The 124061-nt window shown below is 33.9% G+C and overlaps 1 protein-coding gene across 2 annotated transcripts; it reads right to left on the minus strand.

Moving 5' to 3' along the window:
• Window positions 1-11429: 11429 nt before the first annotated feature.
• On the minus strand, window positions 11430-119497 carry LOC149794343 (cilia- and flagella-associated protein 44-like). Of its 2 annotated transcripts, XM_089968492.1 has the most exons (37): window positions 119406-119497; window positions 116248-116562; window positions 115545-115676; window positions 113071-113094; window positions 108993-109125; window positions 107549-107711; window positions 101206-101345; window positions 100439-100618; window positions 99863-100142; window positions 98780-98941; window positions 96775-96922; window positions 95617-95711; window positions 91582-91788; window positions 89630-89740; window positions 88406-88558; window positions 82952-83072; window positions 80723-80829; window positions 76114-76262; window positions 70403-70679; window positions 67863-67915; window positions 67128-67290; window positions 63561-63691; window positions 62107-62294; window positions 51012-51178; window positions 44520-44708; window positions 42730-42914; window positions 32831-32978; window positions 32061-32212; window positions 31271-31399; window positions 26405-26519; window positions 25083-25269; window positions 23118-23239; window positions 22675-22851; window positions 18477-18673; window positions 15980-16205; window positions 13097-13231; window positions 11430-12454 (listed from the first exon to the last, which is right to left on the minus strand). In XM_089968492.1, the coding sequence occupies exons 1-37, from the start codon at window positions 119494-119496 to the stop codon at window positions 12254-12256; spliced, it is 5853 nt and encodes a 1950-aa protein (XP_089824618.1). In that variant the 5' UTR covers window position 119497; the 3' UTR covers window positions 11430-12253. The 2 variants fall into 2 exon arrangements, with proteins under 2 accessions (XP_089824618.1, XP_089824619.1); XM_089968493.1 differs by lacking the exon at window positions 113071-113094.
• Between the last annotated feature and the right edge of the window lie 4564 nt (window positions 119498-124061).

Raw genomic sequence — 124061 nt, forward strand, 5'->3', positions numbered from 1 at the left:
ATATAACACAGTAGACATACAATTGAATTATATGTTACGTTTTCAGAGATGGAGCTGTAGTTTATGAGAGACTGCACGTTTTGCACTGTATTTGTTGATGGCACATTTTCTGATCACAATTTTTGAATGAGATGTTTGGAGACACTGCAGTTGGTTTGCGTGTCCGGAAAGGTGGCTAAATGTGTACTGTTGCAAATATTGCGAGGTCATTAGACACCTGAGGTCGCGCAGGGCTTTATCTGGATACTAGCTCAATAAAGTTTTACCTTATTGCATGCACTGTAAGGACTGAATGCAAGCGCTAATTGTCTCAACACCCTATCATTTTCGTCATCATCTTGCAATTCCACTGTCGGTAGCACCCTTTTGTGTTGAATTTGTTAATATAACTCAAGTTCTTCCTTTATGTTCGTGTACCTGTATCCATTTTGTTGATTCTGAGGGTTTTCAAAACATTAATAGCAAAGCGGGGCGTTTTGTGTTACATTTCTCTAATAGTAACCCGTATCAGGGTAAGTAACAGTAGTATAGTGGGATACCCTAGCGACAAGGGGTCTTCAATGTTAAACTAGGGCGATTGTACCCTGGCGACAAGGGGAATTTAACATGGGGAAATTTAACATGGATGGGACTATAGAGTGACAAAAGAGATTGGGACAGTATAGCGACATGGGTATGGGACTATCTAGCAACAAGGGAAATTTAACATGGGAATATCGTGGGACTGTATAGCGTCAAGGGAAATATAACATGGGAATATCGTGGGACTGTATAGCGTCGAGGAAAATTTAACATGGGGAATATTGGAACTGTATAGCGTCAAAGGAAAGTGGGGTTGTTGTAGACAGAGATAACATATACAACAGAAAACATACAAACATAAACAACTATACAACTGACTAAAAAATGTTTTAGGCAAAAAAGCAAATCTTTTCGAGGCATATGAGAGGTCCTGAAAAGGGCCTTTGGGTTCTTCTCCTTCTTCTTCTTCTTCTTTCTCGTTCTTCCACCATCTCCTCATATTTCCCTTACATTCACCTCATATGTTATCTACTATCCAAACACGAGGAGAAAACAAACCCTTCTTATACTATCCTCAAAACCCAAATATACTATCCACACACGGGAAGGAGAAAAAAAAGTATATACTATCCACACACGGAAAGGAGAAAAACAAACCCTTATTATATTATCCACAAAACCCAAATATACTATTCACACACGGGAAGGAGAAAAAAAACCCAAAATATACTATCCACACACGGAAAGGATAAAAAAAAACAAACAAATATACTATCGACACAAACGTACGTGAACTCATACAAACCCAAAATACACTATCAAATACCCCAGTATATACTATCCACACACGGGAAGAAGTAAAAACAAACCCTTATTATATTATCCTCAAAACCCAAATATACTATCCACACACGAGAAGGAGAAGGAAAAAAAATATACTATCCACACACGGAAAGGAGAAAAACAAACCCTTATTATACTATCCATAAACCCTAATATCTACTATCCACACACTTGAAGGAGAAAAACAAACCCAAAATATAATATCCACACACGGAAAGGAGAAAAAAAAAACATATATACTATCCACACAAACGTACGCGAACGCTTACAAATCCAAAATATACTATTCACAAATCCCAAAATATACTATCCACACACGGGAAGGAGTGAAAAACAAACCCCAAATATACTATCCACACAGAAGGGAGGGAAAACAATCCCCAAATTTACTATCCACACACGGGAAGGAGAAAAAACAAACACCAAACATACTATCAACACAGAAAGGAGGGAAAATAAACCCCACATACCCACATATACTATTTACACAGAGAACAGGGAAAAATAAACAAATCCCATATCTACTATCCACACAGAGGTGAGAATTAAGCAAACAAACCACATATCTACTATCCATACAGAGGCAGGAAGAAAAAAAACATAATATACTATCAATAAAGAGTGAAGAAATAACCCATTATATATACTATCAACACAGAGTGAAGAAAATAACCCATTATATACTATCAACAGAGTGAAGAAGAAACAGTTTGTTTGAAAGCATCTAAGCCCTCAGCTACAATGATGAAACTTTACCAAACACACACACCCCAAACACACACACCCTCCAAAATCCATTTAACCCATTATTCTATGGCGTCAGTGTGTGGTTTTAGGAACAATCAAGACACAAAATGAGGGTTGAACAGACTGACTATAGTTTACCCACTTGCACGCCTAAAGTGCGTGCGTGAAGGAAAACACACCTTCCATTTCAATTCTAACTAAAATATGACCCAGAGGAATAGAGAGAGGTGAAAGAGCACATATTCATGCAATGTCAATAAAAGCAAAACATACTATCCTTATTTTAAAACTCACGACCAAGAGACACTTATGTTTTCTTTCTGGTCCATTGTCTTTTAGACGTTAGTATGAAATTTCACATCAAGGCCAAGGCATCGGCTCAAATTGTCAATTTTTCCATTTCCATCTCTTCACTGGCACAAGTTCTTTCTCATCTTCAATTTCTTCTTCTTCTGAACTCTTCCCCTCTTTCTCCTCTTATTTATGTTTCTTCTCTTTTCTCTTAGGGCACTCTGAAGCCCAGTGTCCTTTCTCCTGACAATGATAACAGGTATCTTGACTTTTGTCTCTCTTTCTTGGACAAAGCAGGTATTCTGGAGACAAATACCTATTTGCCTTGCAGATATAGCAAACTTCATCAGCACTTATACATTTCGTATGACTCTCATCAAATCAACGACTAGAAGGGTAAGTTTTGTTGCCACTTTCGCCTGTGAATTATGCTTTCTTACGACTCTTAGCAAATATTTGACCATCAGGTCGATCTGTGCTGACTCTTCCATCTTCTTGATCGTTTGAGAGTGGAATGAATACTCTTCTGACTCTAAGACACTCTCCCCATATACAGGGACCTGCTGCGTGTGAAACCTAGTCAAATAAAATTTTGCAATGAGATGAAACGATTTCATTGAGAAAGTAAGAGGCAACGACGTCCAGTATCACTTCACACACGAGCTGAAGTGTTAGCTCAAATCCGTGCCAGCAATCTCGAAGACGACATAAGTGAGCTTGAATCAACGCTCTCCACGTATGCCATAAAACCAAGAGTCTTTATTCACGCCAAAAGAAAGTCGTTCCGTAAATAAAATATATCACATCTGAGAAACGCAAAAACGAACTTCCAGAAAATTGAGAACGACGGCTTACACCTACAGCGTGAAATGTTAAGAGTTCAAACAGTGTGTAAAACTTAGTCAAATTAAATTTTTATAATCAAGACGAAACGATTTATTGTCCAAGGAGAAAGCAGACGTCAAGCGACAATGGCGATCCGTGTCACACAATACTTTTCAAAATGTGTTGGTAGCGGTTTGTGCTAGCGATCTTGAAGATGATATAATTATCTCATATTCGTATCCATTTGCATCCACTACAGAGTGAGATCGAGAGGTTGAGAGAACAACGGTGGTAAATCCAGTAGGATGACAGAACCAACAAGACTAGTGAAGAAATAAATTTATTTGGTACCTCATGAAGACCATTTTTACAATCTAGTAGCCCCAAAAGTGACTTGTAGAAAAATTTAGAACGATGACATACACCAACACTGCTAAATTAAATGGTTTACGTCAATGGTTGTTATTTCTTTGTTATGAAATGTTCATTCAATCTATATGTGTGTAAGCGAAAGCTAACACACACACACGCACACGCACATAAGTATTACTGCATTGGGTGACAGTAGAACGGGCAGTACTTTAGTCTGGAGTGTTTTGAGAGATGGACAGATAGACTTAACATTACAATGGAGAGAGAAAGAAAGAATGGTGAAGAAGAAAAAACGTAGGACACCATTTTTGGTTCTGTTATTTTTGCGGTATTATAGGACAAAGATAATTGAGACAACCATATATTCTATGTGAAATATGTTCATTGTTTTCATTCATTCATCAATTTCATAAAAAGGTAGTGTGATATTTATTGTCGACTGATTGCTTAACATTTGCACACTATATCTCAAATTTAAGATATGTCCTGTGTTTCGCTGTGTGGATTGTATATTTGTGTTTTGTGTACAGTAAAATAAGGGTTTGTTTTTCTCCTTTCTGTGTGTGGATAGTATATTTTTTTTTTGTTCTCCTTCTCGAGTGTGGATAGTATATTTGGGTTTTGAGGATAGTATAATAGCGGTTTGTTTCTCTCCTTCTCGTGTGTGGATAGTAGATATTAGGGTTTTGTGGATAGTATATAATAGTTTTTTCTTCTTCCCGTGTGTGGATAGTAGATAGTGGGGTATTTTATAGTATATTTTGGGTTTGTATGAGTTCACGTACGTTTGTGTTGATAGTATATTTGTTTGGGTTTTTTTTTTCTCCTTTTCGTGTGTGGATAGTATATTTTGCGTTGGCTTTTCCTTTCCCGTGTGTGGATAGTACATTGGGGTTTTGTGGATAGTATAATAAGGGTTTGTTCTTCTCTTTTCTGTGTTTGGCTAGTATATTTTGGGTTTGTTTTTTCTCCTTCTGGTGTGTGGATAGCATATTTGGCTTTTGTGGATAGTATAATAAGGTTTGTTTTTCTCCTTTCCGCGTGTAGATAGTATATTTTGGGTTTGTTTTTTTTCTCCTTCCCGTGTGTGGATTGCATATTTGGGTTTTGTGGATAGTATAGTAAAGGTTTGTTTTTCTGCTTTCCGTGTGTGGATAGTATATTTTGTTTTTGTTTTTCCTCCTTCTCGTGTGTGGATAGTATATTTGGGGTTTTGAGGATAGTATAATAAGGGTTTGTTTCCTTCTTCTCGTGTGTGGATAGTAGATATTAGGATTTTGTGGATAGTTCATAATAGTTTTTTCTTCTTCCCGTGTGTGGATAGTAGATATTGGGGTGATTTGGTAGTATATTTTGGGTTTGTATGAGTTCACCTACGTTTGTGTCGATAGCATATTTGTTTTTCTTTTCTCCTTTCCGTGTGTGGATAATATATTTTGGGTTTGTTTTTTCTCCTTCCCGTGTGTGGATAGTATATTTGGTTTTGTTGGTAGTATAATAAGGGTTTTTTTTCTCCTTTCCGTGTGTGGATAGTATATTCTGGGTTTGTTTTTCTTCTTCCCGTGTATGGATAGTATATTTGGGTTTTGAGGATAGTATAATAAGGGTTTGTTTTTCTCCTTTTCGTGTGTCGATAGCATATTTTGTGTTTGTTTTTCTTCTTAACGTGTTTGGATAGTATATTTGGGTTTTGAGGATATAATAATAATAAGGGTTTGTTTTTTTCCCTTCTCGTGTGTGGATAGTATATTTTGGGTTTGTTTTTCTCCTTCCAGTGTGTGGATAGTATATTTGGGTTTTGTGGATAGTATAATAAGGGTTTGTTTATTTCCTTCTCGTGTGTGGATAGTATAGTTTAGGTTTGTTTTTCTCCTTCCCGTGTGTGGATAGTATATTTGGGTTTTGAGGATAGTATAATAAGGGTTTGTTTTTCTCCTTCTCGTGTGTGGATAGTAGATAATATGTGAAGTAAATGTAAGGGTAAAATGAGGAGATGGTGGAAGAACGAGAAAGAAGAAGAAGAAGGAGGAGAAGAACCCAAATGTCTTTTTCAGGACCACTTATATGCCTCGAAAAGATTTGCTTTTTTGCCTAAAACATTTTTTAGTCAGTTGTATACAGTCGACTCCGGTTAACTGCACAGCCTCTGGCCCGTCACGAGACTGTGCAGTTAAACGGAGTGTGCAGTTAACCGAAGTACGGTACAGTACAGCTTTAAATCAGCACGGCACGAATATAGGTGAAGAATAACGTCTAAAGATGATTAGAATCCACTCTTTCAACGTTTACTTAAATGCAACAAGAGTCTACGATGAACAGCACTAACGTCATATTGTTAAATCAAACACAATGAAATTGACGATTTCCAAAAGAAATCGGCAGTTGATGTCTGCACATAAGTTTTACTAATAAGTTGGTGAATTGCTAACTCTGTTTTGTAAAACGGTTCAAACAGCTCACATTCTCTCTGTTCCATGAATCTGCGTAAATTCTGGAGTGACTGAATAGCGACTTTAGATGAAACCTGGTCATCTACTGCATCGTCATCATCACTTCTTTCGTCATTTTCTCCTTGTTTTGTCTCTGTAAGGGCTGCAACGATGGTTTAGTCGTCGATTTCACCGTCTGAAGACCATCATCTATTGCAACATATGATTGTTCCCATGCTATTGCTCCCGGGGGGGGGGGGATATACATGTATCTGCCACCTATGGCGTCCTTTACATGTCAATCATTTACAGAGTCGCATTTACCGGCTAAATTGTCAGCTTATTTGAAGCGCTACAGCAGTGGACTGGCAATAACTGATCCTGACTATACATTGTGCAGTTAACTGGAGTAAAATTGTAATGAATAATGTGCCACGGGCAGAACATTTATCGTGCTATTGTCCGGAGTGTGCATTTAAGCGAAGTACAGTTATCCGAAGTTTGTTCCCATTGAAAAGCATTGGGAAAAAACGGCACCGGCGTGACTACGTGCAGTTATTAGGAGTGTGCAGTTAACCGATGTGCAGTTAAGTGGAGTCGACTGTAGTTGTTTATGTTTGTATGTTGTCTGTTGTATGTGTTATCTCTATGTCTACAACAACCCCACTTTCCTTTGACGCTATACAGTTCCAATATTCCCCATGTTAAATTTCCCTCGACTCTATACAGTCCCACGATATTCCCATGTTATATTTCCCTTGACGCTATACAGTCCCACGATATTCCCATGTTAAATTTCCCTTGTCGCTAGATAGTCCCATACCCATGTCGCTATACTGTCCCAATCTTTTTTGTCGCTCTCTAGTCTCATCCATGTTAAATTTCCTCATGTTAAATTCCCCTTGTCGCCAGGGTACAACCCCCCTAGTTTAACATTGAAGTCCCCTTGTCGCTAGGGTACCCCACTATACTACCAGTAACTCGTATCCAAATGTTGTTCAGGTTTATTGTTTAATATTTGTTATTACTTTCAGCATTTCCCCGTTACGGCACTTTCTGATATAGGAAATTTTCCAACTTCCGTGAGAGAGGCTTCCGGGGTTATGAAGTCGCTGTCTTCCACTAGAGGATCTCTGACACTTTGTAAGAAGGTATCAGCTCGCGAGAGGGAGGGATCCTAGGCACCTGTCGGCGTTGGGAAGTTGCCAGGTCCAATAGCAAGCCCTGCCTTCCTCGTGCAAGGAATTGCCGCCGCCATATCGCTGATGAAGAACCAAGGAGATCTCGTTCGTTATAGTTGAATTTCCACTTTAGAGACTACCCAATAAAGCCCACATCATCTGACCGGTATCTGGATAATGTGTCTGATGAGAGTCATCGAAGATGGGATCATTATCATCCTTTTATGGATGTTCCCAAGAATTTCAATAGAGCTTGGGGACTCATAACACTGCCGTGGCTCCATGAATCGGTGGGCCGGGCACCCCTTAGATCCTCGAGGCCTCACCCTGCTTTGTTATCAATAACCCCACCCGATCCCCACGTGTGAGTGGAGACGGGGCGATGAATCCACTGTCAGAAACTTCTCTTCTCCCAGGAGAGAGATAAAATGAAATAATCCTGTCTTGCCCTGAAAGTAAACACAGGGCGACGAGCGAGCGATATTTTAGACGCAGACGAGTTATCGGAAGAATCTGTCCCTCCGGATCTTTTTCGCCAGTAAGGTTCTCCTTAATCATCCCACGGAAAAGAAGATCTATCTAGTAGCTTTTATGGCCCCTCAGCAGAATAGTGGCTATATAGTGCCATAAAAAGATATAAGTTCGAAAAATGTCAAACTTAATTGCAGAGTATTTTGGATGATAAACCCTTCCAAATAACTATAAACATCAAGTACAAGATAAAATATAAAGGGTAAATATGATAAAACTCTGTAAATTACATATATAATATAAGATAAAGGTAGCATAAGTAAAATCCCTAAATCATACAGTCAACATTTTTTCTATAAACCGCAGTTCCTAAAAAAAAAGTCCAAGATATTCTCTGGTGGTACCTCATCATACAGTTTCTTCATGCAGTTCATATACAACTATTTAAAGGTCACCGGCCATTAACATTTTTTCGCGTACATCAGATTTGCATTACCTGATTAAAAGTAGTTATAGTCGCTCAAAAAAAATAAAAAAGTATCAAGTATAAAGAAAAAAAATAATAATTACTAGAAATAGAAGTATACAACGCTGTTACTTCCCCTTAGCGACGATTTCCCACATACAGAGGACGCCAACCGGAAATGACGTACATTTATCCCCACAACACTATAAACTATGGATAGGAAACATTTAGATGAAACTATTGAAAACTAATTTACTGTTCAGCCTTATATCGATATGCGTGTACAACGCACTAGATTGTGTCGCTTTCAAAAGTGTTCCATTGTTTCAATTTATTTTCAAAATTCCCGTCAATACAGGTAGAAAGGAATCAATGCTGGCTTCCTTATGTCGGCAACTTAATAAAAAAAAATACACTTAAAAGAATCTAAAGTCAGTTTCCGGGGTTGGCTTGCTTTGTAATCAGATAACCTTTGTATTTGATATCCCATCAGTAAGTCAAAGCAATGAATTTATTTCTCGCTTCCAGTTGTGTTTATTTATCACCCGAACTTATATTTGTTTGCCATAGGTAATCATAATTTATACAAGCGGGCATTGATCTGCGTAGAGTAAATAGTATACACAGCAATACCTTGCTTTAATAATACTTTTGTAACCCATGCTAGCAAAAGATAATCATTTGCACCCACAGTAAATATATTTTCAAATTATGATTTTTTTTTGCAAAATACCGTCAATATATTTTACTTACGCTCTTTCTATCCCTTTTCTCATATACACCATAGAGCTTTCTACTGGATTTAGGACTTTCCCATCGCTCACCCTAATTGATAACACAGCTTCAATCCACTTTTTTCTGGTAAACAGTGTCTTTCGGAAAAAGAAAGAACCCCTTTGTCCCGTCATCATTCTTTTGGTTACATCCATATGTAACACAGTGCACCATATTTGCTGTACAAAAGCACGATCGTAAGATATATCACATAGACATTTACGAGTGTTAATTAAACACTTGAATGACTAGGTTGAAGGGATAAATGTACGTTATAGCCGTTTTTGGCACGCGGAAACTATCGATTGTTTACGGATATTGCCGAATACTTTTTTTCATTTAGAAAAGTGGATTTTTAAGTCTAAACATTTTTATGGTGTGCATACATAGCAAATGCGTTTTTTTGTAACTATTCTGTCCATAGTTATGATTCACGCTTTGGAACCTTACTCTTTCCTTACAATGATGCCGCTGGTTCGTGCTGGGCATTCATCTAGAGCCTGAAGAAGGAGTAGTCCAGTAGGGCCTGTGGTCGCTATGCTAATCGTCCCTTCAAATCAACAATCTAGATATGATCTAGATATGCACTCTGTTTTTCTAGCACATCAAGGGTGCATAAACTGCATAAGACATTATTGTATTATGGTCACTACAGGCACTGGCGTAACATATGTCAGATGTCAAGGGGCACTCTTGCAACTACTCTCTGCTTGGTTGTCTGGAACCTCCTCCATTAGCCAGACTTAGAGGGGTTCATTCACATTCGAAGCAAGAGAAATATTCTGGCAGACAGGTCGTCCCGATGGGGTGGGGGGATAGTACGCGTGGAATGTTCTCTACACCAGTCAGTAACTGAGATGCTATTTCATCTTCTGGGATGCTAATGGTAGACATGTACACAACAAACCAGAACAAGCTCCGTCTTTATGTCTCTCTAATGCTAGAACAGATGGCATGAGTGGTGGACATCTTCAGTCTGTGATGGAATCGAATGTGCACCCGTGTCTTCCCACCTTTCAGAATAATTCCTCAGGTTCTTCACTGAGTTATGACTTCCATGTCATGGCTCATCCTGATAGCTTCTCTGTGGCCCATCGATTGTGGTTCACTGATCTTAAGTTGTTGGTCAGCAATGCCAGGAAATTACTGTTGTAGAGGAATCTGCTGTCACAGCACAGAGGGTCCCTCATGCACATCATTCTTCAAATTCTCCACCTTCATGCCAGGCTCATATCAAACAATCTATTTTGCCAGGACTATGTTTGCAGCAAGGCTGCCAAATGCATTAGAAGACAATGCAAAGTTGAGAATTTTCTATAATTGGTGTAGTAGGAAATGTGTTGATCTTATCTGCCCCCCCCCCTTTTCTGCAATTATGTTTTCTTTCTTTTCTCATTGAAAAAGATTGCTCATCATACATCAATAATAGCTACACAGTAGTCCTCTCCATTACTCTGAAGTTATCTATGGGCTCCACTATAGGTTTCACCCCACATCCTTCACAACTGATCACCCACTTTGAACTCAAGAGACAAATCTCTCTTGTTAATGGCAAAGTGGAACCTCTTGTGTGTTCTTTGATCATTATCTAAAAATATCCTTATGAACCTCTGGGTGAAGCATCCTTCGAAACCTTACCTTGAAAACATTCTTCCTCCTCTCCCTATCATCAGTGAGAAGTGAAATTCATGTTTGGTCAGTGGAAAAGGTATGTTTACATTTTGATGGTAACTATGATTTCATCTCTCTTCTTTGTCAACCGTAGTTAATAGCCACAAATCAGCTCCCTTAAGTAGCTCCTTTTAAAACTGTATTTCCCACATCTATTCTGGGTATTAATCAAGATAAACTCCATTGCTCAGTTAGAGCATTATGGTTCTATGTAAAAAAGAACACAAGGGTTATCTCCCTCTAAAAGATACTTCAGATATTTTGGCAGTCACCATCTTGAGGTTTTCGGCTATTAAAAGAGATTATTAATTTCTCACTGAGAGATAGTAACCATTCATGAAAATCAAAGCCAGATTTATTGACTATTTATCAAAGCTTCTCAAGGTAATGCCGAGAGATCTTGTAACTGATGCTTGTTACAATTTTGCACAAGCTCATCAGCCACTTGCCTATATTGTTGGTCTAACATCACACCCTATTGTTGGTCTAACATCACACCCTATTGTTTTAAGCTCCATATGTGGTTCTCCTGGAAACAAGATGAAATACAAAGATCAGTTGGGGAGCTGGCAACTCTAACATCACCTTTTCAAAGTTGGCATACAACCAAATTCTTAGCCACAGTTTATTCAATTTCTTATACCATAGATGGTAGTGTCTAAACATTTAGGACCCTTTTTGGCATGCTGATTGCTGCTATGAAACTTTGAACCCTTGTTGGGCTATATTACTGGAGTCATGAATTTAGAATCTGACATGGATGGAAAGGTGGATGGGTAATGATTATTTCTATGTCATCTTGTCCATTCGGTGCAGGGGAATAAAATAACATTAAGGTTTGGTTTTGATTTATCTGTTTTTTATTTGCATTAAATTAATATATCTTTTGAGAATACATGGACGGATTTCATAAAAATACAAATACATTTTGTATTCAAACAACATGGGCCACTAAATCAGTGCACCTGATTTAAACTGATGAATTTATACGGAGAGAAATCTTTGATCCAACTGCCTTTTCATCTAAAAGACTGAATGATGGCAATTTTTAATTTTTACATCTAAATGACTGAAGCTCAAAAATGAAAATTTACTTAAAATTTTCCTTTATACAGTTCAGATGCAATTTATAATACTTTTTCCTTTCACATACTGTATGCTAAAAGGAAATTTAGTACAATTAAAAGCACTTCTAAAGTTAGGTTCACCTTATGAAATATTATTCTCTTTTAACTATATTAAAATCTCAATAGCGTAAACACGCACATAACCTAGCAATTCAGTTCAAGATACCTGTAGTTGGAATGAACAAGGTTTAAAACAATTATGGACTTTTTTTTTGAATCTTAGAAACAAGATCAAGTAGTGATGGGCATTCAAGTCAGACATGTTCAAGCTAATGAGATTGAACTGTATTTCTTTCCTATCTTGTCTCATATCAGAAAACTTTATTTCCTTAAGATTATATGCCCATGGAAAACGATAATAAGCCTATGGACAACTGTAATTCCACATCATTTCATAAATCCTGGACTACCTAAACTGACAGTGTTCAGTTTGTTCAGGCTCAGATCCATACCAGAGATGTGCCAGCATCACAAAACAAACACATTATCACAGAGTAGTTATAGTCCAAAACACCAAAATTAGCTTGACATATTCTATTGGCTGATTGTTCTCATGTTGGGTGGGCTCTGGGGTAAGGGCGGCTGAGCAGGTGGGAGAATGTGCCCTCCTTTCCGTGATAACAACATGATCTCTTCTTTGAGAGCATCAATTTCCTGAGCTTGAAGCTGTACAAGCTGTATCAGCCTCTGACGTTCATGAATGTCGGACTTACGCTGACCTGAGTACTCCTCTCCCTGTCAAACAAAGTACAGAAGAAACATTTGTGTATGAACAGCTGAACTACTCTATAATAAGCACATAAAATAAGAGGATCATAAAATGCACATTATACACCTGCCCCATGTTTAGCAGTCCTTAAATGTTTGTGCAAAAATGATTTTTGCTTCTTTCAGCCACAGTTACCCTGACCTTTGAACTTTTGACTCCAAAAGATAGACTTCTTCATTATTCATATTTCAAGCCATCAACATTGTCTTAATGTCATCAGATAATGCATTTGACAGACAAACACAGTTCAGAACTTAAAATTTAGGCTCTTTGGAAACCATCAACATGAAAAAAATTGAGTGTTCATAATGTTTTATTTTCTTTCAAATGAAAATTACAACTGACAGCAGAAAATATTTTCAAAGTATAACAACACTATTGGAGGCTGCATGATTGTCTCCATAAACTGACTAACACAGTGTCTTTTAAATAACAAAATAACCAATTAACCAAAAAATATTATATTGAAAAGATTCAAATTGACATCGTTGTCATGAAATCCTTGGAAGAAAAAAAAACTGTTTTAAGGATAAACTGAAGTCTAATAAATAATGCAACTTAACAGTGACTTAATTTAGAGACACTATTCTAAATATTTTATAACTTACCAAATTCTTCTGCCTTGAATCCAATGATTGTTCAAATTTCTTCTTCTCTGTTACAAGTGTTGACAGGTGATTAAGTCTTTTTGTGTTTTCTTTTATCAATTCTGTTATTCTAACTTTCTTTTCTGATAATTTTTCCTGAAAGGAAACAAAATTTACATGATGTATCATTTATAATGTTAGAAGAAACATGTATTACAGCAATGACAAAACATATAATATATTACAAATATAAACAAGGCACATTTGCCATCAGCACATTTTTACAATAAATTAAGGTGCAAATTTCAGTGCAACTCCTTAAAAAATCACCTCAAAAATGAAGAATTTGTGGATAATGACAACCCTATGTGTAGACAGGATAATTGATAGGCAAAAGATGAAAAAAATGTGATATGACATGATTCAATATTTAGCACACTAATTTTGATCACAAACAAACTGAACTAATTTTGATCACGAAGAATTTTAAATTTTCAAATATATTTTTTTTAAAAAGACTGTTCCTATTGTTCGTTCTCAATCGAAATAATTATTTCTTGTCCAGTATACATTTTCCTATGATTTCATGCCCAATATACCTTATTTTTCCTATGATTTATTGTTCAATATACATTATTTCTCCTATTATTTCTTGTCCAATATACATTATTTTTCCTATTTTTCTTTCCCATGATTTCTCATCCAATATACATTATTTGTCCTATGATTTCTTATCCAATATACATTATATATCCTAGGATTTCTTGTCCAAGATACATTCCTTTTCCTATTATTTATTTCCTATGGCTTCTTATCCAATAAACATTATTTTTCATATGATTTCTTTCCAATGATTTCTTGGCCAATATACATTAATTTTCCTATGATTTCTTGTCCAATATACATTATTTTTACTATTATTTCTTTCCTATGATTTCTTGTTGAATATACATTATTTTTCCATTGATTTCCAATATACATTATTTTTTCTATGATATGCCTGGAGGCTGCATTGTAAATTTACTTTAAAGCTGAGTCTGTTTATCATCAACAGAAACTGTTTGATACAAAAATATCACACAATTCTGCAGTAGTAGAGGCAGACCTTATAATCACAAACTAGCTGAATATGAATGACTTATGGATAGGTGAAATCTTGAAAGCAAAGTAAATCTAATTGTTCTGAAAGCAAAGTAAAAAAGCAAACTGAACTAATTTTGATCACAAAGAATTCTAAATTTTCAAATGTATTTTTTTTAAAAGACTGTTCCTATTGTTCGTTCTCAATCGAAATAATTATTTATTGTCCGGTATACATTTTCCTATGATTTCATGTCCAATATAAATTATTTTTCCTATGATTTCTTGTCCAATATATATTATTTCTCCTATTATTTCTTGTCCAATATATATAATTTTTCTTATTTTTCTTTCCTATGATTTCTCATCCAATACACGTTATTTTTCCTATGATTTCTTATCGAATATACATTATATATCCTATGATTTCTTGTCCAAGATACATTCCTTTTTCTATTATTTATTTCCTATGGTTTCTTATCCAATAAACATTATTTTTCCTATGATTTCTTTCCAATGATTTCTTGTCCAATATACATTAATATTCCAATGATTTCTTGTCGAATATACATTATTTTTCCATTGATTTCTTTTCCAATATATATTATTTTTCCTATCATATGCCTGGAGGCTGCATTGTAAATTTACTTCAAAGTTGAGTTTTTTTATCATCAACAGAAACTGTCTGATAGAAAAATATCACACAGTTCTGCAGTATTAGATGCAGACCTTATCATCACAAACTGGCTGAATATGAATGATTTATGGATATGTGAAATCTTGAAAGCAAAGTAAATCTAATTGTTCTGAAAGCAAAGTAAGTCTAATGGTTCTGAAAGCAAAGTAAATCTAATGGTTCTGAAAGCAAAGCAAATCTCATTGTTATGAAAGCGAAGTAAGTCTAATGGTTCTGAAAGCAAAGTAAATCTAATGGTTCTGAAAGCAAAGTAAATCTAATAGTTCTGAAAGCTAAGTAAATCTAATTGTTCTGAAAGGAAAGTAAATCTAATTGTTCTGAAAGGAAAGTAAATCTAATGGTTCTGAAAGGAAAGTAAATCTAATTGTTCTGAAAGCAAAGTAAATCTAATGTTTCTGAAAGCAAAGTAAATCTAATTGTTCTGAAAGCAAAGTAAATCTAATTGTTCTGAAAGAAAAGTAAATCAAATGGTTCTGAAAGCAAAGTAAATCTAATTGTTCTGAAAGCAAAGTAAATCTAATTGTTCTGAAAGAAAAGTAAATCAAATGGTTCTGAAAGCAAAGTAAATCTAATTGTTCTGAAAGCTAAGTAAATCGAATGGTCCTGAAAGCAAAGTAAATCTAATTGTTCTGAAAGCAAAGTAAATCGAATGGTTCTAAAAGCAAAGTAAATCTAATTGTTCTGAAAGCAAAGTAAAATCGAATGGTTCTGAAAGCAAAGTAAATCTACTGATCATGTACAATTATTTCAGGTAGGTAACTATCAAACCATGACTATCAGATATAGAATATTTGTCATTTATATTTTTGATAAGTAAAAGTCTGAAGTTATTCCCTAAGTTTCATAAATTTCATTTGATCCAAGCAAGAGAGTAAGCTTCTATTTATCACATAAAAACTTTTTCAATAAAACAGCAAAAATGTTAAGTGAACTGACTTCAAAATAAATATAGATGCCTCAGCTATCACATTTTTGCCTTACATGACATCAAAACGTGATGCCATCAGGTATTATTGTATGTGTATAATACTTTAAAAAATACAATATGGGTTTATTAACCAAGATAATTCACTAGTCAAATAAATATTTTCTTTCACATTATTTTCTCTACTACCTAAATTACTTACATCCCACTGTGTAAGTTCTTCTGAACACTGCATTTCTGTCATTCGCATTTTTTCTTTCAGTTCCTCTATTGTGCGATTCACAGTGACAGTTTCCAATTTTTCAAGATCTACAATTCTGCCAAACTTGCTGATCAACATCTCATCACATTCTGCCTCCATCTCCTGTATCTTCTGTTCAAAAATCTTTCTGTCCTTTATCAACTGAACATGGGTTTTCTTGGACTCTCTGAAGAACAGTGGAATGTGATATATCATTTTTACACTCAATACAGAGTATTTACAGCTGGATATGGGAATGTTACAGCTAGATATAGGAATATTTAAAGCTGAATAAATGAATGTTACAGCTGGATATAAGAATGTTACAGCTGGATAAAGGAATGTTTACATCTGGATATATGAATATTTACAGCTGCATATATGAATGTTACAGCTGGATATAGGAAAGTTACAGCTAGATATAGGAATGTTTAAAGCTGAATAAATGAATGTTGCAGCTGGATATAAGAATGTTACAGCTGGATAAAGGAATGTTTACATCTGGATATATGAATATTTACAGATGCATATATGAATGTTACAGCTGGATATAGAAAAGTTACAGCTAGATACAGGAATGTTTAAAGCTGAATAAATTAATGTTACAGCTGGATATAGGAATGCTACACATGGATATAGGAATGTTACAGATGGACATAGGGATATTTAAAAGCAGAATATATGTTACAGCTGGATATAGGAATGTTACAGATGGATATAGGAATGCTACAGCTGGATATAGGGATGTTTAAAGCAGAATATAGGAATGTTACAGCTGATATATGAATGTTACAGATGAACATAAGAATTTTGCAGCTGGATATAGCTATGAATGTTACAATTGTGAAGACAAATGTTAAAGAGGATGAATTTTCATGCCCTGTTTTAAGGAAACTTTATAAGCCGAAAGCTTAAAATAAATCTTAAAACTCAAAAATTACTTACAATAGTTTTAATAGTTGCAGTGTATTTGTACCATGAAAATGTAGCATGCAAAGAGAGGAACCAAGTTACCATAATTCTGAAAGAACTGCAATTTAACATTAATCCAACTGAAGTTTAAGAATGTAAATACTTTTCAATACTACATCCAAAAGGTTTTAAGAGTACATGAAATGACAAGATTTAATACAATCTCCTATATTAATACAAAGAATGATGTCTGTAAACAATGTTGATAAACCTTCTTCCCCTTTGTGGTTTCAGAACTCAGGGACTACCTTTGGTGTTGTAGCTGTCTGATAATGAACTAATTTCCTAACAAATTAGATATTATTGATAGTTTGTTCCCAGGCCCAAATTTTGGAATTTCCGTTGTTTTTACTGTTACTGCTATTACTACCTCAAGACCTAATTTGAATTTCCATTCTTCTGACTATAACTGCTACTACAACTTCCAGACCTAATTTGAATTTCCATTGTTCTTAATGTTACAGTGATTACTACCTCAAGACCTAATTTGAATTTCCATTGTTCTTAATGTTACTGTCATTACTACCTCAGGACCTAATCTGAATTTCCATTCTTCTGACTATAACTGCTACTACAACCTCAAGACCTAATTTGAATTTCCATTGTTCTGACTATAAGTGCTATTATTATATCAAGGCCTAATTTGAATTTCCATTTTTCTTATTGTTACTGCTACTACAACCTCAAGATCTAATTGAATTTCCATTGTTCTGACAATATATTGCTACCACAACCTTAAGACCTAATTTGCATTTCCATTGTTTTAACTGTTACTGCTATTACTATATCAAGGCCTAATTTTGAATTTCCATTGTTCTTATTGTTACTGCTATTACTATATCAAGACCTAATTTAAATTTCCATTGTTCAGACCATAACTGCTACTATAACCTTAAGACTTAATTTGAGATTCCATTGTTCTTATTGTTACTGCTATTACTACCTGAAGACCTAATTTGAATTTCCATTGCTCTGACTATAACTGCTACTACAACCTCGGGACCTAATTTGAATTTCCATTGTTTTAACTGTTACTGATATTACTATATCAAGGCTTAATTTGCATTTCCATTGTTTTAACTGTTACTGCTATTACTATATCAAGACCTAATTTGAATTCCCATTGTTCTGACTCTAACTATAACTGCTACTACAACCTAAAGACCTAATTTGAATTTCCATTGTTGATTATAACTGCTACTACAACCTTAAGACTTAATTTGAATTTCCATTGTTCTTATTGTTACTGCTATTACTATATCAAGACCTAATTTGAATTTCCATTGTTCTTACAATATACTGCTACTACAACCTGAAGACCTAATTTAAATATCCATTGTTCTGACTATAACTGTTACTACAACCTCAAGACCTAATTTGAATTTCCATTGTTCTTACATTGCTTTTTATTGTCTTTATGCTTGACTTTCCAAATCTGTAAATATTCAAATGAAACAATGTACAGAAAAAGAAAATATGCACTAACTTCATCTGTTTTTTCTGTAAATGCTTTTCTTGTTCCAGTTCCTTTATCCTGCCCTGAAGGCGTACCACTCCAAAGGAGTCAAAAATAAGTGTTTGTGATAAGTCCTGTGGCAGAGCCCCATTGACCATGTACTGAATCTGGTGTAACTTAAGGGAGACAACCACATCTAGGTCATTCAACTTCTGCTGTTTCTCAAGCTGAAAGAAAAATCAAACGTACTTTAATAGTTTTAAAACTGGCTTTATGGTAGAAAACTTTCAAAATACTTGTATATGGACTGCAAAGCCACTCTGTCTGTTGAGAGTGTTCTACGCAGTACATGTTGAAATAGTAACTGGAGTATTCAAAAGATTTACAAACATTCAATGTATCATGCGGATATCACTCAATGAACTGCCATCTATGAATACAAATAACTTTTAGGTTCTTAGCTAAAAAGTGTTAGCCTGGGAGGGCTGGATTTGTAAGGAAGTAGTAATTCTCCCAAGGTATTATGATTGGGTAATGTTTTGGAAGAAGAAAGGAGCTAATACAAAAAGAAGAAAATATTATTCAGTAGCTGATACAATTATATTCCGATAGGAAACAAATTCTTATATAAATAATCCCAATGGCTGAAATTTTTGGAAAACTTCTAGACTATACAAATTGTGACCAGAAGTTGTGTTGATTTTAAAAAATTTCTTTTCAAGTCCTGTCCTAGATAGACTCATTATAGTTCCTGGACCCACATACAGAAAGCTGAGGAGATCATAGGACCCCTGAAGTTATTAATAAATGTGAAAATCACACAGAAGTACTATTCCAATCAGAAAATCTCACAGGGGTCAAATTAAAAAATTCAAGTAAAATACACCAAAAACTAAGCCAAAATAGAAACGTACAATTATAAGATATTACAGAGGATAAAGGCACTAATGCTGCCTATGCACATCACATTCACTCCTTATGAAATATTATATCCATTTCAACTAAACTGTTTACTAACTTTAATAAAGAATTAAATAATGCTCACAAATCTCGGAACATATTCTTTGTTTGCTTTGTAAGTAAACTCATTTCATTTCACAACAATGTAGCTTTTTGCCATCTGACTCAACCAGAATAAAATGTACACATGACTGGTAAATTGTTTTTCTACCCTGTCTAGCAACCCTAGTGCAGGGCATTTATCCCCTGGAATTGTCAGTTGTACATGGTCACTGCACTTTCCATGTGTTAGTAACTTTCTTTATTAAAGATTGCTGGAAGGTATATATGAAATAATAGTCTATAAAATTAAATTTCTAATATATATTATTTGTTACTGTTACTTGTTTGGATTTACATTTTATCACAGGTTTACAAGTAAATTACAGGTAATTACACTTCCTGTACAAAATCAGTAGTTCAGGGACTTGTGTGTAACGTGTGGTTCATTTGGAAAATTATGCAACCAGGTTAATGATCATGAATATTCATGAAAATTTCCAGTCATTCAGAAAATTAAATGATGGTCAGTGCAAAATTTGAAGAATTAAAATGTAAAATCCATGACGAAGATTTTTTGATGCAGATTCAAGTATTGACTGAATATAATCCTCAAAGTTTATAAATTATCTTTACATACCATTAGATTCTGCATATTCTCATCTTTAATTTCATATATAAAACGTCTGTTGCAAAGGAAATCATGTGTGCTAGATTTTGCTTTAAAGGGAAGAAAGTTTTGAGGTTTTTGACTTCATGAAGCGTGTGGTACAGACACCATCTTGAACATTTTATAATATTAGTAAACAAACATTTGTAACCATTAGTATAAACACTATTTTGATCAGTAAATGTCCACAATATAGTTGCTATAACTTATGGCTAACAAACACAATGATCTAAATCAATTTTTAGAATTTATTCATGTATTTTAAAAGTGCTCATCGTTTGTGAATTTGTCGAGACAAGCGGTCTTCATAACTACTCAAAATCGTAGTTAACAAAAAAATTTTAGTTTTCTCATTCAAATCATTTGCTAGTTTAAGAAAATAATAAAAATTGTTTTGATTATAAGTGAAAATTATAAAACTTACAAGCCCCTTTTTAAATTATCATGAATACTAGTTTTACAAAAAAAATACTATAATTATATATAGTACAGTAGTTGGTCCTCGTTTGTAGACTGATGTGTATGGAAGTTATTCCAGTAATATAGATTTCCTTAGCTGTTCCGGCCTTGTGGTCCTTTTGCACTGCAGAATGGATTATCCTGGCCCCTTCTGCTGGATATATGAAATAATACTGAACCATGTCCATGAACAAATTCCATCTCCAATCTTCAAAATGGAGTTGTACTTGACATTAGACTTTCACTGAGAGTTCATACAGAACTGCTAGTGAACTTACAAATGTCATTTCAAAGTAGGACCCACAATTTAATACTTTGAATAAAAAATCCTTTGTAAAGTTCATAAATAAAATGGTAGTATTTTTACATAATTTTTCTTAGTTAACTTTGTTACCAACTACACCTGCAAAACATCTGACAGTACAGATGCATTCAACAGGAAAATTTACAAAGGAATGTTGAATTTCATAGCAATATCTTTAAAGACAAAAAGTTACATTTTAAAGAACAAACAATACTGTCTTGGGGCCATCATCTAGGATAGCAAACCAGGCCTTATATAAGACTAAAATGAATCAATTTTTATCAACTTTAAGTTACTGTAATTTTGGTTTTAGTTGCAATACCTTAACAATTCAAACTGATTTGAAGAGGTTGCAATGAGATTTTAATTTGGAATAAGTTTCCTTTATTTATGCTATCTTTAAAAAACAGACTGGGATTGCTATTCTGTCATGTTTACATTAAAGATGTGCAACAAATATGTTTAGCTTACCCGTTCAATATTAAATAACTCTTGATATAAGATTTTCTTCATTTATTAATTTCTTTATTCATTGTTCAATATACTCATAATATTTCAAATTCAAATATTGTGACTGTTCTCGTTACAGAAACATTTAGGAGATATCTTTCAGATGACTATAGTTAAAGCTTTCATTTGCTGAACATAATTACATCGTTATCCAGGTAAATTTGCAATTTTTTTAACATTCTTTGGAAAATACACATGGTTCTTTGTTTTGTTTCTCATCTAAATTTGCAGTATTTGACACTTCATTCTTACAATACAGTGGTGTTTTTAATGGTAACTTGTGCCAGCTAAAGCTTTGATATGTTAAACATAAATACAATGAGCTGTCTTGCTAAATTCTAGCTTGGAGACTGACATATATTTCAGAGGTTTCAAATAGGCATCAATACTTTGAACTTTCACATAGTATCTTGTATTCAATACTGAATCTGAATGAATATAGACAGAATATCTATATATGGTTCATGTATATATCTATATATGGTTCACGTATATATCTATATATGGTTCATGTAAGAAACTTGTGCAAAAGACCAGCTAACCATCATTATCTATTTGAAAGCACATGGTAACAGAGCTGTTGGGAAGGAGTTCAATATAGGAGTCTTCTGTTAGGGAGTGGAGAAGAATGGCAGGTATAGTGAAATTTTTATTATGATGACAACAAGGAATTGGATGGATTTGGCTGTGTGCATATTTCATACAATCTGCAACTTATTAGCATAAGAAATAGCTGGACCCTCAAGACAGTTTGTTTGCATTTCACATACAAGAATATGGATCACACTGAGGAAAAAAAATCAGATCTAAAAGAAGCTACTCAAATTGCACATAACATTTTGTCATATCTCACAAAATGGTGTTTGACAGAGTTACAGATATGCACTGGAACAAATCAATTACAAAACTGTTCATATTACTTCTCGTGTCATTAACAGTGTTCAATTAATTTGCACTGAGTGAACCAGTAATGGAAATTACCAAAGAGTCAGTGGCAAGACCCAAAACTAACTCTTCCATCTAAAATCGTGATATTTCAAGCTGAAGATTAAAAAGGTACTAATGAAGAGGAACTGACTGACTGATGTTTAACAGAATATCTGCATATGAATGACCAGTGCCAAGATAATGGCTGCAAAGTGTCTTGCATAGACCTACACCATGGCAGCCAACCTAGATTGGTCTGGGAAGGATTCAAACAAATAAACCATTCATTATTAATCCAGCAAGCTAATATACACGCTACCACATTACAAGCATAGAATACATGTGAGAAGTCAGTTTACCTGGAATGCTTCTAGGTCATTTTGAGCAGTCTTAAGGGCAGTATCAATAACTTTGGCTTTCTTTGTCAAACTCTCCAACTCCTTCTTTAGGGCTTCATTGGTCTTCTTCTCCTCAGCCAAAGCTTCTTCTATGTCTAATCTTTTTTCTCGTAGTTGGCAGGTGGCATCATAAAGGTTCTGTACAAATTAAAAGGAAATTACAATTTATGTGTACAGTGGTTGCATTCTTATAAGACCCCTCCCTGACAAAAGTTATCATATCTTTTTGTGTGCATATCCATTTAAAATTTAAAATAGAGATTTAAAAGAGGAATTAACTAATTTGCATTTAATTACTTCAAGAACTACCAAAATTTTGGAACTTGAATCTTGAACAAATGATACAAAAAAAGCTCCATGTCCTTTTTGGGAAATATGGAATTATCTTTGTAATATGGAAGTACCTGGTCACAGCCTGGTGGACAGATGTCGAGGTCAAATCCTCCCTGTTCCTCTTCATCCTCATCTTCATCTTCATCCCAGTCTGACTCATCCTCATCATCTGACTCACTCTCCTCATCTGAACCTAGGATCAGAATTAGAAAAATCACTTTCTACATCAATCTAAAATTCTGGATTCTGAAGTTTGGTTTGTGCAGTCAAGTAAACTAAGGAAATACTTGTAAAAGTTACTTCTCTTCCTGGTCTAGCACTGTAGTAGCATGGAGTTATGAAATTATGAATAAAAATAAATTAATGCAAAATAAATATAAATAAAAGTATTTGTAATCTTTTTATTAAAAGCATGCAATGACTCTTCATCTGGATAAATTGCCAGACTGGTACAATGTGATTACTGCTGAAAAAACATTAGCAAGGACAAGCTTTTAAGGTATTCCAAGCCTGGCTGTGGCTCATATAGCCAGAATCAGCACCTTATAACTATTACTGTACTACTGTGTCAAAAAGTACGAATACACAGATATACACTGCTGTCTGGCATTTCTGCGCACCTAAGGTTTTTGTTTCCAATACTGACGCAAAATGCATATCAAATACGAGCGATTGACAAAAATAAAATACAGCAATGCTTACTATTTCAAAAGATGCAATTGTCACCAGAATATTCTGTTCAAAATAATATTAATTTTGGAAACAGGGGATACCACCCCACCCTGTTTTCCTGACTTGCGATATGTCGGTCTATTCTGCGCACAGCTTTGAAAAGATGTAATGTTTATCCATCTTGCTGTAGAAATGAAATATATTACTTTGGACTGTTTCTGTCAGCAGTTCAGTCAAGTAATTAGGTCAGGTTTATAGCTAGTTTTACAAAATTCAACATAAAAATGCCAATAAATGGCAAGAGATATTAAGCAAACTAAACCGATCTTGTAAAAAAAAGTTAGTAAAGTTCAACATTTTATGAAAAATAAGCTATTACGTGGAAGAGAAACAACAATGAATAGGATGTAATGTGTTTACAATGTCTTGTTGATAGGGGAAAATTAATACAGAATTTAGAAACAGACTATACGCCTGGGAATTTGTTGAGATTTATGTTTTAGCAGCAAGCAGACACGTTGGGTAGCAGACGATTTTGTATGTGTGGGACAACTTCTTACAAAATAGGAAACTTGGATTAAAATAGTTTTGTTTTAAGGTACACATTTTCATCTTTTGTACAATGTATTTATTTGTATGATTCTAAAAGATGCATAGTAAATCGAATTTTCTGGGTTACAGGTTCAAGAAGGTCATGGAGTGGGTCTTCACGTTGCCATTTAGAAATCACATTTTTTTTCCCTTTTCGTGTCAAAATGTGGGATTTTTTTGTACACTTTATGAATACCACTTTTCTTAATTAATGTACGATTCTTCTTTCTGGATACAAAATGGATTTTTGACCCAAAATAGCACATGATCAAATGTTTACAGAAATGACATATCGTTGCGCAGAATTACCCGATGCGCAGAATAGGCCGACATGGCGGTATGCATAAATACTGCTGATGTGTCAAAAAGTATAAATACATAGATATATGTATACATACCATTAGCCAGAGTTATCTACATTATTCCATGCAAGGCAACTGAGAGTACAAGGCTCAGTTTAGAGTGGATGGCAGTCCATCACAGGTTAACCATCTGGCTAAGATGGTATCGACTGATGGACAGAGAACCAGAGCAATCAAATTTAAGTGCCTTATAATCTCAAAATTAAGCATCATATTCTACTGTATCTGAAATATTAACATTTGACAAGAAACAAAAATTATGACATATCTGAAACTATTATTTCTAAATCATGCTTGGTGAAGTAATCTAGAGTGAAAATATTTGGTCTTTAAGTCTGAGATCCAATGTTATCCCAGGAGAATTTTGATAAAAACAGCATGATCTCATAAAAATGTTGCCAGTATACTTACCTTCTCCTTCTGTAGCCTTCTTCTTTGACCGCTTAATTCTCTTTTTAAACACTTTGGTCAGGTACTCTGCAAACTTGTTGTTTTCACCCAAGGAGGACACAAACTGGGAATGCAGGGCTCGCTCTTTATCCTGGAACTTCTCGATGTCCTTCTTTTTCAACTCCAACTTGGACTGAACATCCACAATCTGCAATTGTCATAGGAAACTTACAGTGAAACCAATCTACAGAAAGCAAATGAAAGAAGAAAAATGCCACTGAAGGTAGTCCCATTTTGTGAAACTAACACCTACTTTGCAGCTTGAAATTATGTGATTATTACAAGATGTCATTATCAATGTGACAGCCATACGGACTTGGAGTGGGGAGAAGATTAAATGTAAAATTAAAGGTTGCAATTTCGGTTTCTTGTTAAATAATAAACAAAAGAAACTGCTGCACAGTTTTAACAACTGCAATAAGAATCATGTTAAAAAAAAGGATAAAATAAATAAAAAGCATATGAAACCATCAAAAGCCTTAGCCATTTATGACCTGCCATAAATCAGCCATGATGGCTTTATGCTGCAAAAAAATGATGCGAGCTTGGAAATTATTCATAGCAAAGCAAGAGTACCATGAACAGCATATTATTCACCTATGTGTTTAACAGACCTTTGTATGGGACACTAGTAAGGCACGGTTGATTCTGGTGAATACTGACCTACAAGTCTAAGTGATCTGGACCTTTGGACAAGGTATGTAATTTTGAATTAAACATACTGCACAAAAATCATTATTTTCTAATTAAATTTACCATTACAATTTGACTGCTTAATATATGGGTTTCCTTATCACCCTAAGTAAGCCATCCATACAGTTTGGTCAAAGAACTTGAGAACAGATGTTATTATGCCAAATAACTATAGTTTTCTTGAAGTAAAAGCAACTATGACTCTTGACCTTTTGACCAGAAGTACAAGCCATCCACAACAATGGTCCAGGCCTAAAATGTAGAACTAATTTTTTTGCACAGCATAAATGTTTCTTCTATCAGTTATGGTGACCTTTATTCACACCTTTATAACCCTGAAACAAATAGGCTTCTTCCTTACCCCAAATGCAAGCTATTTATAAAGAATGATGATGGTAAATGGCAGAGAACTCAAGTTATTAAGCAAAAATGAACAAAATAATATACTGATTGGCAATATCATCACACAATAAACTCCACCTTATGGCAGATATATAAAAACTAGACTAGTCTCCTTCTTGCCCTTAACTGAAACAGCAACATATACAGGAATATGACATAAGATCATTTCAATAGATTTATTCAGTGACCTTGGCTTGCATGTCCAGTTTCTCCTGTTGTTTGTTTGTGACCTTGGCTGCCAGGACATCCTCTCTCTTTTCATATTCCTTCAGTAACACCAGCTCCTCAAACAGGGTTACCTGCCTGTTTAAGTGGAGATACAAAATATAGACTGTCATAGAAAATGGATGAACAATGTCACATAAACTGATAGTTTTAGATTCTTTGGCATACCACATACATCATCTTATCTGCTGTACCCAAATAACTTTAAAATACAGACACTTGTTTTGTTTTTTTCTGTACTGCTCTTCACACCATGATGTAAATGACTAGGTAAACCCTGACTGGGCTGGAGGGCTACTACAATTATATGATATTACTCAATCTTGTGTCATACAATAGGCTCTGACTGTATAAAACAATGGAAATTGGCACTTACCATATATACTCACTTATAATAAGAGTCAAACTGCAAACAAGATCCTGATCTGACATAGCATAATGTGCCTTCATATCAGGGTTTGCATTGTCTGTTCTAATGATTACTCCTAACAAACTACAAAGACCCAGATATGTTAGCACATTATGCAACTGCAGATCTGTTGTTTTTTTTACAGCTTGCAACTGGACTGATCTTATAAGCACATGATCATATACTTTCATAATTAAAACAAAACAACACAAAGAGGCCAGAAAAATCTCTTTTCAATGACATTTTATGTTGCAAAATAAGTATTTTATGAAATGCTTTCTGTTGAAAAGGTGGAAAAAAATTTGTGCAAGTCAATTTCACCTTGTTAAATTAGGACTATACTAAGAAAATAGTTCCCATATTATTTGCTATTATTCAGGTCATGTAGCTACAAAACTAGAAACATTTATAGCTATTTTGCATTTGACCATAATTACCATAGGTTATTCTTCCAGAGTATATTTCACACATTACTATGCACAGGAGTATTCCACTTCACATATCAAAGTTATTTCATAACATTCCAAAAATGTGTAAATAAAATTAATGTAGGTCTACCATGAAGTTTCTGTTTCAATAATATGTGTGTGCATGCCTGATTTGGATTTTTAATGTAGCTTTAAAAGCAATTTCCTATTGCTGCGATATCTACAGTGTGGCAGTTTATAGTTATGTCCCACAATGGGGCATCATGCTGCAGACATGTAGCATCATGTCCCACTCAGTCACATTATCCTGACACCAGGCCAACCAGTCCTATCACTTACCACTTAATTCTAAACGCTAAGTGAAAGTATCATTTTTATAAGCCTCTGGTATCACCTGGCCAGAGTTCAAACCTGCGACCTCCTGCATCGAAGCAGATAATCTAACCACTAGGCCACCAATAAATACTTCAGGGTCAGTTTTAGGAAGAGGGTTTATCAAGTGAACTGTTATTACACTTAAATATGCTGAGAACAATAAACAGACTTGTCTTTCTCTTACTTGATGTTGACTCCACCCATCTTTTGTTTCTATTAAGTGCAAAAGAAATCACTGCTCCTATTGCGTCAATGAATTGAACAATATAAAGAATTATTATGGTGTATATACACTTAAAGTTAGAGACAGCGAAAACTGGGTTTGGGGGGTTGGGAATTGGGCTGTTTAATGACTGAATCCTCATTTTACAATCATGTCGATAATAATTGTTAATAACATGCTTTTCTTATGAAGTTGTTCATTATTCTGTATAAATAACATTTATTTTCAAAATGTCAAACATGTGAAAGATGGTTCCAACTAGTTTCAACAACCAACACATGTATGCGAAAACATCTGTGTTCAGGAATTCTCTGAAAATCATTTGCCCACAATGGACTGTATCTGTGAAACCAAGCTCTTTATTTTACAAAGTATTCATTTTGCTTGGCTGCCTTGCTTCTTTGATCACAGTTATGAATGAGTCAGTTAATTTAAGATAGTTTAATTATATTACATGTTCAATAACATTTATAACAGTGTTTGATTGAACAACTGAAGTGTGGTCACCCGACATACGACTGGGGTCGCTAGATTTTAAATATATAGGATTTGCATGCCTTTTAACTTTTCTTTCATTTCACCTCCTTTATTTAATTCAAAAGACATAAATGTCATAATACAATGGAGGTCAGCTAAATGTCCTAATACAAAGGAGGTCAGCTCTGAATTCAGTGCAGCAATGCAATAAATACTTCCGCAAGTCCGTTGTCAAAACATGGTCGGCACTTAATTAGGTTCAGAGAGACATGCTGGCAAACATAGGTGTTATGAGTAGATTGACACATTTTACATTTAAATACACATTGCATTTATGATGATTACACTTAAGAGGAACTAAAAGATAGAATTAAAACACAAATTTCACTTCATAAAATTTATTTAAATGGTATTTAAATATTAATGTACAGCTACACAAGGCATAAGTGACATTTTCATTGATTGAAATTTCCTTGAATATCTTTAATTACAGTGTACTAAGAATGTTGTTTGGAAAGAAAATGTAACTAATTATATTTCCTGGTCCTATCTACCATTTCTGACCATAAAACGAGTAATATATCAATGTTTCAGTTTTGAATTTTGATCACAATTTTCTTCTAGTTCTAGAAATAGGAATCAATTTTTGGGGTATTTTCTGATTTTTTAAAAAAAAAGGGATCACACTTGACCCCAAGTTATAAGTGGATTCACGAGTTATGTGGATGCAAGTTATTGAGGGAGTGGTATATGTCTATCCACAATGATGCACTGCAAAGTTGTTTCAATGTACTTATTTCTGGTTTTATTGAAAACATTAAATTATTTTCATTGTCTATTAATATGATCCTTGTATAATTTTGTCATCATTTTCATTAAAATAAATATATTTTGTGCAATTTTGTTTTCAATTTCTTTTTGCTGAGAATTCTATATGTTCTCTCTACTAAATTGAGTTTCATACATTTCATTGGAAATTGGCAACCCATAGAATAATAATAATAATAATAATAATAATAATAATAAAATTATTCTCATTATTATCAACTAGCAGTGGTAGATGTAGTAGTAGCAGCAGTAGCAGTTGTAGTAATACTAGTAGCAGTACAAGATTTCTACAGTATGCCTGTCACATTTCAAAAAGTAGTCCCTGCCTGTAAGATGAAATCAAATGCGAGTTTTTTTGTGATGACATGGTAGGATTATCTTTTCAGTTACTAGGATAGACATTTGTCACCCTGGCCTTTGCTAGTCTTTACTGAGAGTAACAGGTGATCAAAACTCATCTCTGATGCATTTACTGGATGAATAAACTATAGAACATATATAACACTACCATTTACACTGCATATTTAACACTACTATTTACTTGGCATATTTAACACTACTATTTACACAGCATATTTAACACTACTATTTACTTGGCATATTTAACACTACTATTTACACAACATATTTAACACTACTATTTACATGGCATATTTAACATTACTATTTACACTGCATATTTAACACTACTATTTACACTGCATATTTAACACTACCATATGTGTGGCATATTTAACACTACTATTTGCACTGCATATTTAACACTACTATTTATGTGGCATATTTAATACTATTATTTACATGGTATATTTAACACTACTATTTACATGGCATATTTAACTACTGTTTACATGGCATATTTAACACTATTATTTACATGGCTTATTTAACTACTGTTTACATGGCATATTTAACACTACTGTTTACATGGCATATTTAAAACTACTATTTACTTGGCATATTTAACACTAATGTTTACATAGCATTTTTAAAACTACTATTTACTTGGCATATTTAACACTGCTATTTACATGGTATATTATACACTAATATTTACATGGCATATTTTGACACTGCTGTTTATAAATGGCATATTTAACACTACTGTTTACATGGCATATTTAACACTACTATTTATGTGACATATTTAACACTACTGTTTACATAGCATATTTAAAACTACTATTTATGTGGCATATTTAACACTACTATTTACATGGCATATTTAACACTACTGTTTACATGGCATATTTAACACTGTTTACGTGACTTGTTTAACACTACTGTTTACATGGCATATTTAACACTACTATTTATGTGGCATATTTAACACTACTGTTTACATGGCATATTAACACTATTATTTATACATGGCATATTTTAACACTACTGTTTACATGGCATATTTAACACTACTATTTACATCGCATATTTAACACTGCTGTTTACATGGCATATTTAACACTACTGTTTACATAGCATATTGAACACTACTATTTATATGGCATATTTAACACTGTTTACATGGCATGTTTAACACTACTGTTTACATGGCATATTTAACACTACTATTTACACTGCATATTTTGAAACTATTGTTTACACAGCATATTTAACACTACTCAATGTATTATTTTCTATAACTATCAAAATATAATCAACAATAATACCCTATGCACACACATGGTATATTAACTCACTTAAGCAACAAATGGTGTGAGGAACTGATGTAATGTCTATGGTAAATAGCCTTGGGAAATCTTCTTCATATGGGTTTTAGATTTGTGGAATTTTGGAGGGGGTACTATTGAACTGACACAATGACTGTTTACTAGGTTATTAAATTTGTGATTTATATTAATGAAGAAATCTCAAAACTTTGGTAATACCCACCAAAAAAAGGATAAATTCCCAGTATTCCAATGAAAACAGACAAACCTATGAGCTAAAAGATTACTAATCAGGTCTAACTGCAAACTGCATAGACCCAGATCTGCCATCACATAATGCACTGGCAGATCTGGGATCATGTTCATTAGGAGTAATAAATCAAACAAACAATGGGCAGATGAAGCTATAAAAAAAATACCTCAAGTCAGCATTTTTCATGACTATATCCACTTTAAATTTGTCATGTCTCAAAAGATTCAACTCTGCATCAAAATTCTGTAGCAGATCATCAATTGTCTTCAACAACCGGTCTTGCTCATAGGACAGCCTGTAATATGTACCAGTAATGGGAATATTAACATAATCCTTCAAAAATTAGGGTTTGAAACATTGAAAAATCATGACTAAATAATGTCACCAAGAAAATTTATATGAATATAGACTACAGACATAAAATTTTCTTGAATGGCCAACTTCACTTAAATATTAATCAAGTCTGACATATTAAAGTTTCCGACATAACCCTGACCAATAAAACAGCAGGTTATACATTATTATTTGATAACTTTTGTACCATCTATATATGATGGACTTCCAAATGACACAGCTTTAGTTAACACCAAATAACATCTATAATTTAACATTCTCCTGCCATCCAACTTTTACATGACATGTTTTATGCATGTCTCGGAATGATCTAATTCTGTCAATTTTGTCAAGAAATAGTTGCATCTTTTTAACTCACACTGAAAATGTCCATGGAAATGTAGCAAGCATCTCTGCTCGAGCTGTTGATGAATTCTAAGCTAAAATTACTCCAGTTTCTTTTACAACAATCTCATATATTACAAATCTCATTCAGCGATGCGAGAGGTCTCGTTTAATAAGACTAGACAGAAACTAATGAACTGTCATTTTTTTAACTTATTGGTACATCTTAGCTTAATCATTCCAGTTATTGGAACCATAGAACACATCACTATGGTGACCTGATTTCCTCCATTTGTTTAATTTGGAGCTCCAAGGGAGACAATTCTTCACCCTCTACAGTCTCAGTCTCTTTTGCAGCTTCCCCTGTCCGAGGTTGACTCATCGTGGTGGACTGTTTTTGCATTGGAGGTGGGGATGCCGAAGGTGCTGGCTAGAAGAAAAGAGAAGTGAATAATATCAAACTATTTTGATTTCATGAATACAATGTCTAGCAGTGGGTGAATATCGTTTGCAGAAATACATGCAGACAATATTTGTATCTGCTATGAAACCATTTTAATCTACACCCGCAAACAGCAAAAATTTAATGCTACTTGAATTATTTTGCAAAGAAAATTGTAGTGGCCATTATTTCATTTTCAGATGGAAAAGAACATCTAAGTGTAAATATCAACAAAAATATACTGAGCATTACCAAAGATACAATCACTATGAAAAATATTTAATTTTTGTTAAAAATTGTGAAGAAAAAAACAGGACCAAAAAAAATTGTATTGGTTGTGGAGCATAAAAAATTAAAGTGTAGGGACAAATAAATTATTTTCTATCATGGATTCTAAGAAAAAGCAAGCAATTTAATCTAAAATTATGGTCAATGTTATTTTACTTCATTAGGACTGAAGTTTGTTCAAAGGCCACTTGTAATCATATTTATGTTCCAATATTAAATTAATGGATAAATTAAACAGGCTTCAAAAGGCCAAAACAAATCTCTGAAGCTATCCAATGAAAAAGGATTCCAAAGCCAAAGCAAATTTCTATAGCTAACCTCTTGTTTGACTGCTTGTTTCTCTGCGCCGCCAAAGCCACCAAATCCACCAAATCCTCCTGACTCATCTCCCTTTGCTACTGCTGCTTTCTTCTCCTTCATCTCCTTCTTGAATGCCAACAGGGATTCCCGTGTGTACTCTAGCTTCCTGAATAGGTAACAAACTGAACACTGATTGACAATATTTAATATAAGAATTCATTATATAGTGGTTGTACAAGTTCTACCAATATATATATACAGGGTGCTCTCAAGGTTTCACATGTTGGTTTAATGTGGTCTTTGAGGCAGAAGAAACCATAACCTGAAGAAAACCAGGAAATCACCAACTTTGGATAATTCAATATTATCATGTGCAAGGGTATTAAATTTGGAAATTCCATCTGTTGGACAGAATGTGTGAGCTGATTTTGCTATTCCACATTAACACATTTTCCACTCATTTTCTGTTCAGAAAAGGAGAGATGACAAAATATGCTGGATCAATGGTGTGGAAATAGGTATAGAAAAAACTCAGCATCTCCCAAACAAATGGTAGATAATTGGTGTGGGTTTAGCTATGGAAAGATAAAGTATTTTCTAAAAAAAATATGGTGGATCAATGATGTGGAAATAGGTATAGAAAAGACAGCATTTTCCAAAAATTATGGTGGATAACTGGTGTGGGTTTAGATACAAAAAGATATAGCATTTTCTAAAAAAGAGACGATGGATCAATGGTGTGGAAATAGGTATAGAAAAGATGCAGCATTTTCAAAAAATAATGGTGGATAATTGGTGTGGGTTTAGCTACAGAAAGATATAGTATTTTCTAAGATCATGGTGGATCAATAGTGTGGGTGTAGCTATAAAATTTATATAATTGTCTGAAACAAATATGGTGGATCAATGGTGTAGAAATAAGTATAGAAAAGACAGCATTTTCCAAACATGATGGTGGATAATTGGTTTGGGTGTATCTAAAAAGGTTAAAGTATTTTCTAAAAAGATGGTGGATGAATGGTGTGGGTTTAGCTACAGAAGGATATAGTATTTTCTAAAAAGGACAATGGATCTTTGGTGTGGGTGTAGCCACGAAAAGATATAATAGACGTTTCTAAAAATGGCTGTGTCACTGGATAGAGAATTCAAAGTTGAACTTGCAACAAAATATTTATTGTGAACAACATCCCAAAAATACTATCTATTTAATATTGACAATGCTGAAAACATTACTGGCATTCATGATGGCACAGAAATAATGGTGCCATCCACATTTTTGTCAGTGAATGCATTCATGTGGAACAAGCTTATCCCACAAAGCTCTCACTTGGGCACACTGTGTAATATACAAAAAGCATATTTTAAAGTAAATTATGTTTCTCCAATAATACTTACCCAATCACAGTAACATTGGGATATAAGTCTGCTACCTCCTGAATCCAGCAAAAAAGATAAAAATTAAGTCTTTTCTGTCACATATAGATATAGTACAAAACTTTTGCCCATTACTTCCCCTTGCCACCACCAGGTGTCACTAGTTTTTAAGCTTAGCAATATACCAATGATGATGACTACAGAGTAGGTTGGTTGGGAGGTGGTTTAAGTAATTTGATTGGGTAAATATTATCAGAGAAACATAATTTACTTAAAAATTTGCTCTCTTGTGAATCCAGCAGAGCTAAGAGTCTGCATTGATTTATTTAGGTCTGATGAAAATCTTGACCACAGCCATGGAACCCACCAGATTCAGGTTTTGTCTCTGCCAAAATAAATTCTTGAGATAAAACTGGAGAAGATTCATGCTGCATGCCTGTCAACAGCTTTAATGATATCTTGATGAAAATAAAGTATTCAAATGCATGGCTTGCAGAGATGACTCTTATTTCATGAGTTGAAATTCTCATGACATGACTCTGAACTGACTCAGAGTAGGCTGAGCATATAGCCCTTTTAAGCCATGAAGATCAAGCTTGGGAGACGATGAACTTCTTTTTTCAACTTCATCAGGAGAAAAAGACCTCTGCACATGCCATACGTTGTCTCTGTACACCTCAAGCTGTGTTTGAGGGCATGGGCAAGATCATGCATGGCTGCTGCTCTCAACTTGTCAACAGATAAGACAGAGCATATGATGATTCTCTGAATGCCCCTGATGATGACTGGTTCTTGGCTACTATGTTCAGTTGAGTCACAAAGATCACTAAACCATCTGATCTTAACTGAAGATAGTTTGGGTTGACTGAAAGCAAGTCTCTCACCCTGCTTGTCAAAGCTAAAGCAATCAGGAAACAGGGTAGTATGATAACAGCTTCAACAAGGTCCAGACAAATGGCTCAACTTTTTCTGAATTGAACCATGATAAGATCCAGGACAAATTCTAGTTTGAAGCAGGGTGATGGATTTTGACCCATTCAAATCAAAATTGGCAAGTAGGTTTAATAGGGCTTAATCATGACTGACATCTCTTCTGCCATGGTGTCTGAGTATGTCAGATATCAGGGAGCAGTAGTCTTTGATAGTAACTGGTGTCTACTCTTTTTCTTTGAACAGCCAGAGAAAAAAAGTTGGCTAGTTGAGGGACTGAGGCACTCAATGGGACTATGTTACTGATGCAACACAAATCCCTGAAAATATGCCCCTTTCCCTCATAAGCATTCAGAGTAAAGGACCTTTTTGCCCTCAAGATTTTCTCCATAATTAAAAGTGTAAAATCTTTCTCTGGCATTGCTGTCTTGGCAAGAGCCATGAAAGAGACAATGGTCCAAAAACTGGGTTTAACAATTGTGACCATAGTTGTTTAAAAAGATTCAGTTTGGCCATAATATTCCTGGGTAGGTTTATTGCTAGAACAAGTAGATTACCAACCCATGACTTGTCCCATCAAAGAAGGGGCTATCAGAATTATCTTGCAATTCTGACAACCTATTTTCTGTATCTTTTTCGGTACTAAAAACTGTAGGAGTGGGTGGGCAAAATGTCCATAACCCTTCCAACTGACTGACAGTGCATCCATGGCCCAAGCTTTACAGCCCAGAACCTGTGAGAGAAAGGTGGCCCATTTGTAGTTCCACCTTGATACCACCAATCTGACAGATGAAGAGACATTCAGTATGGATGACTTGGCCCTTTCTGGGGAGAACATTGGCCAGGACATTGCATCTGCTGAGAATGCATCTGATTTATATGTTGATGTGAAGTTGGCAGCACTGACAAAGAAACTGCCAAACCAGCACACATCAGGGTATATGGTGACCTATTGTTTGAGACAGTAAGTCACCACTATAAAGTTGTCTGACATAATCAGGACCAACTTCTCGTTCAAGTCTGTCCTCTCAGAAGTGAAAGGCAGTTATGATAGCTTCCATATGAAGTTTTATGTGAAGAGGTAGTTCCTCTGGTTCCATATGCTGTTGACTGTATTTGAAGTCTGCCAAGAACTGGGCTACACAAACATATGTTACTGGCATGCCTCTGCACCATCACTTCTGGACGGGGCTTATCCAGATGAATTCCTGTCATGAACCAACTATGGTTGCACTACTGACACAGGAATTATCATACCCTGTTAGTGATACTGATGTTGTAACTTCCATACCCAGGTGGAAAAAACTGAGATAGGTGAAGCTCAGATTTGTCCTAATTTACAAGAAAAGTGATATGATTCAAAAGGGGCAAGAGATCACTTTTTCCACTGAAGAGAACAGAACTTACTGTATTACCATCCAGATATGCTGCTGTTGCCATAGAGGAGACCGATCAGAACAGGGTGAGAATGCAATCCATAATTTGGTAAAGACTTGGAAGTTGTAATAGAAGGCACAAAACTGATCAGCTTGTCGTTGTAAGCAAATCAAAGAAATTTTCATAAAGCCTGGTGAATAGGGACATGATAGTTGGCATCTGTGAGATTGAGACTGGTGGCATATTTTGTCTCTATCTTGAACCTCAGCAGAAAACTTAATTCATTGAGCAGACTTAAGTCTATGACCAAACTCAACTTGCTGTTGGGCTTTTTGGTATGGAACAGCCATGAATAGAACCCAAAAATGATGTTTTCATACAATCTCAACAGCGTATCTGTCAATGAGCACTGTATCTCCTGCTCAACATTGACATCTTCTCAGTCTGATAGCATATCCATTAGAAGGGGAGAGGAAGAAAAAAGAGTGGGCAAGATAAATGAAATCTGAAGCCCTGCTGTAATGACTATGATCACCAATTTGTTTTGCAGCAAAAGGTTCATCCAATATGACTGGAATCACATAAGTCTGGTGCCTCCCCTTAGACTATCTGAAGGGGGTGTTAAGTCACTGGTGGAAGACAGAAAGCTTGAGGGGTGAAAAAAACTGGTACCCTAACTTCCCTGTAGGGGTGCCTCCTAGGCTGATTGGGCTGATGTTTGATGACATAATAGCATACAGTTCAGATCTGGAACAGCGCTTGGAACATGAAAGATCATTTTCTTTGGCTTGCCTATGTTGAGTCCAGTATGACTGGGATAGCTAGTTTATAAAACAAGGATATGAGCTGATTGACAAGTTGGACAAGTTGTTCTTGAGCTGCCTGCCTCCAAACTTCTTCAAATCTGCTGCGATACAGCAATGGTGGTATTTTTTCTCCCTTTTTTCATGGAGTGAAAACACACATAATAAAGTATCAAATTAACATTGGAAGAGTCAATCAACACATTCACCATCGAATGGTGACCTGCTATGTTAATGACTAGAGCAATTCAGGCCACTTACTCCCAGGCATGTTGGTTGGCCAAGTTTTCACCCCAGTCAGAAAATCACCATGGAGGCCCAAGCTAACACCAAAGATGTGGTGACCATGTTCCAAACCTGCTTAGATGTGGCTGAATCATTTTAAAAATCTCCTTAAAAAGTGGGGGGTTAGGCATGTTAACTACTGCTGAATTTTGAATCTAACTCCAGGAGTTCAGTATGCTAGGTGACAGTTTGTATATTTTACCACACTATTAATGGACCAATCAATGTGGCAATGACAATGCAATGTTAGTGTCTCTATATAATTCATGGTCAATACACTGTATCTAAACAGTGAATAAAGAAAAAACTGGCTCTGCTGGACAATTTTTTTTTACTTGTACGGACAAATGGTTCTCAGGCTGGGAAGATTACTGGCTTTGTGGATGATGGACTGGTTGGTGCATGGCTGGACAGATGGATGTATCACTAAAAAACCCATTATAATGTGCTTGGGTAGTCTTAAGCCAGGTGAAACAGATGCTTAGATCTCTGTCATTTTAACTGTATGTAGCTCTAGGCATATTAGGATGGACAAATTTATCACTAAGATCTCCATAATTGTAGAGATAGGAAGAAATAGACCAAGCAAGACAGACAGAGCTATCACTATGATCCCCATAACTGTATATAGCCAGAGGCATGTTAGGACAGAAAATCTATCATTATAATCCCCAGAGTTGTAACTGTATATAGCCACAGGCATGTTAGGACAGAAAATCTATCATTATCATCCCCAGAGTTGTAACTGTCTATAGCCATAGGCATGTCAGGACAGAAAATCTATCATTATCATCCCCAGAGTTGTAACTGTCTATAGCCATAGGCATGTCAGGACAGAAAATCTATCACTATAATCCCCAGAGTTGTAACTGTATATAGCCATAGGCATGTTAGGACAGAAAATCTATCATTATGATCCCCAGAGTTGTAACTGTATATAGCCATAGGCATGTCAGGACAGAAAATCTATCATTATAATCCCCAGAGCTGTAACTGTATATAGCCATAGACATGTTAGTATAGAGAATCTATCATTATGATCCCAAGAGTTGTAACTGTATATAGCCACAGGCATGTCAGGACAGAAAATCTATCATTATAATCCCCAGAGTTGTAACTGTATATAGCCATAGGCATGTTAGGACAGAAAATCTATCATTATCATCCCCAGAGTTGTAACTGTATATAGCCATAGACATGTTAGTATAGAGAATCTATCATTATGATCCCAAGAGTTGTAACTGTATATAGCCACAGGCATGTTAGGACAGAAAATCTATCATTATGATCCCCAAAGTTGTAACTGTATATAGCCACAGGCATGTTAGGACAGAAAATCTATCATTATCATCGCCAGAGTTGTAACTGTATATAGCCACAGGCATGTTAGGACAGAAAATCTATCATTATGATCCCCAAAGTTGTAACTGTATATAGCCATAGGCATGTTAGGACAGAAAATCTATCATTATCATCGCCAGAGTTGTAACTGTATATAGCCACAGGCATGTTAGGACAGAAAATCTATCATTATGATCCCCAGAGTTGTAACTGTATATAGCCACAGGCATGTTAGGACAGAAAATCTATCATTATCATCGCCAGAGTTGTAACTGTATATAGCCACAGGCATGTTAGGACAGAAAATCTATCATTATGATCCCCAGAGTTGTAACTGTATATAGCCACAGGCATGTTAGGACAGAAAATCTATCATTATGATCCCCAGAGTTGTAACTGTATATAGCCACAGGCATGTTAGGACAGAAAATCTATCATTATCATCCCCAGAGTTGTAACTGTATATAGCCATAGGCATGTTAGTATAGAGAATCTATCATTATAATCCCCAGAGTTGTAACTGTCTATAGCCATAGGCATGTTAGGACAGAAAATCTATCATTATCATCGCCAGAGTTGTAACTGTATATAGCCACAGGCATGTTAGGACAGAAAATCTATCATTATGATCCCCAAAGTTGTAACTGTATATAGCCACAGGCATGTTAGGACAGAAAATCTATCATTATCATCGCCAGAGTTGTAACTGTATATAGCCATAGACATGTTAGGACAGAAAATCTATCATTATCATCCCCAGAGTTGTAACTGTATATAGCCATAGGCATGTTAGGACAGAAAATCTATCATTATCATCCCCAGAGTTGTAACTGTATATAGCCATAGACATGTTAGTATAGAGAATCTATCATTATGATCCCAAGAGTTGTAACTGTATATAGCCACAGGCATGTTAGGACAGAAAATCTATCATTATGATCCCCAAAGTTGTAACTGTATATAGCCACAGGCATGTTAGGACAGAAAATCTATCATTATCATCGCCAGAGTTGTAACTGTATATAGCCACAGGCATGTTAGGACAGAAAATCTATCATTATAATCCCCAGAGTTGTAACTGCATATAGCCATAGGCATGTTAGTATAGAGAATCTATCATTATAATCCCCAGAGTTGTAACTGTCTATAGCCATAGGCATGTTAGGACAGAACATCTATCATTATCATCGCCAGAGTTGTAACTGTATATAGCCACAGGCATGTTAGGACAGAAAATCCATCATTATGATCCCCAGAGTTGTAACTGTATATAGCCATAGACATTTTAGGACAGAAAATCTATCATTATAATCCCCAGAGTTGTAACTGTATATAGCCACAGGCATGTTAGGACAGAAAATCTATCATTATGATCCCCAGAGTTGTAACTGTATATAGCCATAGGTATGTTAGGACAGAAAATATGTCACTAAGAACTCTGTAAAGATATGAAGCTGTAGACCTGGCAAAACAAAATGATCTATCACTCAAATCCCCGTCATAATGTGCTTGTGGCTATATGCATGTTAGGATGGACAAATCTATGTGGTATACCTGGTGAGATGGATAGATCAATCACTAAGATTCTCATAATTTTCACTGTATGTAGCTGTAGGCTTGTTTGGATCGAAAATCTACCATTAAAATCTCTGTAATTGTTGAATGATGAAGCCAAGGACCTGGTGACATGCATGGATCTTTCAGTTATTGAGATATGTGTATGTGTATGTGTGTGTGTGTGTGTGTGTGTGTGTGTGTACACACGTGCGCATGCATGCATTGGATTTTTAATGTAGTTTTTAAAAAAATCAAGCATATCACTACAATGAATGTCTGGCAGTTTATAGTGATGTCTAGCGCTCGGTCATCATGCCATAGACATATAGCATGATGTCCCACCCAGTCACATTATCCTGACACCAGGCCGACAAGTCATGACACTAACCTCTTAATTCTGAGCACCTGGCGAGGCAGCTGTAAGCACTAACCTCTTAATGCTGAGTGCCTAGCGAGGTAGCTGTAAGTACTATTTTTATTAATCTTTGGTATGACTTGGCTGGGGTTTGAACCCACAACCTCCCACATTCGAGGCAACCGCTCTAACCACTAAGCCACAGGAGCGGTTGACTGATTGTAAGAGTTTAGGAATGAATATTAATCCAAATAAACCCCAAATCATGTATGGATGGTTTGAATTTAGCACAAATTTGGCTTTGGATTCACAGAAAGTGTATTGTATAATGTATGGAAGTGAAGCTTGAAAACTAACAACACCTGATGGTGGCATCAGAGCCTCTGCTAGGATTCGCATTTGTTGCCAAATGCGAAAGAATTTTGAAAGTGGTACTAATTTTAGTGACTAACGAAAGTTGCTGGCAACAAATTTTATACAGTAAATTTTTAATTTTTCATTGATATAAGTAACTTGGGCCACTTAATACCTGTTTTCTCTATTTATTGCCATTTATACAAGAAAGACTAATTTATGTGTTTTTCATTGGATTCAGGAGGTAGCAGACTTATATCCCAACATTAATATGACTGGGGAATGTATCTGATGGAGAAATGAGAGAAAACTATATCCATTAATTGACAGAATATACTATATCACTGAATGTGATCTAGCTATGAACTAAACCAGGAAATGCATTAGTCCAAAGTGAATATGTTAAGACTGCACTATTCAGGCCGTAATATAGATTTATAGTTATCAGGAATTCTAATTAATAAAAAAAAAACCAGTCAACAACAACAATCTAAAAATGCCATGGAAAAGTGTTATATGTGTCCAAACTAAGTTTGGGAAAGAAAGCCCAAGACCATTAAAACAATATGGCTCACACTAAAAGTTTATATGGAATCAGTAGTATCAGCAACCCTTTTTACTGAACTTATGTTCTAACTGGGAAAAAAAAATCATGAAACTACTGGAGGTAGTGAATGACCCTGCCATGACACCACCAAATATACACAGTCTTCCAAGTCAATGAAAGATTCTTTGTCAAAAATGCAGGCAATATCCTTGACAAATAGTAATGGAAAAAATATTAAAACCAAACTCAAATGATAAAAATCTATGTATACAATTTACTTTCAAGCCATATCAAGTTTCTTTCAAGCTAATGAGTGAAACAAAAATTTAAGTAGCTGAGATGAAAGATTCACCAGTCAAGGCAAAATAGAAACCAAGATATGGAGGGAGTAACAAATGAACACACACAAGCAAATTTACAAACAAACACATGAATGAACAGGCAAAACACCTTCAAAACTGTTTCTAAAACAAGATAAAAAAAAGCGGCTTTTGAGACTAGATAATATAACCAAGCAGTTGTAAATGTTTGCTTTGGTCAATATTAAGTTTCATGAACCAGCAAACCCATCAGGCTAATATTTACTTTGTACTGGTCAATATGAGGTTCATATTCACCTTAAAAAAGATTTATAATTTTTGTACAGGATCATCAATCTACCAAAACAGTGACACTGAAAAACATCACCTCCTGCAATGGCTATTTTACCGTTGAAACGGGGTTATTTTAACTTGTTATCAGGTTTTTCTTAAATTATCTTTTTTATCAAAAATAGGTTGCAAATTACAATGACAACAAAAAAAAAATGTTTAATCCAATAACAAAAAAAATTCAATTTTTATACCTTATGTTACCTTGTTATAAATTCCTGAAAAAAAAATCAAATAAAAAAAAATATCTGCAAAAGTTTACAAGACAACAGTTAGTGCAGGCAGTACATGGCATTATGACAGTAAAAATGCAATGCGTTTGACCAAAATAAAAAAAATCCTACTTTTCTGGCATTTCATCTGGATACATTTCTGGGACATCTGGAATTGGTTTGTGTTTATCTGGAGATAATTTGGACTGGACTTCCTCAAGCTGAGCCACTAAATCTCGGATCTCCTCAATCACATGGATTTTCTTGTCACGTAAAGCTAGGAACTGAAGATTGAAGTTGTATTTGTACTCATGGATCTGTAAGAAAAAGACAAAACAAGCTGTATTTTTTATAATGTAACAAGCAAGTAATAAGAACAATACAGGAAGACCACATGAAAGATAACATATATCATTCATTTTATATAATCTTACTAACATTATTCTTATTTGTCATATACTTAAGTGAGAAAAATAGAGCATTACTGGCAAAATAATATTCATATTTTTTCATTCCTATATATAAAATATGTCCTTATATTTTCACATGTGAAATCACAAGATTTCCCATAATGCCATGTGATGTCTGATTGTGTATGCCTACAGATGTTATAACTGCAGTAATAAAAATCAGCACTTTGTTAACTTGAACAAATAAATAGAAACCTCATTACATTTCAGACATAGAAATTAATTTATTAAATTAACTAATTTATTTCCTCCTACTTTCTTGACAACAATGATTAACTCGCTGTAATGCAATATGGATTGGACTTGCTTTGTGGTCAGATATGATCAAATAGTTTATGAAATGGCAAAATTGTAATTTACTGCAGAAGATGAGGTCATCCCAATTCTACAGCTCACTTAAGTCACTGATATTTATCTCATCAGTCTATGAGGTGAATCTGAATTCACAAAAAGGGGGTAAAGTGTTGTGCTTAAGTGTGAGTGTAATCATCTATTACAGGTAAAACCCATTATAACATGATGCATTATAACACAATTCCGCTTATAATGCGATAGAAGCATGGCTCTCATTTTTTAATTTAAGGTGACTGCTCTTTTTAACATCCTAAATACATGCTCTTGGAAAAGCCGATTATTCGTATCCCTTGCAGATTATATGATCAAGAGGTTAGTTAAAACTGATGACATTGAAATTTCAATGCACATTTTCTATAGGGAAGTTTTTCCAAAAAATGTTTTATGTGATCCTGCTTATATCACAATGTTATTCTTTTGACCCTGAGTAAGCATTATAATGGGTTATACCAGCATTCATTCGAGAGCAAGTCTGGAATACAGTAAAAATAAATTCTTTTCCTGTGTAAAATAGCAATTATTTCAATGAAAATGTACCAATTTGTCACTGCTTATAAATTAAGTAAATTTATCATAATAATAGTACACACTCACAGAAAAGCAGTCTAATATTATTGAAAGGTAGAAATGTGTCCATACAACATGGATGCCTCTGCCAATATAATCTAAATGTCTGGCAAAGTTCAAAGTCAAACAGGGTCAAAATGCCATTTTATATTTGGTCAGGAAAAGAAGACAATCAAACTGAACCTTGGTCTTTTTAATGTCAAGACTTGATTTCAATCCATTAAGTCTTCAAAAACATTTGCAGAAACTAAATTAATGATGGGCATGATATTACATGAGGGAAGGACAATATGACACTTTCTTTGACAAGGCAGATAAATATTAAAATTCTGTCAATGTACAATGAGCTGTGGAATTCAACATGTGAATAATATCCATTAGTCACACCATTTCAAAGAAACAACTGGGCTGGTGCTCAATCAGAAAACAACATGATATTATAAACTCAATCCACCAAAAACTATAAATTTTTTAAGTCATATCGAATTCACGAGTACAAATCATAATATGAATTACTGAAATAACACCTACCAAATCCTTGATTATGAGAAGTCTCCCCCGTGCCTTATCCACATTCATTCGGAGATGATCTGGGACCACATAATCCTTAGCTGTCTTCAGTTTGAAATCACCCATGTTTTCCTTTGCCTCTTTAATGGCTGCCACATCAGCTGGGTCCTCATAACCATCATCCGGCTTGGTCTCAAACAGCTCCTCCCACTACAAGCAGACAAACAGATTGACATCAGCACTATGATTTGGAATCCAGAATTTCCCAAATTTAACCAGCAGAAATTGTGCTAAGTTTCATAAAATGGTGATAAGTAACAATTGTTCATGCACATGGTACAATAAAATATTCTTTTCTGCTATTACAAATCCTAAAATATTAGGACATCAACAGGTGTTCCAATTGAGTAAGATAATAAATAATATGCACAATACACAAACCAGAATCTGATCCTGCAATTTAAGATTATGGTAACCGAAAAGACTGACAAGCCATCATAATAAAGAGCAAGAATCACTACTGGATGATTGTATGAACATCTGTATACCTCATCCATTCACTCATGAAAGTCTTAAAGCACAGACACAGAACCCATTTTCCCCATTTTGCCCATGCATACCTGTTATACCTCTAGATCAAGGGTCTCAAACTCAAACCACCCTGACGGCTGCATGAGGGCATTTTTGATGGCCCAAGGGCCACATCACTTTTGTTATCTCTCATGACACCTTGTGATGCCAATCATTTTGCAGCCACAAGATACAGCTTGGCGGGTGGGCTGCATGTTCGAGACCCCTGCTCTAGATGCTGGGGGGGGGGGCTGGAAGGGACAGACTGAAATGATGGGTTTTATTATCCAATTGGGCATCACTGAGTGATGCAAGTAATTTACTTTCAAGGTAATGTACAGTTAACATAACTACTTATATATATATATATATATATATATATATATATATATATATATATATATATATATATATATATATATATATATATATATATATATAATTAATCTAAATTAATCAGCTGAAATAAAAAGTGTTATGACCTATACTTAGTGAAAAAGTCACTACAAACCATTATAACATACTAGATTTTTGTGGCAATCAATTTATTAATAACACTTTGCACTCTATATTTTAATTACTTTATTTCATATTTACCTCATTATTATTGTTATCTAACTTTACTGTATTTGGATGAAAAGAGAAAGAGCCAGTTTTAGGACAAGTATTACTTCTTGATTATTTCTGTCATGATTTATTCCCCCCAAGTCAAACTGTGTTCTTAAACATAACAAATCAAAGTATCAACAATACTGAGGTACACTGTGTAGTGAAGAGTTGAGAGTAGATGCAGACAGAGGATTGTGTACTTTTAAGACTTTTCATGTCTCAAGAAATGGCCTGCACGAAGTTACATAACAATCCTTACTTTTGTCTGCGACACAACAGGCAAATCAGACATGGCATCAGGCAACTGTTTACGTTTTCTGGTGTTTAGTTACTAGAACTAGAAAAAGGCCCAGTGTGCATAACTCACCTTGCCAACATATGCATAATAGCCACAAAAAAATAGTTGGCCAAGAAACCTGGACTAGTATATACTTTCCACATAAATTTCTTTTAATTCCATTGATTATATATATTATGAGAAAAACTGTATCAAGGTTTCTCTATTTTATTTTAACCTTCATCCATATTTGATGGCACATCAGCATCACTTGTTCTGAAAAGCTGTTATGCAAGGTTCTGTTTTTTTTAAATTCTGTTAAATTCTGTTGAGTACTTTTTGAGTTAATGTCATTTAAAATATGTTAGGAAGGGTGGCCATATTTTAAAGGTGGACTGAAATCCTAAGGTCTTCACTCTTCATAGTTTATCATAAAAATTGTCAAATTCTACTGAGTAGTTATGATGAAGTCAAAATGATTACATGGTTTTTTTAATCTTTTCAGTAACAACACCAATATTTGATGATGAATCAGCATTATTTAAATAAAACTGAAATAAATTAATGCCTGAGTGCTTTCTATCCAATTTGGTAAAATTTTGTCAACTTGAATTTGGGAACAAATTTTACTTTTTATAGCTTCTGTTAATAGCAAAAGCAGCCATATCTAATAGAGGCATATAATTATTTTAATTTAAATGCCTTTGATGATATGTACTTTCTCTCAAATTCAGACAAACTTTGTTGAGTGAATTTGGATCATGATTATTATATTTTTAGTAATGGCAACATCATTCTTTCATGCAAATTTGAAAAGGTAATTATGCTTGTGTATTTCTGTCTGATTTAATCAAATTCTGTTCTGATATTGTTAGAAGATGTCATTTCAAAGTTTTTCTATTTTTAGTAACAGCAGCCACATTAGATGGGTGTGTGACATTATTTGCACAAAATGTGAAAGGCTTATACCAGGGGGCTTCCTGCCAAATTTGGTCAAATTATGTTTTTGCATTTGATGGCAGATTGATTTCATTTCAGTAATTTCAAAGGACTTCATCTTGGAGTGTTTTATGTTGTATTAGATCAAATTCTGTTCAACCATTGTTTTTAGACTGTTGTTTAAAGGATTTTACAGTTTCAGTTTTGGAGGCAATATATGAAGATGGATCAGCTCATTTGTATACACTTGATACAAGAATGCTTTCTGTGAAATTTAGTCAAAATCTGCTATATGGTTTGGGTGAAAAAGCTGAAAATAGGAAATCTGATAGATGGACACCACATACAGAATAAGTCAGTTTAATGATGCAATGGCAGATTAAATAAACAATGTGATCAATAAGCTCTCATCCCCCCAGTATTTAATAATGGCACTATCCAGAGAGATGATAAGATATGAGCAGAGCTATTTTACTACTGCCAAAAATAGCTAATGAAACACATCCTGACCAAGTACTATATGTGTGAAATGAAATAAATATGGTGCACAATTTCATCAAAATCCTCTCTGCTCCCCCCCCCCCACTCTCTCATGCATAAGGGAAGTATGTAGAGTGAGACATAAAAAGACAACTGAACTTGCACCAAGTAACCTACATGAACCTGGGACTTTGTAATGGTTAAATCTGTGTGGGATTTTACAACAGTGTTCACAATATCAATGACACAAAGTTGCTAGAGCCTGTCAAGACTTGTATGGTACATTTATTTGTAAGGAGGAATACACATACTGTAATCTGTTTAATGCTTCGTTCATTTTGATTTCTTTCTTCATGTTTTATAAAACCTATTAATATGGGTCTAAAAACAGTATTTAATATTAAAATGTCAGAAGGCTGATTTACCCTCCCTCAGCTTTTCTCAATCATTGTGTGGGTTGGTAAAAATGCAGTAGACTAATAAATTGACCAATGAAGAGACACCACATGTCTCTCTATGGACCTTCATAGAAAGATACCAGCAAAAATCCAAAAACAACTGTGGCAAATTTTCACCTGTGTCATGCAACAATATCTTTGGACCAAAGAATGATAGGAAAATGTAGTCACATGAAGTAACAGAAAGGGGAAAGCTAGCAATGAAGGATATAAACAATTGTACAGTTGAAAGCAATGTTAATTAAATCATAATAATGACTTACATGAACTTAAATACAATTAAATGTTTGAATTACCTCTTGTTGTTTCCTCATTTCACTTGGTTTACATTTCAATTTAAATATGCTAGCCAGAATGTGAAGCCTACACATTCAATATTCAAATAGTTAACCATGCTGTGTTTGTAGTGCACTATTTTCTTCATTTATACCATATTTTCGTGTTTAAATCATACGTGTGTCTTATATTTATTTAATCAATATGAATGAAAATAGAAGTTCAAATACTAAAAAAAGCAACTTATCAATTTGCAAGGAGATTGCAATGATGCATAAAAGATTAAGGTCCATTTTGTAGTGAACACACTGGAAAGGACTGTGCAGAGTTCATTCATTCCGTCAATACACAGTTGGTTGCAGTCAATATTAATGGCATTGGAAATGCAAATATGTGTATTTTTATATACTATAAATAAAATATATGTAGAGTATGTATGCTGTATATTTGACATACTGGAAGTTGCATAAATTTTTCGACAAGCCTCATTTCCTTTTAATGAAAATTTTTTACATTTCGTGGTATATCTATAGAGAATACACACACACACACACACACACACATTAATCATAATCATCAAAGGATGTTCTTAAAAATTGCCAAGATGCTGTTTGTTTGTAATTATTTATTGTTTCAAAATATACTTTTGAAAATTAGCTATTTCAAAATAAAGCTCTCTAATCTTGTGCTATGTCACCTGTTTGTAGACAGCATGCTCACTGGCTTATTTATGAGTACAGATGTTACAGCACATAAGTGCAGCAGTGGAAATTACTGTGTCACATCTAACATAAAAGGATATAATGATTAAAAAATGATTGAAATGACTAATCAATTTCATAATATTTCTGGTTTTCATACTTAAATGAATGTAAAGGAGAAAGTGGTGGAGTGAAAGAGTTGAGAAATTAATCAGACAACAACATAAAGTAAAAGGTGACAAACACCAAGATTTAGATTACAAACTCTTCTCACGCATTGTAAAAAAAATTGTTCATATGAAAAAATGACATAAATACAAAATTTTAATATGTCAAAAAATATTTGTTATTTCATCAGTATTATCAACAGTATCATATCGTCAACAGATGCCATTCCTATCATGGGCTTAGACTGTCAATATTTTTCTCTCTTAGTTTTTTTTGACATTTTTTGACATTTTTCAGCAACATATTGGCTACCATAGCTAGTCCCCAAACTCAACCAATAACATCATTCCCACAGTAAAATGTTATCAGACAGTCTGTTGTGAATGTCATTATGTTGTGCATTCCCTATTCTAATGTTTATATTTGATCACATGGCAATGGGACTTAGTCTGGTTTTCAGATGACCTATATCTTCATTACACACTTGTTTACTTGAACTGTTAACTTATGTAATATCAGGAATTGTCAAAACTGTTTGCCAGCACAAATATACTCCTAAAGTGTAGAATTCTTCCCATTCAAACTCAGTCACATTGGTCATTTCTTGTATTTTATTTTAAAAAAAGTATACAATTTTAATTTTCTGTATGTCTCCTGCACTGATTATGGGTATGAATGATATACATATATAACTGCCAATCAGTTAACTTCTAATGACTTACTGCTTGTGTAGCTTGAATGAGCAAACTTGTATGTACGACAATTGTAACAGACAAGCATCAAAGGAAATAATTTAAAAATATACAAAAACACTTTCTGATAAGTGATAGAAAGAGAAACACATATAACACTTATTTTGTACAGGGAATATTTTGGTGGACTTCCTTTTTTTTCAAGTAACTACACTTTCAGTCTCTGATTAACTACACTCTCTGCCTTTGGGTAACTACACTCTCAGTCTTTGAGTAACTACACTCTCAGTCTCTGATTAACTACACTCTCTGCCTTTTGGAAACTACACTCTCAGTCTTTGAGTAACTACACTCTCAGTCTCTGATTAACTACACTCTCAGTCTTTGAGTAACTACACTCTCAGTCTCTGATTAACTACACTCTCTGCCTTTGGGTAACTACACTCTCAGTCTTTGAGTAACTACACTCTCAGTCTCTGATTAACTACACTCTCTGCCTTTTGGAAACTACACTCTCAGTCTTTGAGTAACTACACTCTCAGTCTCTGATTAACTACACTCTCAGTCTTTGGGTAACTGCACTCTCAGTCTTCGAGTAACTACACTCTCAGTCTCTGATTAACTACACTCTCTGTCTTTGGGTAACTACACTCTCAGTCTTCAAGTAATTACACTCTCAATCTAAATCAAAGTAGTCATTCAGATTCATCCTATGTAACTAACTTTTGTAGGTCACTTAGTCTATCATGTAGATGGGACAAAGATACAAATAGATATATGCATGAATACTAATAACAGGTACAAAGAAGACACAAACATCAAGAGAACACAACATAAAGCAACAAAGCATGTTTTAAACACCAAAACAACAAAATTCCACAAGGGGCAATTGTTTCAGTGTGCAATGAAATGAAAAGGTGCTATTACCATAAATTTACACAATCTTGCAATAGCAATAAAATCATTTGAATTTCAGCACTTCATAGACTAGACATTATAGAAATCACTTGCTTTCTTAGTTGATAAAACTGTTATAGCTATAATGATGCCATAATACTGTAAAAATTATTGGGTTTTTTTTTCTTCTTCTGATTCCTCCAGTCATTAAAACACTCATACTATTTCCTGCAAAGAGGTGTTTGTGATGCACAAGGCTGATGGCTGCTACAACTGAAATGTGGGCCCACATTCAAATTAGCATAATTATTCAGTACATATATACAAATAAGAGTTTGTTTTCCTTTAAAACTGTAACATTTTAGAAAATGGCAACAAATGTTTTCCATCATGGTATCATATGAATCAATAGGAAATGCAAATTAAAGAAAACAGACTGTACATACCTGTGCTTTTCTAGCAGCTCTCTTCTTTTTCTTTTCTTCCACTTTGTTGAGGGCCTTGCTGATTCTCTCCCCCATGCTGCCTTTCAGAGTGGTCAAAACTTTGGCACCAGCAGCATCCTCTTGTTTATCTCCAACCAGGGCCGTGCTTTCTGTCATCCGTGTCTGTCCTAAAACATCCAAACCACAAGAATATTGAATAATCCCATTTAGTGTGTATGCTGCACCATCATAATTACTATATCTAATAACAGCACTGACTGTATCCAGCACAGTCCTAATATCCAACAATCTCTGATTGGTGAAAAAGCAAATTCAATTATGTATGTATGTATGTATGTATGTATGTATGTATGTATATATGTACGTACGTACGTACGTACACACGCACGCATGCATGCATGTATGTATGTATGTATGTATGCCTGTCTGTCTGTTTGTCTCTCTGTATGTGTGAATGCATGCATACATACATGTATGTATGTATGTATGTATGTATGTATGTATGTATGTATGTATGTTTGTATGTATGTATGTGTGTGTATGTATGTATGTATGTATGTATGTATGTATGTACATATGTACGTATGTACAGTTATATATGTATGTATGTATGTATGTATGCCTGTCTGTCTGTCTGTCTGCCTGTATGTATGTATGCATGCATGCATACATGTATGTATGTATGTATGTACATACGTACGTATGTACAAACACACGTAGTTATATATGTATTTATGTATGTATGTATGTATGTATGTATGTATGTATGTATGCATGTATGTATGTATGTATGTATGTATGTATGTATGTATGTATGTATGTATGTATGTATGTATGTATGTATGTACATACGTACGTATGTACAAACACATGTAGTTATATATGTATTTATGTATGTATGTATGTATGTATGTATGTATGTATGTATGTATGTACATACGTACGTATGTACAAACACATGTAGTTATATATGTATTTATGTAAGTATGTATGTATGTACGTATGTACAAACACATGTAGTTATATATGTATTTATGTATGTATGTATAGGGTTTATTGGCAGATCAACAAAATTCTGACCATATCATGCCAGTTAAAAGTTAAACCCTACAAATGTAAACACAAAAATTGCTACATATTTTAGGTAGATAAACTATTTAAAATAATTATAAACATATACTCCTAAAAAAGTCAAAGATGCATGCATATATATATATATATATATATATATATATATATATATATATATATATATATATATATACACACACACGTATGTATATAAGGTTAAACATCACATCAGCACAATCTTGACTATAGTGCCATTTAAAAATTAATTTCCATAAAAAGTAAATTAAAAATTGCAATAATTTTAATAAGATAAACCCTCTGAAGTGAACATTTAGTATTACAAGATAAAAGATAAAAGTAGATGTCAACAATTCTTCAAAAGGTAAATAAAATAAAAGATACGGGTAAATAAATATAAAATCTTGGTGGTACATACTCAAAAATGTTTCTTAACTGAGTTCCAACAAAAAAACACTTCCAATGATCCACTGTTTGCAAACACTGGCAAGGTATACAATAGGGTCCAGGTCACCCTTCAGGAGGTATGCCTGGATCAGGTATATGTGTCCTATGCATGGAACAGGTACGTGTGTCCTATGCATCGGTCAGGCATGTGTGTCCTATGCATGGATCAGGTATGTGTGTCCTATGTATGGATCAGGTATGTGTGTCCTATGCATGGATCAGGTACGTGTGTCCTATGCATCTGTCAGGCATGCGTGTCCTATGCATGGATCAGGTATATGTGTCCTATGCATGGATCAGGTATGTGTGTCCTATGCATGGAACAGGTACGTGTGTCCTATGCATCGGTCAGACATGTGTGTCCTATGCATGGATCAGGTATATGTGTCCTTTGCATGGATCAGGTATGTGTGTCCTATGCATGGAACAGGTACGTGTGTCCTATGTATGGATCAGGCATGTGTGTCCTATGCATGGATCAAGTATGTGTGTCCTATGCATGGAACAGGTATGTGTGTCCTATGTATGGATCAGGTATGTGTGTCCTATGCATGGATCAAGCATGTGTGTCCTATGCATGGATCAGGTATGTGTGTCCTATGCATGGATCAGGTATGTGTGTCCTATGTATGGATCAGGCATGTGTGTCCTATGCATGGATCAAGTATGTGTGTCCTATGCACGGAACAGGTATGTGTGTCCTATGTATGGATCAGGTATGTGTGTCCTATGCATGGATCAAGCATGTGTGTCCTATGCATGGATCAGGTATGTGTGCCCTATGTATGGATCAAGTATGTGTGTCCAATACATGGGCAGCATAATAATAATAATAATAATAATAATAATGATGAGGACTTTGTATAGCGCCTAATCTTTAGAAGCTCTAAGCGCTTTACAACATTAGACAACACCTATAAGATAAAAAACATATAATGATATGATTACAAAAACAAACACCATGAAATTGGAAAACATTAAAAAAACATGCTGAGAATATTTAAGGTAGGAAACATTATTAGGTCTTTAAGTTTGTTCTTGCAGTAGAAATAAGTGAGTTTTGAGAGCACTCTTGAATGTGATCACTGTGTCTTTGTGTCTAAGTTCAGTGGGCAATTCATTCCACGTTGCTGGGCCCTGGTATGCAAAAGAATGCTGTCCATATGACTTCGTTTTCATAGTGGGAATAATGAGTATACGATTGTCAGAAGAGGAGCGTAAGTATCTTGCTTGTGTGTACACATGGGTGAGGTCGGATAGGTATGTTGGACTAGAGTCCGACAGTGAAATGTAGCACGGAGAACAAATTTTGTGTTTGATTATGGATCGAATGGATAGCCACTGTAGGGTACGGAGCAGCAGGGAGGTGTGCTCTAATCGTGGTACTCTAAGTATGATCCGAGCAGCTGTGTTTTGAACTTTTTGAAGTTTCTGGAGCAGATATTGAGATGAACCAGACAGAATTGAGTTACAATAGTCCAGTCTTGAAAGTACTAATGAACACACAAGTGTTTTAGTGGCATCAACTGAAAGATATTTGCGAATTGAGCTGATGCGTCTCAGCTCAAGATATGCAGCCTTGCATATGTTCATGACATGTTGGTGCAATGTGAGAGTACTGTCCAGAGTAACACCTAGGTTTCGTACTAATTGTGTGAATTTAATGTTGGTGTTGCTGATATTTATTGTTTGAGGTAAAGGATGTAAATGAGAAAGTCTTTGTGCTGTGATCAGAATGGCCTCAGTTTCATCATCATTCATCTGCAGCTTGTTACATGTCATCCATGATTTCACATCAGAAATGCACCTCTCTACACCTTGGATGGTAGCATCAACTTCAGTTGGGTGGCTAGATTTGTATATTTGGGTGTCATCAGCGTACAATTGGTGAAACACTGGATGATGATCTATGACACTTGAGAGTGAATGAGTGTACAGATTGAAGAGAACAGGTCCAAGAACAGACCCCTGTGGAACACCACAACATAGACCAACTGGGCTGGAGTGTATTCCATTTGCAGATACAATTTGTGTCCTGTTGACCAAGTAGGACTTGAACCACAGTAAGGCTGTATCATGAATGCCAAATACATGCTGGAGATGGTAAAGTAATATATCATGGTCTATTGTGTCAAATGCTGCAGACAAATCAAGGAGGGTGAGGACTGTAATCTTTCCGCTATCCAACGCAGAGAGAATGTCATTAACTACTTTTAGAAGAGTAGTTTCAGTACTGTGGCAAGTGCGATATGCAGATTGTACATTCCTAAAAAGACTGTTTGAATTTAGATGAGATACAAGCTGGGATAGAACAACCTTTTCTAAGATTTTTGATATGAATGGGAGATTAGAAACTGGGTGGTAATTCTTTAAATCATTATGGTCTAGTGTTGGTTTCTTCAGCAGAGGCTTTACAATGGCACTTTTGAAAAATGATGGGAATTCCTCGGATGAGAGAGAGGTATTAATAACATCAGTTAGTGAAGGCAATACTGGATCTAAGCACTCAAGCAACAGTGATGTTGGAATTGGATCAAGTTCACATGACTTTGGTACACTCTTCATCAGGATTGTACATACGAAATCCATAGAGACAGGTTCAAATGCTGCTAATGGCTGCCGTTCAAATTCTGTATCCCAACTGTATGGTGAAGATGAGTCAATTGAAATTGTAGTGTCAAGCTTATCTCTAATGGTTTGTACTTTGTCACGGAAGAAATTTGCAAACATGTCCGGAAGGTTGACTGGAGAGAAGGTAGTTGGAAGTGGTGTAGACTTGTTCCTTGACATTAGCTTGTTAGTAATCTCGAAGAGCTCTTTGCAGCTGGAACTTTCCATGATCTTAGTAGTGTAGTGGGCTGATTTCGCTGCATGGACTATATCTGTGACATTCTTCTTAGCTGCTTCATAGATTTGCTTATGAATAGTGAGTCTGGTGGAAAGCCAAAGCCTCTCAGCTTTACGGCAGTCTCTTTTAGCACTGTGAAGCTGGTCCCTAACACTGCTATACCATGGAGAACACTTTTGAATTGATACTCTGCACTTGGTAGCTGGGGCATGTTTGTCAAGCAATGAACACAGGCAGTTATCAAGTTGTTCTGCTGTAGGAGGTAAGCAACTTGTTAGGTTAGCTTGGATGTCGTGCATTAGTTTGGTTCTATTTATCATACGGAGGTTTCTCTTAGTAGCAGATAAAAGTGGAGGGTTAGGGACTGATATGTCAAGATGGCATATAATGCAGACATAATCTAATGCAAGGTCATGGGATACCAGGGAGGACCGTAGAATGTTATCATCAGGTCTATGAAGAATCCAATCTAAAATGTGACCATGTTTATGGGTGGGTTGGTTAACTGACTGTTTGAGGTTGAAAACATTAATGGAATCTATGAGTTTTGATGTATTTGGGTTTCCGGGACAGTCAAAGTGAAAGTTGAAATCTCCAAGAATAATCAGTTTGCCACCTATCGAATTTCCATAGTCCAGGAGATTCGGAAACTGCTCCAAAAAGAGAGAGTCAGCCAGCTTGTTTTTTCTACTAGGAGGAGTGCGGTATAGGCAGAAAAAATGGACTGACCTTTGCTCCAGTGTGAGTGTGGTTTGGACTAGTTCAAACGATGTGTGATGCATAATACCACCTCTTTTGTGTGATTTATTATGTATGAGAAATGCCAATCTCCAATGATAGGTTTGATGTTCCATAGCTTGTTTATGGGGTTGTCATTCTGCATATCTGTCAAGAATATTAAACATGCTGATTTACATAACATTTGAAGCCACTATATGGAATCTTTCATTCAGAATGGTTCAGTGCAAGGCAGTTATCAATATTTTATATCTCCTTTAATTACCCTTAATTCCAATGTGACTAGGCAGCCAACAGTACAAAACACAATTTCAAAATTTTATGCAAATCATGTTTCTGTAATATCTGTGAAATTAATGCAGTCATAATCATCAAGACTTCGACTGCATTTAGTATGCATTCTCAAGTGCTTCAGGGATAAAACTGAAGATTCTAAGAAATGAACACAACTTTGACATTCTATATAATTACAGATAAAGACTCTGCTCATAAAACCAACACCATGAACCCTAGCCCATATTTAGTTAAACAATTTAGCAGCAACTGTGATAAAATGGTAGCAGTAAACAGCTCTGTTGCCAAATTTAAGGTTTGCAAGACTTTCAGTGTGGGAAGGGTATCTGAAAAGATGATGGGTTTTTATGCTGAGGTTTTGATGTAGTTCTAAGATATTAGTATGCCTGTAAATTGTCCAGTAAAAAATGGAGGCTTAATTAAGCAACCCGCTTGAGATGAGGGAGGCTGCAACTGCAGCTGAAACTTTGTCACAGTCTTTTGAACCATCTGTATTGCATTGATGAATGGCCATGATAGAAGGCTCTGAATTCCTTGTAATTGTATTACATGGATATACGGCCATGATAGAAGGCTCTGATTTCATTGCAACTGTATTACATGGATACATGGCCATGATAGAAAGCTCTAATTTCATTGCAACTGTATTACATGGAATGGCCATAACATAAGGTTCTGATTTCATTGCAGCTGTATTACATGGATATACGGCCATGATAGAAGGCTCTGATTTCATTGCAACTGTATTACATGGATACATGGCCATGATAGAAGGCTCTGATTTCATTGCAACTGTATTACATAATATATGGCCATGAAAGAAGGCACTGATTTCATTGCAACTGTATTACATGGATGAATGGCCATGATAGAAGACTCTGATTTCATTGTAACTGTATTATATTGATGCATGGCCATGATAGAAGGCTCTGATTTCATTGCAACTGTATTACATGGATATATGGCCATGATAGAAGGCTCTGATTTCATTGTAACTGTATTACATGGATGTCTGGCCATGATTGAAGGCTCTGATTTCATTGCAACTGTATTACATGACTGTATGGCTATGATAGAAGGCTCTGATTTCATTGCAGCTGTATTACATGGCTGTATGGCCATGAAATAAGGCACTGATTTCATTGCAACTTTATTACATGGATATCTGGCCATGATAAAAGGTTCTGATTTCATTGCAACTGTATTACTTGGCTGTATGGCTATGATAGAAGGCTCTGATTTCATTGCAACTGTATTACATAATATATGGCCATGAAAGAAGGCACTGATTTCATTGCGACTGTATTACATGGATGTATAGCTATGATACCAAGCTCTGATTTCATTGTAACTGTATTACATGGATGTCTGGCCATGATTGAAGGCTCTGATTTCATTGCAACTGTATTACATGACTGTATGGCTATGATAGAAGGCTCTGATTTCATTGCAGCTGTATTACATGGCTGTATGGCCATGAAAGAAGGCACTGATTTCATTGCAACTGTATTACATGGATATCTGGCCATGATTGAATGCTCTGATTTCACTGCAACTGTATTACATGGATGTATGGTCATGATAGAAGGCTCTGATTTCATTGCAACTGGATTACATGGAATGGCCATAATATAAGGCTCTGATTTCATTGCAGCTGTATTACATGGATACATGGCCATGATAGAAGGCTCTGATTTCATTGCAACTGTATTACATGGATACATGGCCAAGATAGAAGGCTCTGATTTCATTGCAACTGTATTACATGGATACACGGCCATGATAGAAGGCTCTGATTTCATTGCAACTGTATTACATGGATACAAGGCCATAATAAAAGGCTCTGATTTCATTGCAATTGTATTACATAATATATGGCCATGAAAGAAGGCACTGATTTCATTGCAGCTGTATTACATGAATACACAGCCATGATAGAAGGCTCTGATTTCACTGTAACTGTATTACATGGATGTATGGCTATGATAGAAGGCTCTGATTTCATTGCAACTGTATTACATGAATACATGGCCATGATAGAAGGCTCTGATTTCATTGCCACTGTATTATATGGATACATGGCCATGAAAGAAGGCACTGATTTCATTGCAACTGTATTATATGGATGTATGGTCATGATGGGAGGCTCTGATTTCATTGCAACTGTATTACATGGATGTATGGCTATGACAGAAGGCTCTGATTTCATTGCAACTGTATTACATGGATGTATGGTCATGATAGAAGGCTCTGAATTCATTGCATCTGCTCTGAAAAACAGGAGGACTGGCTGAGGACTTTTTGTAGTGGCAAATATCAAATATTATTTGGGGAGAGGTTTAATAACTACAGAGTAATCTGGGTCTTGAGAATTGTAATGGCAAAGATAAAAAAATATTTTTGCAGCATTTGCAAGATTTATTATTGCTGCCTCTCAACAAGGATGAATCCACATGCCAAAAAGTGGACACAAATCTTGCCTCCAATTGTACAAGGTCTGGAACTGGTTAATTCTCTTATAGAAACTACAGTAAAATGTTTGTTATCTGTAGCCCAATTATACAATTTGTTATCACATTTAATAACATCTTTAACATGCATATTACATTTATTTTCTTGTAAATTCTTACTTGAAATGTGTTACTTCATACATTCAAAGTTAGCTTCTTTGTATATTAACAGAATAATATTTTACCTCTCAACCTGATCTATTCAGAATTAGTTTAAGGGTATGTAAAATAAAAATTGACTGATATAATTATCACTTTTATACATACATGTATTGGTGAATACTATGAGTTCAACCAGTCTAGCAAGTCAGTTGGGATTAATCTTAATTTGTAAAACCTATTTTCTAGGACCATTTCTTTTATAGATGTATTTAATTACTAGTGGCATTGGGAGTTTTCTTATTATTATGTTAAGCTTACTTGCTTTTTATATAACATTTGTCTGCTACCAAAATAAGCTTTATAAATTAAACTTGGCCAGGGTAATCCAAATAAGATTGTATTATCAGTTCTTGTATCAAAATGTCCTCCATTTTGAATAGGCAGCATGACTGCTAGTTTCGTATATGTTCAATCTACTGTGGTCCCTTACTATAAAAACTCTCAGTATACCACTGTCCATCAATAGGCCATCTGTGTACCAAAGCACCTCACTATACTAATTCCCCTAACTATAAAGCCCCTCAGCTTACAAATGTTTCCATTAAAAAGTCCTCAGTATACCACTCCTATTTACTATAAAACCACTCAGCATAAAAATGTCACTCAATATAAAGTCCCTCTGCATAATATAATACTGCCCTGCACTATACTAATTTACTTCATTATAAAGCCCCTCAAAATACAACCAATCATCACATTCGATCCCCTCAGTATACCACTGTCCTCACGCTATAGCCCTCATTACTCCAATGTCATTCACTACAAAGCCCATCAATACAATAATGTTACCCAATATAAAGCCCTCATTATATCAATGTCACTCACTATAAAGCCCTCATTATATCAATGTCACTCGCTATAAAGCCCTCATTATACCAATGTCACTCACTATAAAGTCATCAGTATACCAATGTCACTCACTATAAAGACATCAGTATACCAATGTCACTCACTATAAAGCCATCAATATATACCAATGTCACTCACTATAAAGTCATCAGTACACCAATGTCACTCACTATAAAGCCCTCATTATACCAATGTCACTCACTATAAAGCCCTCATTACCAATGTCACTCACTATAAAGCCATCAGTATACCAATGTCATTCACTATAAAGCCATCAATATACCAATGTCTCTCACTATAAAGTCATCAGTACACCAATATCACTCATTATAAAGCCATCAGTATACCAATGTCACTCACTATAAAGACATCAGTATACCAATGTCACTCACTATAAAGCCCTCATTATATCAATGTCACTCACTATAAAGCCATCAATATACCAATGTCACTCACTATAAAGCCATCAATATACCAATGTCACTCACTATAAAGCCATCAATATATACCAATGTCAATCACTATAAAGTCATCAGTACACCAATGTCACTCACTATAAAGCCCTCATTATACCAATGTCACTCACTATAAAGCCCTCATTATACCAATGTCACTCACAATAAAGACATCAGTATACCAATGTCATTCACTATAAAGCCTTCATTATATCAATGTCACTCACTTTAAAGCCATCAGTATACCAATGTGATTCACTATAAAGCCATCAATATTCCAATGTCTCTCACTATAAAGTCATCAGTACACCAATGTCACTCAGTATAAAGCCATAAATATACCAATGGCACTCCCTATAAAGCCCTCAGTATACCAACATCATTTACTTTACAGTCCCTTAGTATAACAATGTCACTCACTATAATGTCCCTCTGTATACCAATTTCCCTCACTATAAAACCCTCAGTGTACCAATGTCACTCATTATAAAGCCATCAGTATACCAATGTCTCTCACTATAAAGTCATCAATATACCAATGTCACTCACTATAAAGCCATCAATATACCATTGTCACTCACTATAAAGTCACCAGTACACCAATGTCACTCACTATAAAGCCCTCAGTATACGAACATCATTTACTATACAGTCCCTTAGTATAACAATGTCACTCACTATAATGTTTCTCTGTATACCAAATTCCCTCACTATAAAACCCTCAGTGTACCAATGTCACTCATTATAAAGCCATCAGTATACCAATGTCACTCACTATAAAGCCATCAATATACCAATGGCACTCACTATAAAGCCATCAATATACCAATGGCACTCACTATAAAGTCATCAGTACACCAATGTCACTCACTATAAAGCCATAAATATACCAATGTCACTCCCTATAAAGCCCTCATCATTTACTATACAGTCCCTTAGTATAACAATGTCACTCACTATAATGTCCCTCTGTATACCAATTTCCCTCACTATAAAACCCTCAGTGTACCAATGTCACTTACTATAAAACCCTCAGTGTACCAATGTCACTCGCTATAAAGCCCTCAGTACACCAATGTCACTCGCTATAAAGCCCTCAGTATACCAATGTTACTCACTATAAAGCCCTCAGTGTACCAATGTCACTCACTAAAAAACCCTCAGTGTACCAATATCACTCACTATAAAGCCCTCAGTATACCAACGTCAATCACTATGAATTCCCACAATATACCAATGTCACTCACTGTAAAGCCCTCTGCATACCAATGTCACTCATTATAAAACCCTTTGTATACCACTGCCCCTCACTATAATGTCCCTCAGTATAGCACTGTCCCTTATTATAATGTGGTTATTGTCATGGCTCACATTCAATAAGTGAAATTTAGTTTTATCACTACTATTTAATTTTCTCACTTTATTATTGCTCCTGGCTCACATCATTAAATACTATGTTTTATTGTTTTAATGAACTTTTAGGACACAGTTTTTTGGAACATCCCTCAATATATTGCTCTCTCACTTTCTATGCAGGCTATCTGTATGGCTTCCATGACAATTGTGATAAAGCAGGAGCATTGCAGTCTTTACATTTTAAGTAAATAGAGCAGACTCTGATCTGCATTCACATTGTGCAATGGCAGGCATGAGTTTATGATATTTGCAGTAGATTGGAAGTAATGCACAGAATTATACAGTACCTGTAAGCAGGTCCCTTGTGGGATCTCTGGTCATATCATCCTTAGAAATCATTGTTTTCCGCCGCTCAAACTCTGCCTTCAATGAATAGAAATCATCTGACAACTTGGCTGCACGGAAGCTACATACTTCATGTGGAGACCGGAATGCCTTCAGAACTATCCTCTCACATTCCACTACATCTTTGTACCTGACACAGAGATTAAATATGTGTGCACATCGTCATAGTAAACAAGACAAAGAATAGATTGGTATCTTTGTGAAGCAAGCCTGCAGATGAAATATTTTTTACTCACCCACAGATGCAAAGAGATTAGAAAAATGACATGAGGACTTTCATGATAATAAATTCTGATTAAAGAGGTATATACAAATTTTAACAATGGGCTCTGAATGTGTGAATATTCAAAAAACAATTCCTGATATCCTCAAAATAGTAACCAATCACAAGTTGTTTTTCATTCATTTAAAATGGTCATTCGCCTGGTATTTATCTTTATATTTTCTAAAAGACATTTTGAACACAATTAGTATTTTCACTCTATATTCATATATAAATTTTGATCATGATCAACCAGCTGCTTGCCTCTATTCCACTTGACTACCAATCAAGCAGCTTGGGTATCAAGATAATCTGCTGTGAATGGAATATCAGTATGGATAAGTTGTTGTGCACATTGTGATCCAATCACAGTACTCATAATTAACATGTTATATAGAGTGTTAAGCAGAAAAGAGTGTGGGCCTGTTATTTAGTCTACACAGAGTTCACAAATATACATATAATGAGTCTGACAGACACTAAAACTTATAACTACAGGACAACACAAGGGCTCATTTTCAGCTGGTAAATGATTTCAATTTCAGTTAAAAGTTTAATTTGTAGCAGATGATAGTAAATTTGGGAATTTTTGTACAAATCAGCCAGTTCTGCAAGTCACTGTGGGTAATTTTCGGCAAGACATAGTGGGTAAAACTGATACAATTTTATAATTTTATAATTTCACTAGTTTACCCACAATGGAAATAAATATGTTTGCAAATGAAAACCAAATATGAGTCATATCCACAATACCTTGCAGAAAATTACTCAAAATGACTTATAAAGATGTGGCTGATTCCTTTCCATATGCCATCATCTGCTAAAAGTCATTTTTCTAGCTGAAACTGATGTTCATTTACCAGCTCAGAATAAATGAGCTCCCATTTGGTCAAGGTCTGGAGTATTCATTTTAATTTGGTCAAGCATTTTTTTCACAAAAACTGGGCAGATATACTATTGTTGAACTATAGCTTAGCAAATAAGACAGACCCAGATCTGCCAGCACATAATGTATCAACAGATTTAGGTTTAGACTTCACTGAAATTCCCAAAAAGAGTAATATCTAATAGTGGGTCTGGGTCTATGCAGTTCAGTAGATCCGAAATATTTGTAAATATTTTAAACATAATTACCTCTTCCTCAATTTCTCCAGTGCTATTCTCTGCTTTTCTGATTCCCAGGCCAACTCCTTCCGAACTATTTCTATTTTTTCTTCCCTTTGGCGCCGTAATTCTTCTTTGATCTCCTTGTCAAGTTCAAACTCCTACAACAAAAAAAAGAAGAGAACATCTAGGAGAAAACCAAAGAAGCAATGCATAATCTTCAGCTGTAGGAGTGGTATGCACTAAAATTTACAAAAAAGTCATTGTTTGAAAGGGTTACGGGAAAAAATATGAAGTTTAGAAGAGCATTATATTCTCATATTTCCTTTCAATTTGGATAGATTTTTTGAGCAGAATGCCCATTAAAAAAAATTCTATTCTAATTTAAGAAAAGTGATCTCTTTTGCCGATTTGAGTGTATAAGATGACAATACAAGATGACACCATGCTCCGACATCAACACTGATGTCTGGTATGTTTCTAGCAGTTTTAAAAGTAAAATTTACAAATTTTACCATTATAGAAATAACAAAGAAAGTTTACCCTGGAAATTTTGTTGTCAACTTTGTTTTGATACTCTCTTCAATAAAGGAAGATCTTTTGAAAAATATTTTCCATTCATAATGATCAGATACCATTCATTTTGTGATAAATTTTCCAAACTTGGGACAAGAGAAAAATAATAATGTACACTGGTGTGCACTTGAGGTATTCCACCCCTGAGCAGACAATTTGTTGGCAGGAACTTGGCAAGCTTTGCTCCTGCTTACAAGTTATAACCTCCCTGTTCAACACCTATATGTATCCATGATCCAGCTACTGGTAGAAATTTCTTACAGAGTAACTGGTGAAAGAACACCTATTATGAATGGAGGTGGGAGGGCAAAATTTTTTGTGACAAAAAGACCTACCAAAAACATATCCCAAATAGTTACACATCCTTGGTAATTACACATCCCCAGTAATTACACATCACAGATAATTACATATTCTTGGTAATTACACATCCCAGGTTATACACAAGGTCCCAAGTGTAGTATATTAAGCAGCATAAATTGACATTTAGCATATTTTGATCATTAAAAACAAAAACTATGCTAAGAGGTAACACAAATTCTTCTTTTCAGCACGATTTACATCAAAATATAACAAAATGCTTGCTCTTGAAAAGGTGCATCGAAAGACTGTACAAGTTTGATTCACTTTGTCAAATTAAGGTTGCACTAAGAAAACAGTTCCAATATCACTTGCTATTATTTAAGTCACATCATTACAAACCTGTATATTTTGAAAAAAAATATGCAAAATTCTGTTTAAATTTATGTCTTTCCATAATCAACACTTTTTATTCTTGAAGTTTACATACCATAGACTATGATGCATGTATGTTAGTGTAATTTTGATTTTTAATGCAGCTTTAGCAAGTTTTCAGCCATATCAGTATGATGTCTGTAGTGTGGCAGTTTATAGTGATGTCAAGCACTGAGGCATCATGCCACAGACATGTAGCATCATGTCCTACCCAGTCACATTATCTGACAGCAGGCTGACCAGTCCTAACACTAACCTCTTAATACTGAATGCCAAATGACAAAGCTGCTAATACCATTTTTATAAGTCTTTGGTACAACTTGGCTAGGGTTTTAATCCATGACTCCTGCATCCAAGGTGGCCAACCACTTGGCCACTGGACTCTTTGATTACAATTCACATGAATATTTAAATTTTGCATGTCAAAGACTTTTCATAAGATCTATAAATCAGATGGTACAAAAAATGTGACATAGGTCTACTGTGAAGTTTTCATGTCAAGAATAAACATAAGGGTCAATTTTAGGATAAAAGTAAACAGACCGCAACACTGACCCATGCTCCAATTTTTTCTATGAACGCTAAAGATCGCTGTTCTTGTCATTTAAAGGAATTAAATATGAATGATTATCATGTTGTATACGCATGCTTTGTAGTCCACTGTATTGCTGACTAAACTGTCAAAATTTATTACCTGATTTTTCCATTCATTCACACATCCGCTGCTGTGAACGAAGTAATATTCCATGATATGGTACTGTATATACTCTCCTGTTAGTCAAATCCAGCTGCAAACAACACAGACACAGATCTGCCATCGCATAATGTGCTGGCAGATATGAATCTTATGTAGTCCTTTAGGTCTAAACAGCATAACAAACAACACAGACACAGATCTGCCATTGCATAATGTGCTGGCAGATATGAATCTTATGTAGTCCTTTAGGTCTAAACAGCATAACAAACAACATAGACACAGATCTACCATTGCATAATGTGCTGGCAGATATGAATCTTATGTAGTCCTTTAGGTCTAAACAGCATAACAAACAACACAGACACTGATCTGCCATTGCATTATATGATGACAAATCCATGTCTATGTTGTTTACAGTTGTGCTCGATTTATAAGCAAGTATCTATGGTATATGACGCCTCTGTAGCCCTAAAATAAGCATATATCAAAATAAACATTTATATAATGACTACTAGTAAAGATAAGTATATTTATTCATTGCTTGATCTTTTATAAGGTGCAGAGTAGTGCTGGCATGACAACTGTAAGTTCAGTCATCAAGTTTGGTAGATATTTATTTTCAGGCTGACTTCTTATACCGTTAAACAAAAGTTGACAATAATTTTCTGGTGCCAGAAAATAATACTATTTTCTTACAGTCTAATGAGTATTTCTTCTGAATGAAGTATTCTAAAGTTTGATCTTCATCACTTATTCGATACCCATACAAAAATGGTGGGATTTAAGATATTGCACAATTAATATAAGAAGAACAACAACTATAATATATATATATATATATATATATATATATATATATATATATATATATATATATATATATACCCAAAACAATATATTACAAAGTTCTTCAGTACACATTGTGGCTTTATTTAAATCATTAAATTATTGTATCCTTGTTGTATTTCATTATTATGGTCTTGCATTTTTGCGATAATTTCCATGGAAAATAATCACATTAAAAAAATTAAATTTCAAACATTCCCAAAAGTTTCTTTTACAGAAATTAGTTTTGATGCTTTTCATGTGAAACTGGTGACCCACATGAAATAATAAAAATAATAACAAATAGTAGCAAAAGCCACAGTAGCAGCAGTATTATTAAATGGTACAATATGCCATTCTATACAAGAAAAAAATTCTTGCCTATAACATGATACAGTATAGGTGGATTATTCATTGAAATTGATCAGAGAAGACCAGAAAGTGTTGAAAAATGTTACATAACCTAAAAGGTACGACACCTGACTTACTGAGGCATAGAAAACATTTTACAGTGATAAGACTTCTATATGTCAATTGAAGAAACTGGAGAACTCAAAGAAAACCAAAATCTCAAATGTCAATCTGCTAGCACCAGCACATGTTGGTTCTTGGTTTCAAGCCCTGAACTGCTGAGAGTACAAAGAAAGTCTGTTACCAGTACAATAGCTGGGTCGTAAAGCATCTTTCTTCTGAACATAAAGAAATTAGTGGTAAAAGGTCTAAGCATAAAGAATATAAAAAATACACAGTAAAATTCTTCTTACATCTTTGTGTAGCTGTAAGTGTTTAGGTAAGCCGTCATTCTGCTCTAGTAAAGCTTTGAATTGTCGACGCAACTTTGCAACTTGACGCCGGACTTCTCGCTTCTTCTCTTCTGCATCTTTCATCATCTTATCATACTCTGCTTTCTGCTTAGCATCCTCAATGCTGAAGTATTACAACAATTTTATGACTGTGTATGTATGTGTGAGAATGTGTGTGTATGTGTGTGTCTGTGTGTGTGTATGTATGTATATATGTATACATATGTATGTATGCACATACACATGCATGGATCTATCATCTGTATAGGTATTTATCTACCAACAAAGTAATATATGAATCTTGTTTAAAAAAATATTATGTTTCTTATCATGAATTCTGAACATTATCTAAAATAACCTTTAATATGATACTAACAGTATGCATGCTTAATGCCTTTTTGTGAAATAATGGGTTTGAAATCAATGATAATTGTGTAATTATACAATGGCAAAAAAAACAACACTGTGACACGTATTCCAATACCCTGCATGGGTATATCTGTATATTTATATTTATGTTTTCTAAGCTACATTTGAAAGACTTGGAAAACCATGCAATTTAAGTATTGCTGTATATCAGAAAGGAATGAGATCTGACCTGTGAAATGTTAATCCTAATGAAGTATGTGTATAACTTCACCTGACTGATTCTATACAAATAATTGTCTCTGATTTTAAATCAATTCCCAAACTCACCTGTATGCATTGGGGTCATCAATATCATCTGCAATCTTTTCACTTTCCTTTTTCTAAAACAGAACAATAATAAGTATTGATCATCCAATATTTATTCTCATATTTCAGATATTCCACCATCTCCCCTGAATTACACATATATTTATATACTTGGAAACATTCGATCTTTTTCATTTGTAATGGGGAAAAATTATGAGTAACAACTGCTCAAATAAACTGTTTCACTTCTGAAAGAAAAATAAGATTTGTGTTTGTAAAACATGTATGCCCCTGCTGTAGTCCAACACAATAATGTCCAAAAAATCAAAAGTTAAAGTTTTAAAAACTGATATAATAATGGCATTAAAGTATGACCGAGTCATCTGCTTAAATATATAAATAGGTATATCAAATTTAATTTGTCTATCTCCAATGTCATCTACACAAGTTCACAAACTGGTAAATAAAATTTAAATAGTCTATTTCCATTGTGATATACATAAGTATACATATTGGTACATCAAATTTAATTTGTCTGTCTCTAGTGTTATCTACATTAGTATACAAACAGGTAAATCAAATTACTTTTGTCTATTTCTAGTGGTTTTTGCATAACTGTGAAAAGTTTTCATAAAAAAGTCTTACTCCTAAAAAGTTAATAAATATATACAAAATTGACAACCTGCAGTAATGCACAGAAGTTAAATAAAACCCAATGAAACTTAAAAAATTCAACTAAATGTCACAAAACTACAGCATCTTTATATCGATATCAACAACTTTCATTTTTCTATCATCATAACATGATTTACAAGGGAAAAAATACAAAGAATGATAATATAAGTAAAATTCAAATCAGATGAAATATCATCTACTTACAAACATGCCTACCAAGTTTGTTAAGTGTAGATAAAATGGTATATGTGTACTTTTTACTAGCCAGGACAAAGGAGATGGACAAATGGATATCGAGTGGTCATTGTGTAATCTGTACCAGCCAGGACAAAGGAGATGGACAAATGGATATTGAGTGGTCAGTGTGTAATTTGTACCAGCTAGGACAATGGAGATGGACAAATGGATACTGAGTGGTCATTGTGTAATTTGTACCAGCCAGGACAAAGGAGATGGACAAATGGATTTTGAGTGGTCTATGTGTAATTCATACCAGCCAGGAGAACGGAGATGGACAAATGGATATAAAGTGGTCTATGTGTAATTCATACCAGCCAGGAGAATGGAGATGGACAAATGGATATAAAGTGGTCTATGTGTAATTCATACCAGCCAGGACAATGGAGATGGACAAATGGATATAAAGTGGTCTATGTGTAATTCATACCAGCCAGGACAATGGAGATGGACAAATGGATATAAAGTGGTCTATGTGTAATTCATACCAGCCAGGAGAATGGAGATGGACAAATAGATATAAAGTGACTGTGTAATTCATACCAGCCAGGACAATGGAGATGGACAAATGGATATAAAGTGGTCTATGTGTAATTCATACCAGCCAGGAGAATGGAGATGGACAAATGGATATAAAGTGTCTATGTGTAATTCATACCAGCCAGGAGAATGGAGATGGACAAATGGATATAAAGTGTCTATGTGTAATTCATACCAGCCAGGACAGTGGAGATGGACAAATGGATATAAAGATTGATCAACTGGAGCAAATCAAGATCTGCATACTGTATATACATGGCAGCATAACAACTATGAGGACAGCTTTGCTTTTCAACATTCTAAAATTATAAATTATACATCTCTCTCTTCACTAATAAAAAGATGGATGGTACATACAAATGAACATTAGTAACACAAAAAGTATCCAGTCTTACTGAAAACAACTCATGTGTGGAAAGCAAGGTAAAGTAAGATCAAATCCTTAAGTTATATTTTAGATTACAAATCTGAGATCTGTGTTGCAGACTAATATTTCTTCAACAAGAGAATCTGGTGAAACTTCTCTAGGTCTTTTCCAATGATTCCAAGAAGCCAAATAAAAGTAGTGCAAACAGCACATGATATGCCAGTATTGTAACCTTTTACCCTACTAATGACCTTGACTTTGAGCTTGAGACTTGACCGGAGTACAGTCATGTGTGAAGCTGCAAAATGATTCATCAAAGTATCTGTAGGGGTTAGAACATGACAACATGGATAAGGAAACAGGTCAACAAATTACATTTTTCCTTTCTGTAACACTGACCTTGAAGCAGTGGGTATGACTACAAATATGAGACAATGTTAAGTCAAGATATATAGAATGGTAATGTTTCATTAAAATTTCTTGATTGGTTCAAACGTTATGCTATTAAATGGACTGAGGTTGCTGACTTATATTCTCCCTTGCCATAAACTTGACCTTGACCTTGTGGACAACCCAACTGCATGATTTAAGATGGATACATACAAATCTTTCCACACAGCAAATGTTGTTAAGATATCTCAACTAAACAACAAGCTTTTCAAGCTGTCATATAATATCTCTTAAACTCTTTAATTACTGTAATTAGCATAAAATTTCAGTATGTATATGGCATCTCACTAACCTTTGCAGATGGCAGTGTGGCCTTTGCCTCAGCTATCTTCTTTTCTAGTCTCTCCTGTTCCATATAGGTAAAGATGAAGAAATTTCCATCTGCTCCAACTGAGATAAGTCGTTTGCCATCATGACTCTGTACAAGTCCCGTGATATTGCCATAATCATTGTCATGGACACTAAACTGCCAATATGGGCCCAGTTTTGAGATATCATCTGTGGCCTCCAGGTTCTGAATGCGAATGACTCCATTCTCCATGCCAAATAATGCCTGCCTGCCGTTCTTACTGTAATGAGAAGATTGAATGCACTGATCTGATGTTTAATGGCACAAGAAGATTATTTACTGCCAAGGCAATGGGAGTCAATTGCCTTGCCCAAAGACATATCACAGCAGCTGACCAACTGTGGTACTGCCAAGGCAATGGAATCAATTGCTTTATCCAAAGATTTACCATCACAGCTGACCAATGCTGGTCTGGGTATGATTTAAACTTGCAACACGCTGACTTTGAGTATTCCATGCTAACCAATGAGTCACTGCAGCCATAAATTTTTTTAGCCTTCATAAGACCACTGCTACAACTGATAATGCATTAATTTCTGATCATATCAGTCCATATTACCCTCCTAGCATTTACAACTAGATAGCTGGGTCAAATGATGTAAGAAAGGTTGGAAGCTTCATCACAGACACAATAGTGCTTGCCACAGCAGAACTCTAAACACTCACAAGACACTGAGGCTGTAACAGTTTCTCATGCTCAAAATCAGACTCATTTAAAACTAATGACATTAGACCGGTTAATGTCAAATCTGAGAGGTATAACAGAAGTAATCACTCAACTCCAACCCTTTGGTTCTGAATAGATTTTGTTTTCATTAGCGTATCAGTTCACTCAAATTGTACAAAAAAGGAATGATGAATAAATATTTCATAGAAAGATGTTTTGGTTCCAAATACAAAAATTCATGCTTATTGCCCAGCTTGACTACCATGTCAAGAAGATAGCAAAAAGTCAAAATAATCCATATGGATCTTATTTCCCTGAAAATAGTGCATTTACAAAGCCTTCATTTGTAAAGCAATCGACACATTGAAATAAAATCTACAATAATGCAGTCTCCAGTATCATCCAATTCAAATGATACTATATCTAAACATCTATAATCTTCAGTTTACTTAATATCTGATGAATATTAAAGGTCTTATCACAGTCAATACAAGGTAGTCATTGTTATTTTGAGCAGGTAAATACCAGAGTCTAAACACTGCACAGAATCTAAGGTCAAATCAATGACCAATCAGACATGAAAATGTCTAATTAAATCTAAACCTGAAGATGAGATTGTTTTTATAATCTTAAAGCCAAGTTCTCAAACTCCAAAATCTGTTGTAATATCAACACAAAACCCTGCAATTACATTGAAGCTAATTAAATTCCGCATTCCGTTAGTGGGACTTGAGTTGTCAAAATGCTTGAGATTTTATGGTTCTAATAATTCTAATCAAAACACAGATTATGAAACTTTCAGATTTTGAGCCTAAGCTTGAGCTTTGTGCTAAAAAAGTTTCAAGAATATTTGGCCATATCAGATAATCCTGAGCCAGCAGTGCCCTCTCGATGAGATCAGACAATCCTGAGCATGCAATGCCATACTCTAGACAAGATCAGACAATCCTGAGCCTGCAGTGCCATACTCTAGGCCAGATCAGACAATCTTGAGCCTGCAGTGCCCTACTCTAGGCCAGATCAGACAATCTTGAGCCTGCAGTGCCGTACTCTAGGCCAGATCTGACAATCCTGAGCCTGCAGTGCCCTACTCTAGGTCAGATCAGACAATCTTGAGCCTGCAGTGCCCTACTCTAGGCCAGATCAGACAATCTTGAGCCTGCAGTGCCGTACTCTAGGCCAGATCTGACAATCCTGAGCCTGCAGTGCCATGCTCTAGGCTAGATCTGACAATCCTGAGCCTGCAGTGCCATACTCTAGACCAGTTCAGACAATCCTGAGCCTGCAGTGCTATACTCAAGGCCAGCTAACTATTAGTCTATATTTGACCATTGTTAAATTTCACTCCTGACTACAATCCACTAGTTATACAAGTACTCTAGAGAACAGCTTTGGAACTAAGATTAATATCTTAATTATCTGCTCCTGTTATTAAAAACAAATGAAACAAAATTTATAGAATGTACCAATCAATAGAAGAGAAGATTTCTTCTGGTATGGCCATTTTAACAACTTGAACTCGGCTCTTTTTTTTCTCTTTTAAAATGAGACTACATGATTTCTTTGCATTTTCAGTTAAGTATGACTGTAAGGATTGCTATTTATCTTTATTTTGTATTGTTTGTTGGCTTTCTCCATGAATATATGTTACGTATTCTGTATTTTGTAAATGACCTTAGTCCAAAATCAAGTTAATGGCCTACCTGACAAGTGACATTTATTTTGTAAACAACATCATATGTAGCTAATGTTTCTCTATAATTACAGATCAAATATTTAGATCATTATTAATTGCAAACATGTTTACTTCAGTTTGAGTTATAAATACAGACTTTATTATGACCTTTGAAGATTTCAGAAAGGACCATTAAGAGTATTTCCAGAAAATGGTAATTGTGAGCTAGTGGAGGGTTATAAAAGGATGTTTACTTTAGGATTACTCATTCCTACCTTAACATCCAAAGTGGAATCAGTCTTACTGTTGTGTTCAGCTTTGAATTTGGGTGCATTTATTTATTTAAATTATTAACTGAAATTAGAAAGTGCTCATTAATACTTCTTGGACTAAATAGTTAATCTGAAATTATAGTGAATTCAGTCAAGGACATCATGGATTATATTATGGTGATACATGAAAAGACTTAACATATCACCATATTCCAGGTAAATGGTAAATTAGCACATCTGAAAAATTACTACAGGCATATAAACACATTCAATATTGGAATTTATCTGGAATACCACTTGAATCCAATTGGAACTCTATACATTTGGATTAGTGATAAAAAATTTAGGACTATCTGGGATTTAATTCACAATAATAGAAGTTCTTTCTAATTTTGACTTTGTATTTCAGGGAAATAAATTATTTGTTGAATATACAAAACTGGTTGGTTTTCGCTCTTTTCTCTTACTAAGAAAATAGAGTCATTACAGGATAAAAATAAATAAGAAACCAACTGAAATGTCTATTCTTACTAGTTCCACTCCATAATACAATCGTTATTTCACTTTCCAAAACCAAATATCATTATATTTTCATTCTTTAAACATGTACCTGTATGAAAATAATGATTTATTATTATTTCCTCTTAGTGTTTTCTTGTACAGTTTGTTAAGACTAATGCAGTCTAGGTGTGATTCATTCTAAGTGGCCTTGATGATAAGAAATATAATAGATCTTTAACACTCTAATAGTCTCAAACCTTAAAATTTTTGAAAATAAACCTCCTAAAACAACCAAATTATGCCAAGAGACTGTTGTTTTTCAGGAACTTTCATTTAGCAATTGCAAAAAGCTTATACAATCTGTTTTTTTTCTATCAAGTCAAGAGCATATACAAACAAAAGTATCGGCACATTATACATTTGTTCTGTTTAACAGTCCATTATGTAGATAACTGACAGTTTTGTACAAAAACTACTTTTCTTGTATAATAATCTTGCTCTTTGATCTTTTGACATCAATAGTCTTCTTCCTTAGCCCAAGGAGCTATGGTGACTCAGTGGTTTGAGTGCTAGACTTGTGAAAGTGAGAGTGTAGGTTTGAATCCTATTAGTGAAGCAACCTACATGACCTATTAGTGTTACTATGCCATAAAACACCAAACCAAACTAAATCCTCGTCCCTGGTATGACTGAACCACAAAGTTTGCTTCAGGTCTGTGATGTAGAACTAATGTTATTGTGCAGAAAACATTTTATTTCTTTCACTCAAAGTGACCTTGGCATTTGACCATTTGACCCTAAAATCCAAAGGCTTCTTCTTACCCCATATGTAAACCATCCACAAGGTTTGGTCCAGGTAGGTGACAAATAACTAATGTTATTGTGCAGAAACCATTTTTATTCTTCCAGTCAGTCACCTTGACCTTTGGAGCCTGAAATTAATAGTGTTTTTTCCTATCCTAAATGCAAGCCTTCCATCACTTTGGTAACTACAGATGATGATGGACTTAAGTTATTGTGCAGAAACTATACATCTTTCTGTCACAGCAACCTTTGAACTTCTGGACCCTAAACTCAACAGGATTCTTACTTACAGCAGTGCAAATTACCTGCAAGTTCGATACTTTTGATGATGGACAACTTAAGTTTTTGTACAGAAATGATACTGGTAACAGGCAGACAGATGGAAGGACTGACATATCGTAATAAAATAAGCCCATACCTATGGCAGGCATGCACAAACTAATTACAAGAGAGCAAATTAGCAGTACCAACAAGTATATCTGCTTAAATGGCTCTTACACCCCTTCTCCTTTTTTTTGTTTATCTGGAACCACATTGCTCCAAAGAAATACCACTGACTATGACTGAATGATTTTCCGGAAAACCAGCAAAACCTATTTCTTTAGATCCAACAACTAAAGGTGGGCCTTCAGGTCAGGAGAATGGGTTTGGATGGATATTTGTCATAAAATATGATAAAACTTAATATAAAAAATCTGCCACTTTATGGTAATAATAATAATAATAATAATAAAATTTATCCTATTCAAGCCTGCCACATGGATTTAATGTATCATGTTGTTAGTCATCATCAGCTGACAGAACTGATTTTTACTACTGCTAAAACTAAGCTGTTGAGATGATGATGATAATGTGATCATGTATACACATCATCTACATTTGTATATTGCAACGGGTCTTAGTAGTACTTTGTTGCTGATGATGATAATCCCCTACTACTACTATCAATAATGGGACTGCTAAGCAAGAATTGAACAGGCAACCATCCTAATAAGTACCTACCTCTGAACAAACAACTATTATTATAATTTTTGTCACATGAAACAAGGCCACTTGTTCATTGAGATCCACCTGTATGCCTCTGAAGGTCCAATTTTCAAGAAAACGAATGTCTTGTTGCCTTGTGGTATTAAGTACATCTGCTGTCATAACTCAGCATATCCATCTCTCCATGCAGACCATACATCCCCAATTTCAGTCAAATATGACAAAATTCACTTGAGGGCATATTTTACACAAAACATTGGGTATTTACCGGCTGTAGCTTGATGTGAAAAATGTGAACTGATACACTAAAATTCTGTTGGGTAGGATCAAAGCACATGCCTTTCTATTACTGGTGGCAATGAGCATGTCATACTGTCTGACCTCTATCGGAGGGTTGCTTTGGTTATATCACTTATCTGATTGGCATATTGTGTACATGCAAACAGAATAGATAAAAAACTCCAATAGCCAGGTTTATAAAATACTGAAAAGAAACATACATATAACAGTAATTTCACACTGGTATATTTAACAAGCATATAAATAGTTCTGACTCATTATAGTGTAGTCTGTCGAGCCAAAAAAGGGTACTGGGTTATAGGTGAGAAGGTTATATATTTAGTTCAAACAAATCTTTTCCGTCTATGGAAAAGCTCATATAGCTTGTATTTTACTTAGTTTTATCATGTACTGACTCTAAATAAATATTACATGAGTCAGATGAATAAACAGGTTACCTGTTACCTACCTGAACTTAATCATTGAGATGGGTGTATCCTTAGAATCCAATACAGCAATTGCTCTGTGTGGTTCTTCTACTGCCCCTGGAGGCAACTTGGCCTTCTCTTCATCACTCCAAAACTTACACTCATACAGGTAGCCAGCATCAAAACCACCCTGAGATGAACAATGTTAATCAAAATAAATACATTCATATATGTTTGTGATGATAGATCCTATGTTATTATTTTACTTTAATCATGCACATAAATCACAGATCTCAAAAAAGTACTAGAAAAGCAAAAGAACAACCAAGAAACCACTTCAGTAACTATAAAAATATGCAGGCTGGGTAACAATTTGTAACAAAGTATTATGAATACAGTGTGACCACACTATAACATAATGGCTGGGGTCCACATAACCTGGATGTGTTATGTACAAACCATGTTATAACCAACCAGATCAGACAGCTGAAGAAAATGATGCATGTATATTGACAATTTACAATTGTGTAGTACCATCCATGTGTTAAATACTGTACATGTATATGAAATATCCATGAATTTGAGTATAGATCACACGTTATAAAATCCATGTATCAGTCACATCGCATTAGAAAACACAAGTAACACATACATAAAAAATGGTGGTCCTCCCTTGATCTATATCCCACTGTCAACAAACATGTGTCACTAAACGATTCACTACAATATTGTTGCCAGTAGCATGTGGCTATAGTTGTTTACATGCTACATATATGTGTACTTCAACTGGCCTAGATCTGGATCAGGTGGAGACAGCTATCATCTTGCCAAGGCTACTCAGGGGGATGAGGCTATTCATAGGGAAATGAAACAGTTTAATTTGTGAGATGCCCCACTTTCAATTAACTTCATAGCCAGATATCTATGGCTTTGAAAGACTTGAAATTTAATTTGCACTTAATGCCGCCATTGGTAGCAATAGTAAGCATAATCATTTTTCCTGAAAAGGAGGCAACTTTCAATGCAATAATCCATCATATTCCTTTGTTTTTGTTTAAGTTTGGTGCTGTCTTCCTTTGATGAAAGGTTCTTCGTTTTCACTGAAGATTGCAGTCAGCTTGCTGTGATGAAGGGTGTAGGTGTTATTGAAATCACTGATGAAGTCAACATTTGGAGGTTCAAACAAATGTGGCAGCAACATAAAATAATTCTAGGACATTGATTGAGACTAAATTTTTGTTTCATTTGTTTTGTATTTATACAGAATGAATGGTGCTTCAAATGTAATCAACTATGTTTTCTGAATATATTTTTAAAAAAAAACAATTTATCTGTCGTTTGGTGGATTGTTGCAGTTCCCGTTCCTGCTTTGAAAGGTTGATCGATTGTACCTTATCTGGTAGCATGACTATTTGAGTGCATCACAGCATAAACAGATTATGACATAACAATGCATTGTTAAGATGGTTTATCAATATAAACAAGGAATTTGCTCATGTAACAATTGATAGATACCAGTGCATTTTATATCCAAGTTTGCAGCTTCCTTTCATGGTGCCTTTGAATTTCTCCACTCCAGAACCGAGATTGTAAATATAGTTTAAACAGCCAACAATGTTTTCTCAAGAAAAACAATGCTAGATGGTATATTTTGTCACCAATAAGGAAAACAAATCACAATTTGCAATACTGGTGATGCCCAGTGTGGTCCCTGAATACATCTTTTACACATTATTTTTCAAACTTTCTAAAAGAAAAAGTATTTTTTCATGTATGAGAAAAATAAACGTATATGAAATTTCAGGAGCCACACTACAATTGTCTTGTATTAGAATTCATATGTGATCTCTTCCCCAAAATCATAATAAAATTTTTATGTTATTTTTTTGTACTTTTAAGATTTTCTTTTTCATCTTTAAGAAAAATACATGTGAAATTTCAGAAGCCACACCACGAACATATTATATCTGAATTCATGTTATACTGGGGAATGTTACAGCATTTCATTTCAAAATGTGGGCCAATAATGTCTATCTTCCTTTTTCCCACCATTGTGGAGTTTAATTCTCCATCAGAGGTTTCACTTTCTGTCTGGCTTTTTTCCCACCATTGTGGAATCTAATTCTCCATCAGAGGTTTCACTTTCTGTCTGATTTTATTCCCACCATTGTGGAATTTAATTCTCCATGAGAGGTTTCACTTTCTGTCTGGGTTTTTTTCCCACCATTGTGGAATCTAATTCTCCATCAGAGGTTTCACTTTCTGTCTGATTTTTTTCCCACCATTGTGGAGTCTATTTCTCCATGAGAGGTTTCACTTTCTGTCTGGGTTTTTTCCCACCATTGTGGAATCTAATTCTCCATGAGAGGTTTCACTTTCTGTCTTGCTTTTTTCCCACCATTGTGGAGTTTAATTATCCATCAGAGGTTTCACTTTCTGTCTGGCTTTTGTCTCAGTTTTTGTGTTTTGACAGCTTGTTTACCAGAGGCATCATATCTGCAGTAATGTTCATTCCTTTCAAGATCTGAGCATGATATTGGGGTAAAGAAATCAGTTATCCACCATTCTATAAGTACCTACTAATGAAAAATTGCCAAGTTTACAAAAGATAAATGACTCTACATACATAACTGGAAGCATGTGCTTATGAGAATTGCCAAGACTACAAATTTTTCTTTTTAGTAAAAATGATAGTAAAGCAAGAGTTGAAGTTATCTCAATTCATTACATTCATTTGTTTCGTTTTTTCTTCATGAAACTATTTCAATCTGGTAAGATGCTGATCTCATTCTTAAAATCTCAACCCAAAAATATTATGGGATACACCAAATTTATACTATTTCAGGCAATTCAGAGCTCTGCCATATATGAGATTAGGACAATGAGGGAAAATCAATAGTTCAAGCATAGTGACCAGTGAAAGAAAAAAAGGTAATCTGATGATTTTTTTAATTTTCATAAAACAATAACTGAGCAGATAGATGTTTGATGACTGGTTGGCACATCTGTATCAGATGAAAGGTATATTTAAAAAAATATCCCTTTTTCATTTTTGAGTGTCACTTTCTTGGAAAATTAAATGGTTTTTTTTGCAGAATTGGTGTCTATGTGTGTGTAAAAGGAAAGCAAAAAAAGGACATGTCCTAGGAGAAATACTGCACATAACATTAGATGGAAGACCACAACACCCAAGATAATGCTATTCATGGTCATATCAAACAAATATTGCTCAACAAAATCTTTTAATATTTTTTCTAAGCTTCCTTTTCTTTATATGCCACTAGTGAATTTATATTAAAATTTTCAAGTATTGTTTCCAGTAAGACCATCAGCAGAACAATATCATATACTAACCCCTGGTCTCATCATTTCCCTAAATTTGAGTTGTCTCCCTTAACATAACTTTGGACATGAAAGACCAGAGGATATATAATTTGTTATTATCTTTAGTAATTTGATTACAAAGAATAGACATTATGTCAATAACCATGAAGTGTTTGAAATCTCTACAAACCATAAATTAAGAAAACTGCAATATATTTCACATGGAAAGCCAAGTCATAGACAAGTGTTCAATAACAAACCAAAATGTAACCCTAAAACGGGCAAATTTACCAAAAATGCATTTTGCTTGCATTTCACATGTGCTTCATTCTGAATCTGAAAATCAAAATTCAGAATTCTTTTAGTCTGCATTCTGCCTGCATTCCATTCACATTTGCAGTTCATTTATTAACTGGTCCTTTCATGTTTGAAGTCTCATAAATGAATTCTGATTTTTGTATTCACAGCTTCAATTCAGTGTTTCATTTCATTTTCATTTGTTCTGCATTCTCATTTCATTATGTTGTTTTTGTTTCATATGTACAATTACCCATTGAGTGTACCATAAAAACATATGCAGCTTTTTTTGTGAAATTGCGTGAAACAAATTCACAAAAAGCCAGAATGGTATCAAGGGTCCTCTTCAAGCATCAGTGTAGGTATTCAAACAATGTTAACATATACATGTATCTCACTTTAACTCATGAGAAGAAAAAGCAACAATTCTAGCTGGCATTAAGTGTCTATATGACACTGAATTATTAAAACTTTTAAAGACACAAATAAGAACACTGCTATAATTCTAGCCAGCACTAACATTTTAAATAACCATGACAATTCAAAATTTAAATGACCCTGAAAGTGGACCTACCTTAAAAATAAGCTGTCAAGTTTTCCTACAGCATTTCGCTATTCAAAGTAGTATGCCAGATAAAAAATCAGTTGCCTATTATATTTTGGCAATGTCCTCTCAGTGTGTGTGTGTGTGTGTGTGTGTGTGTGTGTGTGTGTGAAATAGAAACCCATATATTCAGACATGGAATAAGTATTCTAAACTATATCTGAAGCTCTAATAATACAATTATGTATCAATAAAGATAAAATGCATGGATACTTCATTACTACAGCATTAATAACATCTGGATTTTGAAAGTTCATACGAAGTCATGTGTTAGCATAGTGAGAATCCCCGAAGCCTTTTAGCCTCTAGTCCTGGACACTCAATTTTCAAAGCTTGGTCCAAAGATTTATATATAATGGCCTCCCAGATTTAGGAGTTAACTTTGTAAAACACTGCAAAAAGGCTCATAACTATATTTAACTTACCACAGAGAGCCAGAACTTCCCCTCTTCTGAGTAGAAACCAGCCAGAATTGGACTGGGCTCTGCTGGGACATATGGCACCCACTCTTCTTCCTCTTGTTTCTTCTCTTCTGAAAGTCAAAGATCAAAGGTCAAATTCAATACCCAAGTGAGAAATTACCTTTATTAATGCACAGAAATAGTTGGGTTTTCCACATAATGTAAGGTGATGGATTACACCAACAGCTACTTGTCAAATAAATTTAGCAGGCAATACTATAATTGGCACTGTTAATTGTCATAATTTTATTATTCGTTACCTTCACCTCTAAGATAACTGTGGCAATCAAGAGATTATTTTTGGCTCTTAACTTTATTAAGGCCAAAAGATATCATTTCCATCATGTAGTTTTACCATTATTCAAGGGTCTGTGATGACATGACATTACATGATAAACCTGTGTGGTTGGTTTCAGAGAGAGAAAAAAACAGGGATGTGGCTTTACACTAATGCCAAGTAATTATATGCACATTAAAACGTCTAAAGAAAACTCAATTTTTGAGACCTGAATTTCATCAGGCAAAATAATCCAGTCCAAGAAAAAGAGATTTTGTCATACTTAAAACTTCCTCTCATCAGATATAAAGCAGACCTGACCAAAAATAATATGGATAGGTGGCTTTGGGATTTGGGGGGAAATGGGAAAAGTAGGCAAAATTCTTGGGTCCAATAAGCCCAAAAAAACACCAAAACAAAAAGAAGTCCAATATTTATCAATTTGCTCATTTGCATGCCAAATAGCTGATCAAAAATGTCTCCTACAAATCAAAACAACTGTTGATATGAAAATCTCTCTGAATCAGAAATGCTTGGATTCAATTCAAAATAACAACAAAGAAAAACTTTCTCTTTTAGAAAACATAATTAGCTCTTCGCCTTCAATGACATCATTAAATTTGAATATATCTTGCTTAATGTCTCCTACAAATTAAAACAACTGTTGATATGAAAGTCTCTCTGAATCAGACATGCTTGGATTCAATTCAAAATAACAACAAAAAAAACTTTCTCTTTTAAAAAACATAATTAGCTCTTGGCCTTCAATGACATCATTAAATGTGAATATATCTTGCTTATTCATTGCTTCTGCATTAAAATATGTATAAAAAAAGAGTTCCTGAATATAAATTTTTTGTAATTTTTAAGATATTCAGACCCCAAGCAAGTAATACAGGAGAAAGGAACAAAGATGTAGCTTTACATGGATTCCCAGAAATGAAGATATTTAAATTAAAAGATATCCAAAGAAAAGAAACACAATTTTCAGACCAGATTCTCTTTATGCAAGAAATTGCCAGTTCCATAAGATCTAAAGCAGATATGACCAACCTTAACACTGGTAGACAAAACTTTGAAAATCTTAGGGTATCTATGGAATGCAAGAAAAAAGGGACAAGCAGGCAAATATCAAGGGTTCAGTAAGCACACAAAAAACCAGTAATACAAATTTCACCCATTTCATGACAAATAGCTAATCCAAAACAACTTCTACTTATCAAAGCAACTGTCAAGTCTCTCTGAGTCAGACAATTCAATGGGAAAAAAACAATAAAACTTTCTCTTGTAGCCCATCTTTATTGAAAATGAAAATAACCTCCTAGCTTCGATGAGATAAGCACATAAATGAGCATATTTTATAGTATCATAGCATCAAGTTATACCCTATGTACTCAAGCATCCAGCTTCAAACAAGACAGATGCTGATTTTCCATCATATTATGGGCTGGAAAATCAGGTTCTGTGATATTTGTTCTACCAATTAATCACAACTGCACTGCAATGTTGGCATATTATGCGAAAGCTGATCTAGATCTATGCAGTCTGCAATTTTATCTGAATTTTATATGAGTAAATATGGTAATTATCATATATCAATCATTACATGGCATTGTAATTGTGAGTAACCTCCTGTCAGTGATGAGATACAAAACATCTCACTTTTGTGTTCAGTACACAACAAATTTATGTAATTCCTGTAACAATAAAATATTCTTCAATCTCCAAGCATCTATTATCAAGGTGAATTTATCTTGTTACATTAATTTTAGACACAATGCATGTAAGTCTAATAGACTTTATTTCGAATGGAGAAATGAAAAAGGGATAAGAAACACTAACCAAACTGAAATGAGTATTAAATTGAAAAGTTATTCATTCAGATAATTAAATGAAATTAAAGAGAAGTTTATAACCTTCTTCTCCATGTTCTGATTCAGTCTCAAGGCCCCGCTCTATCCTCATTCTTCTTTCCTCTTCTTCTTTCTTCTTTCTCTCAATCTCTTCCAAACGCTTCTTTTCCAATTCTTCCTCATGCTAAAAATAATTAATTACATGGACTACATAAATGAGAATTTGGGGTCTATATCCATTTTATTACAAGTGTTATTTCTGTACCAATAAATTCACATGATTCTGAATTTAATATTAGTCAAGCCTTGCAAAGAAAATGGATGGATTACTTCCATTATGGTCTGACATTGGAAAACTTAAACATAAATGTACATGTGTATTTTGAAATTGAAAAATACTCACCACAACAAAGCCAATATAATATTTTCAAACAAATATATAATTACACAAGCTTTATATGCCCTTTAAATTACTACATACAAAATACTAAAATATTAAACAGGGATATTAAATTGCTTCATATCCAGCTATATTTGTATTTACACATGATATTTACAAATAAGTGATACCATAACTATACCTATATGAAAATATGAATTTACCCAAGTCAATATTCTTCTTGTAAAAAAATGTTTAACAATCAGACTCTAACTTTCACTACTATTTGGCATTAGATAAGAATAAACATCAAACAATCTGCTTCCATTTCATCGTTATTAATTTCTGAATTATGATGTTCATAGAGATCAAATTTATTATGAACTTGATTCATGGTAATTTTCTAAAATCTTTCAATTAGTATGGTCAATGTTTAATCTTGGACTTAAATTACTCAGGATTTTCAAATACATATTGATTTTTCAAACAATTTAAGATAGATGTTAACCTCTTTCACTATGGTCTATGTTTAATCTCTGGCTCAAATTATTCAGGATTTTCATACAGAGAACATCTTGATTTTTCAAACCGTTAAGACAGATGTCAACCAATGAGAGATAAATTCTGCATAATCAAGGCAGCCCTTACAGATCAGACAACATATTCATTAAGAGTAAAAGAAATTATCCAATCAAATTCCATCTTCCTATAAGCCTCTACATACACAGTCAAAAACAATGAAGGTCCAATGAGAAAAATGGTGAATTCATTCTACTAATTTTAGAACTTTGATTTCCTTAAATATTTCTATCCAAAGCAATAACTATAAGCATTAGCCCTCCTGAATTATCTTAATCTTTCTTTTCTCTTCAACTCTTCCACCACTTTTAACCTGACATAAGTCTTATGGACTGGTTTCTTGCTATGTTTATATTGCTTTTAAGTCAACTAAAAGTCCCATATGGGTGCATGAGATTGTGGGTCTGGTAAAGGTCTATACGGACAACTGTCTGAGGCTTGCTAAAGTATGGTCAAGTTAATGATTGGCTGATAGGTCAATCAGCATTCCTCATGAAAACTAAGGTCACATATATGCACAATTATTTAAGTTTTGGACTAAACATGTAAACTATGCCTAGGTAATATAGGTTTCACTTCTGCATGAAAATCTTGCAACCTTCACTGTTGCACTATTACTCATAATTTACCCACTTATTTACATGTACATTCTACTATCTCTTAAGTACATTATAAATATGTTTGCATTTATTGCTTATGCAAAAATAGTGTTGACAGATTTTTACCAATGGTGTATTTTTTGGATAGAAGGAAAAGAAAGAAAATAAAACAAGGGACGCCTAGCGGTAACAATTATATGTGTGACCTTTATGAGATTCTCTGTTGGCATAGAGCTCTCAAGTCATACATGAGTCTGGCTGAATGAGACTCACTTATTTTTACATTTAAAAAAAATATATTTGATGTACCAGTCAATCATACTGAGCTTAGGTACTTTTGTTTCCTAAATGTGTCCACATAAAACAGTCATCAAAAATTTTATCCCATAAAATATTGAATGTCTAGAATTTCATCAATATATTTTACAATGCTGAGTTTTAATAAACTTTTTCAAAATAATTCTGTAAAATCTGGAATGGCTGATGACTTTGTAAAGTGTATGTCAGAAACCATACTCATTTTGTTTGACTTTTAAAGTGAACCCACATTATTTCATATACATGGTCACAAATTTGGAGTCAAATAAAATGTGCTGACAATGAATAGCCATTAGTTATAAAAAGTAAAGAGGCCCAAGTGGGTCTGACATTGCTTACCTGTGTATTTGACATATGTAAGTTTGTGCAATCAAATTTATATGTGCAAGAAAATATGAAGTGGAATGAAAAGATTGGAACACTATACATACTGTCCATTGGGGGAGATGTTTAGTTGGATTAAGATTTCATTTTTTTGCTCATTTTCACTCTCTTTTTACCAAAAGTGAATCATGGCTGCATAACTAAATTTGATTCTTCTGAGAAAAGACATTGATAGTATTACTCAATAACAAATGTTAAATGTTAGACATTCATTCTCTTTATAATTACTTAAATAATTTTTGTTTGATACAACCTGCTGTAAATTTGAACTGACAATGGTTAATGAACAGTACACAATGGTAGCCACTATAAAATCATGCTTTCAAGTATATGACTAGCAGATGCTTAGAAATACTGGGGGAAACAGTAAGCATCTAAATGAACATGTCTAATACTGTTACCAGTGAATGAAAATGATACGATTTTGTCACAACATTCAGAAAATCTAGAACATTTGTTTGCTGCTGCATTTAAAATTCTTTATTTGTTCATGAACAAAAACTGTCTAGGGTTAGCATCCAGAAAATTAAATTTGGAAATGTTTCATAAGAAACGTATATTGGGTTATTATTTGGGGTTTGTTTTGTTTTTCTTAAATACAAAAAAAAAGATTTCAAATAATTTGCAATTAATGGTATTTAATACATGAAATGATAAAAAAAACACAAATACTTCAGACATTTTAAAATGAAGATCTCATTTTTGAAAGTGTTTCATAGCTTGAGTTTGTTTGTTGAGTCATGAGAATAATGTGCCATTATGAGTTCTTTTTGTGCATCATGGATGCAGAGACTGCATGCAGTTTGAATGGTCCAAGCACAAATTAGATTCTAAGGTTTTTAAAATCCCCAAATACCTTACTTACTGTGGTTTCTTGCCATTGGTATGCATCTTTTCAGACACACACAATCAACACCTGGTTTGACTGGGTATCTTTTAGAACAAAACAGAAACATATTTATGCAGAAATGTTTTCTTTCAAATATCGTTAAATTCAGTTAAGCAGTTCATGCTAGAAGTTATTCAAACACTTGATTTTTTTTTTTAACAGCAGCCATATCTGATAGTAGATGGGCATCAATGGAAGAAATCTGAAACAGTTTCATAGCAGGATGTTTCTGTCAAATTTGGTCAGATTATGTTGAGTAGTTTTGAAAATATGTCACTGAAGGTTTTTCTTTGAGTTAATAGCAGCCCTATATGATACAACAGGCATCGTTTTAAAAAATTGTTAAGAACTTCAAGCCAGAGTGCTTTCTGTTAAATTTGGTCAAATTCTGTTGAATAATTCTTGAGAAGAAACTGTTTCAAGTTTATTTTAATTTTAGTAACTGCAGCCATATTTGATTACAGATCAGTATCATTTTAACAAATCTGAAAGAGGTTTAAGCAAGGACACTGTCAAATCTGGTCAAATTTTGTTGGGTGGTTTTTAAGAATATGTAAATAGTAACTGTGAACAGAGAATATGTTATGGACAGCGCACAACAGACAATACACAACAGACAATGCTATGGACAATGCACAACCGACAATGCAAGAGAAAGGACCATATCATTAGCTCTCTTGGCTTTTTGTCCAGTTAATATAATATACAAAGATTGAACTATCTCAAATTTAAAAAAGTATTTTATTACCCTATTTACTGTATATATTGGGACATGAAAAAATCTTTTTTTTCTCCTGTCTTGAAACTTTTATTCACCTAGGTCATATGTCCAAAGACTTTAAAAATAATGAAATAAATTTGTGTCATGGCCCCACACGTTGAAATAAAAGAGATAAACAAAATGCTTATCTGATAATAAATGAAACTAACTTTATATTGTTATCATTTATTCTTTTTTTTTCATCATGAGCATTACAGAATAAAATATATCCACAAACTCTGTATATGTAGCATAGGAATCCATACTGTAGCATGTATCTCTATATCCGATAACACATAACATTGAGAAACAAATCATGTTTGGTTGTATTCAAAGGTTTGAATATGTTATCCAACTGAAAACTGGATCCAACAAAATCGCAAATGAGATGGAAATAATCAACTGATTGCTTTAAGACATCTGCCAGTCATGCATGACATGGTGTTAGGTGCAAAATAACCAAGACTGAATTACATCCAGGTCAACTATATTACAGTATCTTGCAAATAAAAATTATTATTTGAAAATACATTCACTTGAGTACAAGTGACAGTCATTTCGCTAGCACAGGTTACAAAACGTATTATTAAAGCAAGTTATTGCTGTGTATACTATTTACCCACAAAAATCAATGTCTGTTTGTATTAATTATAACTACAGATGCCAAGCAAATAGAAGCCCAAGGGGTGGATAAACACAACTGGCAAGGGAGCAGTAAACTCACTGTTTGAACTTACTGACAGGACATAAAAGACAATGGTTAATTTTATTACAAAGCAAGCCAACCTCAGAAGCCGACTTTGGATTCCTTTAAGTGTGCCAATTTTTTTTTTAATACAAAGTCAGCTTATATATGGAAGCTAACTTTGGTTCCTTTTCCCTGATATTCACAGGAATTTTGAAAATAATTTGAAAGAATGGAACTTGCACAGACATCAATGACCCAGCATCACCCAGAAGGTTTGGAGAAAATAAAATCATTTGATAAATTCATGAAGGCCAGAAGAGAAGATGATGATTTTTCTGACAACATGATCATTAACATGGATGAAATTCTAGTGTACTTTGATCTCACTGCTGGATGGACTGACGATTAGATGGGGGTTAAAAGTGTGAGAATTAGCATGATTGGTGCAGATTAATAAAATCTGACTTTTGTCCTTACAGTTTCCGCTTCAGGAGATGTGTTGCCTCCAAAAGATAATTTTTTTCATGGCATGAGAAAGCTAAACAAATATTCATTCACCGAAAGAATGGATCGTATATGTCCAGGGTTGTGTTAGCGAGATGATACTGCAGTGGATTAAAAGGTTTCATCTCAAGTGCACAGTCTTACATTTATTTAAATAAAATTTCAATTGCAGTGCATTTTCCAACATGTAATTTTCAAATGATTTATAAGGTGTCCCATAACTTACCATTCAAAAAAACCCTGACGAGTCCCAGATCATACAGTGCACAAAAAATTAGTTTAAAAATTAATTTATGGTGTCCCATCAAATACAGTGTCCCAACATATACATTAAATACCGTAAGTAGAAATTCACAAAATCTGACATTACTATAAAGTCATTCCAGTGTTTTTCTATCACAACACAATCATATTTACCCGCAGCCTGGATTTGATGCTGTGGAACTTGAAATGTCTCATCGGAAGTCTCGTAATCTTGTAAGAGTGAGAAGTGTCAAATTTTCCATACTCTGGTGAATCTACCTCCACAACATTACCCCCAGCACAGAATACTAGTACATTTGTTCTTGACTGAAATGAAGTTTTAAAATGTGAATATTTTAACATGGATTAGATAAATAGTACTGGTCACAAGTTTGTGCAAGAAAATCACATTAATGGAGTTAGGAAATGTTGTAGAGTGTAATTACTGAGTGTAATGTGCGAATAAGATTTGAAAATGAATGATACTGTTACATATATATAGAGAAAAAACATTAGCTTCAAATCATACTAATCTGAAATTATCTTATAAGTATCTAAAACACTATCTACACTGGTATAATATACAATACATAAGCTATTATCACAGTAAAAATACTGTATTGACCAGCTTGAACCCAGATTTCTCACTGCATAGTGTGTTGGAATATCAGGCTACTGTATTTATCATTGCACAGCATCAACCCAGATTTCTTATTGTATAATGCATTGGAAGATCAGGTTATATGCTATTTGTTCAATATTAAAAGCAGAATGACCAGTGTAGGCCCTGATCAGCCAGAATAGTATGTGATGGCTGATCCAAGTCTATCCTGATTGCAACTGGGTACACAATACATGCTAGACAAATATGGTGTGTAATATAACACAAACTATTGAAATTTTTTACCTCAACAGCTGTTATCAAGATAAAACAAAAGCATTTAAATTCCACTTTATAAAATTATTTTTCTGAAATAAAGGTATTATTTGGGATCCTATTTAATGGACTCAGGGTGCAAGAGATGAAAAATCCCTATCCCAACTTGCCTGGACAACTAAGAATACTTCATGTATTAACCAATTTTTAAAAAGAAAAATGAATAAAACATTTAATATTACGACCATTTCACCAGCATCATCACTGCTGGATTAATACGTCCCAACTGGAGTTGTTGCCCCTGGGATGCATATTATCAAGCAAGATGGGTAGTTTGACAAGAAAAAAAGAAAAAAATATCAGTGCACTCTTTTCAAGGATATCTTTCAGAAGATGTGGACACACAGCACTGACAGACCAGAGAAAAACATTTTGATGAACACTTTATTTTCTTACTAAGGAAGACTAAAATTACTTATTAGGTTACAAAAATATTCTCCTAAGCTTTTGTGCTGACTTACAAATTTATCTGGAGACCACTGGATTTGATGGACGGAAGCTGGCATTTCCAGAAAACCGATTGGCTCATAAGTTTTCCCAATCTTCATGAAGAAAATTGTCCCATCTTCAGACTGTAGAATGAAAGGAGAATTGATACTATAAATTTCCTTTTTTCATAGGGTACACACATTTTTGGGATTTATTTGGTTCCTTAAAACAACAAATTCAAAGACACAATGATTTATGAATTAAGACAGTTGGGCCTCTTGCCCCATCAGATTGAGGTGTACCATCAAATTACAGTAACATAATAAATGTAATTTGTCAATGCCATAAATATTCATTTTATCAAATACAGTAAGTAAATATGAGTCCATGAACAATATCTCTACATAAGTCACTTTCTCTTCTAATGGTTCAGACTTAGAAAATCAAAAGGATTCTTTCGTTACTTTAAAACATCATAGAAGGGATGGTTTTTAAACATTTTGTGCAAGAGATATATGCAGCTGCAAGAATTTTGCATACACAGTCATAATTTCTAATTATATACTTAAAGAATACACAGTCTTACTTTCTAATGATATGCTTAAATCTTATCTATACAAATTTTTTAGTGTATTTAAAGAAACTTGGCATAATGACATACAACACCGTCTTTCCTCTTTAGCTTACACAATTGTCAAACTCCTATTTTCAACAATTACTCCTTGACATAAGCCTCCTTCTAATCCTTTGGCTGCAGTCTAGTGTTTTTAAGTATTGGAGCATGTGCATTTCCTTCTGCGTGTATGTTATACAACTCGAAAAAGTGAGTGGATTTATCAAAGTTTCCAGAGGAGCTCCAATCTTACTGTAGAAGGCAAGTTTTATAGTACAAGGTGGATAAAATCTGCTGACAATAATGCAAAAATTTAATTTATCCCTGTTGACTGAACAACTTGCAAGCCAAACTGTAATGAAAGTATACCATAATTTCATTATAAGTTTTAGTTAAGCAAGAATGCACTTTCTTCAGCATAAATAATAGATGGAAAGTTCCTGTTTAGTCAAAAAATGCATTCCACTGTCCTCATGAATTTTGATGGCCATAGACACCAGCATGTTGTTTTGTATTGTGTCCCAAACTTTTGTCCATGATTGTAGATTGTACTTTAAGATAATCATAATTTGTAGACAAGCTTTCAAGTTTAGAATGTTCCAGAAGCAAACTTACTTATAATTTGATGGAATTTTCCATCTGAACTAATATCTAAGTCAAGTGGGGATGTATATATAAATGATCAGTCTCTGGAATCATTTGTAGTTGTGTTCAGATATAATCTGAGAGGAAATATTTATATAAATTATTGATTGAAATTACAAAGCCCTCATTTTGGACTAAAACACAACCTTGGGAGTATTAAGAACTCATTCAAAGACATTCTGGATTACATCATTGGTGCATATCAAGACATTCAGAGCCACTGGCATTCATTTGGAACATTCTATACATGTGGACTTGTAACAGGACATTTAGGATTATTTGAGATTAATTTTGAATACTTTAAATGTCTTTTGAACCTTCATTATGCATTATAGGAAATAAACTATTTGTTTATTTTACTAAACTTGTTTTTACTTCTCTCTGTTAAATAGATAAATACCTCGAATTGAAACAATGTAAATACAGTAATATAATTTTGTGTAACACCATTACTCATTTAAATGTGATCCAGCAATGTGTTCAATGGAGAAACCAGAATTGCTAACTATCAAGTCATTTGCATATATATTTAAAGATGCCAGCCAAATTTCATTTGTCTATGTAAAATGATTCTGTGTAATTGTGCTATTGCTGACTTAGATGGACAGGCAGTGACAAAACAATTTACTCAATTTTGCCATCATTGCTGGGCATAACAAGCAGATAATTTTACTTCAGAATGCTTGATTCTAATTAAATTTTGTACACCTCTCTGCTAAACCTTACCCCTGAGGCTATGTAATCGCCCCTGGCATCAATGGCAAGTGATGTGATCTTTTTATTGTGAGGTTTGAAAGCCTGAATAAGTTCCAAATCACAGTCCTGCTTCCCCTTCTTAATAACACTACTGCCCTCTGTCAGCTTGCTAACAGCAAAGACACGGACCACACCATCCTCAAACCCAACCAACAGGGTTCCACCTTTAGGATCAACCTAAAGTACATGAGAAAATTCCTTTAAAAATGTGTATCAAATTAAACAGATATCACAGTTAACAATAACACTAAATTATAACTGACAAAAATACAACTTGCACTGTTTTTTGTTATGCAAATTTAATTTTGCTTAAAAACAATATGAACAAATTTAGTTAAAATTTTTTTTAAAAAAATAAGTAATAATCACTCCCATGACCTTTTATAATCATCATTTTCAGTAGCAGCTGTTATCTCCCACCACCACCACCACTTTATCATTATTACCTCCAAAACAATCATCACCATCATAACATCTGACTAGTGCTACCACATCATCTCTGTGTTATCTCATATATTTAATTTTAGCAAATACAGAGACAGAGAGAATCAAAGGAAGGATATGAACAAATTTACATAGAATTATTTTATTATGGGTAATCCTATGGCTCCTCCATATGCTTCCCTTTTCATGGGTAAATTAAAAAAAGATTTTCTTCCAAAACAAAAAGTTTAATCCAACTGTTTGGTTCAGATTTTTAAATGACATATTTATGATCTGGAACCATTCCACTGAAGAACGGAAAAAATGTATTGATCGCATAAATCATTTTCACCTGATGATTAAGTTTACTTATACTGCATCTAGTACGCATGATTCATTTTTAGATGTAAATGTAATAAAAAATATTGATAACACTATCTCTACAAATACTCATATCAAGGAAACTAATATCCATCAATATGTGGAATATTCTTCATGTCATCCCATGTCATGTAAAAACAGTATACCACATAGCCAGGCCAAAAGATACCAACGCATTATTTCAGATGATTGTCAGTTACAAAATTCGTTGAATAAATTATAAACATATGTCTAAAATAGAAATTATCCTACACATATAATTGATTCTGCGCTGAACAAAGCCCGTAACCTTACTCAACATTAGGCTTTAAACACAGCAGAATGTAAAATAGAGAAAAATATAATTCCTTTCACAATACAATATAATCCTTCATTACCTAATATAGGTCACAAAATTAATAAATAGTATAGTCTCCTAAATTTATCAAATAAAACCAGCATAAAATCACTTTACAAAAATAAACCAATTCTCGCTTATAGAAGACCCAAGAATTTGAAAGATTTTCTAATTAGAACTAAACAGACAGAAAATAAAAAAAGACAATTTTAGTTATCACCAGTGTTCTCAATGTGCAAACATAAGAGAAAGTACTTCTTTCAGTAGCGCCAATACAAAAGAGGTATTTTCTCTACGTGATAACACTAACTGCATATCAACCGATGTGATTTATTTGATAAACTGTAAAAAATGAAGCAAAAAATATGTTGTAAAAACAATCAACAAGTTTCTAAGAGAATGAATAATCATCGCTTTCATATAGAAAAATAATAGAGATCCTCAGTTTTCTTCTAAAATTTCAATACACTTTAACACCAATAATCACTCTCTACTTGATTTTTCTTTCATGCAATAGCTATCGTGCATGGTGACATGAATAGACTCATAAATGAAATTTATTGGATTCATAAGTTAGATACTTTGTATCCTAATGGCCTTAATGCCAATGCACTATATATAATTGAATGATTTTTTTATTTTTTTAAATTGATATATTGTATATCCTTTATAACAATTTAATTATATGTATGACTGTTTGACTCTATTTTATTCTATTATTTTAAAGAGAGGATAGGAGATACAAGGAAACCAACCCAATACCAAATGCACATAATATACTCAATAAGTGAATTTCTAAAGACAAAAAAACTTGAAAACTAGACAAATGATGAGCAGTCTACTCACATTAATATAACCCCACTTCTTCCACATCCCACCTATACCCCATGATGAGGATGACATAAAAAAAAAAAAACTTTTGTGCAGTATGAATACAGTGATTGGTCAATCTGCATATCTTCTGATCATGATGATAACATGTATTAAGTTTTACAGCACTCCACTAAAAACAGCAAGATCACTTGCATTCTGTCACAAATACATCCAGCTTTAAGTAAAAAAGGATAACAGCTTACAAAAACCACTGGAGCAAAAAGATTAGTCAATATGTGCATCTTTAGATTATCACCATAATATATACCATTTTCACAATGATTATTGAAAGAAAATGCAAAACAAGTTGCACTCACAAGATTCTGTGTTAGCTACAGGTAATGATTACAATAACATGTACCAAGTTTCACTGAGAGCCATCAAGAGCCTGGGGAATTCACAATATTAAGTCTTATGCAACTTAAGTACAAAAGAGAAATAACTCCAACAAGCATGTCATGTTCACTGTGATTTGTTGACATGTGCATCTTCATATGATGACAATAACACAAACCAAGTTTCATTGAGATCCATCAGAAACTGAAGGAATGGTTACATTGCAAAATTCTGTTATACAATGCATTCATCTGCAAGACAAAGAGGACAGAAGAACAGTAATCTGTTGATATGCACATCTTCAAATGGTGACAATAGATGGCATAAATGTAACTTGGCAATCTACTGAAAACCATGAGACTAGTTGTGTTCACAAGATTCTATCATACACTGTATCAGAATCCAACTCAAAGTGGGCAATAAGTGATCTGTAGTTACTAACATCTTTAGATGATAATTAAAACACTTCTCAAGTTTCATAGTGATCCACCAAAATCTGGAATCTAGAGTTGTTCACGGAATTATGTCATATACTGCATTCAGTTGAAAGTTAAAAAAGGCAATAAAATTCTTATAAATACTGCAGGAACAGAATGAGCTATCAGTATGCATATTTACAGGTGATGACAGATGTACAAGACTTACCAAAGTTCATGACAATCCATCAAACACTGCGTTTGGACTAGTTATGTAAATGAGATTGTGTCAGATAGGGCATTAAACTACAACACAAAAGAGCAGTAACTCTAACAAAAATTGCAGCAGTAGAATAATTTGTCAATACACACATTTTACAATCAGGACCATAATATTTACCCTTTCACTGCAATCTATCAAACACTGGGGGACTAATTCAGCCCACAAAATTGTGTCATACACTGCATTAAACTACAACAAAATGGGAAATAGCTCAAACAAAAACTGAAGGTGAAAAGTGATTTGTCAATGTAATTCATCTTCAAATCAAGAATATAATATTTACCAAATTTCAATGTAATCCATCAAAAGTGGCAGAAATAGTTGCAGAAACAAGACTGGTAACTGACAGAATGATTGATGGACATACACAACCAAAATGACTTGATGGTTGAACTGCAACATTTGTCTTGGCTTAGTCCTCCACTCACAAAATGACTATTTTGCATGCATGATACAAGACAATCATGATGTTCATATCATGTATTTACACCAATATGTCTATTCTGGATGGAAGGTATCCTTGAAAACAAAAGGGATGAATCCATTTGTCATAATCCCAGGATGTGTAAACTTTGTTAAATGAAACCAACTATTTAAAAATCTGATAAATACATCTTAACATTTACCACATTGGGACTTAAATCAGTACTTTGTAACACAAGGAAATCAATAAAATGGAATTTTATTATAAGGGTACAGTACCAGTGCATTCCAGTGAAAGGTCAAACTGCTATCTCAATCAGATTTACACCTACATGGATCACATGTTAATACATGTGCATTATTTGTATAAATACAATACAGAGTTAAAAGATTTTAATGGCCACACTCAAACTCAGATCAAGCTAAAATGCATGTCCTCTGATTGGCTAATCTAAAATCAATGACCAATCAAACATCAGAAATTTACAAATGTTTACAAATCATGGGTCTTCATGATACTTATCAACACCTACCACTGGTGGTGCCCAAAGAAGGGATGTGCCCCCTGAAGGATATCTGACCTCACACAGCTGTTTCTTTTGCAGACAATCAAACACACGCACAGTGTCTGAAATAAAAAAAATAGTTAATCAGCAGCACTGTCCAGCTTCGTGATGGATCAACAATACTACCTTAATAGGTAATTTTCCAATCAAAATGCACTGTATTTTAAAAAGAAGAATACAACCAATAGGACATTAACATTATTATAATGATTATGATATGATATGCATGGCAACTTTTAATTAAAATTACTTCAATGGTTCATAAGTTATACACCAGACAAGGTACATATAATTACATTTCCCTTACAATAACATCCACAATGAGGCAGGGGTCATTGCTATGGTGTCAAACATACTATTTAGTCATTATATGTATTTGGACAAGGTTTCATTAAAACATATTCAGTGGCTCCCTTGCCATGACTTTTGAGTTTGAGGCAAGGAATATGGCTGTGGAACATGACACACCATCTAGCTGTGATATATTTTTTGGCAACATTTCATGAAAACTTCTCACTCTGCTACAAAGTTATAGGCTGGACAGAAAGACAATGACATAAGTCTGATCAGTATATAAAAAGCGGCCTGAGTAACTAATAGAGGTAACATCAGATATACTTCTGAATACAACTGACCTCATGATTTTTGTCTTCACTAAAATAAAAATTTTGTAGAATCTATTTCTTTAATTTGCATCAATGTAAGGCGATTGTGCACATTTATTCAATCAGTTCAGGATTTGAGTAATGTGACTGAACGTCTGAAAACTACTTCTAGAATATTACAAAAGAATTATTTCAAAACAAAATTAATCAGAAATTACTACAAAAAGAACCAATGCTCACTCAATCGAAAGCATGTCAAATCTGATTTGGAAATTTCAGTGATACACAATGAGAGAAAATACCATTTTGAGGTCTACATGTTTTAACTGCATAATAAAGTGCTTTGCATTCAAAATTGTCTCAAGCAGACAAATGGCACATACTGTGGAAGTGGTCTACTACTCTCATAGAAAACTGCTGGCTTTGGACCACTGGTCAGTGACAATTTCAGATAATATTAAAAAAATGATCATTGTACATTTTAGAAATATATACAAAGAACAAACAACAGTCAACTTACGATCAGCACCAGTTGTAGCCACCAGGTCAGTGAAAGGTGAAGCTTCACATGCAGCAATTGAACCAGCATGGTATGTAAAAAGCTTTTTGGGGGCACTTGAAGTGTGGGAAAATGATAGATCCAATCTCCAAATTCCTCCACTGCCATCCTGCAAAAATGTAGACGAAAAGATGGACTTTTATGAAGTCATCAACATATAATTTCACAACACATTTGATATCCTTAAACTGCTTAAATGAATCTGTTTATAAGATCCCAATAAAAGTCATAAGGTGGCAGGGTACAGTTTCGTAAACTGGCCCCTGGCAAATCTCTTAACTTAAGGCTATGGTGCGACTTTTTCAGCTATTATTGTTTACTATTTATAGATATGGATATATTTGTAAACTAGGTGTTTCAGGCTTGTGTTGTTCTTGAAAATGATGTCAGGCATGTACACCTTCCATAGTTGCTCTGCAGTATGTTGATAGTGAAATACCAATAGTCGGCTAGGAAGAAGATCTAGCCTCCCATAGCAGTAGACATGTGGGTTCAAGGCAAGTAGAATATCTCAAAAACAGTTTGGATGACAACTATTCTGAATTGCATCAAGCTATTTAGTAGACAATGTTTTTCAAAATTTGATCTAGGGAAAGGGCTTGCATTTGCACTGTGAGCACCACATGCTGTCAAAAATGGCCTCTGGATGTGAAAAATGCATGTATAAAATTGGGGTTGGGGTGCATAAACTTCTTCTGCTATGAATTGCCATTGACTTCTCTGGTCAAGTGGATAATATTCTTATGCTTTGTTTTAATATAGGTATCTAAAAATATGGACCTTTTTCACCTCACTTGTGTATTTGATTTTTTATGATTTTGTTTACACTAGGTCACTGATTGCGGCATTAAATTTGCACATAAAAACTGGCCCCTGCCCCCTAAAGCAAATGAGTTCCAGATGAATTATCCAATGGTTTTATTCCATAAACAGAAAGTAAATTCTGAATGATAAACTTATAAAATAATCTTACAATGGTTGGGTCATCTTATGAAATTAAAGAAATTCATATAATTTTAACATATTGCTTGCCATTGGTTTATGTATAACACAAATTAACTCGTTCATAAATTTCACTTAGATGGCCACTTATGCAAGATTCCCTATTTAAAACACTGCACCCTAATTAACTCCATTCCTTAACAGAATGAAACTACATCACCAATATATAAAACACAAAACACATAAGAAAAATACAAGTACAATTCATCCTATAACCAATTACTCTGATATTCCTAGGAAACAATACTTGCTGGTAAAGTTCTTACCGAGGTGTCAGGATTGATTCCATGGATATCATGCTTAAAGTCAGGCATAAGCAGCAATGGTCAAACAAAAAGTCCTGACAAAATGGACAGACTGATAGGCAGCAGTTTGCACCTAAACCACTACACTAATAAAAGGTTATCAAGCACAGGAAATTCAATATAGTTTTGACAGCAAAACTTTAGTTCTTTTAATAATAAATATTTGTAAGATGATGGTTTTAAAATAAATTCTGATAATTTACACAAAGCACTCTTGACAGCTCAGCTATTGGCAAACTGGGATTGTAGAGAAACTGGAGAAAATCCTTCAAGAGAATGTGCCAGAACCTAGGATTGAACTTGTGACCATAGTCAGGTGTTGTTAAGTCTATTACTACTCATATTCACTAGCCATGGTTCCAATATGATAACCCTATCTACACCTTGGCATATAAGCAGATATTTCTGTGCTTCAGGTCTTTGAATTTCATTCAATGCAGCGGGAAGCCACCGCATCCAATCAAAATTAAGTTGTTCAAATTTGAACAATGTTCTTACATGATCAGGAAAAGGGGAGCACATAACTTAAATGGACTCATAAACAAGCAATCTTCCACTGCTGGTCCGTGTTTGTACAAATACCTTTCACTCAAATACACCTATAACCGAAGATGATTACTTACTACTGTGCTTTAGAAGCTTCTAATAATGGTACTTACCTGCGCATACCAAATTGTAGGTTCATTTTCTGCATCAACTGACTTGACAATTCCTTGCAGCGTGACATCCTGGCCAACTTTCATCTCATTCATTGGCTCCATTTCAAACATGCCTGTCTCATCTACAGTGTCTGCTGTATCAATGCTCTCAAAGTCCCATACCTTCAAGCGAATGAAGACATGCATATGAAGATAAATTCAAACTAGAAATTTTATATAATATTCTCAGAACTTTCTTATTCATCAAATAGAAAATAATTTTACCGTTACAAGTTTCACAGTACTGTAACAAATGCAACATACTAATAACTTGTTCTGACGTGACAATTTTGGATTTTTTCTTTAATTTACATCTAGACTCCAACTCTTTTCATAAAATTCAGGCAAGGATCAATTAAGCTGCTTTGTCAATGTACATTTTTTAGCACTATACTACCTGACTTCTCTTTATAAGCAATTAAACTGGCTTCCTAATGCTAATCTATTTGTATCCATCAATCTATCTTTCTAAACATTATTCTACCTTAATTCTCATTAAAGCAAATAAACTAGCCTTCTAATGCTCACCCTAATGTATCTATAAACCAACATTTCTTAGCACTATACTGCCCTCGTTCTCTTTGGGCAATTAAAACAGCCTTCAATGCTCGCCTTAATGTATCCATCAATCTACATTTTTTAACACCATACTACCTTAGCTCTCTTTAAAGCAATTAAACTGGACTTTTATATTCACCATAATGTATCCATCAATCAACATTTCTTAGCACCATATTATCTTAATTCTCTTTAAAGCAATTAAACTGGTCTTTTATATCCACCCTAATCTATCCATCAATCAACATTTCTTGGCACTATACTACCTAATTTTCTTAAAAGCAATTACACTGGCCTTTTCTATTCAAACTAAGGTATCCATCAATCAACATTTCTAGCACTCTACTACCTTAATTCTCTTAAAAGCAATTAAAATGACCTCTTCTATTCACTGTAATGTATCCATCAATCAACATTTCTTACCACTATACAACCTTAATTCTACTTTAAAGTAACTCAACTGGCCAATTGCCTTATAACGCTCACCCTAATGTATCCATCAATCCCTACTGTCATGAGTTCTCCTTCATCCAGAAGGATCTGCATAATGGCTCCAGTGTGGCATGACTTTTTATTTTTTCTCTGAATTTCCACCTTGATCAGTCCACCCTCCCAAAGTAGCATGTTCCCCCACTCTGTCCCTGACAACACCTTTCCATCAGGAAGCTCTACATAACCTTCAATATCTGAAATCTCTGTGCGGCCAAATTTACCCAACTGACCCTGTAGCTTCAAACCAGTGAAGGTGTCAGCCATCTTCCAAAATCTGGAAATAAATAAAACAAAATAAGATTTTTTTCTTTCAATACGTTTATATTTATACTAATCCTTTATATATTAAGAAATACAAAAAAATGCAGCTTTGTAGCATGAAAGCTGATGAGATCTTAAACCAGATCTATTATATATAAAAAGGTTCCTCCATAATATTTACATATACAGACATGTGTATCTAGTATTTTAGGTTATGACTTATTCCTCAGCATCCATGAAGAAGATTATGCAGTTGTTATTGTAGCAGACAAAAAATTAGTTCACAATACTAATTATTCACAAACTGACCTGATGTGTCCTGTTCCCGATGTTGTGAGCTGTCCCTCCAGTTCAGTTGAAAATGAGACACGAAAAACATCCTGAGAAAAGGCTTTGGACCGCAGCACTGTCTTTTCTTCCTGCCAATCCCACAAAGTCAGCATATAATCCGGGTCCCCTCCCTGTGATGCCAGCAGCTTTCCATCTGGGCTGAAAAGAAAATATGATCGCATTGGGACTTAAAAAGGAAAAATATACCCATTCCTTTAATTCTCAATTGAAAAAGTAGGAAGAACCAATTTAGTTTTCAGTCCACATGTGTCTCCATCTGAATCAATTTAGTTTTGCATAAAATCTGTGTATTTTTTTCCCAGGTTTTAATAGGGTTTAATTGAAAAGTAAACATAACTGTTTAGTAATGGAAGGATATAATAAACTTCATTTTCTTTTTTACATATACAATATTAAATATCAACTTAAAGTTTGTAAACAATAAGTGCCTGACAAAGCAAATAATTTCTGAAACTAATTGGATTTAAATAGCATTATATGGAATTGTTTATAATATTAAATATTATAATCAAATAATAAACCAAGTACATTTGCAAACATCCTTTTCATTGTGTCATATTCACACAGATGAACATTTGAAAGGAATTAGGAAATGTTCCTTCTATCTCCAACATGGCATACCTGTTTCACTGTCATCTGTACTATATATCATTCATATTAAAATCACCATATGTTTAAGTCAAGAAGTTAGTGCCACAAAATAAAATCCTTTATGCATGATTTACCTGAAGTCCACATATGAGTAAGATCTCTGTGTCCCTCCCCTCAAGATACGATACAGCTTGAGAGATGGCCACTCAAATACATTGATATTAGGTCCCTCCCCCTTCTCGGCCACTGCAAAAAACTTTCTCTCTGGATGAACCTGGATTAAAGCAATACATGTTATTACATAATACCTGCCAGAGATGTTATTTCATTTAATGATTTAACATAATGAAATTTGAAATAATTTATGATACAGCACCGTTATGATGTCACTAACTTGAACAAAAGACATGATATCATTACATTTTTTGTAGCATCATGCAGCTAAAATGGCATTTTCACTATTCTGAAACAAGTCAAATTTCAAAATTGTACACTAAATGATGCAAACCATTAAACCTCAAATTTCATGTCAGTCAATTTGAGGTTTACTGGTTTATAAACTTTACATTCACCTCAAGAAAGACCCTTAACCACATAATATTGTATTGTACAAGATTATTAATAGTTGGTTGATTGATTTGATTTAAACAGCACTTTCAAAACATTACAGGCTGCTATACCATGAAGCCTTTAAGTTAAGTCAGGACTTAAGACATCTGATTGGTAAATTTATTAAAAGATTTTAATTTCAGCCAATTTGACTGCTGGATATCATTCTTATGTTCAAGTTGAGTCAAATTTCATTGACTGAAAATTAAATCAGGCTTAAATTGACTGATCAAATACCTGAAGTCCAGACTTAACTTGAAGACTTATGTCCGTGAAATTGGGGTCGGTCAGATTTGATTCTTCATTCATCAATTTGTAAACTACTGTAGCTCAGCTGGTTAAGCATCATACTCATAATACAAGGGTTGCAGGTTTGATGCCCACCCAAGTCAGACAGGCCAGCTAAATCTTCGATTCCTCAGGAGAGACAATTATTCCCATTTACTTGCCATGATAAAATGCTGTTAAAGACCAGACAAAAATAACATTTATTTGTATAAAAAGAGATGAGAACAGACATTTCCAGATAAACAAGACATGTTCTCCAAACATGGTAAGACGGTAAATTTCAAGGTCAGCAAACATCAGTCCAAGTCTTCTTCATGTGAAGTTCTGCACCAAACATGGTATAATATAAACCTGATTTATCCTTCCAAAGTCACTGAGCAGAAATGAAACTAATAACATACAGAACTGAAGGAAGTATGGAACAGCGGATACTAGCAATACTATTCACCCCACCCCCAACAATACTTCATTCTGTTATAAATGGAGATTTAGCTGAACTAAGTTTCCCAAAGGTTCTGATACTTTCTTTTCTTTCAAAGATGTAATCATGGATAAAGAACCTTAATTTAATGAAAGAAGTTGCCCTAATAATACAATAAAACCAAGAACACAATTTTAAATGAAAAAAAACAAAATTAAATTGTTTCTCATGAGACTGAGACAAGTTCTGTGACTGGAATTCAACATTCAGCTTATGTACAAGATGTATGCTAATGTATATACATAGATCCAACTGCAAACAATATAGACCCTAATATGTTGTTACATTATGTACTGGCAGATCAGGGTCTATGCTGTTTGCCTTGGATTCAGAAAATGAATGAAGTGCCTAATCTACCAAATCATTATCTGATGGAAGATTTTGGTCTATATTGTTCAGCTCAGAGGTATAATAAGCAGCAAACTCAATATCTGATGTCAGATTTAGGTCTATGCCATTAGCAGCTGAGTGTGTGTTACATTTGAGTAAATATGGTACTTTAATCAAGATGCTACAGTATTCCCTCTTTATAACACTGTTCATGAAAGTCATAAAAGTGATACATGTTATAAGTGAGGAAGCCATATAATGAGGGATGTTCCAAAAAGTATGAATGTAGCTGGGCTTTATGGCAACTCTGTAAAAAAGGGACTGTATGGTGCCAACTAAAGGTAAACTTTGATAAATGTGAAAATGAATTGCAGAAAATTATTGGGAAATAAACCCTTCCAAATAAATGTAAGCAGTTTTAAGTACACCAAGATAAAATATAAAAAGTAAAGATTTTAATATTCTGTAAAATGTATATCAAATAACTGAAAATGGATAACGTGTAAAATTGTTAAAGAGTGCGATAAATTTGTAGCATAAACTACATTCCCTTAAAAATTCCAAAATTTTCTCAGGAAAGACTTCAAAGCAAAACGTTTTTCAAAAACAGATTTTGTTGAATGTTGGTTTACTTGCAAAGATTTTCATTCCTTATTTTCTGTTTATATCTACATTCAAACATGAATTTTTGTGTAGACTTCACTTGGCAAGCCTACAGCCTAGTTTGGAAGGAGCTGCTGTAACCAATTATTGATCGCCTCTTAAATTCAGTTTAAAATCAACACTAATCAATGCTTGACTTATACATCATTTTCAAACACAATTGTTAAAATTCCTACTTAAAAAAAGTTTATTATTATATTTAATAATACTTTTTTCTTAAAACTGTGAACCATTTGTAATAGAAGTTTTCTTCTTAAAAAATGTGTACCATTTGTCATACGGTTTTACAGGTATAAATCATGTATCATTCCTTGCATATCTAACCTAGAAGATCCTGTGACACATGGCAACATGCCATGTAAGTTCAGTCACTGACAGTTTCCATGATTCAAGTAGAAATCTAATTATAAAAAAGTTTCTGCTTAAAGTCTAAAATTTTGGTACAGTGTATTGAGTTTGTTTTTAGGCATTTTTTGATGGCACCTCATTGACTGCATGAATATACACCATTGGGTCTACAGCTGACACATTTTAATATCTATACAATTGGGTCTACAGCTGACACATTTTAATATCTATACAATTGGGTCTACAGCTGACACATTTTAATATCTATACAATTGGGTCTACAGCTGACACATTTTAATATCTATACAATTGGGTCTACAGCTGACACATTTTAATATCTATACAACTGGGTCTACAGCTGACACATTTTAATATCTATACAATTGGGTCTACAGCTGACACATTTTAATATATATACAATTATCCTGCTGTAGAGGAAGACTATAGGAAAGGAAGGAAAGATAGAAAGAGGTGAAGAAGAAAAATGAAATAGGCCTAAATATGGACATACAGGTTTGAGTATTACATATAAGGGCAGATATATTTCATAAATGGGGAAAATAGTAGTTCCAAAAGTAATATTGCCACTGTGGCAATAGAAGTGGTACTGCTATTCTGGCAATATCAGTTTTCTACCACTGATATACTGTGGCATCATTTATTTTCATTGGGCTCAATTTTCGTAATTTTAATTTTAAAAAAGGCATTTTCATGGGTACTTAAATTTGTGGTTTTTCCTGTAAAAGCTTGCATAGGTATTTAATTTCATGGTTTAACCTCTAAAAATATCCAAAAATAAAGAATACAAAAAAATAAAACCATGCCAATGCAAATGACAGTCACTTTAATGTTTAAAGCAATACTGCCACCTGTATGAGTACAAATCAAAGACCTGGCAAGTTCAATACTTACACTGTGTTTTTGACCAAATGAATAACATCAGTCGAAGCCAACGCAGCCAACAACACTAAAACAATACTTCCATCTCTATGAGCACAAATAAAACACATGTCAAGATTAATCACTTTCGCCATGTTTTCGTTTGAGTGCTCAACATCAAAGGAAGCCAATACAGCCAATTACACTAGGCCAATCAGTTATTAACGAAGAATTAAAGTAACACTTCCATGAGTGGTATGCTAAACAGGTCATGGAAGCCATTAAGGAAAAAGATGTTACTGGTGAAGATCAGTGCACAGTATTAATAAACCTTGCAACCTCATTAATCAAGCCAATTCACGCTGAATGGATAATTGCAGCTCACGCGACAATGAGTGAAAGACCTAATTATCAATGGTTTTGAGAAAGCTGGACTTGTTTAATTCAGCGATTTGGGGATTATTTACCTGAGAAGCATTTGTGATTACCATGAGACTTGATTGACGCAATGTTATAGTGGCTTTGTCCAAAAATCTGTTAAGTGTTAGCTTTAATACTCTGCTGTAATTAGTGTATATACATAGTGTTTCATTATTAATAATTTTTCAAGAAATAGTTATAGTATTTTACAGGATTGTTGTTCTTTTGGATGTACTCAAATGAAGGATCGATTTGAAAAAGTATTAAATTTAATTTTCATATACTGTTATTTTGTATTATTTTTTCTTTCATTTTCAGTATTACTACTGTTTGAATACTTTATGCTTTTTCTCTATTTTCTCTCTATATTTACTTACCTCACATATCGATTTAAGGCAGTGAGTGTAAATTTACAACTATCGGATACCTTATCGAACGTGTGCATTGAAACAAAATATAAAATGATTTATAATTCTGGTTTCAAAAGGTTAAAATAAAAAAAATAATAAAAAACATGTAAAAGCTAACATTTGATTACCAGATTACAGTATTGACCTTGATTTATCAAATACTACCAGCTATGTTAATCTCTAGGAATGAAACACTGTAAGAAAACGGGAGGTCATCATCCTATGTGGCTCATTTTTCATTGGGGGTTTAAATTTGTGGTTCTAGGCCACAACGAAAACCATGAAAATTGGTCCCCCACGAAAATTGATGATATTACAGTATTTCAGTATGTGACCATGAAATATATTATAAAATGGGATCCAAAAGATATCTGCTTTATATACAGATTATAAAAAAATGGGAGCATCAGAGTTGCACAGATAAAAGAGTAAAACTTCAGATGAAATTTAGTTCATTTAAAAATTGCCAGACAGGGTCTACACTTTCAGGAAGTACAAATATATTAAAACTAAAGTACTTAAGTGCAAAGAAAAAATTCCACATATTCAGCAAATTCCACATATTTGTGCAATACAATTTTCAACATTTTTACATTACCAACATATAATGTTAATGCTATTGTTGTACATCAAAAACAGTTTAAGTATTGTATTGCTCAATTACCAGAACTTGGATGCTGATGAACATTTTCATACATACAGTGAAACCTGTTTGGCCTGGTGTTTCCTAACCATACAATGGTTTCTGCCTGCCTTATGTGGTCACTGGTGTGTATCTACAGTGACTGCTCAGTCTATACAAACTTTAGACACAGGACTCTCATGTGAATCGATGTGCAAACATTTTTTATCTTGCTTGTAACTTAAAGGTGTCAAAATGTCAAATTTGAGTGTGAGGCAGTTTTTATCCTTACAGAAGGGAATCAAAGCAATTCATTTGCTGGTTAGACGGAAAAGTAGTCATGTTACTGCAGAAGAAATGTGAGTTACCTTTCCTGCCAGTGTAACAGGTATAGTTTGATATCACCATTTACATACCTGTGAATTAAAGCTATGTCAGAAGAAACTAGTACTAATATTAGTACTCCATCTCCTACCTCAACCACAACAAATCAAGTTGAGGCTACAACATCATAGCTAAGAAGAAACATGTTCATCTTTCAGGAGATATGAGTTACATCCCTTTTCAATAGTATCAGGGGTCATTTAATATTTGAATCTTGTCTGTAAAGGCAGGCAAATTTTTTATATATGGATTACAAAGAGTAGCCATATCAGCTCCTTTTGATCTTGGCAAGGTAAGCAACTGACTATTCCTGATATTCTTTATAAAGCATGAACAAAGATCAGTGATTATTTTAAGTCAATGATGATTTAATTTACGGGATGGATTACAGTGAGCGGGATACAGTAATCTAGTATGGAATATAAATTTGGACAACACATTCATATATTTTATGATTTCACTGTATCAGTGTTGGAAAGCAACAACTTCCATTGAAAAGCAGCTGGAAACATTCCAAACCATGTGTCTCCACCGAATCAGAAGAATTCTCTAGCTAAACACTGTCTCAAATGAAGAATTTCAAAGAACAGATGGGGTGGAAAGGACCAAATCAAAGATGATATCAAGATAATAAAGATGTAGCACTTTGATGGACCACACAATGAAAGAGAAAAATAGGCAATCCAAAGGTAACATGGTGACAGACATCAGAGAAAAGCCTGACATGGGAAACAGCACCAAGAGCAGCAGCTGACCAGCAGTAATGGTGCTCCCTTAATACTGCCTAAGAATCATCTAGCATGGAGAGACTTGAATGAACCAAATGAACACAAAACAATCTTGATAACATAATAATAATAATAATCACAATAACAGTAGCAACAATAATGATATTCAGTGTACCTTAAAAGTTTACAGAGGTCACCTGTGAACAATGATCAGTTTTGCCTTTTCCCATGGGTGTCCTTTACTAACAGGTTTGATAATAAATATAGTGTAAATATCAATAGTTTCTTCAAAAATAACTTTTAATATTAGCTTACTGCCAAAGCTCCTATACCCCCTCCACTGGTGCTACGGATATATCGCTGTTCACGTGTCTGCATGTCGAGGAGCTGCACCATATTACCTGCTATGAACATTAAAGTCTTCTCATCAAGAAGATGTAGATTGGCCCGCTTTGTGCAGTCGTAACCATAGGAATGTCTTTACTGGGTTAAGGATATGTATTTCACACAATGTAGAATAAATGCAACCAGATTCTTATAACATGTACACGAAAATGTATTGAAAAGAAAAATCTACCAGATATATGTATAGTAGGTATAATATGTATGGTAAGTATAATATGTATAGTAAGTATAATATGTATAGTATAATATGTATAGTAAGTATAATATGTATAGTAAGTATAATATGTATAGTATAATATGTATAGTAAGTATAATATGTATAGTACAATATGTATAGTAAGTATAATATGTATAGTATAATATGTATAGTAAGTATAATATGTATAGTATAATATGTATAGTAAGTATAATATGTATAGTATAATATGTATAGTAAGTATAATATGTATAGTATAATATGTATAGTAAGTATAATATGTATAGTATAATATGTATAGTAAGTATAATATGTATAGTATAATATGTATAGTAAGTATAATATGTATAGTATAATATGTATAGTAAGTATAATATGTATAGTAAGTATAATATGTATAGTATAATATGTATAGTAAGTATAATATGTATAGTATAATATGTATAGTAAGTATAATATGTATAGTATAATATGTATAGTAAGTATAATATGTATAGTATAATATGTATAGTAAGTATAATATGTATAGTATAATATGTATAGTAAGTATAATATGTACAGTAACTATGCAACTGCTTAATTAAAGAAGGAAGATATGATTACCAAACTGCATCAGTAAGGATATTACAGAGGTTTTCCAAGTTTATTACCAATGATAGTCATTCTGTATCACATAACAATTACCTTCACTAGCATCATAACATCACATCATAACAATAATTTGCCACACTGTGTCGTAATACTTTTCAAGGCCACATATCAGTGTCATAGAGTAGGAATGATCCTTTACATTATGTAAGAGATAAACAGAATCATTAACTCACATTCTTCTGACATGAAACTGAAACTCAATGAATATACACCACACTTCATGCAAGCATTTCATGGCACATAATATTTATTCAACTTGTTTCATAAATGTCATATAAAATGATTCTTGTGTAATACCCTCCTTTGCGTTAATTATTTCACTGCAATATACTGCCTGTATTGTCTATATTCTCCATTTATTATTTCTTAAGTGTAAAAAAACATTACAGCAGAAAGTACAACTTCTGAATATTCTTAAAACAAAAATACAAAAACTATTTGTATTAGTGCTGGGAAAAAGCTCTTGTGGTTTATTCCAATCATTTACAGCAACACTTTAAAGGATACTCTAATACTAGAAGGTCCTCAGGTAATCCTGACCCTGTTGTGATCAAAGGACGTGATACACAGTCTTCAAAATTATAGTAAAAATCTGTCGGAATTTTCTTCTCTTCCTCGGGGGTCTCCTTAATTTTTCTCTCTGTTAAAAATGCATCAGAAACACTTTTACAGCCATAAAACACTCCAGAAAATATACGGATACATCACTGCTAATAGCTGTTATTTAATGGTCCATCAAGTCCCCAAAACTTTTCCATTGTACAGTACTCTAAAAGGTAAAATTATGGTAATGTGTGCTCTACACATGGTATAGTTATGTAATTATTTTCCCACCTTTTTTAATGCATAATGTGTGTTTGGATTTTTTTTATATCAGCTGTACTCAGATATTACAACTATACCTGTGGATCAAGCACTTCTTCATTTTAATAAAATTTATATCTCATAAATTATTTGTTTTCAATTTAGTTTTATGACTGATCAAGGAAGAATAAATATCATTCATATTTTGGCAAGTTCAGATATTTGTCAGTGCATGAGAAAGAATGAACCTTGTGTTCAAATACTGTGCTAAAGAAAATGTTTGATTTTTGGAAATCATGTACGAATACAACATAATAATGCCTGTAGGACATGCCACTGATAAACAACCATCAATCTATGTGCATGATGACAATTTACATGAATTTTGACTTCCTAATATGAAAGAAAGCTTATCTATACACCAATAAGCTGATAAAAATCAATATTACACTCTGATATGATAACCAATAATAAACCACATCAGTTCAATAAGAATTTAGATTTCCAACAAATGCTCAACTTGTGATATAAAAAAATGTTCAATAAATAAAATAAATCAATAAAAAAAACAGTTTTTCTCTATTTGAACTAATCAATTAAACACTATAGAAAGTAAACAAAATCACCTATGAAGAGGTACCTGTCTTTGTCTCAGTTTCTGCACAAAGTTTCACATCTGTCTGCACAATTAATAGTACTTCTTGTGTGCTCCCATTTCCTTCATAAATGGGATATTTCTGTGTAATATGGTTAACGTTATGTAAAAACAACAACCATTTACAGATAAACATGAGCTACAAATACCCAACCCTAACGTACACTGACAATTTTTATAAATGTTGTATTTCTGATTTTGCTGCAATAATTCCCATATGCATAATATAATAAAATACATTTGTGTATCTTCATTTAATATGTTGTTCAAATAAATGGGTCTCGTGTGCAAAATTAGTGCCTTCCCCATCTACAAATTCCATTTCCATAAAGTATACAAATCATATGAACATGTGCTCCATACTGTGTCACATAAATTCTTTGGCTCACATCATAAAAATGCTGCCAAGCGTTATAGTGACATGGATCAACATTTTGTAATACAATGCTATGATACTTTTGTAATTTTCATTTAAGCAGCATTCCAATAATCAATAACTTGGAATATGTGGCAGCCACATGCAAAGTCCTTAAAAAATGATGCATAGCACTGTATAACTATTGATCAATCGAACGTATCAGCTAATTCCAATAACCTCTTTTAAAAATTTGGTCAGTATAAGTCTACAATATATTCTTTTTCTTTCTCTCAACCCTATCTAATATGAAAATAGTTCATATTTCTTCTTGATTTTCTGTCAAAACATTATCACACAGAGATTTATCAACATATTATTGTACCCAGTCTGCATAAGGAGATTCAATGATGTGTACAGCATTTCTCCCATGATATCTGAGTAGACCAGTCTAATAAAATTTCCAAAGAGTGGGTGTGGGCTTATTATCAAACACATATATCTTAAGCAAAACCACACCTGCTAAAAGTTATTCAAAGTGATATATGTTTATCATTAGATGAACATGTTAATATAAGCTACAGTGCTGGTATCTAAATACATAGTAACCAAATAGAACCAAAACCCAAGCTAATGTAGCCATTTACTTTATAATCATGTTAAACACCAAAAAGCATCCACTCATTAGAACAGATCAAAGGCAATCAATTGTAATAATTTAATCCTTAATGTGACTTTAATAACTTTCCATCATACTTCTGAAACTGTTTGTCAGTTCAGAAATAATCAAATTATTTACTTGTTTTCAAATTGTAAAGCAGAAATATTTGTAAATGCAAAGAATGTGTAATTGGCTGATTTTGAAATAGAAAATTAAATTCTGGCCATCAAAATTGATCAAGCAAAGCTTGCAACCTCTTATTCAAATTTTCTGCTGCAGGGACAGTCTTTTTTTGTATTAATTTGACTGATGGGAAGAGAAAAAAAGAACTAGACATAATATGGGGTATTTAGGTATTTGATTCTGACATAAAAATGTTTATTTTGGTATTTATTCTGACATAATTAAGGACATTTAGGAATTTGATTTTGACGTAAGATGGGGTATTTTTGTTTTTTATTTTGACATAAGATGGGGCATTTAGGTATTTTATTTTGGCATAAGATGGGGCATTTAGGTATTTTATTTTGACACAAGATGGGGCATTTAGGTATTTCATTTTGACATAAGATGGGGCATTTAGGTATTTTATTTTGACACAAGATGGGGCATTTAGGTATTTCATTTTGACATAAGATGGGGCATTTAGGTATTTTATTCTGACATAAGATGGGGCATTTAGGTATTTTATTTTGACATAAGATGGGGCATTTAGGAATTTATTCTGAAATAAGATGGGACATTTAGGTATTTTATTCTGACATAAGATGGGGCATTTAGGTATTTTATTTTGACATAAGATGGGGCATTTAGGAATTTATTCTGACATAAGATGGGGCATTTAGGTATTTTATTTTGACATAAGATGGGGCATTTAGGAATTTATTCTGACATAAGATGGGGCATTTAGGTATTTTATTCTGACATAAGATGGGGCATTTAGGTATTTTATTTTGACATAAGATGGGGCATTTAGGTATTTTATTCTGACATAAGATGGGGCATTTAGGTATTTTATTTTGACATAAGATGGGGCATTTAGGAATTTATTCTGACATAAGATAGGACATTCAGGTATTTTATTTTGACACAAGATGGGGCATTTAGGAATTTTATTCTGACATAATATGGGGCATTTAGGTATTTTATTTTGACATAAGATGGGGCATTTAGGAATTTGATTCTGACATAAAAAGGGGTATTTGGGTCTTTTATTCTGACATAACAAGGGGCAATTAAGAATTTGAATCTGACATAAGATGGGGCATTTAGGTATTTGATTCTGAAGCATAAAATGTCTCTGTATTAGTGTTAAATTAAGTGATAAAATATATTAAATTAAAGTGAAAGTTTCTACTAAAATCTTTTCTTTTTAAAATATATTAGATTTGTAAAACCATAAACAGAACATTTCCAGACAATATGGGATATGCTAAAAGCCATTTCCAGAGAATATGGGATATGTTAAATGCCAATTTACAGACAATATGGGATGTGTTAAATGACATTTACAGACAATATGGGATATGTTAAATGCCATTTCCAGACATTATGGGATATGTTAAATGCCAGCTTTGAGCCACAATCACTTTCAGGTTACTACAGCCAGATATTATGGTAAAAGGTAATGAAAGCATTCACAGGATAACAGTCACATCTTTTTAGTTATGGGAATTTTAGACACAAATTATTCTCCAAAGAAACATTAGACAGGCAGACAAAACAGATAAAGATTTAACAAGACATAAAAGATTAATGAAGAAACATAAAAACAAACAAAACTAATTAACAAACAAACAACTGAAACCATAAAATAGTAAAAGTATATACTGTGAATTCATTTTTAATTATTAAGCTCTAATTTTCATGTAATTTGTACTTGTTAGGATTTACTAATTTAAAGACCTACTATAAAATGATTCACCTATAAAGAATCTATGACATCACATTCAAGGATATTGTGTGATTGTTTAACTGCTAGTTAAATTACTGACAAAAATGTAGTACTTTGTAAAACCTTACAATTACACTGTAAAAAACGATTTCACAGTAAACAGACAATAGCATAAACTTTCACTAAATCTTATTAACAAAAACACTATATACATACTTTTTCTTTTCTTGTGACCTTTATCTTGATCAAAAGTACAAATTCACAAAATTATATTCTTTTTAAAAAATACCTCCTAGCACATTCTGGAGTTTTTTGATAATGTTTTTTTTTTGTAATTTTCAAAATGTTATATCTTCATTTTTATTATTTTAACTGGAGTAGCAAGTTGAGCTAGAACAAATCTATAAAAAAAAAAGAAATTAAAAACTAAAAACCATAGTCCTTATGAGGTCTCATTTCAGACTTTACAAAAATATACAACTACTGTCAAAAAACAAATAGTTGAACAATATACTGAAAGAAAAATAAACTACAGTCAAATCTGTTTTAAGCAGTCACCTCTGGCATGTAAGAAAAGTGGCAATGTAAGAAAGGTGGTTGCCAAAATGAGGTTAATTTCTACAATATTATGGTACAAGGTACCCTCAAAGGCCACTGCTTAAAACAGGTGACTGCTTAATATAAGATAATTTTAGTGCAGAGTTGACTGTACAGTTTTATTGTTACATGAACTACAAAATGTACAATGTCATCACAAATGAGATAAAGATAACATGGGGCCCAATAATCTCTGCTACCCCATCTATCCCTTCCTCCTCCCCAGTACCATAAATGAATATACATACATACATACATACGTACATACATACATACTTACATACAAACATATATATATATATATATATATATATATATATATATATATACTCACTAGAAAAAATCTTTCATTTTATCATATACTATATATAATACTGATACGTGCTTTGTGCACCAAAAATGAACTTCAGCATACCCTGTTCATTATAATGCATTCAAACAAGTCAATTTTGAATGCAGAAAAAATTCCTAAAAATAACAGTGAAATCAACTAACAACAGTGTATGTGGAAATTTCAAAAGTTAGAATCGGAGACTCAGATCCTGGAAAAATATTTGGACTCCCAATTCTAAAATCAACATTAGCCTAAAGTATTATTTTGTTACCAAATATTTTAATGATATAAGTATAAATTTTAGCATTAATATGAAGACAATAAATTAAGTTTTTAAATATATGTTGCTATGAACATAAAATTAACTTCATTATGGTTAATAAAAAAACATTAATTAAGTTGTAAGTGTTTTAATATGATCTTGAATGCATTATGATATTCCATATCCAAATTATAAAGTGACCAAACAAGGTTTTAACTATTATTTGTTTTCGATCCTTGACATGGATATCATAGGTATTTTCTTACAAAGGAAATATCAAGCTGAACTATAATTTTCCATTTGGTCACAAACTTGAGTCCCATGAAATTTTTGACATGTTTGATTATTTGGTTTCCTAGAAAGGGGCTGCAGTGTTCAATGTTCTGTTCCAGATCTTGAGCTCATTTAACTTTATTCTTCACTGATTCAATTTTAGTCTTACCTATCAATTATCAGTGTTTTAATTAGCATTTTCATCTCCGTCTGATATATTTTTTCTTCTCAAACAAATAACTCAATGAGATTATCATAAATTACTTCTTTTTCGAAATATCTTCCTTCACAACTCGTCTCTCAAAAGATCACTCCAAACTCAAAAATACATTATTCTAGCAGATCAGCTGTGTGTTTGCAATCAAATTCTGCTGACTTGAGGAATAATCTTGAATTTTACTAAAAATAATTGTTAGTTAAACTGAAATAAATGATCTGAAACAATTGACACCATTTGGCAATTTCGGTGATCATCACCAAAAATGAAATATGCATCACATTCTCTGTTGCAAACAAGAGACTGTGAACTTCCAGGCCAAATAAATGAAATATGCATCACATTCTCTGTTGCAAACAAGAGACTGTGAACTTCCAGGCCAAATAAATGAAATATGCATCACATTCTCTGTTGCAAACAAGAGACTGTGAACTTCCAGGCCAAGTAAATGAAATATGCATCACATTCTCTGTTGCAAATAGAAGACTGTGAACTTCCAGGCCAAATAAATCTCGAAAAGTTTCATTTTAAGACCAATGTATAATATACTTTTTATAATGGTGTGCAATAACAGTCTAAATATCCTAGTAGACATTTATTATACCTTTTGTTTGAAATAAGACTTGAAATTAGTCACAATTCTTTCCAAATGTAAATAGCTGATTCTTTTTTTAAAAATTGACATGTACATGCAGCATGCTTTTTGAAAATGTTAGACATTTTCAGGACTCCAATTCAGTGTTTTTATTGGTCAATATAGAAAATACTTGTATTTTTTTACACCAATTCAGGCATACCAGAGAATCCTGATACTGTACTTTAAAGAAAGAATACTTTTGTTTCCCTTTAAACGTTTTTTTCTTTTTAAACAATTTACACTAATAAAAGTTGTTTGAGTTTCCAATGTAAAACCAACACAAACTTTGATAAAAGAAATGCATCTGTCTGAAAGTCTATTCTATAAAAAGTGTGGTCTTTTTCTTTTTCAGTTTATTTTATTCTCTTACCTGCTTCTTCTTCATCTCCTCCTGCAGCTTCTCCTTCACCATGCTCCTCCTCCTTTTCTACAGCACTCTGGTTAATGTCACCCTCCATTTCTTCTCCTCCTGCCTCCTTGGACTCAGCTGTCTGTTCTCCATCTAGTCAAGTATGAAGAGTATACTGCAAAAACTTTGTAAAGAGCTTTTTTATATTTTAGTCTGCATATTTATAACCTTCATCACATTCTGAATTCTCCCCAATGTGAGAACTGTAAGAAATTTTGTTTTACCAGTTGTCTTATACCTTGTATCAGACCAAGGGATATCATTACACACAGACATATAAGTGTATAAAAAGTGTTGGGGAAAAATAATTTCATTTTTTTTTTGTTATCCCCATTACAGATATTTTTCAAAACGAAAAGGATGAAGCAAAATAAGAGTGATAAAATAAACATACATGTATATATATTCTATCTGGGTACTGCAGATTCATAACCACTGTTGCATTTTTAATTGAAATTAGCCAAAGGATTGCTGAAAATGTCTATCATTTCTATGCCATGACAAAATTACTTGAATGAGAAATTTTTTTAAAGAAATACTTGATAGTGGAGGTGGATGGGAATGAAGCAAGGTGAACACTCCACATTGTGACCACAATGCACATTGACTAAATACTAGTTCTTATAAGGCCTTTCACAATGGTTTGTGCTCTTCTCTTTCTTACCCTCTTTCACATCAGGTTTTTGTTCTTCTCCATCCTTTTTATCTCCTTCTCCTCCTTGGTCATCTACTGTTTCCTGCCCAGTTTTCCCTTGTGTTTCTTCTACCTGATCCTCCTTATCACCAGCTCTTTCCTTGCCCTCAGCTGTAACTAATTCACTTTCTTCCACTGTTGGCTCAACCTCTGCCTGCAATTGCTCTGTTTGTGGCTCTTCCTGTTGCTCCTGCATTAACTCAGCCTCCACTGGTTTCTCTTCTTGTATTTGCTCAGTCTCTGTTGGGTCTTCCTCAGCTGTTTCTGCCTGTTCTGGCTCTTTATCTGAAGATATATGAACATATATAGTGATAATATGATAATATGATTTAATGGCAAAACTCATTAGTTTTTTAATTTAAATATTTAAATAAACCATTGGTTAAAATGATTGAAATAAAGGTAAGCAGTGTTTGTCTTTGTGTTTGCTATGCAGCAATTCATAGTGTTGAGTAACTTATTTTGCAAAAGAACTGTGGTTGCTGGTTGCATTCTGCTGTAAATGACAGGTGGTTACTCACAGAAAAGGTCACTCAAGACTGGTTTTACTGCACCAATTTTGCCAGACCGTACATGCCAGGCCAGGAGACTAAAAATTGGAATAGTTGCCCCAAGCAATACTTTTGTTACTATAATCAAGAAATCCCAACTGTTGGATAGGATACAATTCTTTGAAAGAAGAGGGAAGTATTCCTCTTTCATTAAATTATTACAGTAAACTCAAAAGTAAAGACACCGCTTACCTGTGCATTTACAAATACAAAATATGCAATGTGGAATCCAGTTTAAAATATTCTCTTCTTAAATCAAGCATCCAGAATTTTATTATTGTTATTTTGCTGAATACCGTATTTAAAAAAGAACATGAATATTTAATAGTCCTAACAAATTCATAACATATGCTTGCAAAAGAAGTAATCAGCTTGCCTACACAGCTATAGCCTGTAGTTAATCAGTTTGTCAAAAACTATTTCTGACCATGTCTAAGGTAACTGAATCTTATATTTATCTACTAGCCACATAACTTTTATTCATCTCCTGATTAATGGTCGACTAATATATTTTTTTAAACATATTTAACAAACATGATGATTTTACCATATTATCTCAATATTTACAGTGGGTTCCGCCCTTGTCTTTCAAAGAATCTGTTTTAAAATGATTCAGTGGTACTTTAAAATTTAATACCATTTTAATTAAATTTAATATGGTTTAAATTTTATACCTTATCAACATGAGTCAAATACTATGTCTTAATAAATCTAATAATGAATGATAAACAAATCAGGTAGACATAAATATTTTCAATATAATGGAAATTCTGTTCACATGTGCAGTTGTAAGAACCAAGCCAAATTAGTAAACTGCAAACTATCCAGAAATCTACTAAACAGAATATTGGACATTGACTGCTGTAAGCTCCAACCATTTTCTTTATCTGCAATATCCTGCAGATTATGAACATGTCTAAATGCTCACTCGTTTTCCTGGGGACAACCAGTCTTACAACATAAGACCTTGACCCTGATATTTATGTTTTGGGCATTGAGGTCTTACTGCCCATATAACAGCACTGTGTAGCATGTTCAGATGTTGATTAACATTGGAACATTGGAGGTCTTATATTGCAGGACTAGGGGACACCCTGCAAAGCAGCACTTAAGAAAAAATAAAATAAAAAATAAAAAAATGGGATTCTTCTGTCTGAACTGGCAGATCTGCTTCAAAATCTGACAAAACTGAAACATGCTGCAAGTGTACGTGTTTGGAAAATTAGTATTTCGCCCCCATCTGGGTTTGAACTAAGGAGATAGCTTGGACTTAGTCCTACATGTAAGACCTCGATGCTGATATTTATGTTCTGGGCATCACAGTTTTACTGCCTAATTAATGGCACTGTGTAGCGTGTCTTGATGTCGACTAACATTGTAAAGAAAGTAAAATTTTCATCTGCGTGGGTTCAAGTCTCGGATTCAACCAATGTGGGTATGTGAGAAAGCTTGCCAGTAGCTTCTCATGGGTCGGTGGTTCTTTCCGAGGTTTTCCCGGGTTCTTCCTCCACCAATAATACTGGCCGCCATGTATAGCCTATCATGTGCTGAAAAATGGCGTTGAACCCAAAAACAACAACAACAACAAAGTAAAATTTTCAGGAATATCTCACACAACTGGTAACTAAAATAATGATGCTTTTCTACAAAGTAAAGTCGTAATGTTTTAGTCAGACTTTACTTACTCTGATGTCTTTTCTCTAATAAATTCAATTCTCACAAAAGAAATGGACCTGTTTTCAAGTTTTGTTGGTCTGCATTTCAGTTGGCTGGAAAGCGATGAAAGCCGGGAATGCCGAAATCAAGTTAAGTTGAAATATTATTCTTTAACAAAATGAATAAAAAAATATATTACACCTACTGGAACTGTAAGCAACGTTTCGTTTTGTTCAAGAAACATATCTTCCACACGAACCTACTTGAACATACTTTGGCAATGCCTAGACTACCGTTGCATTTCAACAAATTCAAATGTATGTCAGCAGAAAATGAAAATGCATCCATTTGCAAATGTCAGATTTTGATTCCATCAGGATAAAAACAGCACCATAAGTATATTAATTGCATATCAATTTGTGGAAGAGTGTTGATAATGGTCTGCCAAGTGTGTGAGATATTCCTGAAACTTTGACTACTCGTTCCGATGGCAACCAACATCGGAACACGCTATACATGCCTTTATTTGGGTAGTAAGACATAGCACTAAAACAAAAATAGCATGTGCTATGTCTTAAATTCTAGGACTAGCTTGTAACTTTCGCATAAAAAACCTTCATTCTACGATAATTTTTGTGTAAAAGTCTGGCAGCCGAGCTTTTTAATGACTGTCGCTCAAGCATCTTTCTCCACATTTCTCTTAATTTTAATTAGAGCTGCGTGAACAGAATGCAATTTTGTTTATATAAAAAAAGCCGTGTGGACCTGTGTCGAATGTATCAAGTTGTTCTAAATTAGTTTGTGATTTCAGTAAATTGACGTCCCCAATTGCTTTGATGCCCCTGATTAATAATATATGTCAACAACATTTATTTTTGTGTCATATTTACAAATTTAAAGAGAACTTAAGAGGCAGTTTACCAGCCGCTTCTGGCTTTGGGGAAGCGGGCTTCTCTTCTTCGTCCATCTTGAAATTTACCTTGTTGCTATGTTTCCTGCGCATGACACACATCTAAGGGAGGATACTCCAAATGTCTCCAGTTCGTTGACTTCAATTCATTTGTAAATTCTCGAGCAAGGCTTTCCTAGGTTAATAAGTTGTTCGCCTTTTATTATTATTTTTTAATAATTATTTTTTCATTTTTTAATGGACGCGACTGTCACAAAAAAAAGAAGGAAATAGGCGGAAATTAACGTGTGGTCTTGGGTACTCATTAATGGCCAAAAGTGCAAAAACTCAAAAGACTCACGAGACAACACGGACAAATATGTCAATTTGCAAATCGGAGTTGGTGCGCTGTTTCTCGAGAAATTGCAAGATCATGCAAAGCGACATAAATAAAATGGAGTCCCGGGTTAGTTTAATGAATACAGTAAAGAGGGATAATGTTAAAAAAGAGATTTAAAACAATGAAAATAAAAACATTTACAGTGACAAAAATATTCACAATAAAACTAGAATTAAATCTATTGATCGCAAATATGTAAACAGTGTATTTCTTGTACTTTATGGAAAACATCAAGAGGTTTTCATTTCTATACCAATTTGCAGGCATAGCTGTAGAAATGAACACACCGGGTAATTTTGTTTTTATCTACTTTTATTAGCTTTACGTGACTGTTCAACTGGATCTTGAAAAAAAAAGACACCATTAACTGGTAGAATTTATACTTTTTATACACGACTATGATCACGAAATTGCTATAATTATTGTTGAAAGCTTTCACACTATATTGAATTAATATTTTAATTTAATGAAAAGTTACATTAAAAACTTGGTAAGATACACTTGTGAACTATGAAGATAATATTTGTATTATATTCTTATCATATATGAACATTATATGAATATTTATATTTACATGCCTTGTTAGGTAAGACAATAAGGGTCATGATATTTTATTTAAATTTATCAATTAAATTTATTTCAAATTTATTTTGATTTCAAAGGAATACTTCGAATGTGTGTCATTTATTTACCTTTACTAACATGTACCTCCACCATTAATACTGGCCGCCATGTATAGCCTATCGTGTGCTGAAAAATGGCGTTAAACCCCACAACAACAACAACAACAACAACTAACATGCAAGTAGTTATTTGGGGATAACTGGAACACTATGCGTTAGTGTTTAGTGTGGTTTAACGCAATGATAGGCTGTACATGGGGGACAGTGATTTTTTAGAGGTAGAACCCGATTAGAATCGACGACCCACGGGAAGCTACTAGCAAGTTGGTAGAGCCGAGAAGTGAGATGTGTGAGCAATTTGTTCAGGTGAGAGCCTTAGACCTCTCGGCCACCCGGTGTCCCCTGCACTCTGTGGGGATTTATAGGAATTAACCTCAAGTATGAACCTATGGGAATCGGCGAAAATTCAACATTAAATATGACCCTATGTCATCCAAGTTCTATATGAAAAATGTATGTTTAGTAAATAAACATGACAACCCTTATTTAGATTCAACATGTTGGAACCCCATGAGTCAACACCTGTCTCGACTAAGTCTTATCCTGACTCAAAAGGACCTACACCTACAAAACTACAAACGAACATGTAGGGTACAAGGTATAGTGATGAAGAGTCACTTATTGACCATGCACAACCAAATTCAATATCCAGCACTCACCATTGACGATTTAAACAAATGATAGAAGGCAAGGATATGTCACTTACACAGTCATGGACTATCTAACATATCATGTCACATCCATATCATCACACATATAGGCTGTATTACTGCATCACTACCACATACCACATATCAAGATACAGTAGTTTTAATTTTTTAAAAACCAGTGTCCTACAGCTCCCCAGATAAAGCAAAATAATAATTATAAGCTCAAGATTGGTGTCCATTCTTTAAAAAAAAAAAAAAAAATATATTACGTATTAGCTAAACTACTAAAATGTATCCACAATATCCTTACCCCCATTTCTTTAAAAATTTCAGATATGTTTGTTATTTATGTAAATATTATGTTAATTCCTAACATGCTTCTGCCATTAAGAATTTTAAAATTTTAACAGTTATTGCGTTGTCATGGAGACACCTTGTAAGTTGGTAACAATAACATTAACTTAAACTGGACAGTTTAACGTATAACGAAACTTGTTCATTCATTCATTCATTCATTCATTCATTCATTCATTCATTCTTTCGTTCATTCATTCATTCATTCATCACTGAAATGTAGATGTTTCCATGTCTTTTCCAAATGTGATATGAACAAATTCCACTAGAAGTGTAACTAAATTTGTTCATGGCATTTTGGAATCTAGTTCACAAAACCCATGTCTGCGAAAACGTTATTTGTAACGGGAAGCAAAAGACAGTAAAACAGGATTAGGACAGGAATGAGCAGTTTTGTTGGGCAGAGATATTCAAGAGCGGCTTGGACAATGCGACGGCAATGTGCTTCCTTTTCATCTGTGCTGTTCCAGATTTGATTTTAGATTTATATAATGCAAGGTCTTGTGGCCGCCCATACAAGGTCGGTGAGTTACTCATGTTTCGGCTCTGCCTTTAAGCCGCATTCGATTGAGCGCTAGCCTAATCACGCAAGCCCTTACCGACAATTCAGTCCAATGAGGCATATCATGTACTGTCAAAAGTCAAAAGCAAGACAGCGCGTACCATCATTGATCGATATATTTTTCCTTCTGAAGTTGAATAAAAACTTTGCAACGTACTTATGACATGTCATCTTTCTAAACATGTCTATGTGCAACAAATTGAAACGGTGATTTCCTGTTCTCCATTAGGATTTTGCCATTAAATAGGATATTACAAACAAAGATATAAACCACTATTTGTTCTATTAATATTAATGATATTACACAGTAACGTCGCTAATAAGAATTTAATGAAACTATAAGAAATAAATGCAGGGAATATAACTGGCTTTATTTTAAAACACAGCGAGATAAAACAAACAAGCAATACACAACATGATTTACAATGCTAAGTAATATTGAAGTTAATAATTATGCACAACTTCATGAGGACATTAACAAAAAACTGTCATATGTTTAATTGAAAAGATATTTCAAAGTCGCAAGAATTTGACAACGATCCAAGATGCTTTTCTAAGCAAGCAAGCAAAATGATTTTTAGCCAACAATTAATTTCGAAATCTACACTTGTATTCATACTAACAAAGAACAGTATTTTCGTCAGCAAATAAACATATGCTGCCTTATTAGCCAAACCTATCAATGAAAATAAAAACCTCGTTTTTGTATCGAAACAGAATTGTAGGCTAACGAAACAAAGTCTGTATGAAAAGGACTGGCATATTAGTAAGCATTTTACATCACATTTCTTTAACATTTTCTTCAAAAGTGGGGAAAAATCTTTGAAAAAAAGATACGTCGAACCAATTCTATCAAACAAATTAGAAATATTTCATTCCATATATTCCATAATCTACAGATACTGTGTGAACATATCCTGACAAAGCTAACTGAAAACTCAATGGCAGATTACTGAATACACTATTTTTAAAATAGTATCGAATCAAACATGTTACAATAATTTTGCGAAAGTTAAAGCAACAATTTTGTATAGTAATCTGTGGTCTGTAATGCAGACAAGCTGGAGTCTGTTTTATCTCTTTCCATTTTGTACAACATTATCGACGCTTTATTGTTTTCTATAATTTTATCATCGAAGCGTTCCCTCTAGCCATATACTTGTTTGGGTTTACTGGTTTATCACTTGACTTGATTGACTTGTATTCGTCAAAGTTGGATAAGTCCCATGATGATTGTTTTCTTCTCTTTATTGACATCTTCGTCTCTGTTTTTATATCTTTATTTCCTTTATCATCCTTCTTATCTCTCCCCTTTATCCCTAACTCTGCTTTCCCCTGTAACTCAGTCTAAATTCCAGTGAATCATCCTTTTCCTTTTCATTTCCACCTTGCTAATGAAAGAATTCTTGTTATCGGGTAAGTATAATTTGTTAGTGTGTTCAGCACGTAATTTTCCATTCAGTTTTGTCCAAGCTGTCCTCATCTAATTATCAATTCTTTCTTTATTGTACTTGGAAACTTTATATTAATGAATAATTATTAAAATATTAGAAGACGAAGTGAATATATTCTTCTTTTTCTTCTTCTTGTTCTTCTTTTTATTGTTGTTGTTGCTGCTGCTGCTTTTCTTTGTATCTTAAATGTTATCATCGTTGATATATCTGTTAACTGATGATATGATCACCGTTTATGTCATAATTATTTAAGGGAGGAAAGAAATATTCGCTTAAGAATAAACTTATGAATATAGTCTCCCTTCAAAGACCAAATCACAGACCATGAGCAAGCACTTGCAGCGGGACGTCAGACTTCTAAGCCATTGTCGTTGAACAGTTTAAAATAGAAATACTAGATAAATAATAATCATGATGGAAAGTTCTTGTAATATAGCAAAGATAATTGGAATATGACTTAGTTTCATTATTCAAGAGAGAGAGAGAGATAGAGGTGTTAAAAATTATGTTGAGCATACATTTGTTTATTTCTTCAGATCTTCTTTATGATATTTCATCATTATCAGTATTTTTGTATGATGTTGA

Source organism: Sinohyriopsis cumingii, chromosome 8 (assembly GCF_028554795.1).
Source record: "Sinohyriopsis cumingii isolate HCF-2022 chromosome 8, ASM2855479v2, whole genome shotgun sequence".
Classification (NCBI taxonomy): Eukaryota; Metazoa; Mollusca; class Bivalvia; order Unionida; family Unionidae; genus Sinohyriopsis; species Sinohyriopsis cumingii.

Bases quoted from the DNA above. Each gene is read 5' to 3' on its own strand.
- LOC149794343 (XM_089968492.1), bottom strand. From the start codon at position 119,496: ATGTGTGTCATGCGCAGGAAACATAGCAACAAGGTAAATTTCAAGATG. The intron at 100,619-101,205 runs GTAAATCATGCA...TTTTCTTTTCAG, and splicing joins TACTCATATGTGGACTTCAG to CCCAGATGGAAAGCTGCTGG. The intron at 13,232-15,979 runs GTAAGTAATTTA...GTTTCCTTTCAG, and splicing joins AAGAACTTACACAGTGGGAT to GAAAAATTATCAGAAAAGAA.